Source organism: Haliaeetus leucocephalus, unplaced genomic scaffold, assembly GCF_000737465.1.
Source record: "Haliaeetus leucocephalus isolate CR32 unplaced genomic scaffold, Haliaeetus_leucocephalus-4.0 Scaffold428, whole genome shotgun sequence".
NCBI lineage: Eukaryota > Metazoa > Chordata > Aves > Accipitriformes > Accipitridae > Haliaeetus > Haliaeetus leucocephalus.
Window position 1 is genome coordinate 6,325,961 of NW_010972864.1, and position 144,179 is coordinate 6,470,139.

At 41.4% G+C, this 144,179-nt stretch overlaps 1 protein-coding gene and 1 non-coding gene across 4 annotated transcripts; one reads left to right on the forward strand and one right to left on the reverse strand.

Moving 5' to 3' along the window:
• Positions 1 to 3,406: 3,406 nt before the first annotated feature.
• On the forward strand, positions 3,407 to 102,542 carry DTNA (dystrobrevin, alpha). 3 transcript variants are annotated; one of them, XM_010574372.1, is made up of 25 exons: positions 3,574 to 3,658; positions 8,754 to 8,834; positions 32,942 to 33,155; positions 41,007 to 41,092; positions 42,637 to 42,791; positions 47,229 to 47,334; positions 49,848 to 50,014; positions 52,484 to 52,608; positions 55,765 to 55,773; positions 57,925 to 58,005; positions 59,742 to 59,765; positions 59,887 to 59,976; positions 65,583 to 65,660; positions 66,295 to 66,387; positions 73,895 to 73,982; positions 76,327 to 76,424; positions 77,791 to 77,904; positions 81,198 to 81,294; positions 82,780 to 82,797; positions 86,854 to 87,013; positions 89,803 to 89,892; positions 90,448 to 90,616; positions 91,351 to 91,483; positions 94,749 to 94,795; positions 101,530 to 102,542. In XM_010574372.1, the coding sequence occupies exons 1-24, from the start codon at positions 3,574 to 3,576 to the stop codon at positions 94,764 to 94,766; spliced, it is 2,379 nt and encodes a 792-aa protein (XP_010572674.1). In that variant the 3' UTR covers positions 94,767 to 94,795; positions 101,530 to 102,542. The 3 variants fall into 3 exon arrangements, with proteins under 3 accessions (XP_010572675.1, XP_010572674.1, XP_010572676.1); XM_010574374.1 differs by lacking the exons at positions 55,765 to 55,773; positions 59,742 to 59,765; positions 65,583 to 65,660; positions 66,295 to 66,387; positions 82,780 to 82,797 and adding an exon at positions 53,423 to 53,428 and having other exon boundaries at positions 3,592 to 3,658; XM_010574373.1 differs by lacking the exons at positions 55,765 to 55,773; positions 59,742 to 59,765; positions 65,583 to 65,660; ... (1 more) ...; positions 82,780 to 82,797; positions 94,749 to 94,795 and adding an exon at positions 3,407 to 3,504 and having other exon boundaries at positions 3,591 to 3,658.
• A 40,525-nt stretch (positions 102,543 to 143,067) lies between these two features.
• Positions 143,068 to 143,141, reverse strand: TRNAN-GUU. Its single transcript has one exon. It is a non-coding gene; the product is annotated as a tRNA-Asn (tRNA).
• Positions 143,142 to 144,179: the final 1,038 nt, after the last annotated feature.

Genomic DNA, 144,179 nt, shown 5'->3' on the forward strand with positions numbered 1-144,179 from the left:
CCTGAAACACTGATAGAAATGTAACATTCATGGTATCTTTCTCAGAGGCTGGAAACCTTATGCTTGGAATGATTTCTGCTCTGGAATGTCTGTAATATATTGAAGCCTTAATACTTTGCTAATTAGTACCTTACTAATTAGCCCGTGACAAGAATTTTAATTAGATGCACAGGAGGTGTTCTCCCTACCTGCAGTGGAGGAGCTATTTCCTGGGGAGAAAAGTGAAGGGAAAAAGATAGTGGAAGGAATCGATAGAAGACAAATATAATCTAATCCCTACTATGGGAAGAGTGTACATTAATTAATATTTTTCAAAATTATGTCTCTGATCATTTATTCTGGTTTGTAAAGTACATTAAAGTTCACTTTGTGATTTGCTCTTTTCCCCTGTAGAACAAATTGTACTTTTTTCCTGTGACTTGACAAGTGTTATAAGTAAAGTGAGAAATATTGGAACATGACTGTAGTCAATTATGCTCACGGCCAGCCCCAGGGACTGAGCTGAGCGCATCGCAGGCTCAAAGCGTGAGTCTCTGTAATCTGAGTTAAAGAGCTGAGCTGTGTACCTGTGAGCTGGATCAAGGTGAACAAGACTGAAAAGGGAGATGCCCAACACCCATGACCAATGGCATTAGTTGAGCCTGGGCTGTAGCACATTCTGGAGTTAAAAATGCATGCAAAAAGCTTCAAAGACACAGTTAAGTGAATTCCTATCAATGGCAACTCAAAAATAACAATATTGATGAGCATCATCTATAATTTTTTCTTCTGTCAGGAGAAGATGCAAAGGAGGGGTAGAAGATACCTATCTGAAAATACTGCCACTGCTGATGTTCTCATTAGCTTAATGGCATATATCCCATTGCAGAGGATTTTAGGATTGTCATTTGGGATGAAAGCTATTTTAAAATCTGCAACATATCTAGTGCAGTGAGAGTCTTAAAAATACAAATACAAAATTTCTTCTCTCTCCAAGGAAGCTTGAGTTGTGTGTGTATAAATATAAAGTTATTTGTTAGGCCTGGTAATCCCCATAAGCCCCAGCAGTGGAAAGGGTGATTCAGTTTCACTAGGTAATGGGACATTCTGAAAAATGATGATTAGGTCCGGGGAACATTTTATATAAGGAGATGTAAACATCAATAAAAGTAAGGGGAGGATGAATTGCACAAAAGGGAAAATCAGTTAATGATTTTTACCCCATTGAAAGGACACTTTAGGAATGGGCTCTCTGAAGGAAGTGGAGAACTTGCTGTACAATTTGCATTATTTGAAAAATACCTTTTTTTACTTAATTTCAACTGGGAAAATTCTTCTGCGTGGTGAATAAGGTCACAGGTGAGCCACGTTCCAGTGGGTGCTCTGTAGATATTTGAAAGCGATAGCTAAGGAATATTTTTATCCAAGAGGCAGTATGAGGGAAGGAAGAATAAAGTTGCACCCCTTTTGTTTTCAACAAAGTTTGCAGTAATCAACATGAGACCAGTGATTATTTCACGAATGTTAGAGAACATTGGTGGAATGAAAACAGCAAATTAATAAATGGAAAAAAATCTGTAAGATTTAAGTGTAAATTTTATCAAAACTGAAAGAAGATGATGTAATCCTTGTGCCAAAATCAAAATAACCCAATCTCAGTCAATTAATATGAACAGTATATAGTCTAAAAACCAGTGGCACATTGTTTGTAGAGTAATTCTGAATATAGGAGAAGTCAGAGAAAATTATGATGGCCTGTGACTCACTCTACAAATAATAAAAGTTAATCTGAAATTGTATTTGCTCTGAAGTATTCACTCAACCGCCCTGCCTGCTGAAAGATGCTGTCTTTTCCAAGGGCTTTATTAACCCACCTGTCCTATGAGATCTGGTCATTTATGGCAAATTTGTCTCCTACTGTAAGTTCAATTAGAAACAGAAAGGAGTGGGGAACTCAAGCTGGGGTTAGTGGGATTACATCATTTTTCATCTTTTACGGGCAGAGATTTAAAGCTGATCCATGTACAAAAGATATTACTACTTGCTGTCTAATTATGATGCAGGTTGGGTCTGGCGTATCTTGAGGTATATCTCGTTTTGCAGGTAGGTGTGAGTCTTCCCTGACCCCTCTAAGCTAGCAAGACGCCAGCTACCTCCAGATCAGAGGCTGTGTGGCCACTTCTGTAAAGCAGTATACTGAAAGCTATTATCTCTGCAGAAAGGCAGGATATATTAGTTCAGACTTAATGCTATGCTGCACACATCTGTATCACTCCCGGCCAAATTAGAGCATAAGGGTGAACTTGAATATCCCTGCAAACAGGCTGCAGCCATACCCTTTGCCCACTTCTTAGTGGGACTGCTGCTCACGTCACAAAATGTCCACCATAGATAGCACTTTAGCAGAGCCTTTATCAGTACTCTGAGAATTTAACAGACCATTTGGAAAAAGCAGTTATAATGTACCACCACTTCATTTGAACAGCACATTTTGGAAGGAAAAAAAAACCCACACAACAAAACACTTCTTATGTGATTGCCCTGCTTTTTCCAAGAAATAAAAGGAAACTGGTTTTCCCTCCTGAGTCCTTTGGTGATGGTAGACTTCAGCATCCAGTACTTTTATCCTTCCTGTTATATACATATGTGGGTTTGCTATGGGATACAGTGGAATATTTTGGCTTGCAGGCCTCTACAGAGCATCTCCTTTATATCCCAGGTGGCCCAATGTTATTTTACACAGTCTAGTTGAGACAAGGATGTAGATTAAAATGCAGGTCAGAAGCCCTAACCAGGCTTGGCAGGGAGGAAACGATATTGGTTTGCTAGAGTAATTACCCATAGGAAGTGGTGATGCTGACACTGGTTTCATTTTTTGAGTGCTGCTAAAGATGTTTATCTTTACTCTGAAGGCTTTAGTCTTTTATGGTTTGGATTCTGGCTGTGAAGTAAGCTGCCTCTTTTCTCTGTGCTCTATCCAGCAGTAGCGCTCTTCAAAATATTCTGAAGATTTTATATCTGAAAACTGAAGGAAAATATATTCTTGCTTCTGAGCCTTTTACTGGAATTCATTTAATCAGAGACGTACTGTCTTGAATTTGAATGAATGTTTGGAGTGTATTTGCTTGAGTAAATAGAGAGTATTATGTTGTGGAGTAGAGATTTAGTTGTTGTGTTATTTTTTTGTCTCCTCCACCCAGAATTGGCTAGAAAGGCATTTTCTATGCTATAAAGTAATATTCAAATCTTTTATGATTTCTTCTCTCTTACATAATTTAAACTGAAGATTCCTTATTTAAGAAAACCTAAAATGAATTTCAGAGCTTGTGTTATGTAAGTCAGTTAGTTACATCAAGCAGAAAAACTGAACATTGCCTTTGGGAGAGAGAGGAGAGAAAAACAAATGCTTGAAAGCAGAGTCTAGGGAATGGAGGACAATTTGGGGACCAGCTTCTCCTCAAACTGTGCCACAGAGAGGCTAGCAAAAGGCATTGGGTACACACGGAGCACCAGTCAACCTCAAAGGTTCTCCGGGATCAATTATGGATGCTTATGTACATATGTTCAGTCTGGGATAATGCTCAATATTTTCACATGATTTTGTCTTCCAGAATGATTGAAGATTGTGGGAAAAGAGGAAATACCATGGCAGAAAGAAGGCAGCTGTTTGCAGAAATGCGTAAGTACTTCCAAGAAATGTTTCGCTGTGATAGACCAAGCCAGTTGTAATGCAGTGTCAGTAAAATCTATGCAAGCATTCAACCTCAGGTAACTTATATCTCCATTTCACAAATGGCTTAATGTCATGAGACCAAAACTACAGGAAAATGGGCTGATTTGACCAAATTACAGGAGAGAAGGATTTTCTACATCAGATTTTGTGATTGTATTATTTTAATCAGTAGCTTCTTGAGACAAAAATACTGCAATACACAGGTAGCAATGAAGAGGGATAAAGGTCCCCAAAAGACTACATCTTTTAGTGGAGCTATCTGTAGTGGGTTGACCCCAGCCAGCTGCTAAACACCCACACAACCACTTGCTTAATCCCCAACCAGCCCCCAGTGGGATCGAGAGAATATAGGGAGAGCAAAAGCAAGAAAACTCATGGCTTGAGATGCAGTTAAGAGCTTGAAAGAGAGAAAAAAAAAAGACAACAAAAAACCACAAGTGTTGCAAAGGTGGTCCCTCACCACCTCCCAAAAGAGACTGATGCCCAGCCAGTCTCCAAGCAATGTCCACCTTGGAAGACAAAATTCCCCACCCCCTTCTTTCCCTACCCCAGTTTTATTGCTGAGCATGACATTTTAAGGTATGGAGTATCCTTTTGGCCAGGTGGGGTCATCTGTCCTGGCTGTGTCTCCTCTCAACCTCTTGCCCACCCCCAGCCGACTCTGGGAGGGGACAAAGTAGGAAACAAAAAGGCCTGGATGCTGTGCAAGCGCTGTTCAGCAATAGCTGAACATTGGTGTGTTATCAACACTTTTTTAGCCACAAATCTAAAACACAGCACCATGCAGGCTGCTATAAAGAAAGTTAACTCCATCCCAGCCAGACACAGTACAGGGACTCATATACTACATACCCCGCTTCAGCACATTTTTTATAGTTTCTAGTGAAGCTTTGTGCTCCCTGCAGAATAGTGTGTCAGGGATGTACTATACTAACAATGTTCCTGCAGTTCCCTCAACAGTCGTCTATTTCTTTTACGAACAATCCACCATTTCTCAAGGAAATTCTATTACAGATGAAGTTGGAGACTGTCACCCTGTTACTAGATTTACCTAAGTTCTGTCTGTAATTACTAAGCTTCCTATTATTTGTCCCCTGCAACATACTGAAAAATGACAGAGCATCTCCCCCGTCTTCTGGGGGAGACTAAGATGGGCATTACTGGGACTTGAGCAGCTATGCGCACTGAAGGGCTCGGTCTGTGCTGGTGAATTAAACGTGCTCGGGACTGTTCTCTGGGGGTGAGCCGAGGGGTGACCGAATGCCCTACATCTATGCTCCTGAGCTCTCCAGATTAAGGACTTCTCATTCACATGGCCTGCTGAGATCGGTCTTGGCCCATTCCACTGTGTCCACTAGCTCCATTGTGCCCTGTAATTATTTCAGTATCACACAAGGCTTGCTGTTGCAACTCGGATGGATATTTCTCTTGTCCCTTGTGTACAGCATCTTGGACCAGTGGAGGGAGGGGTTGTTCTTTGGCCAGAAGAAAAAAAAAAAAAACAAAAAAAAAAACCAAGAAAAAAGGATGATGCACTTGGATGATGCATTTTTCCATTATCAGAACATACTATATTCTAAATTAGAATTATAGAGAGGACTTGAGCTTGTATCAGCTAAAGTCAATAGCACAACTTCCATTAACTTCAGTTAGTTTGAAATATTCCTAAAATGGAAGATAATTGCTTAAGACTTTGCCGTGAGGGTTTATGGTTTGTTCCCACAGTTTTGAAGGCTGTTTTGCTATTAGGTTGTTTTGGAGGAGTTAAGGAGGTGTTGGGAAAGTTTACAATCAGCTGTTAAAGGTGGAGGAGAGACTATTTTCCCATACTGTACACAAATTGTTATTGTTTATTACTTTTTCTTTCTCATTTTAGTATTTTGATGTATTTACTTGAGTCTGGTTTATCTCATGTGTGCTTCCCTTTTCTATTTGCCTCCTCCCTTCCTCCTCCTATTACGCATGCACACAGAGAACTGGGTTCCAACTAGGTAAAAAGAGGGGGAAATACTAAGTCTTTGTGAAAAACTAAATATGCTTTAGGCGAAGAAATGTCCATACTCATACAACACTGAATTTTGCATTTTGAGAGTCCTTTGGATTCCTGTGTGGATTCCTTCCCTGAAACAGAAGCTCATCCTGGCATTGCGTTCAGGTGCCCTCAGCTGTGTGCAGGCCCACGTGATCCACGTTTAACAAAACCCATGTGCTCGACACACCCTACATACTGTTGGCCATGCAGAGCTTCTTGACATTATAACAGATATAAGCTTATGATAAAAAGTTAAACTCCACAACCCGCCGATGTTAGAGGAAGAAAATTCATAATACAGAGGACTTTTTGACAGTGGTTTAGGTTCTTGCAGTCATATCTGCATGTCTGTGATTAAAACCCCACAATACTTTTAGAGAGTGGGTCGTGTTCCAGACTACACAAGACAGAAAAAAAAAAAATGCAACTTTTCCTGCCTTTTAAAGTAGGAAATTTGATCTGAACAAGGAATAGATGGATTTGACTCTTACTCTAGATTTGGGCCACTATGTGATATTCACTGTATTTAAAGAAGTTTAGTTTGACTTTTTTGTTTCCTTTCCTTCAGAAGAGGCCTCTTTCTAGTTCCAGATTACAAACCTTTGTGAATTAGTATCATAATCAATATCGTATTGTGTAGAATCCTGTGGTTAAAACTTAAATTGTGTCTTATATCTCAAAATGCACCATTGGATGTCAAATCACTAGGCTACCGTTAGTCTTCCCTGACATGCTCAGGTATATCCAGACTGATGAAAGAAGTTCAAAATGTACATCACTATTTTGCTGCCAGCACGTATTATCCAGCAAGAAATCAGCAGCCAAAGCTTGCAACGTATCACTTCTTTGTTATTTTTGCAAACTGCAAACAGTGTTACATGAGATGAGCATATTCAAAGGAAACAGTGAAACACTGCCAGTGGGCAAAAGGAAGGAGCAGCCACTGGCAGTCCTGTAGGCAAGTTACAAATTCACAGTCTCTTTTGCCATGCTCAGTCCTGCACATCTTTCCACTTGTTTTTCAGGACTGTCCATGTAAGTGAAGTCACTTTTCTACAGAAGTTATTTGAAAAATAGATGTCTGACTGCGGCAAAATGTGAATCATGGTAAAATTTAATTGTCTGTTCCAGGGATTTAACAGCAAAAACACCTACTCCCAAAATAATATTAAAATAATACCATCCACTGTGTGTGTAAATAGTAAAGAAAAAAAGCAACATTATTGCTTGCAAACTCGTTTATTTAGGATTAATACTGCAACCTAGGAAGCTCAATGAACCAGAGTCTCATTTTGCTTTGAATCTTTACATCTTGTTAAAAGGGTGAAGTTTTATAAAGGAGCACTGGAAGCTTTTGTTAGTAGCTTTCACTAAAGTTAAGAGGGAAAAAGTTAAATTCATTTTACTCATTGGTCCTGTTAAAAAAGGAAAGACTTAGGTGTTACAAGCATTATCCTCCCCTTTACCAGTTAAGAAGTTTTCCAAAAGCTGTCAGTGAGATACTAATGGAGAAGAGAAAAACCTGTGTAATTTAACAATAAAGCATATGATGAAAAAAAATAAAAAAAGCTTTCCAGACCTGAAGGTAAGTAGTTAAAGGTAGGTTCTCCCAGAAGCAGATGGTGTTAAGACAGCCAACGGGCAAAAGGGAGTAGCTGGGAGCCCTGGGAAGATTGCGTGGGAGAATTCGGTCAGGAAAAGAGCAGAGTCTGTGGAGAGGGGAGAGTATCATTCTTGTTTTCATCTCACAGGTCAGGGCACATTTGAAAAATTTGGGTCCAAAGGATGGCAGATTGTTTAAGAAAGTGTGGGTGAACGATGCCAACATGGCCACATGTACAACAGGGCAACTGAGCGGCCAATCTAATAATGTCAAGAGGAATCTTAGAGAAAGCGTTCAGGAAGCATGTGTAAAAGCAGAATAGGGCCATATTCCACTCCACTTCTCTTGCAGCCTGACTGTACCTTGTTTGGATGTGTTTCATGCGGACAGTTCCTTGAGAAACTCTGGTTTTTGTAACTTGGTACCTTGCTCAACTGAATAGAACAGGTTTTACTCCTGTTACAGGGCCAACCACAGTGAAAAAGCAAATACGCAAAAATGTAACTGAATGTGTTTCCATTGAACGTGTGGTAAAATTAGTAAGCAGTCTTGTATTTCATAGGCCGTATTGTAGCTGTGAGGCAACACTTCTTTAAGACGTACCAGCCACAAAGGAGAAAGATTTAAATCACAATCTCCTCATCTACTTTTGGGGGGTTTGGGAAGTGTTACGAGTGGTACAAAGCAGCAGGAGGCCTAAAGACACTGTGCCAGGTTCTGCCCCCATCCTGGTCCTGCTCTGCTGCACTTGTATGTGAAGTAGCTACCAGTCAGTTTATACTCATCTCCTGGACAGCTGCTTTGGAAATGTTGCCAGATCTTTAAGTTGGAACAGCCAGGGCCAAGCTATGTGTGAAACAGAGAGCTGACCCTCTGAGGTCTCCATTGCAGAGAACATACCTCTGCAAAATAGAGAAAGGCCTCACACCCTTTGCATTATTTTTGCCCCCCTTCTGCAGATTGCTATCAGTCTTTTTGTCATGGCATCGATATTTTTTCTTACTTGGTTTACTGGCAATACCTTGTTCTGAGCAGACATGTCAGCCAAAGATATTTGTTATGAGCTTTATTGTTAAATATTAAAATTAGATGGAGGTTTTCCCTGCTGTTGGAGCCTGGCCAGCGTGTCTTTTAGCCTGCAGCTTGACCAGATTGTTCTTCAAAGTGACAGAGGCAGTGGGCTGACTGTTCCTTGCCTTTCTTTATAAAAGTCTTTTAATACTGTAGCTCCTGCCATTCCCCTTCTTTCTCCTCACCCCTCTCTACTCTCCCTGCAAAGGGGAGAGCCTTGAAAATTATTAAACAGAGTCAGCTCATGTGTCCTTTTTGTTCTCAGGCTTTCCTGCTAGCAAAGATATGCACAGGTCATATTCCATACAAATGACGCTGTTACTCTCTTCCACTAGGGGCTCAGGATCTGGATCGCATTCGTTTGTCCACCTACAGAACAGCATGCAAGCTTAGATTTGTTCAGAAGAAATGCAACTGTAAGTATGTCAGCGCTTCCTTCATACACCATTGTTATTAGCTTTCCATTGCACTCCCCAGTCTGTCCTTCACACGAGTCACAAACTGGGACTGTTTGATCTGGTATTGCAAAGGACACTAATTAGAGTGCCTGGGCAGATTTTAAATATTAACCTGTTTATATAAGGAATTTGTCTCAAACATGCCAGCAATTCAGGCATAGAAGGGTGGGTCATGATGCAGGCCACAACTTTAATTAATAAGCATGTTAACTACATTCTCCAGTTTTCTTGTAAGATAACATTTGCAGGCTCCAGCAAGATCCTGCAAATCAAATGCTTTTATAGCAGCTCCATGAGAAGTGGTGGTTCCAGCCCTTGTCTATTTGGGGTGCGGCAAAGTAAGTGCAATGTCAGTCAGCCCCCTTATTTCCAGAAGGCCAGCTAGAGACATCTCTTCTAAGAGGGTGAACCTGCTTGTAATCCTCTGCATGTCTGTCTTTCTTCGTCTAGGCTTCATTCTTGAGAAGTTTCCCACTTGATTAGTGACTTTTTAAACGTTTCTTCTGAGATTCAGTCTTTCTTCCTTTACAGCTGCAGTTTCTATTACTACAGTCACGTGCTGTGAACTTTAAAGGGGAAATACATATAAAATCATTTCTTCTCCATCCAAAAAAGTATGCCAATACTTAAAATGGCAGCTTTTGGTTTATGCGTTTTACCGGACCTTTCCACACCGAATCAAAAAAAAAAAAAATCCTAACCAGGGTAACTCTTGTCAGCAGTAGCAGGAGGGAGAGGCCTAATGCAGAGAAAACAAGTTTTTTCAGTCTTCATATCTAAACTAGAATGACAGCCTGGCTACGCTTGTGCTACACACAGCGGTAAGTATGTTAAGAAATGCTCACTGCAAGTAAAGATTAACCGCCCTGGAGAGAGTTCCTAGTTTGGGGGTTACGTCTACCTGTTACGGAAATGTTTAGCTTATGCTGTCCAAACATACTGGAGAGGCCAAATTGTGGTGGAAAAGACTTTGGAGAGTATTTACTGGGTTATTAGCTATGGAGCTGGTCGTTCAATCACTTCCGTAGCACATTTCTCATGTGTTTAATGTGTGTTTAGCTGAAGTATGAATTAAAGGATTAGTATCACATTATAAGCAGGCTGCCAGACACAAAACCCAGGAGGGGTTTAGTACTTGCCCAGCGGCTGGCTTCTCCCATTCAGGAGGAAATGCATTGAAAGACACTATGATGTTGCATTCAATTGTTTATTTTATTTTTTTAAATTTTATGTTTAAAAGGATGAATTTTTCACTTCATTTTTATGATAACAGAATACAATAGTCTGAGGTGACAAAAGTATCCAATTAAGTTGACAGTGATAGGAAAGTCGTAACACTAATTGCTTTGATAACTGTATACAAAGCAAATGAAAGCAACTAAGGGTGCAATAGCCTTATTGTTGGGAGTGGCTGGCTGGCTAAAAATACTGGTTGTTAATCTTAACTTTGTTCCTCTTACTTATCAACTGTGATCTGCTTTTTTGGAACTATTGCTTGTCTTCACAGAGAACCAATACACATGCCCTTCAGTTTGCCAGCTTGTGCCAAGTTGCTCATGGACAGTGCTTGCCTTCTGGTTGCTGTTGATAATGTAGGAGAAGTGATTTGATGGTCTTATATCAAGACTTATGCTGTATCAACCTCTTCTGAAGAGAAAAATAAAAGGAAGAACTTAAAATGTCGTCCTAAGAATAAGGTTCTGTGCAACTTAAGAAATAATGTCTGTTGCTCTGGAATGGGCTGGATTGCGTGCGTCTTTTCACCATCAAGTACAGTTTTCTTCTAGTTGTTTCTAGTAGACTGCTGCTCTCCCAGATGGCTTTCTCTTATTAGTGGGAAAAGAAGTCATTCATTCACCTGATGTGATTTCAAGCAATGGCTGTCCAAGACAGAGCTTCTAAACATAGAGCCACTGAACTGAGCACTGCCCTGAAATGGTTAATATCAGACCTCCAGCTCATGTCAGCTACTCTTTTGGGTTTTTTACCCTACAGAAATTGCCATTATGCACCACCCAATAGTAAGCTCAGGAGAAAAAAAAAAGGGGGACATAGAAAAAAACCATTTCTGCTGCATCTGAGCTGTTTCATTTAGGGGAGAATATAAAAAGAAAAAGCTCAAAGGCAGTTCTGCTCCACTCCCAGTGCATAGCACCTCCTGTCACTCAAGCCATCTTTGTCTTCTTTCAGCTGTGCTCTCCTGCCCTGCCCTGGCACACTGGCCCAGACTTACTAGGAAAAAATTGCTTGGAAAGAGTGTATTTAAGGGATTCCTTTAAAGAGCTAATTTAATAAATTGCAGGGAGCTGCTCTTGGCTACAAGCTGAAGGTGTATGAGGATGGAAGCAGAGAGCTGCTTTGAGTGCCAGAAGTGGCTGTTCCAAGGAAAGCAGAGCAGAGGTTTTATTAACACCATCTTTTTTACCCGAAGGTGCCCATTAGCATAGACAGTCACAGGGTATCATTTAAGAGGCAGCTATGCTTATCACAAACAATACACTGTTTGTTTCTGCTGTCTTTAATGCAGACACAGCCACAGGTTCATCTCCTGCCCTCCTTTGTGAATTCTCTCAGTACAAAAGGGTGTTTTGCTGAAACCTTCAGCAGCAGGCTGGGTTTTACTGGTGAAGGAGGCAGTGTGCAACGAGAGCCATTCTCTCTTGCATTTCTCCTGAAACTAGTTAAACTATCTGGCCAAAGATTATAGAGGAGGTGAGAGTTTACCACCATTTACCAGAATACTGCTCACTACATGTGTTGCACTTTGAGTACTAACACTGTTGATCAAATTAATTGCTCCATGGAATTATTTCATTTTCAGAAGAGGAAGACTGCTTTAAAAATATTTAGCCAACAGTCTTCGAAATTGCAAATATATGTCTTTCTGAGAATTCTATAAAACTTTTGGAAAACTACTATGCATGCGAAAAGTATTTCTTTTATAAAAATCTCTCTGAGCATTTAAACCAACAGGCAGTTTAAATAAAATCAGCAAAGTGAGAAAAATCGGTATCAGTCATTGCAACTATTTGTCAAACAGGATAGAACTGAATTCAGTCCAGCCTTATTCTTCAGAAAAGCAAGAAATTCTTCTTAAGAACTCAGAAAATGATAAGTAGATAAATTTGAAAAAGCTCTGATGTTATCTTTCAAAGAAAAATTCCTGCAAACTTAAGCATTCCCCTTTGCCTATGTTAACGCTACAAATAACTAACAGTAACATTTTCAAATTATTGTTGGCACACCTCTGAATCTGCTAAGTGCCCAAATGTGGGATGCAATATGTGACAAAAACCCCAAAAGTAAGAGACCCGCAAAATCCTACATGCAGAAATCCTAAAAGTTGGGAAGCTTTGTTAGTGCACCATAAATATAAACTCATTTTATCCTTCGCTATTTCTGCTGACAATTTCTAAAATTGGTATTAATTAAAAGAGGAACTGTAGGTATTGCAGGGACTTTTGAGGATGTGGTGGGTACAGAAAGAGATGATTGCAGGCTACTTGCTTATTACTTTGCAGAACTCCAGTAGCAATAGACCTGTTGCAATAGCAATAGTCTTCTCTTAGTTATAAATACTAACACAAGGTGTAGATACGTCTTCCGTAAAAAAAGAAAAAAATAGAAGAAATACTAAAGCAGTCTTGAGAAGATCTTGAGATTTGGGCATGAATAATTCTAAATGAATGCCAAGAGTCTTGGACAGACGGACCCCAGAGAAAATGCTGCTGGTGGTTACGTCATCTTCAGATCTCAGAATGTAAAGCAGGAGTGTGTGAGCTGACTGTTGCTGCTCTGCTGGATCATAGTGTTGGATATAGTCTCGGAAATAGCAGCACCCTAACCATTTGAGGTTAAATTTCATTATTTGGGATAATAAAAGCAGATAGGAAGCAGGTGCAGAAACCTGATCAGACATGCTACATGTTTATTCCGGTCTGTACAAAATGCACAAAATGCGAATAGCTGACTTCATCATCAACTAAATTTTCTAAATGTGCTTTAAAGCTAAGTAGTGCATGCTGCAAGAATCAAGGAGGGAGATGGAAAAACTACAGGTGAGCACCATGAGGTCTGCAACAGTCACAGAACTTGAAAACCCTGCGAACCACTGTTGCTCTAACGAAGTCAAACATCAGGGTATTGTCCTTCACTTCACCTCCAGTGCATCGGAGCAGGTTTTGGAGCACACGATATACATTCTCACCATAGAGACTCCTGCTCAGCTCCCCTTACTGCCAGGAAAATGCCATCTTAACAAGGTTGATAACAGCTCTTTATCCATAGCATTCAGACACAGAAGCATAATAGGCTTTTCTGAAAAAAGGCATGAAGGACCAATGACAGCAGTCGCATGTATCTTTCAACATTCACCAGTATTCAGGAACCACCGAAAAGCACAATATATAGTTATCCCCAGTGATCATTGTGCAGTTGGTTTATTTTAATATTTGGTTTTCAGTGAATTTATTAAACCCCAATTGTTTATACAAAAAAACATGATGAAATATCATGTTCATGTGCAAATTCCCTCTGGGCTATGGTGGCAGCAGGAGTAGAACATAGCAACATATCATAATCAAAACCATCATACAATTAAACATCACTCACTAATACAGACCTGTACAGCTGGAAAACTACTGCTGTCCTTGATGAACTCTCCTGACTGTGTTGTAACATTATTCTATGACTCTGGCTGCAAAAAGCAGATTTTGCTGATTTCCCTAGATCGGAATAAATCATTGGCAGTTGAAAGCTTGAATCTAAAGCCGTGCTGGTGATTGATAGTTATATGAGGCTTAATTAATGCAGACAAAAAGGGAGCTTGTTTCTCTGGCAGTTTAATCCTAACACCTTAGGGTTTCCGTGTCTTTGTTTCTCCCTTCAATATTCTTCTGTGTGAGTAATTTTTTTTTTCATTGTTTTGTTGTATCCAAGTTGTAGTACAGCTGTTTCCACATAGGCGGTGCAGCTGCCATGATTGTGATGGAGACCTTGTGACTGTCCGAGACAGTCTCCTCCACCTCCACCCTGCTCTTCCTCCTGCCTCCTCTGAGCTTAAGTAGTCACAGCTAAGGCATGTAGGCATGTCAGCTTAATTTCCATACATGCACTTGGGTGCCTCTCTGATCTGATCTGCCTTTTTACATTTGTTTTAAGTTAGAATAATTTCTCACCCTCCTGAAATATAATAATTTCCCACTGAAAATGAATGGCAGTTACTGTAAACACACTATTTTTAGATGCTTTTCTTAAAGCTTTTTTCCGTCTGTACTCTTATACCTCTTGTAACGCTACAGGAAGCTGCTGAAACTGGTTTTGTCCTAGAAACTGACAATTTGGGTATCAAATGATACCAGCCTGTGTGAGCTAATGGCCCCTGTCAGGATGGCAAGCACTTTTTAAAAATTATTTGATTAAACCTAAATAAAATTACTAGAGTTTGGGTGGGGTTTTTTCTATACTGGGCTGACACTTAAAATATTTTATCCCATCCCATTCAACATGCCATCTACCACAAGATGAAAAGTCACAGTATCTGGTACTTGTAGTAAAAGGAAAGGATATGAAAGTCTTGATTCCACACTGGAAATGGTGCTGTGACTTCTGTGTTACCCAGTGGCTGAGGAAGTCACCAGGACATCCAGGTTCAACTTTCTCTTCTGCATGACAAAATATGCGCTGATCTTGCATATCCAAAGAAGTTCTCTAAACACAAAGCTAGAGGATATTCACAAGTGTGCCAGTCTGTTCTGTTGATATTTAACCACCAAATCTTTCATGTTTATGTGTTAATTGATTTAGGAACTGACAACTGCTCCTCTTTACTTAAACAAGACCTCTTACCACCATAGTATAAAGCCATTCTTTGACTCAGCGAGTATTTATTTTCTTTAAAATGAAACGGAGTGCACCAGGAATGCTCGATGGTGGTATCCTTGGTGTGCAAGCATCCCGTGAAGATCCCTGCCATGGCAGGAGGCATTCATTCTCAATATCCTGCCTTTTACTTCTCAAGAACTGTATAGCCCATGCAATTTTGTGATTGCCCCTCATTCTTTTTTTCTCAGGATCACCATCAGAAACAGAGCCACCAAATTACCATGATTACAGAATTGTTTAGATTAAATATCTTAATCCTTCATCACCATAGGTATCCATGGTTAGTGCTCTGTTCTCATTGTTGGTTTTTATCATGTTTTTCATTCCATCTTGGAAGCAATAAAGCGCAAGATAGGTTCAGGCTGGGCCACAGAGCAATCAAACTGAATGACAAGCAATGTTGCCTACTTGAGAAGTGCAAAAGGTCTGCTTGGCTGCAATTTGAAACAATCTGCCTCTTGAATTTGTGATCATGGCAGTCTCATATTCTTCTAAACCCTCAGTGATCAGTCTTCTATGAGATTAGCTTAAAAATCCTATAATCTGGAAAAAAACCCCACCATTTTGAGTTCTTATTTTTATTCTTCTCTGTTGACCATCTTGGATACTCTATGATCTGCTTATTATTATTACATAAAAATGGAGGCTGGAAATATTAGTTGTGTTTTTTGTTTTCTATTTTTACGGAAGCTGAGTCTTATAGTTCAGTTATATAGTGAATGATATTATTCACACGGCTCCAAGCGATATAGCTTTAAAAAAAGAAAAAGCACTCTATATTACAAGAGTCATGATACTATTGTGTAAGTTACTAATTCTGGTATCCTGCGGTATTTGAATAATGGAAAGAAAGATGAGTTAATGATTTTAAAAACTTTTTTGTTCCTTTGTCTTTACCAGCGACTTAGAGACTAAATGCTCCTGGAGCTGCTAGTACAGTTCCATATGGGTTTCCAGGCAACTATGGGGAAAGGATGCATATATTATACATTCTGCATTATGCATCAATTATTTAATCAAAAGTTCAAAAGGGCTTGATTTAGCATATTCCCTGCAGACAAATCCTTCATAAGGATTTTACTCTGTTAAGTGTTCACTCACAGCACAATATCCTGAAAATGGGTTCAGATTTTCTTTTCTTTTTCTTTTAACTGTAAAGTTTATTAATATGCTTGACAGATCATAATAGCTGTTAGAGAGCTGACATATAACCGTATATTTGGCATATTCATTGAGGGACTACTATTCAGCCTTTTCTTCAATGTTAGCACGAAGTGTACTGTTACTACATAAAGGGGTTGTGGTATCTCAGATGTCCCTGAGTATTTGCTCTTAAAGGCTACCACTGCAAGTCTGTCTCATACACGGTCAATACAAGAACTATCAGTGGATATTTGGAATTCATTTTAATGTCAAAAAGAGTGCACCAAACAAGGATATGTATCTTAAACTCTCACATTTCCATTTGCATAGAGATTGATTTTTCAAACATACCCATGATTCCAGGCGGCTCCTGTTAAAAAATGAGTTGCAGAGGATTGTCAGATAATATTATTTTGTCCTTTACAGAGGAAAATGACTGAATTGGCTTCCTTTGAGTCAGAAGTCGACAGACACGTAGACTAGGCCACGTCCCAAGTATACCTACAGGCTGCCCCCTGCTACACAGGTTGCTCAGCCCTGCCTCGATGCAGACAGCTTTTGTAATTGGATCATAGCTGAAAATCTCTTCTTACTGACTTCCTGAACTCTGTGAAAACTGCTGTTCACTGTGCTATTTCTGATGGCTTTCCTGATGCAGGTGGAAGGTTGGACAGTCTGTTCAGTTCCCCACTGATGTCTCTGAACATCTGCTTCGGGTAACAGGCATCAGTCACCTTTGTCTGGCAGGCTTTGGATTAGTTACCCAAAACCAGAAAGTTTCTGTGTCTTATTTCACATTGGTCCTCCTAATGAACAGTTCAAACAAAAGAAAAAAATTATTATTAGCTTAGTACTCTACTAGACAGTCTAAAAATCACAAAATATACGCAGATACACAATCTTTCAGAAACAAACATACCTTGGCGATCACAGGATCACTGTATCTTCTGAGGGATGCTGCTTCTTCACATGAGAGTTTTTTCTTCTTTCACCCTCTTGTTTTTCCCCTTAAACTGTAACTGTGTTTTTAAGTCTCCTTCATCATTTCTCTGTCCCTTCTTCAGCTTCATGTCATTATCTGTGGCATTTGCTTGATCTCTGACTTCTCTGCAACCCTTATTCTCTTGGCTGTTCTCTCCTTTCCTGTTATCCTCTTGGCTTCAAGCACTTTCTTCAGGCAAACCTTCTCTTACTTTTGAGGCTTTGTTCCCCTTCCCTGGGCTGTACTGGTCTGTCCTGTTTGGGAATTTGGCTGGGCCTGTCCTGATGTCAAGTGAGCACCTCCATAATGTGCTAAAGTGCATTAAGCAGTGTGACTTAGTGCCTGTCGTGTGTTGGTCATTCTCATATTTTTTTGCCATATGACAACATATGTATGTGAAAAAGGGGAAAAAAAAGTAAGAAGTCATCCTTGGAGTAGATCTCAGTGAGTTTGGTGATCACGGTCCTTTGTTCCTAGGGAGCTTCAGTCCATCGTCTTGAACCAGCTCTGCCTCTCTATTCTGGACTTAAAGCAGTAAGTCTTGAGGAGTCATACATGAGCTCAGTGCATACATGTTTTCTGTAGAGAGTAAAGGACAGTTTTTATGTCCTTGCAGAAAATTGTTTTCCTGAGAAGATAAGCTGCAGCATTTTGCCCTATCTGTGTGTTGTAGCATTACATTCTCCACTGCATCTGCTGAGTTGGGATTTTTGCTGACTTTTTTTTGCCCTGTCCTGGTTTTCACATTGTCACTCAGCTCTGGAGAATGAGTAGGCACTACACAGCTTTCCTCCACCTTAACCACACAGTCTGCACCATCTTCCTGCCTAAACAGTGATCTCCGTCACAGCCTTACATAGACAGTCTGATCTGTCTCTAGCCCTTCCTTGTTCCCTTTCAGCCTCCGTCTCCAGTAACTTTTACAAATAAACCTGCTGTGGAGCCAGCAGGGACACTGGCTGTCTGTGGTGAATGTTCTCAGCAATTATGGGCTTCTTCAGGTTGAAGACAGCAGATAGTCCACAGAAGGAAAATCAAGAGTGTGGGACCTGACATCATTTTTACTATAATTCTCTCCTTCTGTAATTCCCAAGGAGTCTTTTTTTCCATGTTCATTTGTTTTCAGAGTAACATCAAAAGTTAGTTTGTGCACCTCTAACAATATAAATCAACTTCATAACACCCAGAATATTCAAAGAGAAACTTTTGCTTAACCATTATGATATTTTTACTCACCAGCTGCAGCTAGTATTATTTTCTGTAAGTCTTAGTGGAAGATTTCATACAGCATATATCTGGTGTGCTAGGACAAATTGTGAGAACAGAAGATGTTGGCCATAAAAATAATTTCCTGCTTTTGTAAGTGTGAAGAGACTGCACAATATAATGTCCTCAGTGTGCGTTCTTATTAATACAGTTCTGGGACTCTACACAATGAACATTCAGCTTCCTGGCATTAATGTTTGTGATATACAATGGCTTTACAGAGGCAGTTTTTCTTGTGCTGAATTAAGGCATTCCTAGGCTGAATCCAGACTGAATTATACCTGTGATATTGTTGTTGGCCGCAATGTCTATGGCCCTTTACTGAGCAAAGTGTGGGCTAATTCCACAAGTTCTGTGTGTGCTCAGCCTTTTCTTCGGTCCATGTGGATGGATAGATAGATGTCTCCTTTCCTGACAGAAAGTAAATTGAAAGTAACTCTGTTGAACTCACTGACATTACTATGGCACAAAGGAAGGAATGAATCAGTCTCTCGATGTATATTGTTTGAGGAGGTTGAACTCAATTTCTGATAAATGAAGCTGACACTAGTATCATACTGCATCTCTTGTAAAGGTGCTGATCTTCCCCAGGTCTAATTTTCCACATTTCATTCATTTATATTTTGCCTTGAAACTCTTATTTTGTCTTGGATTTGTAGGATATCTTTAAAGACTGCATGTGTAAAATAAAGTATGACAGATAAGTGGCCATGTACATCGAGACTCTTACTCCATCTAGGGGCCCTGACAACATCATTAAAGAACTTCTGTCACACAGAGGAGGAAGGATAGATGTGTGGGACTTCAGCCAAGTCCCATTTATCTGTCATTTTACATTCTGCAGTCTTATTTCCTTTCTCATTGTTGCTGATTGTCGAGCTATGTTTGTATCAACTGGAGCTTTTCTTCTTTTCTTGACCTGTGTCCTGGTTTCAGCTGGGATGTAGTTAACTGTCTTCCTAGTAGCTGGTACAGTGCTATGTTTTGAGTTCAGTATGTGAAGAATGTTGATAACACTGATGTTTTCAGTTGCTGCTCAGTAGTGTTTAGACTAGAGTCAAGGATTTTTCAGCTTCTCATGCCCAGCCAGGGCACCTGACCCAAACTGGCCCACGGTGTATTCCATACCATGTGACGTCCCATCTAGTTTAGGAACTGGGGAGTGGGGGCGGGGAATCGCTGCTCGGGGACTGGCGGGGTGTCGGTCGGCAGGTGGTGAGCAATTGCCCTGCGCATCATTTGTACATTTCAATCCTTTTATTACTACTGTTGTCATTTTATTAGTGTTATCATTATCATTATTAGTTTCTTCTTTTCTGTTCTATTAAATCATTCTTATCTCAACCCAGGAGTTTTACTTCTTTTCCTGATTTTCTCCCCCCTCCCACTGGATGGGGGGGGAGTGAGTGAGCGGCTGCGTGGTGCTTAGTTGCTGGCTGGGGTTAAACCACGACAACCTGTTTTTCATACTTGTTTCCTTAAGAGATGTGAAGTTTTAGTGTGTGTTATTGCAAATTGCTGCAATGGGAGCCACTGCAGTTGCCTCCTGGTATGGGCATCGTGGTTACTGAGCAAATGAGCTGGGGAACTGGAGCACTGAGTGGTTCTTGCAGAAGACATTGCTTTGAATATGAATAATGGCAGGAGGGCAAATATGGAACGATTGTGTGAACACAAAGCCAGAGTTTAGTCAGATATTCTCTACAGTTTCTCTGGATGAGATATTGTCTACTCAGATGAACATGATACCCCCCAAAAAAGGCTCTCCCAGATACCAGGATCCATCTCTCCCTATCTCAAAGTTGATTATAGCTCAAATCCCAACAGATTTTGGGGCAAATAAATCCTGTTGTTTTCAAATGTAATAGGTTGTTTAAATACCTATGAAAGCTTGAACCTATGGCAGTAATTAGCACCTCCATTACCAATCTCAACAAAAAGTTAAATAATATTAGAGTCTGAACTGTCCTTATGACTTCAGGCATAAGATGCTTTTTCACCAGTCCTGCGTGTCACATGAGTGCTGTACTTCATAGCAATGCTCTTGCTTTTAACAGCTGAGGTTGATACTGGGATTTTGTCCCAGAAACCCTCTGGATTGACCCACACTTTTCAGAAGAGAGAAGTATATGCCATCACTCTTTAGTATGTTTCTTCTGTTTGGGGGGTGAAAAATGCAGTTCTGGTATCAGGCAGTTTACCCAAGCATTAAGTTCAGCTTCAGTATTTCTCTAATTATTTTTAATAGATGAAAACATTATGGGCCAAATTCAGTCCACTTTACAGAAGAAATTATTTAAATTAATAGAAGAAGGATTAGCTTAAGGATATGCATATCTGTAAAATATCACATCTTTTATATTCAAGGAAATGCACAATTCATGTTTCATCAGTATTCTGTACCTTGTGTTGCTGTTTACAGTCTTGCCAACCCTAAATGATTAAAAAAAAATAAATTAAAGAACACAAAATAACCATGGATCAAACTCTGAAAAACAGGAGATGGGCCAAGCAGGGTTTTTGTCTTCAAGCAGTTCTAAATGTATAATAGGTTCTCATTCTTTTTCACTGACCTTTGTGATATGACTGAACCTTAAAGGTTGACAATGTAATCGCAACTTGTTTTCTATAGCCATGAGGGAAGAAATTGTTATAAAGAAGTGTTAAATCGTGTATTCTCTTGTCATCACAAGCTATTTTTTAAAGAAAACAGCAGTTAATATGAGATTGGGATTAATACCCTGTATCCTCAGAGCTGGTAAGATATACTGCTTCAAAATTAATGAAAAATATAAATAACCCAATTTGTTAACATTTACATTCACTTTACACTTGCTTTTTGCTGGTAACAGTGCCAAAGCAAGCTGTAGTCCTCTTGTGGCATGGGGAGTTTTTTAGGCGGGATAGAGGGAGCTGGCAGCGGTTGTATCAAAGGAAAAAAAATGAAGTTATTTAAGAGAGAAAGATGTAGTATTAGTCAGACTTGGCATCTGAAGAAACATACTTCTGGAGGAGATTTTATCACTGTAATGAGGACATTCAACATGAAGACATTCTGCCCTTTCCACCTCACAGGTTTGGCACAGTTTGCCATGTGATCACCTGTATAGGACATCCACACTGCCAAATCTCCAAGCACATGTCTTGATTCAACTAAGTACATAGACAAGGGCATTTTCTGGAGGCAGCGGTGGGGATGCACACAGCCTTTGATTTGTGTTAGCTCACTTGTCCTTGTGCCAGGAGAGAGTTAAAATGTTACATAGCAAATGTGTGCTGCATTTACTAAAATATACCCAGTAGTGCCATCCTGTGGTCAGGACTACAGCTACCAGAAGGCTGGTGCACCGTGTCCTGCTTGTTTTCTAAAAGCTGGTTTGTCTTGCGTTGTTACACACAATCCGAGTCGTGCCAGGCTCTAAAATGACGGTTTTCTTCTCATATGTACAGTCATTTCTGAACTTCTAGTTCCCGGGAGGGCTGGGATATGGCTTTTTCTTCTTTCTGGAAACATTTGTTGAAAGTCTCCATAATTCAGTTTCTGTCACCAGATCTATAACAGAGAAAACTCTGAAAATCAACTCCAGATACAGTATCACCCAGCCCTGGAGATGTTTTTCGCCACCTTTTGGGAGCACAGAACTTCTTCCTAATATATGGTTTGCTGTAATATAGTGCAGAAGAGTTACATTTCATTAAAAATTTGAAATGCTGTAATTTTACTAATTGAAATATGAACTCAGATGTGAGGCAAATTGACCTTACTTTAAGACAGATGAGAAAGCTGTTGTGTATCATACATATTTAGTAACCAAGTTTTGTTACCTCGTATCCCCGTGAATTCTTTGGCTAATTTAAAGCTGACACTTGCAAAACCCATTTGAAGGAACTATTTCAGTCAGACTGAGGCCTGATCACACAATGCCTCAAATAAAGCCTTTCTCATTAAAATAGTATTATGCTGGGATAACAAGAATAATAGAGGTGCATAATCTAGGATTACCATTGTCTGTTGTGGGGGAGGGATTTATAATGTTTCTGGCTATGGAATACATGTAGCAACAGGTCTGTTATTTACACATTGGTCTTTAATTCATAAATTTGATTAAGTCTTAAAACAAGAAAATTATGTATAATCAATGGATTTAAGCTATGTGGCTTACTAGCAACAGTGCAGACTTTTGATTGAGTGGTCTTTCCTGGTTGTCATCAAAATATTAAGAAGCTTAGAGTTAGATTTTTTAAATTATTTTATAATGTCATACTTCATTTTCAGCATTTTGAATAAATGTTTCAAAGCATGTTTAAAAAAAAGGAAACACTTTCCCAGCATCTGGATGACGAGTAGCTGACAACAGTTTCCTAGCCCAGCACTCAGGGTGCCTCGCCCACTGTTCCCTTTTGCAGAATCGACTGTCATTAGTGTTGCTGCTTGGGGAGACTGATGGCCTCTTCTGCCACCCACAGAGAGCCCTTCAGGCTTCAGTTAAATATAGGTGAGACAAAATAGGCAGGAACTGACAGCAGGGGGAGAAGGAACTTTTATTGTAAATTAATGTAAGAGAAGAATTTTACTGGAGATCTTTACATACTCTTACACCTTGGTGGATTTGTCAGGTACCATACTAAATGTAAAAAGACCACATTTCAATGTATTGTTAGCCTAATGGTTATTCCTCATTAGTGGCACTTGGCCAAGTTGACAGACACTTCCAACAGGCCATGTTTGTTTAATATGCTGTAGTGATCAGGATCTCAGAAAGTTTTAGAATAGCTCATTTTTCCTTCTGGGCAGAACAGTAGGTGAGGATACAGCAATGCAAGCCCAGGTATGTGGACAGGAGAACCTTTAAAACTTTTCCCCAGAATTTTCCGTGCCTTGCTTGTAGACATCATGTCCTGCAGATTTCCAGACACCCAGCAGCCAGGTTTGGCAGCCACTCAGAAATGTCTCCTGTGCATGCAGTGTGCAGCTTGCTGGCATGTGCACTGAGAAGCCAGCTCCTGGTGGTTGGGACATCACTTGTCCCATGTGGTATCACATGGACCGGTGATCTGCATGAATTCGGTGAGTCCAAACGCAGCTGACTTACTCCACATGCACAGTAGTTCAGAAGAAAGAAGTTTCTGTTGGCTGCTCTGGATGCTTAGTTCCTTATCCAGGCACTCCTCCTCACTCTGGGTGTCCACCATTGGGGTGGGCAGGTAGAAGTGGGTAGCCTTAGTCCAGCTTCCCGCTGAGCCAGTGCGTACCACACACCTGCGCACTATCACAGCAAAGGCAAAGAGGTGAGGAGGAGGAGGAATGCCTGCAGCTGACAGGGGACTAAATGAAACCATGACCTCCCTCTGAGATCCCTTGGCATTCCAGGGAAAGCTTGAGGGACTGTCTGAGTACGCAGAGTGCCATGAAGGCCCTCTGTACACCTCACACAAAACATCTTGAGGATGTGGAGGCCTCTTTCCCAAGCATTCAAGGAACCTCAAGGCAGGCTCTGTGGTTTTTTGTTTATTGTGTGTGTCAGAAAAAGGACTTGGAGCACAGCACACTTGAACAACAACTTTAGAGAAAAATCAGTAAGGCAACACTGATTCCTCTCCAGTAAGAGTTATTATGTGTTTTTGCAGTATAAGTTCATGATTAGACAAGGACATCACAGAACCACAGAATCGCTGAGGCTGGCAAGGACCTCTGGAGAGAGCAGGGTCAGCTAGAGCAGATTGCTTAGGGCTGTGTCCAGTTCAGGTTTGAATATCTTCAAGGATGGAGACTCCACAGCCTCTCTGGGCAACCTGTCACAGTGTTTGACAAACCCTCACAGGGAAAATCTATTTCTTATGTTTAAATGCTTTCTTGTATTTTGATTTGTGTCCATTTCCTTCTGTCCTTTCACTATCCTTTCCCTGAGAACAGTCTGGCTCACATCTTCTTTACTCCCTTGCATCAGATGTTTATACACATTTATAAAGTCCCCCTGAACCTTCCCCCATGTAGGCTGAATAGTCCTAGCTCTCTCAGCCTCTCCCCATATGGCAGTTGCTCCAGTCCCTTCATCATCTTCATGGCTGCTTGCTGGACTTTGGACCCAGCACTCCAGCTGTGTCACCAGTGCTGAGTAGAGGAGAAGGATCACCTCCCTTGACCTGCTGGCAACACGCTGCCCAATGCAGCCAAGGAGGCTGTTGGCTGCCTTTGCTGAAAAGGCGTATTGCTGGTCAGCAGCCAGCCTGTACTGGTACATGGGGTTATTCCTTTTCACGTTCAGGACTTTATATTTCCGTTTGTTGCACTTCATGAAGCTCGTCTTTGCATATTTCTCCAGCCTGTTGAGGTGCCTCTGAGTGGTAGCCCAGCCCTCTGGTGTATCAGTCACTCTTCCCAGTTTTGTATCAGCTGCAAACTTGCTGAGAGTACACTCTGTCCCATCATCCAGGTCATTAATGAAGGTGTTAAACAGTTTTGGCCCCAGTATCAAGCCTGGGGGTATACCACTAGTGACTGACCTCCAGCTAGATATGGTGCCACTGATCACAAGATTTTCAGCTAATCTGTTCAACCAGTTTTCAGTCCACCTCACTGTCCACTTATGCAGCCCACACCAACTAGTTTGCCATTGAGGATATCATGGGACACAGTGTTGAAAGCCTTGCTCAAGTCAGAATAAAGAACATCCACTACTCTCCCTTGTTCCTTGAGCCAGTCATTTCATTGTGGAAAGCAAAGAGTTTGGTCAAGCATGTTTTTTCAGTCATAAATCTGTGCTGACTGTTTCCAATCCCCTTCTTGTACTTACCTTGCTTGGAAATGGCTTCCAGGAGGATTTGCTCTATCCCCTTTCCAGGGACTGAGGTGAGGTTTTAGTTCACTGGATCCTTCTTCTTGCTCTTCTTGGAAATAGGAGTGACAGTGGCTTTCTCACAGCCCTCAGGAACCTTCCTTAGTTGCCACAACCTTTCAAAGACAATCGGGTGGCCTCGCACTGACATCAGCCAGCTGCCTCAGCGCTTGTGGATACATTCCCCATCAGGTCCTATGGACTTGATCATGTCAGTCTGTTTAAACATCCCCTGACTGGATCCTCCTCCACCGAGGTTGTGTTCCTTGCTCCAGACTGTCCCACTTGTTGCAGGGGCCTTCGTCTTGAAGATGAAGCTTACCAGTAAGCCTTGCCAAATTCAATTCCAGGCAGACAGTCTTTGAGAAGACTTTGATTTTTGCAAAGAAGTAAATGTTGTCAGTGGTTACTCTTGGTTATCAATATATCATCCTCTTACAACTTTTCATACTGTTGTATGGGTCTAATACACACATTTCTAAAAATTAAAGCATTTGGGGATCAGAATAACATGGCAGTAAATATTGTGAATATTTCATTAATTTCTTCTTTAAACTTGCAGGATTTACTCACCAATCACTGTATCTACAAAACCTAGAAATCAAATGAAATAGCAAGAAGATGCAGTGAAATACATTTTGACATTAACAAGTTCAGATATGTGCTGACAAGCTAGAAGTCCACCAGTCTTGCTTTCGGAAAACAGTGGTGACCAGCCCAAAACCTGCAGAGCATTTGGAAGTGGCCAAACGGACACAAAGCTTGATGGATCAGCTGCTTAGCGGGTGCCCAGCTATGCTAGAAATCACTGTATGAGCTGCGTCTGGCAAGGGAGGTAGACAAGGAGCCTAAGAGACATGGGAGCAGGAATAGGAACGTACAGGACATTTCCAGCTACGGACTGAGCGCAGGTTCAGATATTTGGGCAACGAGTAGCCTGGGTGTGCCAGGCCGTGTAGGGTGACAGCTGTCACCAGACGTACCCAGCCAAAGAGTTGAGTACCTCATTTTAGCCCTGAGCAGAGGCAACACCCTGGTACATTTTCTTTTTCATGTAATTTGGCAGCCACAGAGCGTGAAAGACTGCAAGCCATTGTAGCTGGCACGTTGATCTGCGTAGTGGTGGGATGTGCAGATAAAGCTTTTGGTGATCATGCTACAGCCGACTGATTTGAGGGGCAGCTTGGCCACAGACAGGTGTAGTTTAGAGGGAGAACGTGCCTCCCTCAGTCCTCCGTTACCCACCTGGCAGCAGGAGAGAGGGAGCCAAACAGAAAGCGTGAGTAACTTCCCAGGGCTTCATAGCAGTGGCAATGACAAATGGCTCCAATACCCTGATTTGTGATGGGTTCATAGATTCTAATCAAAAAAAGAAGAATTGTCTAACATATTTTATAATATTTTTAGGATTGTTAGACAAGGAAGCATAAATCTGTCCCTTTTAATGAAATCCACCTGAAATACCTGACATACATTCAAGTGCCATTGATTTCAAATGACAGTACTAGTATGTTTAAACTCAAGCATGTCTGTAAGAGCTTTGCTGGACTAAAAGCTTAATGAAATGTATACTAAAATTTTGGAAATAATTTAAATTAATACTTCTTTAAATTTTTTTGTGTATTCACCAACAAAGGAAAATCTATCAAGGAGGAATTCTGTATCAGTTGGGCATGTTTAACCTAGATTTAGTTAGACCTACTGTATGTTAAGTAAATTTGAATTGATTATTAAAGCCCTAATTTAGTCGATTCCCTTGTTTGATTAAATGTAATCTCTTCTTCCTCGTCCATTTAGTAATAAATGGAAAGATAACATTGTAGAGTTCATGGTTCAGGTGGAATACAAAAAACACAGTAGAACAGATGAGGAGTTTTGCATAAGTAGATCCATTTAATGGTAAGAAAGCTTAAGCACACAGGCTATTTTTAATATTTTTTTTTTTACTACCTAGAAGATAAACTTCCACTACAGGTTTTTTTTTTATGTTTGCTTAGGGCAACATCATTTCTTGACAACTGATGTTTGAAGTAATCTGCCTCCTTTGAGATTAGTGATATATCCAAGATTATCTATATCTCACATCCTTTCCATAATTCTAAATCAGCTGCGTGATGGAAAGAAGACTTCATTTTTTACTGCATAAATAAATTTTAATTTCTTTGCTTTGAGTTGAAAAAAAAAATTAGTATAGTCCATCTCTTCTCTCACAGTTTGACTGTTAAGATACTGTTACCTACCAAACATAAAATTACTAGTTGCAAGTAAATTAAAGTTACTAGTTACAATAAATTAAAAATAAATTGGTTTCCTGCTAATGAAGAGACTACAAAATGCTTGAAGAGAAGAGGGAGGGTCAAGATCAATAAAATTGACATAAGCATTTATAGTAAAAACAAAATTTTGTCCTAAATTCTCCTTTCTCCAAATGTATCCAGAATACACCTCTTCCACAAATTAACCTGTTGGCCGAGTTGTAGGTGATGGAATTCTGCACTGTAACTACTAATTACTCTTTTTCATCATCAAAGTAGTAAAAGGCAATAGGAAAAGAGGTTCTGAACACAGGTAGAGACAGAGGGGCAGGATGTAAGACTTCAAGGGTGTCTGAAAAGATTTTAGTTTGAGGAAAATGTAAAACTCCTTTCAAACTGAACTAGCCATCTTTCATTCCCCCTTATATCCTGCAGAGAGGGACTGATCGATTCAGTTACAATGCGCTGGCAGCAGGCAGTCTCCAAATGTTGTTTTAACAGCTGAAGGAGTCCACTGAAGGAAATAACATTTGTTATTTGGAGTGTATTTTCGTGCATTAATCTTAATTCTCTGCCATTCAGCCAGGGTCTCCTCCAAGTATGCATTTTTTGGTAACAATTGCTATGGAGTGAATGGCAGCCATCTGTAATGCTGTTCATCTGCGTTGTCCCACTTCTGTCCAGATACTGAACTTTATTTGCATTTGCTAATCATTATCTGTCACAGAATATGCTCAAATATGAAACACTCTATGACAGTGTTTAAATATTACTTAATCTCATGAAAGTTAGATTAGCAGACAGTGTGTGCCATAGAAGGTCTAATAATGCAGATGTTTAGCTTAGCTGTGACTTTAGAAATCACTTAACAGAAAATCTAAAGGGAAATGTATAGTTTAGCAATTGCTTGTAGAAATAATTTACATTTTTTTCAGACATCAGGCAAATGAGGGAGATCTTCTACACCTGGATAGCTGTGCTGTTTACAGAGTGCGAGGCCTGTCTAACGGGTCCGTGAAGATTGCCTGGGCTGCATGATTTTGGATTTCCTTATACCACCCAGGTGCTACATACAAGCAGCTTTTACTCCTACTGCCCTAGTGATCACCTGCTGACACTGAAGAAACAACTGACAGATTTCTATAGTTTTACAAATCCATTTCAGAAAGGGCATCTTTCTCATGCTGAGGGATAATTGCCTTTTCAGAGGGAAATGTGAGTAAGGCAACAAAATTAGCAACAGCAATGAAAAGTTAAAACCAAACTTGTGGAGTTTTACTTTGTTGAGGGAATGTAAGGCAGGTTTTAGGAGAGCGAAAGCTCTCCTGCATCTGTAAGCTAGTTTGTTACACTGCAAACTCTTCTTGTTAGCATCATAGTAGTATGTAGAAGTCAGATTCAGGTTTTTTTGGACTACATGTTGTGCAAACAAAGTAAGGAGATACTCCTTCTTCAGTGAGATTAAAACATTCTCAGGTATAGATAAATAAATAAATAGGCATAGCAGGTATTATAGAAAATGGGTAGCAGAGAGGATGAAAATTAAAATGAGAGGAATGTAAGGTTATGCAAAGTTTGCAAGGTTGACATTCTGTTACTACATTGAAAAGATTACAGATAACATATTAGCTGTAGGCATAAATTTCTAATAGTACAAATGAATAGCGTGAAGCTTGCAGAGGCCTGTGTTTTACTCTGCCTTTTCCAGTGTTGATAGTTTGATTTGGCAGCATGATATAATACATAAGAGTCTGCTTACTAGGTGAGTAAACATAAAAAACCCCAGGATTTGAAGTGATCAGTGGGGCACTATACCCAGATGTAATCTGCGCGCGGTTGAGCGATGCAGTCTAAGAGGCTGTGACTATGACAGGATCTGGTAGTAGCTGATACAGATTAAAGTATTTATTATTCATATTTTATATAAAACCTGAATTATTCTATGCCATGTAGTAGTCAGAACAGAAAAGACATCTTTTCTTAATGTTTAAGGAGCAAGGTGTGGGATTCATCTCAGTTAAATTTACCAGCTCTGAGGTTACATGTCTCATGTAAACTTGTCGCTTTAGGCTTTGTCTGTAGTCAATGAAGAAATATGGGCACCTTCAAAGCACTGTTCATCCCACCTGGCTCCAAACAGCTGCTTTAAGGTGCCTTTTGCTTTCCCTGACATTAGAGGGAGCCTTGATCACCAGCTGACAGTAGACATCTGATTTTTGACATTTAAATTTAGGTGCATGAATTCTTGTCCATGACAAGTGGCTTGAGTAAAGGCCAGAGACTTCAGTCTTTTGTACAGCAGTCTAACAAACTCTCCTTGTGATTTTGAGCTAGATACTTCAGCAGATATTTTCAAAATTAGTAGATGTTGTTAAACGTCTGGCTCTTGTCCATCTTCTGTTTCCTCCTCCACTTTCCAGACTCTGTAGAGAGATTTGAAATTCATGAATAAAATGCAAAATAAAATAGTGCGGTAGAATTGTTGTTTATTCAGCTTCAAGTGGAACAAAAGTGTTTCTGAAAAAAAAAAAGCCCAAGTAAAATTATTTATAGTACAAATGCACAGCAGTTCCTTGAGACTAATATTTAATGGTGGGTGGGGGGCTGCGTAATTTCCAACAAGTGATTTTCTCAGTCTTGTGCCCTACCTTTCTGGCATACCAGTGAATATCAGGATAGCTTATGAGGCTTTCAGGTTAGAGTTAACACAGAAACCAATATTTTTTCTCTCAGATGTGTTAGTGTACTGATACTATTAGTCCCACGTCTGCTAGCCTCTGGATATTTCCCTTCCCAGGACCATCATCAAAACTAACTCTTTATGACTATGTTATGAAAAATACAATATCGGTGGGAAAAAAAAAAACCAACATGAAAATCTGACAGCCACATAGTATCAGTACTGGATCATGTGAAGAAAAAAGACACCAACCCCCATTGCAGCCTCATTCATTGGGCCAGCTGTTTTCCTCCATGCTCTCTCATTCAAGAGTTTTCCACTACTAGGCTGTGGCAATTAAAGTTAAATTGCTGCATGGAATTAATTTCTCACTGTTAGGGAGTCCGGATGTCTGGTTCATCCTCTGGGGATGTCCTTTTGTCAATGCTGGGGAAACCATCGTAGTTCCCTGCAACTGCGGAAGTAAACTAGATACACTCATGGTCAAATTGCTGTGTTTTTTCCTCCGCTCTGATCAGGTGCAGGACTGCTTGAGAGGTACCCCCGAGTAGCTCTGATGACATGATTTGTTACCCTTTATATTCCCCTTTTCCACCACCACGCTCATGCACTCCCAGATAAACAGCCTGTCCCTGTTTATTCTTTACCCACTAGCTCCAGTGTTGCTGATTTGACATCCTTATTCATATTTATGGTAGGGTTGCCCTAGTAATTTCTGCCTTGGTCAGCAGTGCTGTTAAGCTAGTACACCTGTTTGTGCTGTTTCTTGGGTTGCTATCTTGTTAGTGTAGCCGCAAGTCAAGGTTAGCCATCCGCATATGCATTACTCCCTTTTTGCTGTTTGCTACGCCTGGCAATTTCTCACATTGTTACAGTTCAGGTTCGACAGTGTGCACACGTACCCTCGCACCCAGAAGCCAGCCTGGTGCAACTGCTGGTGGAAACACCTTCTCCGTCATTTACTTGGTCTGAATTACCAGAGACAGCCCTCAGGGCCAGGAACAGCTAGACCCTGAGAGAAACATCACACTTAGCCGTCTGCTTTCTGCCTGCCCTTCCCCTCTTAATAAGGCCACAAAATACTTGCACGTGTTGCTGCATCTTCTGGCATCTTGCTCTGTATTTCTTTCTTGGCTGCCTTACCGTGGTGACCCAGAGTGGGAAATGCTCATCAATCCTTCCGTCCTGGAGCAGACGGTGCCCTGCTTTCTGGTGACTTCTTCCACTCTCTGCCCTGCCTGGCCTCTGAGCCATGTGGAGAAGCTGCCCAGAAAGGGTCAGGCCATCTTCCTGGAGACCATTCGTCTCCCCTTTACCCAGATTACCTCTGTAGCAACTTGACAGTGAAAACTGGTTGAATAGGAATGGGAATGGCTGCATTAAAAGGATCAGAGACCTATGCCAGATTTTTTATGGGCAAGCTTCCCCCAGCTAGAAGACAAAAAGGAAGAGTTCAGAGAGGTTGTATGCTCCACCCACCTGGCTTAATTCAGAACGACACTCTGAAGACAACCTGCCAGCATACAAGGTCACCTGTAGATGTTTCCTTTTAATACAACAGTCAAATACATATTTAGGTGTCAGGATGGAACTGCGTCTTTCAGTTTTTGCCAATTATTTGCTAGGGAACAGCAAGAAGAAGTGGAAAAGTGCCTTATCTAGTGCCTGAAATAGTTGCTGCTGCTGTTCCCGCTCACCTGTATGGTGTATCTTCCTCCTTGGGCTTTCACATGTGGTAGCAGGGCGCTGGAGATTATTTTTTTCCTGAGGTAGAAGAAAAGAAACCCAATCTTAGGGAAAAAATCTAGACTAAGTAAAATGACAGCGTATGTAGTTTCATTTATATATCTATTATCAGCTTACATTTCCCTGCCATCCGACCATCATGTCACATTGCAGTCTGAGACAACACCTGCAAACCAAGCAAGTAAAAATAAAATTTTGAGGATTAGAATTAAATTTCTCTATCCACAAAAAAATGCATCACCTTCCACATACAGATGGCTCTTGATATGTCATAAGACATATTGTCATGCTAAGTAATAAGAACTATACATTTGTTTCCCTGGTAAAAAAAGAGAATTTGCACCCTGAACCTCATGATTTGTTCCTTATTGACAGTTTAGTAGGATAGTAGGTAATACTTAAGATAAAAAAAAAGGGATGATTCTTTGAGTTCAGGTTTGAACTAAATCCAAATTTTGAATGAGTGTAGGGTATTTTTATTTTTGGCATGGTCCACCGCTTTTGGAAATGCCAATCCGCAGCAAGCTGATCATACTGCCACAGTAACAGGGGCAAACAAGATTTCTGTTTGGGTACAGTATGAAAGGTGAGCAGTGACTGTCCTTTAAGCTGTCCTTGTAGGTAAAAACAACCCCCGTGAAATTCAGCTTCGACAGGGACTTTATCAAAGAGAAAGATTTAACAAATCATTTGGCAAATATATTTAGAAGATACGAAATACGACTTTGGGATCGCTTTATTAAGTGTTCTTTGTTTAAATGTAGCTTGTCTACCCTGACTCAATTACAATTCTGTAAAATATTTTGCTTTCCATACAAAATGCTGAAAAGGATTTTCAAAATGTCAGTACGTGTGAAGCACTTAATATTCGTAGGATCTTCTGAAAAGCCCATCTGCTATGCAAATTAATATCTAAGAGTAGTTTCTGAATGGGGATTCATAGAGGCATGGTTCAGAAAAACAATTACCATATGTTTACCTTCCAGTGATTTCCGTATAGATTTTTATTTGAATACTTTATGCAATGAGGAATGATTTCCCAAGCTGAAGCTGTACACGTTACAACTAATAATATCGATATATTGTTTGCTTATTAATGTTCCTCCAACAAGTTCAATTCTCAGTGGTGGAAAATAGATTCATTTGTTTAATTATTCATGAAGCGTGTCCTATGTGATTGTGTTATCCCCCACCCTGTGGGATGAGGTGACTTTTTTTCTCAGTTGCTTTCAGGAGCACGTGTCCCCACTGACTCTTTCTGTCCTGTCCCCTAGTGCACCTTGTGGACATCTGGAATGTGATAGAAGCCTTGCGGGAAAACGCACTGAACAACCTGGATCCCAACATCGAACTGAATGTGGCTCGCCTGGAGGCTGTGATTTCAACTATCTTCTACCAGCTCAACAAACGGATGCCAACAACCCACCAGATCAACGTGGAGCAATCCATCAGCTTACTGCTCAACTTCTTGCTAGCAGCCTTTGATCCGTAAGTTTGCCTTTCTTAGCTGTGTGCGCTTCCCTCCTCTCCTGACTGGTGAAAGGATTTTACTTGCTCCAGAAATATCTTTGGAAAACAATTGAACAAGCTAAATTGTGACCCAAATAATGAGCATGTGAATAGTGCTAACTAGGGAGAGAACCTAAATTAAGGACCTCTGCTTTCCTTTCTGTCGAGCCAAATTCAGCACAACTGTGTTTTCATCCAGTTACTCAGACTTGTTCCAGTTTATATCAAAGAAGAATTATCTACAGAAACAAATTTACATCCACTTCTAATTTGCCTTGTTATTTATTGACACACCAGTGGCTGACACCACTGCAATGCCTCTGCAGCAGTGCCATGGGTTAATAGCTCATTATTTTGAAAGAGCTCATTTTCCTGCAAGTTCTTGCAGCTGTAAGCAATTTTTTTTTCTGGCTCATGCCAGTGCAGCATGATTTTGAGACCATGACAGAAATAGGATAAAGACCTGGAGGTGATGAAATTCCTGTTATTACTGCATGGGACCCATATTACAAAAAGGACAAGTTTGAGACAGAGTGAGCCACTTACCTTAACGAGTATACTGCGTGTACGTGTTACAGTTTCTGAATATATAAGTCATCAACCTGTACTGCAATATTTGCAATCTTCATAACCGACTTTTTGGAGAACAGTGGTTAAGTCTGACAGATGCAGATGACCTATTGCCTCTTTATGGCTTATATTTTGAAAATTCACCAGCTGAAAACACTGGCCATGACACATTAAAATAAGGATGCTGCCGCTCTCCCCCTCCCTCTTTCCCATCCTCTCGCTTGAGGGCCCCGGTGCCGGTGCTGGGTGTCATCGAGCACCTTGCAGAGCCAGACCAGCCGGTGGCTCAGTCGCCATGGCAACGGGGAGAAAAAGTAGATGTTCCACTGGACGAGGCTGCACTCAGCTTCCCCTCCGGCCCCTCCGAGGGGAAGAAAAAGAAGCCAATCTGTTGTGAAACCATAGCCTTCAGGAATAGTTTTCTCCCCTCGAGGGCAATAAAAGAAGGAACAGGCATTTTAATTTATACCGTTGTGGCTGTGACAAGAACACTAAAGGACGATGAAAATGGCCAAACACATGCGTTGCTGCATGCCACAAGCAAACTGCTTCCTGGCTGGTAAACACAGGGAAAGACCCAGGACCGTGTAAGCAAGATATGCAATAACGTGCTTGTTTTGTAGCTCACTGTAAAGGGGTAAAGATCTCAGCTAGATGTCAAGGCAGCAAAGTGGAGGAGAGGAATTAACTCCCCTGTAGGGAAACAGAATGTCCTTAAAGGGGTACGGTTTTGCTTTCCCTGAAAACATCCCATGTGCTGTGGGTCCTGACCTGTTTCTGGGCTCCCACCAGGCCGTCCCAGGGGTGAGGAGGCTGTGAGCCTCGCTCCATCCGCCACTCAGCAAGTCAGTCTGTCGTGCTGCCTCCGAGCAGGGGGTGCACGGGATGCGCTTCCCCGAAGGACGGAGACACCCAGGAGGAGGCTCCCAGCTCTGGGGTCTGAGATGGGAACTGGCTGCCTATCAACCCATTTTAAATGCACCAAACGTCTGGGATGAGGTTCAGGTGCAATCTGAGATATCTAAGTTCAGGCTTGATGGAGATGTGTGTCAACTAGATCTCTCTCTACTGTAATGGGAGTTTGGACACCTATCACAGATAGAGACATCCAAGTGAAGCATCTCTTTCTCAAAATGCACCCTGCCCTTTAGTATGTAGGTAGTTCAGATTATTGAAGTTTTGGGTCGGGTGTTGGTTTAGCAACCACTGGTGGTCCAGATTTCCCTGTTTCTGGGAAACAGAGGGAGGGAGGCGGCTCTACATGTTACAGGGACGGTGTGAGAGTTCCTGGGGTCTAACCAGAGCTGATGTCTCTGCTTCCCCTGTTGCTCCCTTCCCTCCTGTCCCCTGCAGTGCAGCAGAAAGGTCCTTCTCTGCTGAAGGCTACAAGTTGGTAGAAGGAGGAGCAAGGTCTTTTCTTGTGGTCCCATGCTCAGAGAGAAGCAATGCATTGCATATAGGGGGAACAGGCGTGGAACTGTGAGACAGGATGAAGTCTTCTTCTCACCCTCCCCCAATTTATAGAAACTGGACAGTTAAACTAAATTGACTGCAGTCTTCTCTGACAGAAAAAAGGGGGTTTACTAGGTGCGTGAATCATACTGACATCACGACAGTCACCCCTAAAATAATCCTGTTATCTTTGATCAGGGTTCACTCCTCTATTTCTTAGCTTTGTGTTTTAGGAAACAGTTGGCTTGCAGAAATGCTATCCAAGTTTCTAGGTGGCTACTGAGGAATTATATTTCATATTTATTAATGAATGTTAATATGATCACATTTGATTCTATGAATGCAGACAACAACAAAAAAAACCAAAACCCTAAAAAGCCCAGAACAGCTTTTTGAGACCAAAACAGTAGTCCAAGACCAAATGGCTCTTCCGTATAAATGAGAAGGCTGTTTTAAGTGATCATGGATGTTTTTGGTGTTTGCAGCTATGCAGAGCGATGTCTGCTCCTGCTGTACTGGGAACAGGTCCAGAAAAGCTTGTGCGATTTCTCATGTCCCGTTTGAAATGCAAAGAATGAGAGTGGAGAAATGGAGTCCACAGCTTAACATATATGAAAGGACCACAAGGGACAAGTTAATGTGTGATTTAAAATCTAATAAGCCTACCACTGTCTCATTTATTTCTTTCTAGTTAATATATACTGCCCCACGTGTACTGTGCTGGCTTAAGATCGTCCTCCCAGCTTTAAACAGAGCCGCTTCCTTCATTTATAGCCCACTGAAAACCTGGCAGGTTTCTCTGCCCTCTAGCAGGGAGTATTTCCCTAGGCCTGCAATACAGATGTCTTCTCAGGAGCTAGAACCTGGCTAGCAAAACTTAAGAGGAACCACAGTGCACTGCTGTGGCATGTGGGCCAGCTTGCCCACTGCCTGTGCTGAACTTTCATCCCATTTTTGCTGTGATTTTTTTCATGGCCTTGGGGATTCATTAGGCCTACAGATAATTGTATGTCCCTGCTTCTTAATCCTGAAGGGAGGAAAAAGTGGAGAAAAATTATAGTGTATAAGATTTCACGTGACGCTGAGTGTGATGCTCCTTCATGCTAAGCCAAAACTAAACTGCAACCTTATAAAACTGCAAATCAACAAAATCAAAACTCACAAACAGAAATGCTGGTCCAATTAATTTGCCATTAGTCTGTGAAAGTCAGCATCTTGTGGTAGAAGACCCCAACAGACCAAAATCAGTGAGCAGAATGAGGTGGTCAGACTTTAAAAAATATGGACAAAAACATGCCTGATTTGTGTTTTGAACTGCATGTTAAAATTGGGCAATAGCTTTTGCTTCAAGGTCTGAGGTGATTAACTGGCTTTATGAAATAATAGCATACTTCCTTCACTGGCATGCAAGTGCTATATAAAAAGATGACAAGTTCAAACCCCTCTGAAAAATTCATCCCAGTCTGGCATCAAAGCCTAGGCAGCTAGGTGGAATGTTAGCCTCATTCAATCGAGCTGTTCCCAAAAAGACTCTTTTTAAACAGACTGTAAAATATTCTGTGCTAATCATCTTCAGCACTGACTCAGTATTGCAATACAGCTACTCCTGCTGCAAAGTTTAAGTGACAAGAAAATAGCTGATTTTTCTCTGTCCCTTGACATACCTGTCCTGTGAGTGGAGCTGTGAACACTGGGCTATGAAACAGACCCAATCTGGCAGGATGGGCTTGACTTCTACGAAGAAAAGAGCACATATTCATGCCCTTGTTTAATAAAATGCAATTTGAATCATACTGAGTTTGATACATAAAGATGTTCAGTCTCTGTTTTGGAAGTATCACTTCTTGCTCATCCATCTATTCAGAGCTGTAAAGTGTTTAATTCCCGCTCTTCTCCACCTTTGCTAATCACTGAAAACCATAGAGGCCAGCTAGCTTTTATGAAGGAAGTCCAGCAAAAGAATGCATTTCAGAGATTTGGCCATTATGCATTTTGCTCTCCTAAATGAAAGAATTTTGCTTGATTCCAATAAAATTTCCTCTCTGAAACCTGTTTGAGAAAATGGGAATTTGTAATTACAGCCTCTGACATTTCAGAATTGGCTGCCCTGTGGGCAGTAGGAGGCCCACAAGTAACTGAAGAAATTTCATTACTTTTGGAAAAGATAAAGCATTGGGGGAGCACCACTTCATACCTAGGTAATGAGAAAAATTGTATTTTCTCGACGTCCATTTCATGGGACACATTTGCTATTTCTAAAGATGTGATGTTATTTCTTTATAGCTTTCCCCACCGTATGGCTGTCTCAGTAAGAGTATTGCTAGAGATCCTGACATATGTCAGTGTCATCCATTTGGTACTGCTCTCCTTGCTGACCTGAAAGGCAGATTCAGGCCCTGGAGCTGGACTTAGCCTTGCCTGGTCTGTGGATTTTATCAGGCAGTTCGTGGGGCTTCCTTGCTCTGCGGAGATGCTGTCTGTCTCTGCAGCCACGCATTTGAAGAGGAAACCTTCCGCTCTGCTCTGGTGTCTAAAAGCATGTGTTATTTTTCACCCTTTTTTCTCCAAGCAGCAGAAGATAACCTTAAGCCCTGGCCATCATTCTCTTCCCTAAGTACTCCATCCTGTGTTGTTGCTAAGTGCATATCAGCTTCAAGGTTTGCTGTTGCCACCATTTATGCATCTAGTGCTTTTCTATAGGGATCTGAAGAGTAACCTCAATAAGAGAGGTGCTATACAAAATCAAAATATTTTCTGTCCTCTCCTATTTCCACTAGTAAAATTTATATCTCTTTGCATTAACCAGCCTAAAGCTTCTTTCAGGGAGCACTGACTTCAACAGAGATCTTCAGGCTGCTGTGAGCTACTGCTTCAGCATTTGCTTTTACGCAGCAAACACTGTGAGGCCCTAGTGCTGCCAGTCAAGGGCATCTGTAGTGCTTAGACATAGCTTAGGGCGCTTCTGGATCCAAATGATATTGGCAAGTCTTAGGCCCCATTATCCTGTCGGTTCATCAGTTATATATATTAATATATGCATGTGTGTATAAGTATGCACACACACACACACATATATATTTGGAAGGCGAATTGAATTTACACTGGCTCTAGTGATGCTTTTATGAATACAAATGACCGATAGAAAATACAGTGTCAAAACTAATCAACTCAAATGGAGAGATTGAAGAGATAAGTGAAATCTTTTCTTTTTCTGTTCCTCTGTTCCATAACCATTTGAGTATGGGAAAAGCTGATGGCTCTGGGGTGGAAAGCTGAAGGCGAGTTGATATGTGTCTGCCATTCAAGAATATAATCCTATTAGTAAATGTAACTAAACCTACTGGGAAAAATAATCTAAATCTGAAGCACTTCCACATAGGCTTTATTTTTCCCTCTGATTCTTCCACTGCTTCTTAATAATGCCATTGCTTCCACTTAGCATTTATTTTTCTTAACAACGCTTTTAAACGCAGGTGAAAACCTCCTGATGAAACAGTGCAGAAAAACTCCCAAAGGTCTAAAGGGTAGCACGCACCAGAAGAATACAAAATGACCAGATCCTCAGCCATAGCAGTGCTAGGTGGTGGTTTACACAAATTAGAATCCAGTCAACGAAGGACTGAAATACAGAAGACTGGAAATTCCTATACTGTGATTTTAATCTTATGAAACCATTCAAAGAGGACACAATGTAATGAAAAAAAAAAAAGTACACAAAAGCTAGCATTAAAGAACATAGTAAAGATTAATTTCTTAACTATTGAAGTAGTGAACTTATTTATTTTTGTCTGTATCTCCAGTTGATTTTCTGCCAAAAAGTATAATTTTAAATGAGTGTAAAGAGTATTTAGAATCACTGTTTAGAATCATGTGTTATACTGATGTAGAACTAAATCCAATTCATCGAACTTTAAAGATTATTAGCTAGCCAAACTTAGGGAACTGACTCATTTTCTAAAGTCTAAGTGACTTAATAAACATAGCAGTGAGGCGTGTAGCGTGCTTTAGTGTACTGATACGAGTATACCATTCATGTCTACTATATATGTATACGTTATTGTATTAGTCTGGTTTGGGGTTAGCAAAGAGAGAGACACAGTCACAGGCTCTGTGTCTTTCCAGAATCAGTTTATCTTTTAGTTCCGATCAGACACAATCTTCTTCATTAGAATTATGAGTGACGATCAACAGAGTAATTTCAGAAATATTGATGAAGAGCTAAATTTCTATATATTGCTATTGCCAGTGCAGTTCGACTATCTTATGTAAGACATAATTATATATATTTTAACAGGAAATCTCTTAAAACCTAATGTTCCCTGATAAAGAGTGAAGGTCACAGAAACTCCACTTCCAAAAAATGATACGAAACTTTGTTATCTGGTCCCATCGTTAGCCCTATCAGTAGAATTTAGAAGGAGACATGGGCGCCATTTTGTTAAGGTCACAAATATTGGCTGACTGTCTCTTTTTTAAAGCATGATGACAATGTGTTCTCACTGATGTCATTAAACAGGCATATGGGAAGTGATTAAGTAATGCTGAGGAGTTTGGATGACAGATAAAAGTTGCTCCAGTGCAACTGTGGACTCACTGCCTTATAGTAAGACTCTGAGAATTCCAAGAAAAAACAAATTTTACTGTTTGGATGCCAAAAAAATGAACATTCAAAAGCAGATGAACTTATGAGAGCATGTTCACCTTCATCTTCGGAAAGGGACTGGACGTTACAGCATTTTTGTTCTGCCATTCCTGTCAACACTGGACTTAGTTTTGCCTAAACTGGGGGAATAGGTCTTATAGGAGCTAAGAGTGCCTTGCAGTGTGTGAAGTCATGTATTACTCATGCAGCTCAAATATACAAGGTTTCTATAATGGCAGGTAATCACTGGGGACCACCACGACTAGAGGGAGAATGAGGATAGCAAGAGGAGCAATAAAGTTAAGCCATTGCATGCTTCAGGGCGGTTGAAGGAAGAGTTGGCAATGTGTTAAAGGTGAACACAGCATCCTGAGAGTGCAGTATATGATCTGATCCTTCCAGGGAGAAAAAAGAGTCTTTTATTTTTACCTGAAAGTGACTGGGTTTACAGAAAACACTGTCTTCTTGCCCCAAGGCATACTCCTATATGCATTTGGGGTTTAACAGCATTATGCATTTTAAGTTGAAAATAGAGAGCCAGGCATAGCCTCAACTTGAACAAACCAGGGACAAGACTCTTCTACATATCACAACAAATGTCCTTTGCTCATTCTGGATGCAGGTATATTCCCCACTTTTCAGCAAAGTCCCTCTTAATGGTTCATGGGGGTCAGGTGTATAATTTAAAAGGCAATTGTCAGGACTTGTTAACAGATACAATAGGCAGCTTGTGGAATCATGCAAGCCCTTTCTGCTTTTTCACTTATGTTCCCAGAGTTGATTTTTGCACTTATTTGCAATCTTTTAGGGATGGAAGATACACAGTGCACTTAGGGTAGGGAGACCATGAGTGTGGTAGGTGCCTTCCAGTGCTACTGTAGCATAAATAGCAGTCATAATCATCACCTTAGTGTATAATGAGATAAACAGTTTAACACTGAGCTTCATATACATAATAAATCTGTTCTGAGATCTTTACAGAACAGTGTACTGATGTGTGTTCCCACAAAACAAACTTCAATTTTAAAGATCTTATTTCTTTGTATGTCAATCCACATAGAGTGTGCATTATAGTATGTCATGTCAATGATATACATTTTAAGTGGAAAGAGGTCCATATTATAAAATGTACATATAAAATATGTCTACTTTCTACTTTTGAACAGGGAAGGACATGGTAAAATTTCTGTTTTTGCTGTCAAAATGGCCTTGGCAACTCTTTGTGGAGGAAAGATCATGGACAAATTAAGATGTAAGTCTTTTGGGTGACATTTTTTACCTGTTAATCATTGTTGTACTTGGAGAGATAACAGTACAGGTAGGAAAAGAGGGAATTAGGATAAGTTACAGTTTCATGGCTGGGTTTGGGCTTTGCACTATATATATCTCTCCAAGTAAATCCTGCTAAATGTTTGGCTGAACTTCGCACCGGACTTTATATTTTTGAAGCCAAATTGTATATATTGAGGTTCTGATTGGTGGATTTTTTTTTTTTCTTTGGGATGACTGAATTCAAAGTACAGGTAAGTGCCTCAACTGTTCAACAACATGAAGCATCATTTAGCAATTTCTTCAGACTTTTTTTTAATAACATCTCTCTCATTTTACACTTAGAAGTACAATATATTTATGCACTATTTATATTTCTTCCATAGGGCACATACTAATTCCATCTGTTTTGGAGAACAGATTCTCATTTCACAGGATTTATTCCCAGTTCCCCAATAGCCAAGGCATAGTTTACTTGCAGCTGCAATGAAAGACTTCCTGGTTAGTGCTATGATGTCCACAGCTCAGATCCAGAACACCATTTTCCAGACTTTTTGACCAAAGGATTAATGTCAACCTTCAGTTTCCTCTGAGCCTTTTACCACAGCCAGAGAAAATTGAGTTTACAAATTGTTGTTGATTAGAGAGGTAGAAATCCTAGGTGCTAATTTAGTCTTCCAGATTTGATGCCATTTTTTAATATATTATTTCTATGTAGAAACTCAAATACAGACTGAACTTAGATTATAAATTGAACACTGTTTGTTCCCGAGGCTGCTTTAAGAATAGGAGCAGGGTCCATCCAGCCGAAGGCTGGAGTACGATGCTGATTTTCCGGGTCAGTAGTCCCAGGGTCCTGTTGTCAAAATTTCCCTTCCAGGTTCCTGGAAATGAAGCAGCTGGCATGACAGCCTGAAAAATTATAAATGTTCCTTAGTCTATGATCCCATGCTAAGCTTAGGATAATTTTAAACAAGGGGAAAAGTAAAGACTGAGAAATATGAATCTCTGCAGTAATAAAACTGCTATATTTTTATACATCAACAAAAAAGAAAAAAAATGGAGAAGAGTGAAAAGTAATGCATTTGAAAGACCTTCAGTGCTTTGTATGTCCAAAACAATAGTAACTGACTTAACGAACTCATTGTCAAGATTTAGATTTGACTTGGTAAGCTGGCAGTAGGCAAAAAGCTGATGTTGCGTATCTTGTCAAATTAGATCCTTCTTATCTGATTAAATTACTGCCTCATGCCATGCATCAGACTTTGCTTTATCAAAATGACCACACACAATAAAAAAAGAGCAGGAATATTTTAATATCAAAATCAGCTACTTTTTAATACATAAATCATTCACTGTGTTCTCTGTTGAGAGGGGTTATAATTAAAGATGCAGTAATAGTGGAGGTTTCCATAAGCAGAACATGTATTTAGCACTTCTGGTTCAAATCAGATGATACTGAATTCAGAGCAAATCCGCAGCTCTCACTGAAGTTGCTGTGTCCTTTTCTTGTCTTTTCCCCCTCAGATATTTTCTCAATGATTTCCGATTCCAGTGGAGTGATGGTTTATGGCAGATATGACATGTTTCTGCGGGAGGTTCTCAAGCTGCCCACGGCTGTCTTCGAAGGGCCTTCATTTGGTTATACTGAGCAGTCAGCAAAATCCTGTTTCTCGCAGCAGGTAAATGAAGAGTGAGCATCCTAGACACAGGATCTCAATCATGCCTCTGAGCAGGACAAGACTTTCTTCCTTTCTTACACATAAGTGCATATTCGCCGAGGAAACGCATGGCTGGGTGGAGGGGAGGTCCACTTTGCTAATTTCTGGCATGTAGGTTAGGTGCCTTCAATAGGAAGCTAGTCTCTATAGGTTCCCCATATAACCACGGAGGAGGGAGGGGCTTAGTGAAAAAGTGATTCAGAGCAGGATCTTACCTTTCATGTTCCTAAATCAGGGAGCCTGAGGAGACTAACTTCCTAATTTAAGCACCTAAGTTAGATACTTACATTTAGGTGATACAAATACCCCAAGACATGCAATCCTCCATTCCAGTTAGTTGTTGTTGCTATAAGCATATATGAGACTTTAACATCTCCATACGAAGCTCAACTCCCACTGAAAAATCAAACTACATGTTTTCCAAGGGGTGGTGTACATACATGAGAAGTTTATGAGTGAGAAGAAAATTGCCTTAAACCTTTATTGAAAATGGGAGTCAGTAGGTATTAGAAAATCCGTATTCTCTTACAGATGTCATCATTGAGATGATAGGGTCAGGAAAGCAATGAATTTATCCTGAAGAAAATATGAGATTTTTCCACAGCTCACCAGACTGTAGGTGCCCTGAGTACAGTACGTTGGCTGCAGCTAATACCTAGCACTTCAAAAGATCCCATAATTGGGGCTGGTTGTCCACTTCTCCAATGGAGAAAGAGAGGATTCCTCTGGCTCTTGCCACACATCACACTGTATAATTCCATAAATATAAAGTAAGAGAAGATGCTGAAACTGGGAAAATGTTAGAAATAAAGTGGTATTTTCCTTCTCTTTATCCTTCCATTCACTAACTGAATACTGTTGAACAAATAAGTTGAATGGAGCAGGAATAGTGTCATTTTCATGCAAAATAGAGTCTCATGTTTTGTTTTCCTTCAGTTTCATCACTAATCAATAGGCATTCCAGTCAACTGAAAAGCATTGCTGAAATTCATTTATTGAATCATCTCGCAAATAATCTTAAATGGTTATGTTTGCATATGTGAAACTAGTCTTGTTTCACAGAGGAAGACTTAAGACAGCACTTCATCTTATGTTGAAGAATTTACATAGTGAAGTGACTTTTGGTAGTTCTGTGTTAAAATAATAAAAGAGTGCTCTTGCATAGCAACAGAGCATTCAAGCTGTGCATGTTGGACATGCTATTATTAAAGATGAAAAAAGCAATTTCTTTTCTTGAAAAAATGTCATTCAGGCCTCATTTTCTATCAAAGCAGCCATCAGAAATGGCACTTCCATTGACATTGCATCCGAATGAGTGGACCAGATATAGTAAGGTACCTTAAGAAACAAAGTCTCCAAACAGGCATTAGATGGTTTAGTTCACAATCTCCACTTAAAGCTAACGAGAGTTAGGTCTCTGACTGATGTAGGTACACAGCAGATTTACAAAGCTGCTGTTTTACATCTGTAGGCAGCCAAGTACTCTTGTAAACCTAGTCTAATATTTCACTTAAATTCACTTTATGTAATTCTCATTACATCCTCACTAGGGATGAACCAGAGTTTTGAAATGAGACTCAAAACAACATATCCCTATGACACGACGATAAATGATATTTACAGTCTTAGTCACACCATAGGTCATTGTTTCACTCTCTCATATTGCTCTTAGCATTATCAAAAGCTGATACCGTGGGATAAGTTTGGCACTCTGTTGTTCTCAGTATGGATCACTTTTGCTTACCAGAAGCCTTTCAGCCCCCTGATAAATAGATACCTCAATTTCAGGGAAAGAAGAAATTCTGGGAATGGTCTTCTGCTTACGGTGTCAAATCCATTTCAGTTTGCATTTGAAAGGATTTTTCCTGTTGCAGAAATGTTTTATTATTCCCCATTGTACTTGTTTACTTGATCAAACCGTGTATTCTCCTCCATCTGTGAACCACTGCTAGATTGAATGGCTATTGAAAATAGAAACAAGTGTTTCCTCATCAGCAAATTTATGGAACAGAAGTGCCAGAGCAAGTGACTTAATGTTTCAGAATACAAATCTCTGGCTCAAAAAGGAGTTTTATCGGCACCACCTTCCCCCTTAAGTAGAATTAATGTGATGTTATAGTGTATTTGTATTAAAAAGTGTTGTTATTATTATAAAACACACTTTTTATTTCTCTTTTTTTATCGCAAACTAAAAAGATAGACACTAACTTCATTTTCTTAGCACTTGGCTAAGTGTTATTCCACAAACCTAGACTCCATCTGCATGTAGTGTATATTTAGAAAACAGCTTTCAGTTTCAACTTTCCCAGCAGCTGAAAAAAACCTGCAGGAGAAAAATATGCCTTTTAAAATGTATGGAAATTGCTTTGTTGGTGTCCTTTTAAGGGACATTGCTCTCTCTAATCCATAAAATCAGTGACCACCAGAGGAGTTCGGCCATAAAGCTGTCAGTGAAGTTAAGTTGCTTTATTTGGTGCAAATAGGTTTTTAAATTATAGCTGCATTCAAAGCCCGCTGCATTGTGGAAGAGCTGTTGTCTCCCCATCGACTTGCTTGTTTAGACCGGTTGCATGTTTGCTGCCAACTTATCTGCCTTCAGGAGCAGAGGGAAGTCTTAAGGCTACTCAGCTCTGCAGTATGGGGCACTGGAGGACCCTTCTTCTCCTAGACTTTGCTCTGCCTTTTCTTCCTCTGTTCTCAGTTCTGCTGCAGACAGCACAGACATTTGCTGGCAGCATTGGTCAGCAAAGCCATGCCAAATATCCCCAGCAGATCTCCAAAAGAAAGATCCTTTTCTGTGAGCTGATATAAGCATAGGATGCTTATTTGGGAAGTGGTTATCCACTCTCCATGGGTGGGAAGGTCATTCATACAACAAGCAGGTGGTAGCTGTTTGATTGGACTTTCATACTGCAGGTATTGTGGGAAAAGATAGTATTTCAGGGAGATTTAGAGCTCATATTCTGGCTATTTCTGTTCATTAAAAATCAAGACCATTTTCACAACTAGCCTGAAGTATTTTCTCTTCTAGGAACAAATATCTTTATATATTTCCCAACATCTTTCAATATTTCAGCCCTGAGACTGTTACAGAGTGAGGTGATTTCCATCGATCACTCAGTGTAAAACAGAAATAATGATTTTCTTTACATCTGGTGGCAATTGTATATAAATGCAGCACAGACACTCCATCTGGAAATCTCAGCTCTTAAAAGCATTCCATAACACACGGAGATGATACATGTCACTGCATAGCTGCTGTTTTGCTTCCTCATGGGGTAACCACAGTTCTTTAGCAAGTTAAAGCAGTAGCTTATGCTATCAGATATGAAAATTTAGCAATCCCTTTGGATATGGGGATGCTACTTAAATATGTATGCCTATAAGTTATATCTGCACACATTCTCAACAGGGCTCAATATTTTTGCATCTTAATTTTATTTTAAAGGAAGGCTCAGTTGCTGATTTCTTAAGGATTCTCTCTCCTTGACCACCCAGTAGTTGTGCACTTTAGTACACACCATGCGTAGCCAGTATACAATGTAGGAAAGAGCAAGTATTTATGGTGGAGATATCTCAGGTTGAAATATCGCCTATACGTCTGAAAAAACAAATAAACTAAGATTTGTGATGACTTTTTCCTGACACCTAAGAAACTTAAGGCCCTAGATTACGTTTTTAAAATCAACAGGGATATTTTAGAGTTTAAATCTCTTTGAAAGATAAAGGGGCATAGATCTTTAAGTGCTTACAGCTGTGGGGAGTTTAGGAACAGTTGCAGTCCCTGAGTGTATGCAAACACAACATCCCACAGTCAGAGCTCACCCATAACTAGTTGCCATCACTCAACAGACAAGCATAGTTTCTTAAATTACAGTAACACAATTACCTGTGATGGTCTGTCCTTACCTATATTTGTCTTGAAATTATACTCCCTTGTCATTATTTTCTTTCATTTTCTTTGTTGAGTACCATCAGTCATTCTCTGCAGTGACTTTTCATGTGAAAATTGGTAATACATAGTGGTACCCTACATGCACTTGTACTCATTATGGGGTACTCAGAACGCATGAAAACATGAAGAGTTGAATGCCAACCATATTCACAGAGCATCTTCAGGCAATGACTTTAGAAGAGAGTCTTGAAGTGAGTGGGAGCTAGGTGTCTCCAACCCAGCCTTGTGAAAAGGACTGCTAGTCATCAGTAGTACACATTGTAACTACTAAAAATAGTCCAGAAAAGCTTTGCTAGTATCACTTGTTCTTTTCAGTAAACCAGGGCTACAAGCAAACAGTGTCTGAAACTTGTTCCCACGTGTTTCTGTAAGGACAAGATAAAATCATTTTGATATGTCTAATTACTGATTCTTTGTGCATGTTTGTTTGCTTGTTTGAGCAGAAGAAAGTCACATTAAACACTTTCTTGGATACTCTCATGTCTGATCCCCCACCACAGTGTCTAGTGTGGTTACCACTTCTGCATCGACTGGCAAATGTTGAAAATGGTAAGTAAGAGCTGCTGCCAAAAAAACAGTTACAAGAGTAAACTTCTGTGTGATGATTTTCTCACTCTCTAGATGGTTTTGTAGGAGATACTGTACTGGGTTCATTGACTCCACGTGCTATTTTTACAGTTACTGGTAAAATATTTAGAAAATTCTGTTGGTCATTCAGCCAGGAACATGGCTTAATTTTTGCTATGCTCAGGAAATTATCCTGATCATGTCCGCTCCTCCTGTGCTCTGGATAAGCAAAGAGCGATAGGACTTGATCCATTCACACACTTACATTTGGTAAACTATCAAGACCACAACTTTTATTAGCTATGACATATGGCAGTAGAGAAGGAACAGCTTGGCAGTTTCTGTTCATGCAATATTCTTGGCAGGGCATGTCCAGTGCAGTGCATAATACCAGCCAAAAGGTCCTCTTACGAAGGATCTCCTCCGAAGCCTACACTGCCAGACAATATACTCTGAAAAGGAAGCTCCAGATTCATCCTTACCCTTTGCTTGTGTGAAAGATGAGGATTTAACTGTGAGATGCCTCTTTCTCCTCAAGGGTTGTCTTTCCCCAGAATGAGTAGATCACAGATTTTAAGACAGAAAGGGACCATGAAGATCAACTCATTAGATGCACAGTGCATGTCGCATTTCCCTGGACGGTAACATGAAGGCTTCCTCAGCCTCCCAACTTCTTGAGCACCTGGGGAAAAGTTCACAGACTCACAGATGTAGTCCTCCAGCCAAACTCTTCGTATGTTGTTTCTGTAGAAGGTGCTGCCACACTGAAAGTGCAGGGGCAGAACTACAAGGCTTGTGCTTCTCATCTCACTGTGTGCACCACCAAATTGCAGACCACAAACTCTGTGCAGTTCCTCATGTAGTTCTGGAGGTGTTCCCCAGCTCCAATGCAGCTGACTTCTGTTGTTCAGAAGGACCAGCACTGACAATATTAAATAGAAAAAAAACCCATGAGACAAGAATTGCCTTTTTACTGTCTTATTTATCTTGGTGTACTTGTTCCTACTGTGGCGTTTCTTGCTCATGATCATCAGGAGGCAATGATCCTGACAGTCATTATTCCAACACTTTAAATCTAGAAAAAGGAAGATTTAAAAATGGAGGAAATTTATACAAAAATTTAAAATGTTAATTTAGCAAGATAAATAGATTTTTTTGTAAACAATTTTCCAGTACTTTGCCTCAGAGTTTGGTGTGTAAGGGGCTTGTTGAATATTCCTGTGTTGTTGCTACCTTGAAAGTTTATCTCTAGCATAATGGAAGCTTTGGGATGCTGCAGGGAAAAAGAAGTGGCAGGAACAGGAGGAAGAAAACATCATATATACTCATCCTGTTAGGCAATAAAAGTATTTATACCATTTTTCTGACAAGAAGGTGGGGCTGGTGGAAGGGGAGGTGTGCAGCCATTTTTTGCTGATGAGAGAAGGAGGGGGAGGAGGAGGTTGTACATGTTCTTGTACTAAATAAATCTCTCTTCCACTGAAAAGCACCGAGGTAGGTAAGGTGATGTTCCCAAGTCCTTCCTGGCTACAGAGCCACCCCACCTTCCTCAAACTCTTGTCATCCATCCCTGTCCCTCACCAGCTTCACACTGTTTCCAAGCCTAGAGAACTAACCCTTCCTGCTGCGAAATTCTGGCAAGGAATTCAAGCCCTGACACACTCAGCACTGATCTGAATCCTCCCAGACTGAACCTTATGACAGAAGAGCAGAAGGTGCCTGGGAACAAGGAGATGTTCAGTACCCTGTGGTAAATTGGGTACATGCTGTAGTGAGGAGAGAGAGGAACAGAAATAGCACTATTGCCAGGAAGGGGCTTCAAAATGTCTTGATCGGTGCCTTAGTGTGCTCAGTGATTTGCATCCTCATTACTGTCTGCTTCTGAGTGGAACAGAGAACAGGACCACATGGGTCCCTTCAATAGCCGGCTTTCCAAATCTGGGCATCCAAAGCTAAGTGATCAACTCCATATATAGGTACCTAAATGACACCAGTTGCACAGATGAGACAGCAGTAATTAAGAGACAATGACATGCCTAAGTACACTTTTGTGCTTCCAGTAATCAGACAGCTGAGTTTGACTTTTCCTCCAAGGCACGTCGCTTTAGCTCCTCACAGCACAGCAAAACATTCAGCTTCCCCGAGTAACGCAGCTGAAGGGTGCAGTGGATTTTCCCACATATGAATTTCCTCTATCATGTATTCTGTTAGACAGTGAACACATTTTTCGCTGCTGTGAGCAGGAGGTGCAGGCATCAGCTCAGAAGTGATGAAGGGTTTGGTGCCCAGCACAGGGAGCGTTGCCTGTGGCTCAGCACAGGTTGGTGGGCGGCTGCTCGAGTTTTCATGGGTCAAAGCTGTAGGCAGCATCCAACGCTGCAGATCACTAGAAACAAAGAAGGGGCTCGCCCTTCAGCTCAGGGCTTTGTCTATAAACTTTTGCAGGGGTATTCTCTGCTTTGGTTTATGGCTCGGTGTTTCTCTCTCCTGCACAGTCTTCCACCCCGTTGAGTGTTCCTACTGCCACAGCGAGAGCATGATGGGGTTTCGCTACCGCTGCCAGCAGTGTCACAATTACCAGCTCTGTCAGGACTGCTTCTGGAGGGGCCATGCCAGCGGTTCCCACAGCAACCAGCACCAAATGAAAGAGTACACGTCATGGGTAAGGGAAGGCTCGCGCCTCGCTGCAGTCTGCGTTGCCCTCCAGCCGGCGGAGAGACCCCTGGCCGCAGCTCCAGGCAGCCGTCCGGCACAGGGAGGCTGGGAGCCGGGCAGCCAGTTTGGATCGGTGACCCTGTCAGGGAGGCTCCGGCCTTGGGAGCCCTCGGGAGAACGTGGAGGTGGGAATGGTCTTTTCTGGGTGAGGATCTGGGGCGCCTGTGACGGTGCGTGCCGCAGGGAGGGCAGCGCAGGAGGGGCTGGCAGCAGGGCACCAGGCTCATGGCAGCTTCTCCCATTCCCACAGGACTCACGGTAAAATCATCATTAGCTTGCTCTGTTTGGCTACGTGTAAATGAAATGATGAATACTTAACGCTCATTCATCAATGTTTTCAGTTGAGTGGCTGCAGCATATGCGTAGCATTTGGGATGGTCCTGGCACTGTAGATTTGAGCGTGGTCACAGGCTTAGATCCACAGTAGTGTTTACTGTAGAGAAAAGCACACGTCAGTCTTTTTGTTGTTAAACAAAATAATTCAATGCTTTTTCTCAGCTGAAAGAGAAGTATCAACAGCTACGTTAACCTTCTCTGAAGGGCATCAGACCTGGGGGCTAACGTCTCCATGGACTGGAGCAAAGCTCCAACAAGCCCTTGGTCATGGAGCATCCCAATCCTTCAGGGCTCAAATCCAGCGACCAGCAGAAAAATCCTAACTAATCTCAAATATTACAAAAGTATATTGTTACCAAAAAAAAGAAAATTATGCATGTAGCAACAACTCATGTTTTTATAGTACTTTGAGTGTATTTTGGGCAAAGTTCTGAAGCTTAACACTTTTTAAATGAATGTTTTGCTGTTGATGGAGCCAGCAAGGGTTAAATTTGATGTGGTTTGCTCTGTATGCCAGTCACACAGGCCCTGCGCTGCATCCCAGCAGATCTGGGTCTGTAATTGTTTTTGTGGATCCTAATTGCTGCTTGTTGCATAGACACAAATGGCTTGAGTTCAGTCTCTGAATAGGAGAGTGCCCACTACGTAGCTGTGACTCCATGCCTAACAGCAATTTGTGCTATAAAATAATTTTTTGCTGTAGCCAGGGAGCTGTAATTATAGGTACGAAGTAATTTGAAAACTTAAGATTTCTGCTCAGCAGAAGACAAAAACGTGATTACATGCCTAGTGGTTTCAGATGTTTCCTTGTCAGAAACAAATGTTTTGCTTCAAGTTTGAAATTGCCTTTCTGTAGAGTTCATTAGCATTTGTTCAAACCTGGTTAGCATTCTCCATAATGCATCCATATCGAGCTCCACATGCGGATTAAAGGTGTTCATGGGTGCAGTGGAACTCAACTGTTCTCAATTCAGAGTGAAATCACATTTATAATGAAAGAGAAAAAGCCTGAACTTTACATATTTAGGTTGGATTTCTGTAACAGAAATATTTCATTATTGTCTTGATTACAGTCGTAAGTCGATGCAGGATATGTGTGCACAAATACAACACCACTTCCATTAGGTTCCAAAAATATTTTAAAATTTCAGCCTGTAGAGCTGTTTTGTGGGGAGGAGACAGTGTAAGGATCACTACCCCTGTTTTACTGGCAGAGAGACTGAATCACAGAGAGGTGGGTTGGATGCCCTGAGAATCTCTCACGCACCCTAAAAGACACCCTAGATCTCCGAGCCCTTCCTTAGAAAAGTGTTCAACTGCAAAGAGCATCCAAACAAAACTAGAAAGCAGAAAATACTGGGGTTTTTTAGACTCACTGATGGGACTTCAGGGTGAAAAGCATGCTTCTGGTGCAGACCCTCCCCATCTTTTGGTGACAGTGACAGTGCGTCAGCCTCTTCTGGCATGCTGTCACCATGGTGGGGCAGGTCTCACCATGCACATCTCAACCCCGTTCCCCGGTGTGGCAGGGACTGCGGTGGCCACGGGAGGTGGAAAAGGAGCTTTATAACAGTAGCAAAATAGTACAAGGTGCTGGAGCTGAGAAGGGAAATACTAGCAAGGGGAAAGAATATGGTGGCCTTGTGCCTGGCCCACAACTAGGAAGGAAGCGGTGTCCTGTACAGTGTATCTGTGTGGACAGGCATACACAGATGTGTTCTGCTTGCACTCCCAAGATGGTGAGGTACAAGCCGGCTCCAGTCCAGGCAACACTAACTTTGTGCTGTCCTTCATTCAATACTACCCGAGTGCGGCATTGCAAAGAAGCCATGGCAACTGCATCTGTCCATATAGATATACCCCCGAGCCTACTCTTAAAGGCCCCTGAAGGTAAGAGTAATCTTTCCTCCAAACTGAGCAGTCTTTGCCTTACCAGACTCTCGGAGTGGGAGGGGGGCAAGGGAGATGTCAGTCATAGGTATGTAAGCTATAGAGCTGCCTGTTGTTTTGTGCTTCCTATAGCAGAAAGAGTATGCACCTTACTTGTCCAGATTACCTCTACCTTCCTTGTTCCTCCCAGAAATCACCTGCTAAGAAGCTAACTAATGCACTTAGCAAGTCTTTAAGCTGTGCTTCCAGCCGTGAACCTTTGCACCCAATGTTCCCTGACCAGCCTGAAAAACCTCTAAACCTGGCTCATATTGTGTAAGTATCTGTGTGCTGTAGAGAAAGTAAGCTTTGTCGTAGGCGTTGCTTACACTGAGTGTAGATACTATGGCTCTGAACAAAACGAGAGGCAGCTGTGGCGTATCAAGTTCAATGCATCACAAGTGCAAATTTGCTGGTAGGGTTATTTGGTATAAAAATGTTCTGGTGTGAGTTCACTTGAAAAGTCAGTGGGATATGTACATGTAACCAAATACTGGGATGTGATGTTGGTATGTCCCCATTCTCCTCAAGAGCTACCTGTGCGATCCATTAGAGTTTCAGCACTTTGGGATGTATTAATGTTGAGAACATTAGTTTTGTCATCTAGAGACTCAACTCCAGTGTCTCACGGGTATGTCTTGACACAAGGCACCAGAGAAAAATGAAGTCTGACCAATTTTGTTGAAATCAGCGTCAGAGTTCTCACTGGCTTTAGTGGAGCTGTGGCTTCACCCAGCCCTGAAGAGTTACATGAGTCTGCATGAGAAGTGTGTCTTTAATTGCCAAGTCAATTGAAAAGAGTCTATTCTCTTTACATTTTTGTATTTTTATATATAAAAATTATTATTTGGTGTAGAAGTTTGTGTCACTACTTTTTTTCTACAGGAGTCAAGAAACTCAAAGCAGGGAGAAAATGTATTTGTGCAGGGTGGGGAAATTATCACTTTGGATTTTTTTTTTTCTAAAGTGTCTCCACCATGCATAGTGGCAGTTGCTCAGATTTCTTCATTTATCAGTTTGTTTTACCTTTGCTTCCTGGGTCCTTAAAAAAAAAAAGTTAAATTTTCCATAGAATTCAGGAAAAATCAAGACATTGGTTGGAAGAAAGTTACAAAGAAATTAACATGGAAAAATTATTCAAAAAATACTGTCTTTAAAGTATTTCTCTTATTCTGATATATTTCTTAGGAAAATATCTTAACCATTTTCCCAGGGGCCCTGACTGAAGCATTTCAGGCAGCAGCCATCGAAATTGTATTTGCATGCTGCATATCTGTATTACCGGCTGCTGGAACTATTCTGGTCTGTAATTATTATACAGACTTATTTTTGTCAGTATTGAATGTTTGTGTGTAGCATCTTTAAGGGCGAGTGCATGCTGGCCAATGTGGGCCGTGTGACACCTGGAAAGTGTGTCTGACCTACCTGACATTTTAAGGGTAAATCATGCTGATGGTCCTCCTCATGTGGTTACAGCAGAACTTTTTCAAGGTGTAAGAGTGCTCTGCTTTTGAGACACAAGGTATCTCTGACAGATACCTGTGCTAAATCCCTGTTACGCTTGACTATCAGTTAAAACCCCTGCACCTCTTTATGGAGGTATGACAGGAGGATGTTGTTCTTTGGAAGAAATCATCCAGAATTGGATCTGCTGAGCTACCCCACTGCCGTGCCTGGTATAAAAGCCTGGCTCTGCTGGCAAGTCAGTGATAATTTCACAGGGCAGATTTTGGCCATTCTTAAGAGAAATGGAAAGAGGCAAGGAGCATGAAACTGAAAGAGAAGCCTCTGTTCCCTGTTGGCTGGAGGCCCTTGAAGGCCTGGGGCTATGTCAGGAGATAACGGTAGTGAAAACTGGGCTAGTGCGAATGGATTAAATGCATTTAGGCAAGGCAAGGGGAAGGTACCTTAATTGAGTAGGATCTGTTCCAAATCTTTGCTGTGAACTTAACACCTTCCCTTCTTCCTAACTATATAGACGTAATTTAGAGTGATTGGATGTGAGAACAAACCACCATCTATTTTGTTTTATGATAGAGTTTCTCTTTATTCATAGATTGAAGGCAATATAACTTGGCAATGTAATATTAGCTATAATGATACATGAGTGAAAAACCTGTAAGTTGTGGAGGTAGCATGATCTATAGCATAGTTCACATAAATTAACTGAAGGGAGAGATATGCTACAGTACCTCATTGAGAATATCTTCTCGCTGATGTGATTTTTATTTTTAAACATAATGGAAGTTGAGAGAAACAGCTCTGGGCAGGAATCCAGGCAAAAAGGGTTTTATATGTGCATTAAAAGGAAGAATTTTGGCAACAAAACAGTATCTTTTTCTTAGCTTCTAGCTTAAATGAGGACAAGTACTCTCTGCCTTACTATACAGCCTTTCCTTTTCATCAATCTTGCACCTTTGAGTGGTACCAGACAGAAAGACTGCATGGTTTTTTTTGTTTTACTGGTGCCACGCAAAATTTTCAATTAAGCAAGAAACACATCTAAGGCTCATCTAGAGAAGCAGTTATCAAGGTGTCATTAACCTGATGGAGGAACTCCCCCCACCGACGGAGGGGTCATTTTTCCTTTCTATACATAAGATTGGCAACAAAAAACAAACACCAGACTGCAGAGATGACAAATGGTGTGGACAGTGCATCATGGAGGTATTTTTCAAATGCATTCTGCACTGGTCTGACTTCGTTTCCATCTGAGCCTGTGGGAGCATTGGTTTTTAGATCAGTGTGAAGAGGTTAGACCAGCATGGAGCACTTTTTGGAAAATTCCTCTTATTTAATTTGGTTTATTACTGTGGGTATGTGTTATGCCATAACGTGCATTTATTACATAGCATATTTCAATAGTATTAAGTGGTTTTTGCTTCCTTGGGGAAAGTTGATTGAGTATCATCAGCTCACTTTTATCAGAAAGCTTAATCACGCACTTCCAGAAGTTTAGAAATAACCTCAGAAAGATATACATTTATAGTCAATAGCTGAGTTTTCCTTTGCTTTACCATAATGTCTGCTGTTCTTGTCTTACCACATCACACAATTGTATATGTATGTTTGAACATCCATTTGATATTCAAGCTGAACCAAAGGAATGTGACAATGGGCTTCAGCCTTTAAGAAACTCGCCTTGGAAAAGCTTGGATTAGTTTAATATAGTTTCCTTCATAGGAGAATTGACAAACTAATGCTAGTCACAAAACTTAAGCAAAGCCTTGGAGTTTATAGACATTTGTACACAATAGTAACTCTGCATATGTAAACAGATCAATGACCTTTTATGCATAGAGGCTGTCATGCTTTTTGCAGAATCAGGGTCGTAAGAAATGGAGTATGTCCAATGCACTGCTTAAACCACATACCTATTAAACTGACAATTTAATTAATGATCTCTTTTCCATTTCATTTTGGCTGCAAAAGAGATACTTGGTGAGTATTTTTCTTCTTTAGTACACTTATTGGAGGAAGAAGTTTGGAAAAAAATGCAATAATCTCATTATTACCATTCCTTAACTTTATATCAGAGTCCAGAGCCAAATAAATAATTGTCTTTGAATACAGAGACAGTGAAAGGAAAGAGCTCTTTTGGGGCTTAGAAGCTTTCTCTTCCACCCCTATTTTGAGATAAAGCTTAGGCAAGACATTAACCTGAAGTGTGTATGTGGTGAACTGCTGAAGTAAGTGGCTGCCACATACCCTCTTCCTACTGCATCAGCAGACGTAGACTGGGTGCAAGACAAAGCAGAGCCCAAACTCTGCCAAGGGAGTACTCCTCCTGCCTCCTCCTCTAGGACAGTGTTGAGAACCAGCCTCTCCTCTCTTCTCCTCCGCTGTTTAGGATTCCACACCCCAGGGTTGGACCCATCTTTCAGAAACCCCAGCCTGGGCCCAATTAGTTTCGGAATGCGTCTGCTGCCCAGTGAGTGCACTGAGAAAAGGAAAAATGCAGTAGTCACATGTAGTTGGTGTGAACTATTTCTCCTATGTCAGTTACCAGTTTACAATTCCCAGGCAACAAAATACCAGTTGCTTACCCATTAAATAAAATTAGTTTCTAAGTATTCTCTTGAAGTTTATTTTCAAATCTCTGTATTTCAAGACTCATAGCACAATCACCTTTCCAGTGGATTGGCTCTGATCATGGCCTCATCCAGGCTCTTCCTAGCTTTGATGGAGTCCATGAAAAATAATATTAAGCACTTCTCCATAAGTACACATAGCACAAAGTGCTGCTTCTCAAATTCATGACTGACCAGAACTGGAGTTTTTCCCACGGGTCTGAAGATGCAGGGTGAGGCTAAAACTGTATTTTCATATAAATAAATAACATGCCAAATCCTACTCCTCTCTACTCCCAGTTTTAAACTACTTAAAATTGATGTGGTATTGTCAGGCTGAGAAATCCATTTGGACTTGTCAAAGACCACACATTTATGCTTGTCTTCTAACAGTTACAAAATAAGGAAGAAAACATATAGTAATAGTTCATTTCTGTGCAGAACTGGCTTTCTTAATTTATTGTAAATGGTTTGGATGATCAGTTGTCTTGCACAATTGGAGACCAGTGAATATTTTGCAGATGGCTACTATATTTTGATTTGCACATCTGCAGAATTCAGAAAGCAAGACAGATCTTTCACAGAGCTTAAAAGGGATATTAACCAACTTGAAATCTAGGCAATTTGAAGTGTGAATTATATGGCTTCAGGTTCTGCTCATATCTGATTGAAAACCCTGTGATTTTAATAACATTTTTTAGTTTTTCCAGAGTGTCTATGTCTTGTGCCCAATACTGCATAAGAAGTCCATTAAGAAGGGGAAATTTCTCCTTAATGGATACAGAAGAAAAAATTATACATAAAATATTTTTTAAGAGTAGACAATAAAAGAAAGCAGAGGAAATATTCCTTTTCATTTCATTTTTAGTAAGAGCAGGAAATAAAGAATGTAATAATAAAGCCATCATTATCAATGGGTCCTCTTAAACTAGATACTTATTTTAAATTTTGATTTGGGGGGTTGATGCACCAGTTGAAAAGCTTTGCAGTTAAACCAGTTTAGTACTACATGTGGTTTATGGCCTGCTGAGGGGTATGAGTACACTGTGGTCACTACGTGGATATGGTAGCATGGAGCGTAGGGCCAGGGATAACCTCATGAAAAGATGTGTAATTTATTGGCAATTACCCCCTGCAGACCTCCATGCTGCCACAGCAAACCTGCTACCAGTGCTCAGCCTAGCTGGTTGAAAGCAGTGACTGCACTGTGGACTGCAGGCTCTGGAAAGAAAAAATGGCATAGCAGTGGTTTTGCCAAAGGAGGAAAAAGAATCAAGCAAGTTGCTTACCTCAGCCCACACAAAAGCATTATTTCTTTCCAGGCCTAAGTAACAGTGTGTTTTTATCAACTTCTGGTTAAAAACACAGCGTCTTTAATTTGGAACTGTTGCTACTTAAAGCAAAAGGTGCTAGTAGGCATGTTACTTTGACAAGAAGCTCGTTTAATTCTCTGTAAATACTGTTGCTGATGAGTTTTCTTTTGTGCAAAATTAACGCAACTGGGTATTTTGCCGCCTTCTAGGCCCCCCCGACCAGTAACCAGCATGAACGACACACTCTTCTCCCACTCTGTTCCCTCAGGAAGTCCTTTTGCAAACAGAAGGTGAGTTCTTATCCTAATCTAATATGTGAGAGTGGTGGAGGTTTCAATTTTCAATTCCCCCCAGAAAAAAACAAACCCAAAATAAAATTAACACATGTGAGCAGAGAAATGTCTTGGTTATTTTGGACTGATACTGAGATATCTGGATGGAGAGCTGGAGTTAGGGCACCCCAAGCACCTCACAACAGAGCACAGAACTTTGGTTCTCATTTGAACCATTACGTCCCACTAAATGTGCTCACATGCAGCCTAGGCATCCTCCCATAGGGGCTGAAAATGGGGTGTTGGTGAGAAGCCATTTCATAGCAGCGCTGTGGGAACAGGAACTGGGACATGCCGTTGCTTACTGGGAATGCCTGCATCATGCTGCAAGATATGATACGAACAAAGAGAAAATGTTTTCATACTTGCAAGATATAGCAAGACATCCTTACTCCTGTTAAACCACTCAGACTTTCATTAAAGGCTACAAGAGAGAAGGAGTAGTCTTGGAATATGGTGACCCTTCAGCAAACAAATCAGAGAAGAGGTGTCAGAAACATTAATCCCAAAGAAAGGTGCTTGCAGCTGACTATATACAGTTTGGCTCAGTATTTTGGCTCATACAGGCAAAATATGCGTGTAGCATTTGCTAGCTGTCTCACCCAATCTATGTAAGCCTACCAATGCACATAGATGAGAAGGTGGCAGAAAAATAACTTCCTGCTGTACTGGGGAAGATGAGCAATATGTCTTCCCTGAGTGCATTTTATTGCTTGGTTCCTGCTGTATGTGTCAGTGCTTCAGCGTTCCCAAATAACCAAACGCAATCTTGGGGTATGCATGGCTACGCATTTTAACACCAAAACCAAACCCCCAGTGTACCACACTGCAATCTCACAATAAAGATAGTTTCCTGCTACTTTGATTTATGAACTTGGTTACCAGGAGCTATGAACTGTAAACTCTCAGTGTTACCTTAGTGCAAGTAGCTGCTGTGATAGAGATGCTTTTTGCAAGCCAGTCCCAAAGCAGCCCCCGAGACCAGATCAGCTGCCTATGCAGACAGTGAGACTGCAACTGCAAATTCATTTCTGTTGTTGGAAAATATGGGATTTTATGTGCAAGGCAGGATAATCTATTTGTGGCCTCTCCAGGACAGGTCATTAAGAGCAATGCTCTTTAAGAGTGTAGCTGTTGCTTCTGTTTATCCCCAGGCAGTCCCTGTGCTCATTCAACAGCAGTATGCCTTGCCATTTAGGCCAGGGACCTGCAGTAATAATCACAGCACTATCTATTGTGCTGCTTGTTTTTCTTTACATATGAAAAATTCCTGATTATTTTACTTTTGTGTTCTTTAGTAATGCAACTGACTGTCTTTAACTATCAGGATTAAATGTATGTGATTCCTGAGCCATTAGAATTCCTTTTCTCCTAGAGGAAAAACTCCCTGATGGAGAATCCCCTGAAGGCAGGAGACAATAAACCCATCCCAACCATAGGTACCCAGACTTCCTTATAAGTGGATAGTACAACATCCTTATACAGCAAAAAGTTTCCATGATGCAGCAGTCAGTTCTGGCTTTTTTTACAGTTAACAGTACCCTGATATGTAAACCAATTACATTGCTTGTATATTAAAAGTTTTGTAAATTTTGTTCCATTGATGTAGCAGGATTTTAAGTGATTGACAGCTTATTCTCATTATTTTTATTTTTATCTCTTATAAATTTAATTTGCATTTTTTTATTAGAAAGAAGAAACACCCTACAGACTGTTAAGTCAGTATCCTTGCTAAATGTTTGCAAATTGCATTTATTGTAATCAACCAACTCTGAACACACTGCTCTCTGTGTATACTTTTTGGGCTATTAACAAGGTTTCATTGTTTGAATCATTCAGGTTACTTGGGGGTATACATGCAGCCAGTCCTGTGGCTGATGAGCATTCTCTTATAAAGCTGTATGTAAATCAGCTTCACAACAATTCACGGTCAGTATGAGAGCACTAACCCACTAATCACCATAGTTCTGTAGCTCATGCACTAAATCATTAGAGATTCTGCTAAACTACTAAAGATATTCTTTAAGGAAGGCTCTGGTGGGCTAGAGGGTTTCTGCGGCTCCAATTAGTCTTTTGAGTAGACTTCCTGCTGGCTGTGGGCTTTGCCAACTTCTCTTGCTTCTGCACAGCACAAATTCACCCTTTCACGTAGAATTAATATTAACGTATCCAGTGGAAGTTGGAAACGTTGTTTTTGAAAACCAAAAAACCTGCACCTTTATGGTTTTATCATCAGTGTATGACTTGCCTGTTGTGTTCTTGACCAAGGAACGAAAGAGGCTTTCACAAGAGCCTGGAAATGACTCCAGGTCTCACAGCCAGCCTCCTCTTCCTCTTCTGCAGCTCTCGCTGCTGGTGGTTACTGTTCTGCAGTAACAATTGCTGCTTGCCAATAACCTTCCCCAGACCCCTTTGCTTTGCTTTTCAAAATGGCCACAGAAAAGGCAGATCTAAATCCTACAAAAGCTAATGAAGGCTTCCCATTTATGTAGCAAGCACTGGATTTGGACCGATGCCTCTGGCTGCTGCACCCTTTTCCAGCATTCCCTCTCATCTTAGTGACCTAAAGGAAGAGCCTATTTCATTCTGCATAAAAGAAATATGCAACTGGATAAAAATATTTGCCTCTTTTTTTTTTTTTTTTTTTTTACTGTGGAGTGTAATGACCTTTCTTGTTTTCTATTTTGATTAATCCATGAGCATTAGCTATAATTCAGTAAGAAAGTACTGAGACCAAGGTACATTTCTGCTAAATGCCAAGTTCTTCAATCACTATTAGACTAATAACAGTATCTTCATTCATTCTTTTAGGTTTTACTGTTATTATTGCCCTGGGAAAATCAGGCCTCATTAGTGGAAGCTCATCCTCTCATACATCAGAGAAACAGACTATGACAGCTCTGTTTGCAATTGTGCTGATTTTATATTAAATGCTCCGTGATTCATATTATAATAAAAATTGTACAAACTCAGGGTAAAATTTCTAGCTGAACGTAATCAATGCTAAAAGCTCTGCTGGCTGTTTTTTTATTGCAGATAACTTATAGTTACTTTAATTTGTGTCGCAATCTAGTCCAGAGGTTTCAGACTGTTTTAAAGAAAGTTTTTATATAATTAGAATGCTTATGCAAGGGAGAATTGGCACAGACTGTCATTTGTAGCATTCCCATGGTATTTTTTTCAGTTAGTTGTGTCGACATAAGAACATTACCATTTGCAACCAGTTTCTCCCTGTAGCAGGAAATGCTGACTTCAGCACACTGAGTCGTTCTGCTGCTGGAAATGGATACAGTCTCATAAGTTCAGCACAATATCATCTTCATTTCTGGATTCAGGGGTGAAAAGGGGAAATTAACTGGGAAGAAGAATGTTATTAGAGGAAAGATCTTCGATAACTAGTAAATACAATGACAAATTATGGGGAACAGCTGAAAGGAGATTGAACATTATATGTTCTTTGCAGTTTAATTGCATCTGAAACACTGGTTATGGATGGGTACACAATTACTCCAAAGCTCAAAGGAGGTCAGATTCAGGCTCTCCCTGAGATGCTGCTTAGTTTCTTCAAGCCACTTCAGAATCAAAATCCCTTAAAATTTCCCTGCTTGCTTTGCTTAGTTTGAGCCACCATGTCCATAAGAGAGCTTTCATGAGGAGGTTGGCATAAAAATTACAAGCACCTTTTGTCTAAATATGTACAGCATGTTATCAACAATATGCTCTGTACAGCTCAAGAACAACTTTAAAGCACTTACATTAGAAAAGAAGAAACGAAAAAATCTGTGATCTTCTCCCAAATACCAAATCATAGTCATTTGCTGTGTTGACAGCTAATATGTGATTAAAACCACAAGTCCTGTAACTTTTTTACTGTAGCTAATATTCTGGCTTTAATCTCTTTTTTTTGTGTGTGTGTGATCTCAGATTACCTAGAGGGCAGCAGAAAGAGGGAATATTGCTACAGAGTAGGTAATGCCCTTGCAAACCCAATGAATTGGCTATATTATGTCAAAACAGGTAAATTGAGCATTATAGAAACTTCTGTCCAGTCAAAAGGAACAATTCTATACCCTGAATTAATGTTTTCTGCCTTATTTGGATTCTTATGTTCCCCAGCTTCAGTCTGTTAGTGCTGCCTTAAATTACATAGCTACCATAGTAATGATACAATATCCTTCTCTTTCTTAATAAATGTCTTCTTTAAGCTATCAAATTATAGGGCTAAGGTGGGATAAGATGAAACAATGTTTTTTCTTGCATTTTTCTCGTGTCCCGTCCCCCCCCCCCCCCCCCAGCTAATACATTTAGTTCTTCTAAAGGAGTAATAAACTGGAATAAATGGGGTGATGCAGCACAGTCTGCTGATCTTGAAATTACTTGGCAATTCTGTGGTAGATGGAAAGAATGCACTATGGTATCAATGCCCATAGCCAAGGAGGAATTGAGTCTTAATGCTGAGTCAGAGTAGCTAGTGCCTTTTTTGAACTCCACACAAAAGCTAAAAAGAATTGGATATTCTACCTGGGCATAGCACCAGATTAGGCCAAATTTCTGGACAACAGCTAACTTTGGAGCAAAACATACTGTTGCTGCTGTTGTCCATGTTTCTATCTTTAAGGAGCATGGTAGACTTGAACTGTATGTTGCCTTCGTCTGTTGTTTTCAGAACAAGATGAGAATCTTCCTTATTTCATCAGCAATATTCTACCTGTTAAAGGAAATGTTTATATATCTGATTGTTTAGTAGCCAGGTAGACACTAAAGAGGGTATAACATTTACACCAATATTATTAGGTCTACATCTTTGTAGACGTCTGCTCAGAGTTGGAGGTTTTGTCTCTTAATTTGGATGGGGAAGCATTCCTTGGTGTCTTACTAAGTGTTCCATTTTAACAGGAATATATCTTTAAAATATATGTTCCAGTTGCTAGGACCCAGAGAAACTCACTGTGGCCAAAACCATCTCTGACATATTAGCTGTATTTGGTGAATATGTGGAGGATGTAGGAAGATGCGGAAGAACAAGAAGGACAAATGTCAGCTCTTCCCAATGAAGGAAGGTTGAAGGCAGAAAAAGGGACAAAGATCAAAGCGATTATACAAGAGACAGCCTAACCTTGGTATCCAAAGATACTGAAATTATGAAAGAATTAGTAAGCACCTGGAGGATAATAAACCAATGAGAAATAACCAGCATGGATTTGTCAAGAGCAAATTATGTCAAACCAAACTAATTTACTTCATTGACAGGATAACTGGTCCAGTGGGTAAAAAAGAAGTAGCAGAGATGATACAGGTTAACCTTAAAAGGACTTTTGACATAGTCCCAGATGACACGGAAGTACCCAGAGGAGGTATGGACTAGGCAAAATTAGTATAAGAGCAACACTGAAAATCAGTAATTATGTTTTCAAAAGTTTGCTGTCATTCTAAGAGGAGGACTAACCACCTGGGATTCTTGAAGGCTATCCGAAGTCAGACACTATGCACTATTTCTTGTAATGACCTATTGGGAGCAACAGAGTGAGTGTATGCAATTTGTAGATGGTACAAAGGTTGAAATAGTTATGGGAAGGAGTGCTTGGAGAGCAATTTCTAAATTAAAAATGAGCTCAGTTGCAATGGTAGTAATTGATGTCCAAATGATCTGAAATCAGTTAGAGGAAACTCAGTAATTATAAGTGAAAAGTGCTGTAGCAAGGAAGCAAATAATCAAATAAAAGATGGAGCATAATTGGATGGACAGAAATATTGTAACAGCAGACCTAGCAGTTGCAGCGAGCCACAAACTAATTGAAGTCAGCAATACCATTATTAGATTGCATCTAACCCTGGGGCATCATGTGGAAAGCCATTAAAACTCATTCCCTAGAGGAGGAGACATCTGCCTGGAGGTTTGCACCCAGTGTAGGGCAACAACATGGGGACAAATGTGCTACTCAGCATGACAGAGTCCAGAGGAGACACCCAGACATCAGAAAAGCTTAGAAAATGTGACTCATAAGAAGAGGTTGGAAGATACAAGTTTGCTGAATCAACTGAGAAGGAAACAGACATTGATAGACATGATATCAATTGCTCAATGAGTAACGTTTGCTTGCCTGTCCCTCCACCCCAACTATGTTGCTTCTGGAGCATAGGTGAGGAGAGCTTATGGTTGGTAGAGGAGGCATCACACTGCACTGTTATAAAGCAGAGCACAAAATCTGCCCTGGGGTCTTTGGTCTCCTGTTGCAGCAACATATTTATCTTTACTTTAAGAACCAAAAGCTGCATTTTTGGCTGAAGTGGCACACCCTGTACCCCCTGAATGCATTTTCCTTCTGTAATTGGGAAGAAAACATGGTTGGAAAACATATCCTTCTAGATATCATGGAGCATGTTTATCTACGTGGATATCACTTCAGTGGAAGTGCAGCACACATAAGTAGCATGCTGATGGGCATAGAAATGTGAAGCAAGCATTTTTTCTTGCTGTGCAGTACAGCATTTCATTCAGCTATCTTCCAGATTTATTATAAATCAATAGGACGAAGGTTCTTAGGACACCCTTTGTTTGGTACCATCCTTTTGAGAACCCCACTGCCAACCTTGACCTCCTGGAAGGAGTGGAATGGCACACACCTCATATTACTGAATTCCTTCTTTGTCCTAATATTAAAGGTTTTGATCTTTAGTCCATCAGAGCCACATCTGCTCAGATTTGTCATGAATCACTTTTGTGCAACATCATCTGCCTATACACACATGCACCTGGATGGACAGGTGCATACATGCTCACACACCCATCTTTTGATCAGACATTTACACTATCAGTAGCTAAACCAAAAAATAAAGGTGAATAATTTTTAAAAAGAAGAAAGTAAAATATATTTTTGTTTGCTTTGTTGTTTTTTAAACCAAAAATGCTGCAGCGTGAAAGAAAAACTAACATGTCATTCTCTTCTGTTGTTAGCCAGTGTTAGCTTAATAACATGGAGATTTTAGCATTGGGAAAGATGCAGTTACTGCAATCTATTAAAAACTGTAATTAGGAAAAAAAAGTGGGTTTGATGAACTGTGTATTTTTTTGAAACAACAGGAGAACAGTACTTCTGAAAATTAAACTGGTGTATCCCATCACTGGATCTAAATAAGCATATTTCCATAGATTATTGAAACAATCTTATGGCAAATGTGGAGAAAAGCAATTTAGCTATTACGGTGAAGCTTTCCCAGCTTGAAAGCTGTGTTTAAGATGATGTTTATCTTGGACTCCACCTGGAAACTACACAAGCCTTCAGCTCTCCATTTGTCAGAGAAGCACATTCTGTTCGTCTTTTCTGTAGTGAAGGCTTTATAGTTTGCTTTTGGAGAACAGAGGGAAAACTCTAATTCATGACTTCACATTCCTGAAGTTTTCTAAAAATTCTTTAAAGCTTCTACTGTTATTTTTATTCAGTCCAGGGCGCTTGAATGAGTTTGAACTCTGTTCTGTAATTAATTTCAGACATCACTGTTGACCCTCTTCTTAGTTTTCCTGTCTTATTAACTAGCTCTCCTTCCAAGAGTACTGAAGTAGAGCAGAGCAAACTGCTGGCTAGGGCTGCTCCAGCTTTTTTGAAAGGCAAAGGGTAAGTTAAAGAGAGATTATGTTCATAGCTTCACTAACACAGCTAAACCAAAACCTTTTCCTCTATTCCTCCCACTTTTAATGTATTCTATAAACATCTTACCTGAGAAAATCGTGATAACCAATTAACCCAGTGAGCTAAGTAGGGCATGTTTAAATATTTTTACGTACATCTGGATGTGTGAGGTCTTGATCAGACACTTCCAAGCAAATCCAACTTGTGATTTTAGTGTGTTAATCATGTCTGTAACATATGTATATTTAATGTATATATGTAATACATAGTATATTAAAGCAAATAGTGCCAACCTCACAATCTGCTGTATTTTCAAATTAAATGGTACTGTACAGCTCCAGTCCCTGGCCCGATCTGGCATCTCACTGATTTCTGAGGCTGGCACTGTAATCGAGTGGGATTCTACCCTCCTAAGCCATTAAATACTTAACATATAAATTACAATCATAACAAAATAATTTCTGCGCTTGTGGTTTTTTTGTTTTGTTTTGCTTTCCTAAGAACGCTGAAGTTTTGGTTCCTAAATTCCCATTTCACAATCTCACTTGCTCCTGCTTTCTCTGTTTATTTCCCTCTGTCTGTCCGGACTGCACCCTCTCTCCCCCCGACCCCGTTCCAGGTTACAGTACAGCCTCGATGTTGCAGACAGGCTGGCCGATGAACATGTACTCATCGGGTTGTATGTCAACATGCTGCAGAGCAACCCCGCACGGTTAGTGCAGGTTTGGCACCTTTGGGGAACCCAGGAAAGGGACGTTGGTCGGCCAAATGCTCTCACTGTTTCCTCCTGGCTACGAGCTGAAGCAGCTCTTTATGAGCACTAACCTAAAGGGAATGCATATGAATATGGGGTATGTCCTCCCAAAGTTGGTGGATTGTGGCAATTGCTGTTATTCTTTCTAGTGATGTTAAGTAGCAAGGCATTGGGAATAATTGCTTAGTTAAGAATGGCTACACGAATTGATTTGGGATAGCGTGCTCTAGTCAGTGCAGGACCTAGTGGTGGTACAGAAATCTGCATACAATGATGACTAACAAGTCCACATTTTCAAGGTAGTAATTTCTGAGGTGATACATAATTTGTAGCTTCACCTTACCTTGAAAGTAAGAGATGGTAATAGTGCGTGAATAATGATAACAGTAATAATAGGAATTTGTTATTAACCTAGTGAAGGAAGGAGTTCATTTCAATTTTTACCCGTCAGGCATTGTTTTTAAATCTGCCTTATTTCTGCATTGTTTGAATCTTGTATATAAATTTGCCCTTATCTCATTCAGAGATATGACAGGTTTCTAAATGGCTGTCTCGATCATAGTTCATTGTTTCTGCTGGAGTGAATATGGAGCTTTGTCTACTAAACCCACCTGCTTTCCTAGCACTTACGGATGGTGGCATTGCAGCAGACCACCCCGGGAAGGGGAAACACTGGCTTCCTCTCCAAGTGCAACAGAACTCTAGACTTTGCAGCCCTGTACCAGCAAGGTGGTGAGCAGTGTAGTATATGGCCCTAGAAAGTGTCACTCTGAACAGAAAACTGTACAGTGTTTCTAACAAAACTATGCTCACAAGGTTTCTTTTGCTCATAACAAACCCTTTGGTTTCCTCTACTGCTATTGCAGAATATTTCCCAGTTTAGGAGAACTCTCCATTTACTCTTATATGTAGAAGGCAACAAGCAACTTCATTTGGGAGGGTCAATGCAATGGTTTTTTGCAGTTTTACAAAATTCCCTTCTGTGTGTAGCTCCAGCTGAAAATAGGGGTAATTTGCCGTGCCCAGTGGAAAAAAAAGTCTGTCTTTGTTGTTCTGGATTGGCTTCTCCGCTCTGTAGCCCACCAGAATGTGCCAGTGGGAAAAAAAAAGGCAAACTCGTTTTTAGTAAGAAAAATGAAAACCATTTCTTCAAACCAAAAATATTTTGAAGGGGAATTTCATTCCTAGAGAAGCAGTTCCAGAAAGGAGACTTATTGAGTAATATTTACACCGTGGCTGTGAGAACAAGCTTTTGGAGCATGTGTGTGGACCAGTCATTGCCCATCCATGATCGAGGACAGGAGTACGCTACCACTCAGTCTGGTTTGACAGGGAGAAGGAAACGTGGCCCTGCCTACCACAAGTGACTCACTTGATATGGTTGTTCAAGAGGCAAGCAAAGAATGGACGTGGTTTAGAGTAATTTTTGGTGCTAGGCTGGTTTGCCAGGCATGGCATTTTGGATGCCATGTCTGCAATTGATTTAGCTTCAGTGAGGACCACCAGTTAGCTCCCCTTGTGAGTGCCTAGCTTCATCTTTACCATCTTCATCCTCTAAATTTTATCCGATATATTCCAACTCCTTCCTTCAAGGTTTGGGCCAACCTCACCAAGTCATCATGCATTTGTTTCTAAATACACACGTACAAATTATGTGCCATAACATCCTTCAAATTTAATGTTTTTGAGGGATGAATGGAGAGTGACTCCATTTTGGCCTTAATTGTTTAAATAACCAATGCAAAGCATAGTACATAACATTTGATTACTGACATTAAATCACTGCAGTCACAACATCCTCAGTGAGAAACAATCTCAGTTCTTTATGTAAGATACCAATTAGATTTTAACAGAGGCATAACCGAAATGGACAGCGGTCTTAGTCATGCATCAAACCGTGCTCCATTGCCACTTTCTGCTTTGTTGCAAAAGAGACTGCTAGTAGAGAAAGGGAAAAGTTAGATTTTGGCAAAGACAAGAACAAACAAGGTGTTGCCATCCTGAAGCTCCTGTGTGAAGCCACTTTGCAGGAGAGGTAGATGAGGCTTCTGCAGGAGGCTCAGCTGCTGCATCTCATGCAGCCTGGGCTGGCATCTTCAGGCAAAGCTGAACTCCTCCTGCCCATGCCCTGAAGTGGCTGGATACGGTTTGCTCAAAACCCACGCAGCTATGTTAGGATGGTGCTGAGTTCAAGTTATTTCAGGCTGCAGCTTAAAGAGATTTGGTAACCTGAGTAAAGCATGTAGTTAACCATAATCAGGTAGCTTCTGATTTAGGGGAGGCTGCAGCTAGCCAGCTCAGCTGTTTTATCTGCCTGCAAAATACCACGTGTACATATGCATATGTGCCATCACAAATTTTCAAGTGCTACTGGCAGCCAAAGGTGAAAGAGGAATGATTGTAGCTGGACCTTCATCTCCAAGAAAAACCAACAGAAATACCTCATGAGCATAATACATAAAATTACGTTAAGAGCTATATAGAAGCATTTCAAAACAAAACAAGGTTGGTTTTTTTAGATACTGAGTCGGGCTAATTTATAGCAGTTAATGATCAGTCCGGTATAGCCCAGTGTCCCTTTTTTTCTGTTTTAAGTGTAGCTAGTATTTATATTTGGGGGGTTTTTTAATTCATTCAATTAATTTTCACTGCTTATCTTTATTTTTCATCTGCAGTTATTTGATACCGCAACTAGAAGTACAAGTTTTCCTTTCCATCCCTCACAGGCTAATAAGCTGCTTGAGGGGTTTTTAGAAGCCAGCCCTCTAGGGCAAATTAAGATACAAGAGAAAGACTTAATTCATTATTTATAGTAACTGTATGGGGAGAAAAAGTATCCCTGGGCCACATGTTTTGATTAGTTTAATGGTACAGTGTGTTTTAGGATGTAAAAACAATACTCGGTACTTAATTTAGTTCATCTTTAGTGTCTGATTCTAAAAAATAGCTTTTAACTGCAAATAGTTTTCCTTTTTGTTCATATACATTAGAGATTTTACCTAGTTTTGAATGTTAAGTCCACATATTTCAGTCTTTTTCTTTTCAGGTACAGAAGAAAATATGATAAAATATATTATAAGTAGGAGGTTATTTTTGTTCCATAGAAAGTTATTTTCTGATTTATGTTATACTGTGTAGTACTGTGATGAGTCATATGTCCGTACTGTAAAAGTGCCATGCTATTCTATGGTGTTTTTAAAATTGTTTATTAAGGAGGTGTGCACAACAACTAACTCTGGCTAGGAAGGCTGGTCTAATCTTCCCTTGAAGGAGGAAAAACATTCAGAGACCCACTGATTACAGAGGAAATGTATAGACATTTGGCTCCCTTGAATGGAGTTAGTTTGTATGATTATACCCACATACCTGAGTGTTACTAACATTTTGATGGTAAAATCTCGGTGATTGTAAAGCAAATGGCAAATTAACAATAGCAGAGGGCTCAGATGATGTGTCTCAGTTTAAAGTACCTTTAAACCAGGAGAATTTTGAAATGCCACAGATAAACAATCCTCAGGATATATTTGGTTTGTTGCTCTTAGGACATTGTTCTTATAGCCCTGATGCTTAGAAACCTACCCTTTAATTTGTTGGTATTTTACTATAGTAAATTATTTATTAAGTGAAGGTTTGTAGAATAAGAGCATGTCATGAAGACCACGCTGATATCTCTATGGCAAAAATTTCACAAGACTGACATTTCTGAGACTTTTCTAACCAGCGGTTACATAATTTTAAGACCGTCAGGGGACATCCATATCCCCTATTGCAGGGTGCCTACTGCAGAACAGGCTGGTGTGACACATCTAAAGCCTGAGAAATAGCAAAGATCCTCCAACATCACTCCTTTGTTCACAAGCTATCATCCTTTGCCTGCAGTTTTGAGATGCCTTTTTTATGGATCTCCCTTAGACCACAGAATATTACACAGATCAACTAAAGCCTGAAAAAGAAGTCCTATTGTACAGGTGATAATGTTGGATATTCACTCTACGTCCGAATGGTGATAATTCTGCCAGACCAATTAGTGCTAATAATTATAAAGTCTTTAAAGAAATGGTCACTAATGGAGCAGCAGTGTTAAGTGTTGGTTAACTTTTTTAAAAGAAAAGGATCAGCAGCAAGATATTTGTATGCAAAATGTTCAGTTTCTTTCAAAAGGATGCCGGAGTCATTCTCTTGAGGGTCCCAAATTCTGCACACATATTCATAATATTTTAAAGCTTGTATTTCACTGTATCATAGTCTGTGAAGTTGCTGAAGTAAAACAGAAGTAAATTATGGCAAATCAGAACTCTTGAGGCATAAAAATCTTGGCAGTCAAGGCTGATGCTGCTGTGTGTACCTCTGTGCTTAATGATCACATAGAATAGGTACATTCCAGAACTAAATATATCTCAGACATTGAAATTTAATTTACAAAGCTTTGCGGCCAGTGATTTGTGGCATTCATAGACCAAATTTGACATGCTGTTACATCTGTTTTATGACATCCATCTACACATAAATATATATCAAAGACATTAAATAGCAAGTAAGAATCAAAAAGCTGCGGTGGCTTGGTTCGTTCAGTAAAGTCATTGTCTCAGGGGTTAACTCGCATCTCAGCACTATGTTGCAGATTGTGTTATGCCAACAAGTGGAACCATAATCCATTATTTTTCCAGGATGGATAATATGGTTGCACATTGCTCTAAAAAGGAGAATTGATGCTGAATGCTTGCATGGCCATCTGTTAGGATGTGATGTTTTAATCCTTATGGAAAAATTAAAAATTAATTATACTGTCATGAAAGTAACCCTTATTACCTGGTTTGCATAATTTTATGTGTCTGCAAGAGTTGCTTGCCCCTTTTGTTCTCTGGATGACATATCAGGACAGTAAGCATGAGTGTGTAAGAAGCAGAACTGTATAAATTTAGAAAAATACCTTTAGCTTGGGTCTTTTCAGAAAGTAAATCAGTTATCCCACAAAAATAGCATAGAATTAAGCTATATACGTAACAAAATAAATTAAACATAACCAAACCCAAAAAGTCAGTGTTCATCTACCACCAGAAGTCTTCTGTGCAGTCTGCAGCACAAGCTTAGCTTGCACAGAACCCCTCTGGGTCTGACTTTTCATAGCTTTACTGTTTTTCTGAACTTCATGTTTGTGGTCTCACAGGTTATTGTCAGAATGAGAAAAAGATGATGTTTGCCTCTTTTCCCTTACCTCAGCAAGCCGTAACAAATCCACATGACTTCCAGCTTTAGTTTAATGATCAATGAATATCAACCACTATTCATCTTTTGAACATAGCTTCTAAATCCCAGTGGACTTAATCAAGCCAATGAAAAGATGCACACTGTAGTTCCCTGAGGTACCTGGGGATATGAACTCACTGAGAAATATTGGAGAAATATTTCCTTTTCCTTTTAAAGATGCCAGTCCTTCAAAAGCAGAACTTTTTGCACAAGTGCCATTTTCATTTGGAAGGCTTTTAAAGTTCAAGACACAATTTCTGGCAAAAGTCAGAATCAGATGCCCATGCCCAAAATAACCCTTGTTTTGCACACTCTTTTGAAACATGAAGCTCATTCACCAGCAACCGGTTGCATGCCCTAAAGAGTCCATGGGTAGGGAGGTGTGTGCCTGTCTCCCTTCAGCCAAAACATCAGACAATTGCCAAGGGCTAAGAAAATAAGTCAGACTTACCGCTGTCTGGGATAGTCTGCAGGCTGTCTTGTATTCCACACAGCAAAGCATTCTTCTCACCTCTTCTTAGGGGCTTGATTTTTTTTCCTTTGTATATACTAAAAAAGTAATACAATATAGGATTCTAAATACCAGGATTATCCAGGGTCAACAAAGTCATCTTCAGATTTCATTTTTTGTCAGTTTATTAGTTTTGATGGTTCTCTACAAACTTCTAAATGTTTTGTTCTCACTATATTACCTTTTTCCTGCTCATCTGACTAAATAAGAGCCTCCATTTAAAATAGGAAGAGCTGGCAAGGGATTAACCTGAGAGAAATATTTGCCTTTGATATTTGGGGGGGGGGAGTAATAAGATGCAATATTTTGAAGGAATTCAGCATACTTGCTGTTTAGTTCTTACACTTTCTGAGTAATTTTTATGGAGATTCTGTGCACGTGACCAAAGCTCTTCATAGTTGTGCTAGTAGACTCCTGCATCCTGGCAGCAGGAGTTGGCTCCTGTCGTGGTTTAACCCCAGCCAGCAACTAAGCACCACGCAGACACTCGCTTGCTTCCCCCCGCCAACCCAGTGGGATGGGGAGAGAATCAGGGAGAAAAAAGTAAAACTCATGGGTTGAGATAAGAACAATTTCATAGGACAGAAATGAAGAAAATAGTAATGATAATAATAACAATAAAAGAATTGGAATATACAGAACAAGTGATGCGCAATGCAATTGCTCACCACTCGCGGACCAATGCCCAGTTAGTTCCCAAGCAGCGATCCACCCCACTGCGGCCAACTCCCCCCCCCAGTTTATATACTAGACGTGACGTCCCATGGTATGGAATACTCCTTTGGCCACTTTGGGTCAGCTGTCCTGGCTGTGCTCCTCCAGCCTTTTTGCTGGCTGGGGATGAGAAGCTGAAAAATCCTTGACTTTTAGTCTAAACACTACTTAGCAACAACTGAAAACATCAGTGTGTTATCAACATTCTTCTCATACTAAATCCAAAACATAACACTATACCAGCTACTAGAAAGAAAATTAACTCTATCCCAGCCAAAACCAGGACAGCCCCAAGGTAAAGTGAGTCTAAGTCTGGCATCAGTGGTGATATACAAGTAATAAGTTGCAATATTTTAAAGGAATTCAGCATATTTGCTGTTTAGTTCTTGCACTTTCTGATCACCATTATGTGATTCTCTGAAATCTTACTCCCAAATATCAAGAAGCCAAGAGTAAAAGAGAAAGTCTGATTATAAACTCCTGGATCAGTGGTTCCAAACTGTGGTCCGTGATAAGTGCCCTGCAAAACTTTCCTAAATATTGTTTTCTGTTGCAAATCTGACAAAGCTTCTAAAGTTTTTCTCAACAAACACTGAGGTTCCTGCTCATCCACTGTCCAAAAAGTAATCACTCTTTTAGGTGATATGACAAAGCTGAGAAGAAAAACAAGTGCTGACTGGTGGTCCTAACCACGTCCCACCTCTCTTTGAACACAGCAGTCTACAAGTTGCATCTTGCACATCGCAGGGGTTCCAGACTGCTGCTGTTTCCCCCTAAGGGAAGGTGCTGCCTGGCCCCTAGAGCTGATCCTTCCAGGGAAATTATGCTCCCACTTCTCCCCTTTGCTCAATTAACATCTGCTGTTGTTAATTTGGCAACATTTTGCTTCTAAATTCTGTAATGAGGGTATGTGAGTGGACAGCGTGACAGAGCAATGGTCATTTTTACCATGTATTAACATGTCTTCCCTCCTTCCTCTCCAACCCTAAGCAGCGTGCTCGACAGCGCAAGTCGCCTGGATGAAGAACACAAGCTGATCGCCAGGTATGCAGCAAGGCTGGCAGCAGAAACTTCTTCATCAGTAAGTGTTTTAATTAAAAAAAGGTACTTTCCTTCTGTCGTGTTCCAGGGGCTTGGCAAGATCGGGGAAATTACATCTGACAGTCTTAATGATTAATGGATTATTTTTCCCTATCCTTGTCATCAGACATTGTTATGCTTCAGTAATAACACTTTTATGCAGTCCATTTAAAACGAAGAGTCCACATACTAATGCATACAATCTATATACTAATGCAATGGTATTTAAACAATTACAGCAAAGGGAATCTGACATCTTGAACTCGGGAAAGACTAGAAAATCTTGTCTGGACTAGCTTTGGTTAAAGGTTAATGATTTACTGCAGTGGGAAAATGGGGTGGTGAATCCATTTTACTCTTTAGTTCAAATATCAAGGCCACTAGGGCCCTAAGTGCTGAGGATTTTAAAGAATGATCTTCAGCAGGGTGACTGTAATGACCCCCTGCATTAGCCCTGGCTCCCATTTTCATTTCAGAGCAATGATTATTCTGCTCTATGTATCCCAAGATAGAAGGTGATGACAGGCTAAAACCTCACTAACTATATTCAGGAATAAGAGAGAATGAAGCAGGAATCTAATCGAAGCATATAAAATCCTAAGTGGCACAAATAAGGTCAGCCTAGTTACTTTTTTCCATCTCAGCACATTTGATAGAACAAGGGACCATAAATGATGGTTTAGTGAAAATCATCTGTCATGGAACATTTCACACTACCCGCAGCTGCGGGGGAAGAAAAGGGTGCAGGGGTGCTGGGGTGCTCCTGGTCTGCCTGCCCAGCCCAAACCAATCCTTTCCAGAGGCGTGACGCACAGTGTTTCAAATTTAAGGCAACCTGTAGGTGATGGTCCTGTTTCTGAAGGATGGTAATTCTTTATGGGAACAAGATTTCCGGTTAATAATGTCACTGGGTAGAAACTGGTAGAAATCAGTTGCATATAACATGTGCCCCTGATATGGGGGAAAGCTTAGGAAACAATATTGAAGTAGCTTTTAAATAGAGCTGGTTTGAAGGAAAATGCTGAATTTCTCATTGCCATCTGTCTGTGCTCTTTGAACAAAAGAGACGGAAGGAAAAGAAAAGGTTTCTGTATACAGAGATCTCTCCGAGCACAGGAGTGGTACCACATTAGGAGCACAGTGGAAATTTTTAAAACTTTGCTGACGGTCATTCTGTTTTTTAAGGAATGAAATATATTAATAACACTGGGCATTCAGGATAAAGATCTTGATTCCCCCTGTATCAGTCATGACATCCACCAGTGTGCATCAGTTCTTCTTTATGCACTGCTCTGCTTCACTGTGGTTGGAGTGTTAATGGGAAAATGTATCCACAGCAGAAAAAATGGTTACAGGCGTAAGGTACTGTCCTTTCCTCACAGACAGTGCTAACAAAGGTTTGCACTGAGATTATCTTCATCCTTTTTGAGGGTCCACCTCCTGGAGGAGGAGGTGCCTGGCATCACATAAAATTGGGCTCCAGACTTACACTTCACAGGGCTTTTACAGTGAGAAACACTCAGATCACAGCAGTAACTCAGCAGAGTATTTTTTAATGTCTGATTCTTTCAGGTTGGAGTTAGAAATAAATGGATATCTTTGATAGCTGTGAAACTTTAAATGTCTTGCTCTGCATTGTCATTGATACAAAACTGAAATACAGGAGTGTGAACAGTATTTGGTTATTGCTGGTGAACATGAAAAAAGCATAGTCCAATGAAGCTGTAGTGAGCACTGCCTAGTTTGGTAAGAAATAGTGTAATTCCCACTTCATTCTATTGGGAAAAAAAGGTTCTGCTGTACCTGAAGGACTGGGGAAAGAGTTTTTCTTAAGTACCATCAGAGTTTATAGGAAAACTTGGCCAAATGGGCCACGCAGCCACACTGAAAACTGAGTACAGCTTTCAAACTGAAAGTAAAACCCTACTTTCAAGAGAACAAAGCATCACTGCACTGGAAACACATCCCCTTCTTTTTGGAGAGAGACACTGGTTTTTGCTTCAGTGTATTCCTCTTGTCTGTAGTATCAAAATTAAGAGCCATATTACAGCAACTGCCTGCAGCAGTGCCGTTGCCTTTTACAATCGGTTCAGAGGAAGCTCCTTGAAGAAGCAATGAATGACAGGATGGTAAACACTGAGTCTTATTTACTTTAGCACTTACCCTGCTTTTACTAGCAATGGCGCCATACTGGTGTGAGCACAATATGGATGCTCTTTTTTTAGTGTAGGCAAGCTTGCTACTGCATTTTCTGTAAGCAGATTTCACAGAACAGATATGTGTTGAACTCATGGGTGCATGCTGGCTATTCCTCCTTCAATGCAGCCTTCTCTTTTTCACAACAGCAGCAGGGTCAGCAGAGAGGGGCATCAGATATCTCCTTCACCATTGATGCAAACAAGCAACAAAGGCAGCTGATTGCAGAGCTTGAAAATAAAAACCGGTAAGCATCCACAAAGTACCTGGTTTTGTTCAGTCCCATATATTGTGTATGTTTGTTTGTTTCCTGACATTTTTTACCACCTACTTCTGTGCAATGTGCTTATACATGCACTTACACCTCCCCCTAGGAAAAGCACAGGGCACAAAAAGGTCCACAGAATACAGCAAAGGCTTTGAAATCCATAGCTACCCTGTGTTTTAATGAGTGTACTGTTCAATGACGTGATGCAATCATCGATACTTTACTGTTTCCAGCTGCTGTTTGTTAAGAGTTAAAAAAAAAAAAAAAAGCCTGTCCTGTTTCAAACCCAGATTAACTTTGAGTTGGATCCTCTGGAGCACTATAACATGAAACAATAAAAGGATCAGTCACGCTGGTAATGTTATGCTCCCCTGCTTTTATTTGTGAAAAAGATGATTAAAGCTCTCCAGAACACAGTCTGCCTGGGAAAGGTTTGCAGAAAGGTTAGCAGCAAGTTAGGCTGCTGATCAAATGAGACACTAGGTACGGATGTGACCGAGACTGAGAGAGAGTGTCCAGGAGAAAAAGGCTAGCCGACCCCAAAAAGGAGTGGTGCCCGTTTGTTAGCAGCAGAGGATCTGGCCCTGGGTATCAGACTGCCTGGTGCCATGAAATATGGCAGCAGAGCTCTGCTTTTACTGCTGGACTGTAAAATAGAGGCCAGCCCAGACCAGATGGTTTCCTATTCCAAACTCTGCACTGCCTTCTGTCACTGTGTGATGAGCCACCAGCTCCTGTCTTGATTTGTCTTTCATAGTTCGAGGCTGCCTCCTGACCGTCTGCTATCCAGCACGTTGTGAAGAAGAGACAAAATGCACGAAGGTGTCAACCTTCTGCTGCAAAGCTTTGTATTAGCCTTTTGACAGCGCTCCAGGGCTGGCAAGTCCTATTAAAGTGCTTCTCCATGAATTGTTGACCGCTCTCACATCTCTTCTTACACTAAAAGTATTTTTTGAAGTGCTCAATATTTTCTCTGATACTCAAGAAAGGCCAGATAGGTTATTTTAATTTTTGTTAAGCTCACGTGGTGCTTGAAATGTTCATGGGGAAGAATTAAAAGGGAGCAATTTAATTAAGCATAGAGCTATTTCATGTCTACCTCTGATTTTTGGGGGTCTTGAAGAAATATTTCCCTTTATGGTAAAATCCTAAAAGTTTATTCAAAAAATATCCAGAGGCCTCTCCGATTGCTGAGGGCTTCTTTTGTTGCTTGGAGCCCAGTCATTATATCTACGTTGATGAAGAGCTACGTACAATCATACTTTTTCTCCTCTTGAGACGTCCAGTGAGCTGGTTTTGTGTAAAATTACTGACTTGGACTCTTCTGCTTATTCTCCTCCCCAAGAGAAATCCTACAGGAGATCCAGAGGCTGCGACTTGAACATGAGCAGGCGTCTCAGCCCACACCGGAGAAGGCACAACAAAATCCCACTCTCCTTGCAGAGCTCCGGCTCCTGAGGTAAGTCCACAGCAGTAAAACCTCTGGCCATGACTGGGGCGAGCCAGTCGTTCTCAGTAAGAGAAGAAATAAGAGATAAGCCCGGCTTATGGCTTTGGGGGCTTTTTAAAGTAAATAACACAATGTGTATTTTTTGTCCATTTTTGGTGCAGGCTGTGGTCCTAGAAGTAATTAAGCTTATGCTTTAAACAGCATGCATGAGGAATCTCACATATTACTCATCTACATTAAATTAAGCATGTGCATTACTGTTTGCAGAGTTAGGCCCTTAGGTCATTTGGAATAGGTCCCCACAGCACTGTCCAAATGCCATTAATTATATGGGGGAAAATATCGTTCTGTCAGAACAACTGCTTCTACAAAGACTTCTTTTTTATGCTAAAGTAAATAAAGAACTACATGAAAATACAGCCAGAATTAGACATTCATTTTTGGAAATTTCCCCCATGTGTTGGACTCTAAGGAGAGGTCAGTTCTTTTCATGGTGCAAGACCAGGCTGCAGAATGATCCTCCTTGTCACGTGGGAAGTGAGGAGTAATGTCATCTGCAGCAGCTGAAGATTTGGAGGATCGTTTCTCCAATTATCCCACCAAGCTAAAAACATTGATATGGATGTGTCTGAATGTTAATTAGGATGCTCTACATGGATTTACTAATTGGTGTGTGTATCATATTGAAGAAGTACAATAGTCATTGGCCCAGATCTGCAGGCTCCCTGCAAGTCCTGACATGCATGTTGTGAGAGCCAGACAGAATCCGGTAAGAAGTATTCAAAACACTTCATGTGAATAGAGAATAGGGTGCAAACACTTTCTTTCTAGTGAAATAATGCTAGATTAAATTTTATCCCCCTGCATAGAGCAGTTCTCTCATGAGAAGGCTAAGGAACACTTAGCACTCCTCACACAAGTAATATTTTAGTGGTCTGATTCATAACCAAGGGAAGTTACTGTAAGAAACTGTGCTAAATTTTTTCTTTACAAATACTGTATAGGTTTACTATGGAGTTTTTCACACTAAAATATTTTTCTGTTTCACAAATCATTTCCTTTCCAATCTGAAGACAAATTAGCTTCTTCATTTCTACAAGTGATTTTAGTATGTAATTACTTCTAGATATCTACAGGCAAGTGACATTCTGTGAGACATATAAAACTGACTGTGAAGAAAGTGAGTACACCACATAAAATATACCAATAATGTAGCTCCTGTGCATCAAGCTTAAAGTCTATTTTGAGCAGGTTTAGGAGATTAGCTTTCTATGACGTAGTTGACAAATAGAATTCATTATCCTTAAAAAAAAAAATCAAATGACTGTGCAGTGTTAGCAGACTGACTACTTAATTTTTCCCTCTTTTCAATTTTGCTACACATATTAAAAGCATAATATCCTTATTTGAATTTCCTGACATGGGATGTCCCTAGGCAGTGATGCTGAGTTCCTCAGTTATGATATCTTTTCTGATTTAACATGCAGCGTCAGAGTCAGAAAATAACTTTTAATCTGTGGGTCTGTGCTGCTTTGCATACCTTCTAAAATGTTGAGCATTTGAGAGGCAAAAGATTGGCTTTTGATTTTCTGTGGAATTTCAACACCGCCTCAAATTCCTAGACACTTAAGATGTCATGAGGCTGTTCTTATCATGTGTAAAACAGAAGGACTCAGAACAGCAGCACTGATTTATGTCTGTTACCCCGCAGATTTTGGGGGCTTGAAGCAGCTAGGAGAGTAGGGCAGTTTAGTTCATATAATACTAAGAAATGCTGGAATCTGTAAATTATGTTCTGGGTACCTGTCCCAGCATCTTTCACTAGCTGCTGTAGTGTTGCACATTTGCCGAAATGAGATTCTGAACACAGCATTCCTTCATATTACCAGGGCGGTCTTGCAGACAGGTTGGAAAGCCCATTGCTTCCGAGAACTTGCTCTGGAGTACAGCAGGAGAAAAAAGTCAGAGAAGCAGCCTGTACATTGCACGCTGCTTAGATCCTCTGTCCCCGTAGAATGAATCTAAAACTCAGCAGAGGTCTGTGCTAGGACCTGCCACTTCAAATTACATGGATAGGGTATCTTATTTTTAATTAGCAGTTTCTTAAACTTAGTTGCCTTTGTACAGTTCATAGCATTTCCAACCATTACATGCCTGGAAAAGAAAAGCCAACACAGGCAATTTGTAGCAGAAAATAGATTAATCCTCCAGAAGAGTAAATACAACCTGGCAGTTTTACTATATGATCCTATTATATAGGTGAGAGAGAGCACACATGAGCAATCCTGTAGAAATCAGTGTTGCTTATATCAGTAACTTCTCACTTACAGAGGAGGCTCAACCTCATATTTCCCAAAATATAGGAAATGTACTTAGTCTTGTAGGCTGTGGTGCTTTTCCATCTAGGATTAAATTGTCATATTTTGTAGGTAGTACAAGGCTAATGACATAGTGGTTTTATGTTATTAGCAACCTAGTAGTGTATAAAATGCACCTAATATGTATGTTTTTCAACAGTAATGTTGTTAATTATGTCATGGCTTCCAGGAGGCAGCAATTTTATTTTGTATTTATGTGGGAACCTCTCACACAATTTAGTGATTGAACATGTGCAAGTGCTGAACCCCCGTCCTGTGCAGTGGAGCTGTGCAGAATCAAAGCTGCTCCCATTTATGGGGGCACAAACTGGCTGTCACTCGAAATGGCTCAGTATTCACACTGTCACAGGAGCAGCACTGGACTCCGAGTCCAAAGAGGTGTTTTCAAGCAGTTATATCTCCACTATGTGACAGTCTTACTCCTGCTTTCAGAAAAAAAAAACAGAAACAAAAGCAGATCACTGTGGTTTTCTGGCTGAATTTCTGAACTCTCTTAGCTTCTCTGATATCTCGCTTTGTTCAGTGCCCCTGCTGTAATTTCATGTCCTTCAGGGCATGGCTTTAATTTCTCATGACAGCTAGTGAGGTTATTGACTAGAGAGATCCAAAGACAAAAATTGCCAGGCATTCCCACAAGGGAATGTAGCACCAATTTGTTTGAACCTCATTGGTACTTTGGAGAAAGGTCTGTGTCAGTGTCTTTTTCCTAATCACTATATTCAGTCCCATGAATATTCTCAGTATGAGGGAACTCCCTAGCTTTCATGTAGCCCCATTTCTAAGCACTATGCTGAATTCATACAGTGTGTTGGCTTTCCTGCGATCTATAGGCATATACCTCATAGTCAGGCTGGGGAAACGATGCAGTTAAAAGCTGCTGACGCTGTGAGGGGTAAGCTCTGATCAGATCTGCTTGTTTCTCAGACAGCGGAAGGATGAGCTGGAACAGAGGATGTCTGCTCTCCAGGAAAGCCGGAGGGAGCTTATGGTTCAGTTAGAAGGCCTCATGAAACTGCTGAAGGTAAGGAGCTCCACCTCATACTACCAAGGAGAACAGGCAGAGTGAGGCAAGAGAGGAGAGGGAGGAGATATGATGACAGAACTCTGCAGAACTTGACTATTTTCACCCATAAAATTTGGCTTTGTTTCCTTCCTTTTCTGTATTTTGCCTTGGTCTTTCAATTCAGGGGTTTCAAATGATGCTCAGATGATGTTCCTGTAGTAAAACTGCATCACCGTTGTCACCTACTGCTAAGTGGATGGAACATCAGAGACAGGCTCTGAACTATTGAATAATTAATACAATCCTTTAAATAATACTGCAGCATGATGCAATACAGTCCTGTTTTGCTCTTTTGTAGAAGGATTTGGCTGCATCTCTAGATTTCAGGCTAGCAATCTCTGGATCGACCATTCGACATGTCCAAACACAAAACATTTTGTGGTCTGGTTTCAGGTGTTTTTAGAGTTTTCTCTGTTGAGGACATCACATAAAAAAACATAAGAAAAGAAACAAACTGACACGTAAACCAAGTTAACTAGTAACTGTGAGAAAAACAACTCAGCGCTGTACACTATTACCTACTCCAGCTGACAGTACAGAATTGCTTTTGCTAGTTCCTTTAACTTTGCCCATTCAGTTGCTTGTTCTGTAAGACATGCCATTTGACAACCACATCTAACTCTCTGATCTTAGAGATGCTTCCCCAACAGCACTTGGTCATTTTCATAAATAAAGAAACAAGCCCTTGTTAAACAAACGAAACATGCCTCAACAAAGGATCTCAGTTAAAAATGAAGATATCAAAAAGCATGTGCATTTTTAAGACAGGCTAGGGTAAGATGGAAAATGTGTCTTTATTTGCAGAGTCCAGCCCTATTTTACCTGATGTGCCTCAGGACAGATGATGTCAGAAATTCACATTGGAAGAAAGTGCTCTGAATGGCATGAAAGTCTGTTTTGTTGTTGGCCATGCCAGATAAAATGAGTGCAGGAAAATTCAGTGCAACTTGGGTCAACTATGGCTCTGATAACAGCAGAAAGAATTTCACTGAAATCCATTTAGCAACGTGTGTTTGCATCAAAGGATGAGTTTGACCCCTTATGTCATTTGCACCTCCTCAAGCACAGGCTCCTGCAGCCACAATGCAGGAATTGGTGGCACCCGAGCAGCAGAGCCCACCAAGTAGCCAGCAGATTATTGGGAGCTGGAAGTAGACAGTATACTTTTCACTCTACCTATGAAATGCTGCAGTGCTACAACTAGCAGTCAGGGCTGCCTGCTGTCATTGCACTGCCTGGACAAAGAGAATCTGGGGTAGGAAACGGTAGTAGCTTTCTGCACACTTTACACTGTTCTGGTGTTTCAAAGTGTGCAGAGGTGGGACCATGACCTGGTCACATACCTCGACTGTACCTTTAACCCTGTACTCCAAATTTGGCCTTGGTATCTGTTCTTCACTTACATCCTGGCTAATCTCATGTGCTGATCCTTTTTTTCTTTAGGAAGAAGAATTGAAACAGGTAGTAAGTTACCTCCTTACTGGAGGCCTCACTAACTCCTAAATGTGATTGTTTTCCTGTGATTTATTTTACTTCCTTTGCTTGAAATGTGTGTGTGTTCTTTTGACCAAAATTAACACTTTGCAATTTTTTCACACATTATTTTCAAGTATCCTGGAGCAATTTTCACAATTAAACATCTTAGCCCTCCAGAAAGTGAGTCATGGCTACAAGAAGTCTTGATCTTTTTCTCACTCTTCTAAATAAGAACATGTAAGATATGGAAACCACTAACCGAAAGTAGTGAAACCAACCTAGAATATGAATTAAAGAACACTTCTACTATAGATAACATTTTGAAAAGGTAATGAGAATTTGGAACTTTAAGAAAAACATAACTGAGTTTAAATTAGACCAGGGCAATGAGTTTGAGGCCCCACTTTATCCAGAAAAAGTCAGGGCATTGTGTGCACATCTTTTAACATCGGTCCTGATGTTAACAGTCCTGTGAGTCTTCAGGAACATAATGTAGTTTCTAAATGGCTTCTGCAACCTGGACCAAAAAGGGCAAGTATTTATATTACTAATGGTAAATTTTAGAAGATTTAATTGTTTTGGAGCTTTTTATTATCAAAATGGATCTTGGAAAGATATTAGGCTAAAAAAAGCACTTTTCAGACAGCAGTCTGATTTATGAGTCTGATAAAAATGTTTCATTTTAACAAAACACATTTCCTCTTGCGTTCATCAGCAGAACTACAGTCACAAGGCTGATGTGTTCTGTCTATGGTAGAGCATGCAGACTTTGTAGGTAATGCTCACCTTCATATAACTAATATTTTGGCTAATTTTTGTAGAGCATCAATCTGTTGCACACAAAAAAATAAATCTGAACAAACATCACCTGCATGTAAGAGCTGGTTTTTTCGATTCTGCAGTATTGAAAGATCTTCCATTCACAAAAGAGAAGTTTCCCACGTGACAAGAGTTTCCCTATCATATAAAATGTTCACTGGACAGTACAAGTGAAAGCACATTTTCAGGCTGTTATGAGATATTATTTTTTTCTTCCAAGAGTAATAGCCTCGCTGAATACCAGGTGATGATGCTAAAGAATTACTCTCACAATTTTCCATTAAATGATCCCCATTACGCTATGCCATTTCATGATCTGTTGAGAGAAACAGGATTAAATTAATTTCTGGAGGAATTCAGTTGGAATGAGCAGCCTGGCAATTCATCTAATGCTTACGAACTTTCTATTTCTCTCCTGCCCTTCCTTGAGAAAGGATAATGAGTTCTTCACATCCGTGTCGTTTGATGAGGCTGTGTGACAGGCTTTCCCCATATGTCATCCCAATTCAGTTCCGGCAGAGGGAGCAATGGGCTAAAGCTCCTGTAAAGCCAGTTTTTATTTCAGGCATTTTATCCTAAGCGTGCATTACAGTTGATAGTGGGAAATCTTTTCCTGTCTAGCAAGGGTTAACTTAAAATCCATAGCAGGTTGACTAGGAATGGTGAATTAAATAAAATACATGGAAGTTTTCCTAAAAGGCATGAGAACATTGATAGATGCAACCAAGTACAACATAAAAGCTGAAGCCATTCACATATCCCTGGTAGCTCCCCTTTCAGCATGCCTTAGCCCTCAGCTGGTGGGGCTGCCGAGGTTTGGGAGCAATTCGGTGCTCAATTTCTCCGTTGAGATTACCAGGAAGTCACTACTGATTATTATCACAGGTTTCAGGCCATTAGCTCTAGCCTGTGAAAAACACATTTCACCTGATAACCACTAAGCAGGAATTCAATCCCATCCTGATAGCATTCCATTCCCACAAACTTGGGCTGAGGTGGATCTAGATGAGTAAAATATAATTGAAGTGTTCACTTCTCTGAAATTAGGCATTCCCTAATAACCTCCTGTTTCAACTTGCTGTTCATCAGTTCTGTCTGATACTGCCCAAATAGTATAAAAAGAGAGAAGTTCTTTACTGGAGAGGGGACTCCAAATGCTTCATTTCCCTGTGCTTCCCAAACAGTTTGTTCCAACAAAAAAGCTACAGATAAGAGAGCACTGTTTATCATAAACACAAGATCTCAGTCATAGCTGCAAAGCAGACACAAGGGTAAGCACCGGCGTACAACAGCTTTTACATTGCTCTTGTGGGAAAATTCCAGTGAAGAAGTACTGGCAGGCATCTGTTATTTTTAGTAAATAAAATGCCTATTCTGAAGTTCATTCCTTTAATGTGACCTGACTATAGGAAGCAAATTTTGTCCATTTTTTTCTCATCTTCTCTGAAAGTTCCCACTGTTGTTGGTGTCCCCTAGAACCAAGACCAAAGGCAAAGGGGAGCTGAGGAAAAAGGGCAAGCAAAAGAGGGAGCTGGGAACCAGAAATTCTTTTGCACATTTGTTTCACAGAGGATGAAACATGCCCTGTCAGGACATCAGAGGAGATAGCTGTAGATCCCAGATCCCCTCCCTGATGGGGACCTCCAAGGACCTTGGAACATCTCCAGGTTGCTCAGTGCCCTGCCTCTGGAGGACTAGAGATCTGCATTTCTGCTGGAGTGGGTACAGATGATTCCAGAAACAGGAGAGCATCTGGCCTTTATGTATTCTACTTCCCTTTCATCCATCATTTAAATGTTTTAAAACCAACCATTAAAGAAATTTTAAGTGTTAAATCCTCCATTCTCCCATCAGTAATGTGCTTATTCCTCATAAACCTAATTTGCCCTTGATGTCTTTCTGGTGATAATGTCTCTTAGAAAGGGGTGATAGGAGAAAAGAACAAATAGCTTAGTATTCTGATGCATTATTTATGGTCCAGGGCAGGAATTCATAAAAATCTCAAGGGCAATGCTGCACTCCTCCTGCAATGGGCTGCTATTGTCTTTTTTAGAACATATCTGCCAAACCATATCAGGGCTGCAGTGGCAGCCACTACCAGAGTCAAAATAAATGCCATAGGAAGAGTTAAGAAGTTCTCCTGAATTCTCAAAATAGAGCCAGGGTGAGGGAAACACCAGCCCTCAGCTTACTTTTCACTGTAAACAACCAGGGGCATGTGTTGCACTCAAGCCAACTCTATCCTTGGCATCTACCAAACACAGGTTTTCAGTCAAAAGCCGTGTGCAGTTTGGTGTGGGCGCAGCATTTGTTTTTCCTTATGTGGATACACGTTCCCAGGGGTTTTGAAACAGTGGATGAAAAGGGCACTGTGTCTCTTGGTATCACTCACCCAGCTGCGTTTGTAAAAATGACTATTTTGTCAAGTCTGCCTGAATTTCAGCTAAGTAATACTAACTGTAAGGTGCTAACAGCATGACATTTTATATGACTGGTGTTAAAACATTTTCACTTCCAGCAGCTAAACCCATAGCAGGAATTTATATTGCCCTATCCCCACAGTGTTTTGGGAGTGCCTGAGTATATCCTGTAGAGCGAACAATTTAATAGTATGATTTAATAACAGCTTAAAATAGTTCTCTGGCTCCGAATAAAAAGCAGAAAGCTATATTATTTATTGCAAGTGTCAGACTTTATGTGACTGAGAGGTTACACATACCGTGAACTTCTCCTGCAGGGAGGCAGAGGGCATGGCTGTGATCGGCTCTCAAGGCAGTGCTCTGATGAAAGGGGCTGTTTCAGTCCCTTGACCAGGCTGAAAGCCACGTCGGTGCCAGCATCTTTCCCTTTCTCACAGCCTGAAGGGGTTATGTTTTATCAAACATGCATGCCAACTAGGGGAGTGAGAGAGGGAAGAGGGCAGAGAGAAGGTCTATACTTCAGTGCATATGAACTTGGAATTTTTTTTAATTTAGCTGCCTGACATTTTCCCATGCTTAAAGGAAGTCAGATCTTGACTCATATTTTCCTACTTAGTATTTTTCTACACAGAAGCCTTGCTGTCTGCTAACAGCTGACTTCAGTATATTTCTTTTAGCAAAATTAACATTACCCAACTGATTTACAAACAGCGTGATGCCTTTAAGCTGAGGGATGGGTGACGAGGACAGCGGGCGAGGGCTCTTGCAAAGACCTGTTTAACCCCTTGTGATTGTTTTGCAGACCCAAGGGGCAGGCTCCCCACGTTCCTCACCCAGTCACACTATCAGTCGGCCGATTCCAATGCCCATCAGGTCTGCCTCTGCCTGCTCCACCCCAACCCACGCACCTCAGGACTCTCTGACTGGGGTGGGAGGAGATGTGCAGGAAGCCTTTGCACAAAGTAAGTCTCATTAATAGCTTGTCTCAGGTACTCAGAGACTGTTTGAAGAATCATTATTTCTTGTGGCTAATAACTAAATGAACGTGAGCTTCTGAGTTACATGCAATGAAACAAAACAAAACAAAACCATCTGCAACAACTGTGTTTTGCCATTGAAAATCAACTTTGTCAGCCATCAGACTTTGCTGTCAAAGCAAGCAGGTAAGCAGAAACTGGACGATGATGACAAATAATGGATTTTGTGGTAAGAGGGAATTTTAATGCAAGATGGTCAGACCATTATCAGTGCTCTGTTAACCAGAAGAAGAAAAATTGCCATTGAGTTCAGCAACGCGTTGTCATTGTGTTTGGTTTTAAATAAAGGCTTTGCTAGGAATAGATGATACAATCATAGAATTAGTTCAGGTAGAAAGGACTCTTGTAAGTCACCATGTCCTCCTGCTCCAAGAAAGAGGGCTTCAAAGTGAGATCAGACTGTTGAGGACCTTAACCATTTGAGTTCCCAGTTGAGTTCTGGATGGCTCCTGGTATGCATTTTCCACAGCCTCTGTTTCCAGTGTTTGACCATGCTTACTGTGTAAATTTTTTGTCCTTGTATCTGACTGGAACATCCCTTGATGCAACTTGTGACTGTTGTCCCTTGTCCTTTTGCTTTGGGCCTCTGAGAAGGGTCCAGCTAGACTAGACAGGAATCAAGCTAGATGAATGCGTTTCCAGAAAACTGCCATAGGCTGCACCATGTTTCTCACTCCTCTTTCCACATCTTTGTCAAGTAACAATAAATTTTAAACCAATTACATTATTATGTTGACTACTAAAGAAAATAGTCTATGTGATCTAAATGAAGAAATATTCCTTCTTTTTCTAATCTGCTCTGTCCTAAAATATTTACATCACTGCAATTCTTTTATTTGAATAAATTTTTTCCCCATTTCCCTAGTACAAAACAAACGTAAGTGGAGCTCTGGAGTTCCTCTGCTACAGTGGAAGCGTGTTTGTTCCCAGGAGCCCAGTTCAGCCCTCTCATGCACCCTTCCCCTTGGTTTTCATGGGAGCTGTGTCTGTGTGTATATCTTAGGACAAGGTTGAATCTGTAATGCAATCAAGAACTTTCTGCTAAAGTGCTTGTCAATTCATGTATTGAACATAGGCATAATTCCCAGTCCCAACATAACAGGGTGCTGGATGTCTCATTTTCTGTGGCAAAAGAAACAGGCAAGAAATATTTTTCTTCTTTCTGCTGTGAAAAAAATTGAGACAAGCAAAAATATGGACCACTAACCCCTATGCTGTTATAGGACAGTTTCTTCCAGAGCTAAGAGTAAGAGAAATAATGTAGTGGCCACAATAAAATATCCATAAATAATACTAAGGCTGCCTCAGGCAAATGCTTCTTAAGTATATAAGTGTGTTCTGTTCAAGATAAAAAACAATATAAAAAGGTTAGCGATCACATTTTAAAACTGCTGCATTTGATAAATATCTAGCTTTATGTCATTATTTACCATATTCTTTAGATGGGAAGGTCAAACCCAAAGAACTTGAAGCCAGCCATTCTGTCACATCTTGACATATGACTTGGTGGGGGCGGGACTGAGATTTTACGGCTCCGTTCTGTGCTGCACCAACAGAGATCTGCCAATATATACATAATGCAGACAAGCCACGGTTAAAGCATCGTTTATCTTGGGGGCGAGGGGGGTCTCTTTCCTGGTGTTTGCAATAGTTCAGAGATAGATACAAAATTGAGAAGACTTTAGAGAGGGAGTGACTGTCTGAGTGTTTGTGTGTGTGTAAGAGAGAGATTAACTACTTTAATTTACATTCCAGTAACCATTTGCTAATTGATATATTTAAAAAACCTCTTTAAGATTTGGGGAACTTTTAAAAATGTATTGTTTTACATTCAGCCAGTTTTAAAGAATCTACAGCAGTCAAATCCTGCCAATTCCTGTGAATAATCCATTCTGGGAGATTAGAGGTTCCGTGGGATATATTGATCATTCAGCTACAATAGGAGCTATGTTTGGGATTTGGGGGAGTTAAGCACGCGTTACCCACAGCCTGCTCCTAGGGAAGGAGTATTTCATGCAGCTCACAAGGATCTTTCATGATTGATGGTTAAGGGAATATTGCCAGGTTCAGCAGGGAAGCACTTCTAGATCCATTATTAGAAAGAGTTTAAAAGCAGCTTGGGGCTGTTTAGAGAGGCAATAGTGCTTCCTTTATTAAAAAAAGAGAGAGAGAGACAGAGAAAGTAAATTATGGAATATACAAGAAAGTCCTTGAGCTACAGGAGAGGCTGAGAGGGACCAGAGAAGAAAAATCCATATCAGTCTTGATGAGGTCAAGTATGTTTCTTCAACATTTGCCATAATTACGTGGCAAATACCTGGCAATAATGGTGTCATTAAACAGAGCTGTGGGAACTTAGACAAAACACTTCATTTCTTCCCTCCTCCCCCACAGACATTGTAAATGAGTTCACGCTGGATTTAATCTTCCAGGCCTGGTCTGCTGGTGTCACCACACAAATGCAAGCTTGATGGCAATGAATAATCTCCGCATATCTGGCATTGTGATTAAATGAAGCATGAGGGTAGGCTTCTGCTCTTGCATACAGCATAAGTAAATGAGGCTATTGTGCAGAGAACTGTTCTGCACGTGTCCCTCGTAAGGACTTTGGTACCCTGAATTATCACAATGGCAGCTTTCAGCACGGTTAAAACTGCTTTCAACATATTTTGTGAAGAATATTAACACTGTGTTTTGTCTTTCTCTTGCTTCAGGTGCAAGACGAAACTTAAGAAACGATTTGCTGGTGGCAGCAGATTCAATCACCAACACGATGTCGTCTTTGGTAAAAGAACTAAATTCTGGTGAGCGAGGCTAACGAGGGTGGATAGTCACCTCATTAATATTTCACACATATTTGAAAAAATGGGAGGTAGGAAAATATAAGCCAACAAAAAAGCAGTGTAATGTAGCTTCAAAGCTTTTTATGCTGTTAGAAAAAAGTCCCTAAATAACAGCTTTAGGAATACAGCAGTTCTGAAAGCCATGGGTGTAGAGGTGCAGCTGGATACAGTGAAGACTTTGAGAAGTTTGTATGTGATTCCATGTGGAGTGGGATTTCGCTCTTCAGAAATTTCATTCAGTATAGAACATATAGGACCTGTTATAAAATGCAGTCTGTGGTATTCTCATTAAAATATCCTACCTAATAAGCGAGATAAGCAAAAGCTTCACTATTCTGTCCCACCACAAGAAGAAAACTATTAGCTCTGCAGATATACATAGAATAATACACTGTTATTTGCTGTAAGGAGGTGGCATTCTAAATTGGAAAGTCAGAGAAAGGCTTAGAAAAATAGGCAAGCATACTTTCTCTTGTGAAAGTTAAATGGAACCATGTGTCGCCTTTTGTTTCACAGAAGTGGGCAGCGAGACAGAAAGCAATGTGGATTCTGAATTTGGACGGACTCATTTTGATGACCTTGTGCCATCCCCAACGTCTGAGAAGGCTTTCCTGGCGCAGATCCATGCGCGGAAGCCAGGGTACATCCACAGCGCTGCTGCCACCGGCTCCATCCGCAGTGACATGTGGGTACCTGCTCCATTCGCCACCTTCTTCTCATTCTTCTTCTGTTGAAAACCATATGCAGCATGTAATATTTTCTCTCCCTCTCAACTATTTGATTGCCAAAAAAATGCCTAAATCCAGGTGAGGACAGCTTCATGGTTAGATAGTAGTGAGCTCTGTAAACAGTAAAGGCCAGAGCTTAGGATGCCCTCAGGAGTGAGCTGTCCCGCATCCAGTCTGGTACACTCGGGCAGTGTGGAGACAGTGGGACAGCTGTGCTCCCTAGTATGCCCTGCAGTCCTATTTCCTGCTTATCCAGGCTGAGGGGCCTGTTGGAGCCCACTGGAAAAAGAGAAGCTTTTAACTGGAAAAGACAGAATGCTTTTTATTGACCAACTCGATCAACAAACTGATTTATTTTTAGAACCTGAATTTTCCTATCAAAGACAATAGGCATCTTTCCAGTTACTTTTAGTTCAACCTCTTTGTATCAAGTTATTGAGAAATTTTGTTACTCATTTCCCTAGGGCTGTATCCCCAAAATGCTTTCAGCAGAATATGGCCTTTGGTCTACCAGACCACTGGAGAGGGGAAATAGCAGAAGTGTTTTCCACTGCCAGGAAAATGCTAACCAATGGCGCATGTGGTTAGACTAAAAGTATCCCGCTCTCCTCATAGCTTACAATAAAGGGAAGTTTTATTGACTCTGAATGTCATTCATCTCAGGAGGCTATTTATTAATAATTGTCTTTAGGGTTACAGAAGATGGAGACCCCTATGTCAGAGCAGATGATGAAAATTATGAGAATGACTCTGTCCGCCAGCTGGAGAACGAACTGAAGATGGAGGAGTACCTGAAGCAGAAGCTGCAGGATGAGGCATACCAGGTGGGAGAAGGACACTGTCTGCCCATGTGTCTCCATAAGTGAGAAAGAGTAATGCACCTTAGCTGCCCAGTGCCCTTCTTAACCTGTCCTGGGCCCTGAGGCATGATCTCTTCTCAGTTACTAGAGCAGCCACATTCCAAAAACTGCTGTTGTTCTCTTCCACAGACACGCACGCATCTAGCCTTTGTGCATATCCAGGAAGACCACGCTGCCTGAGGCACACAAGAGTAATCCTTAAGCTTACCAGGGCATCAGGTGGGACAGAATTGCCTCTGAGCTTGTTCTCTGCCAGTGCCTACCAAGTCACTTAGACCTCATTCCCCCCTACCACAGAGGCTGCTTGGTGGTGTCAAGCTGAGTTCTTGCTATATTCAGGTTATTTTTTTTCTCCAGTAGCAAAAAACATCCATAATGGTTTCTCCAGTGTGAACTGAAGCTCAAGTGCAGTCTGTATGTTATTGTCATTGTCAGCATCTGGAAGGAGAGGAAAGGGTATGAAATGAACTGTATCCCAGAGGACCAGGTATTCAACAAGCATCTAGTATAGAGAAGCCTGGGGATTTGGCATTAAACACTCCCTGAGGAAGTTTTCAAAGGTCATTTGTTTAAGAGTCTGAGTAAAGCAAATTTGCCAGGGGGAGCTGGAATTCTGTAGGTATCCTGTCCTTTCTGCATAATGGTCTCCACTTCTACCTGGTGTAATGGACTATCACCAGTTTTTAAATTATTCTGACTTGGATCATCCTAATATAAAATTCATTACTTGGTAGTAATGTTGGTAGTAATGTCAGTAGGAGGGCACACCCAGTTCAGTTATTTGGGAGCAGAGCTGAAGCAAGCAAAAATAACTATATTCCCACATGATGATCAATTAAAATTTGGAACTCAGCACTACAGAGTATAACAGAGACCAAAAGTATAAATGGGCAAAACAAAGGATTAAGCAGGTACTGAGATATCAGGTGTATGGAAATGAGGTTCAAAAGCACCTTCTGGGCAGGAATTCTTTTAAACTGCTGATTGCTGGGAGCTAACAAAATCTAGCCTTTTTTTCTGGTAGTTTTTCTCTAGTGTCCACTGCCAGGCACTTTGGAGACAAGAATCTGGGACTGACAGGCTTGTGATCTAATGAAGAATGGTGGCTCCTTTGGTCTTCTTTTCTGTAAATCTACTAGGATAAGTTAGTCTTGTAAAAGTTCATTGACTCATATCAAAATTGTAGGTAGTTTTGAGGTTGATGTGAGCATCTTTCTGTTGTTGTTGTTTACCTAGGTCTGCTACATGCCCATGGTAGCCTGCCAAAAGTAATTTTGTTGCAAAGGTCTTTAAGGACATGACAACAGCAGCAAAATTGTTATAGACTATCTACTAAGGAAACAGTGGGTGACATGGGGTTTTTTTGTCACAATTTTTTAGCCAAGATAGGAAATGGCAAAAATGACAGCCTTTTAACTTCTGAACAGGTTGAGCAGCTACTGCTGATGCAATGGAAAGTAATTGTCAGTTATAAGGAAGGAGTACCTCAGTGATGACAGCTGTCAAGCATCAAATAATAAATGTTATTATTGCTGGTAAAAATTCCATTTTCTCTAGAAAGAACGATAGACCGATTTGACTCTACTTTGGTTACAGTATGGAAGTGCAATATATGGCAACAGTGTTACACGAGTTTCACAGGTTACAATGGAATTTTGTACACGCACAAAATTAAGTATGCATGTGCACTGCAAAATAAGGGCATTCATTGTGCAGTAGAAGTTACACATGTCACTCAATAGAACTGGGTGTTACTCTTGCTTCAGTCAAAATAGAGCTTTTCTACTGTCTTCCAGCAACATTCCCGGAAGAAGGGGAAGAAATCTTCTCCCTATCAATGTCAGAATAAAACTCCTTTTGAATTTAGGTCAGCCAAAACTACATCCAGGTGAACTTTTTTCCCCATTGTTTTACATGATTTATTTCCACTGAGGGGAAAAAAAAGCAGAAAAAGAGAAAGGCTTTTTTCTTTCAAAAATGTGTTCACTGAGGGAACAGAAAGTCCTCATTCTAGACAAGTTCTGTTTAATAGCATTTTTTCCAAAAGGAATTATTTCATGATGTACTTCACTGTCTTTGAGATTGTCAGCTCCTATCAGCCAATGATTTGACAGTAGTGACTTGTAAGTAGAAACTATTTTTAGTTGATAACCACAGACCCAAGGCATGCAACGCTTGAGAAGTCCTTCCCAATATGGTTGATGCCCTTTCAATTAGGGAACAGGTTCAAAGGAAGCAAGAAAAAGTATTAAGTTAGTAGAGACCAGTAGGATAATTAGGAGTTGTTTGAATAGTGTCATGTGTTGATCCTGAGACATGTACTTGTTCTCTGCACTTGGCAGTTAATTTGTGGTATTTTTCTATTCTATTCCTTTTTCTACCAGTATCACTGAGTAGTCTCTAAAGACACAACTTTCTGCTTGCAAAAACAAAGGAAAATTGGAAAATTTCTGTTTAGGGTATCCTTTTGAACAGTGGCCAGGTCAACTATTCTCATTTTGCATCAAACCATTGGAATTTATTACAGGCTATTTTACTATTTGTACTTACGTGTACACTGCATTCATCTGGATAGCCAAAAAAAGGTGGTGGCTGTAGCTATCATAATGCAATTGTCAGCTGAAAAAATCTGTGAGGGGGAACTCCTACTAAGATTACAGAATGGTAACCTCAGTAACAATATGGTAACCATTTTTATGTTGTTAAATGTCTCACTTTGTGTAAAAGCAGCACATTTAGAAAAACATGTAGATGTAGTGTAGCATGGAAGATGTTTGGTCAAAACCCACTCTTGTTATTTCGTGTCACCTTGTCTCCAAGCAAGATTTTCAAGCTAAACTCTAAATTAGTATTAAAGTACAGGCAAAAAACTCAAGACGCATGAGGAAATCTGGGACAGGGAAACTCAAAGGAGGCTTCTTTCTTTCTCTTTTTTTTTTGAAGCATGTTGTAAATAACAAGTATCTGTACCAGAAAAAAACACGTTTAGTGCACAAGTGTAAATGCTAACAGTGCTTACCCTCCCACATCTGCTACCAGTTGTGTTCTTGTCACAGTCTTGTGCTGAATGTGTTGTGCAAGAAACTTTTCATTGGGTTTATCTTCTGGGTCCATAATTGCTCCCTTTATTTCTAGGCTTGTGCATGGCTTTCTTCAAAATAATACACTGCTTGGCTGCTCACTGGCTTAATATGTCATCTTCTTGTTTTCTGTCCTTTGTTACCTACAGGTCAGTTTGCAAAGTTGAGTGCAATATCCTTCTCTCTCTCCTCTCAAGTAAGTATCATTATAATTTAGAAGAATGTTTGGAATTAATCCTCGTAATGTGTATTTCAGTTGCAACGCACCTTGCGCTGCCTGAGTGTATGTGACGATGGTGTTTCTTTCTTCTTTCAACCTGTGTTAGGATGCCTAGAAATCTCTCTAAATAATTTCTAATTTTTTGAAATGTGGTTCTAGTCTTGCGGATTCATGTTAAGCCACCACCCTTTATCTTCTTCTTTTGTTGACCATAAGAGTAAGAACATGGGCTTTTCATCCCTGGGGATGACAGATATATTAGCCAGTACGGAGAAACCTTATCCAGAAGATGAGGAATCAGATTACATTTCAGGAGACCTGAGTTTAATTCCTTACAATGCTTTAGTCTTCCTAGGATAACTGAAATAAATAATTTCTGGTGAGACTGGAACATCACAAACGTTAAAGAAAGCAATCCACCAGCCACTTAATCATAGAAGTGTCCTCCAATGTTTTCTGGAAGTTTAAAATGCCCCAATCCAAAGTGCAAAGTACTCAGCTACTAGCTAGAGTCTGGCAATTTAGAGATAAGGCAAGAAGGTCTACAAATTCCCTGCTGGCCTATATTCAGGTCATGTTCCTTACACATGCCAACCTCACAGTTGCAGCACTGAGTTTAATGCCAAGTTCAGCAATTCTCTTTTTCTTCAGGAACACAAACAATGGCTATTTTTATGAAGTAGCCTGTTATTCTGAACATTTGCCCAGGAAATAGGAGACCACGCATTTCCTTCTTGCTTCATCTGAATCTGCGGACTCTGCATTTCTGACTTGCTAGGAGAGTACAGTGCCCTGCTGCAAAAATGGCAGTGAGACAATGCTGTCCATCCTACTGCGACACTGAACCATGGGATAACAGGGCCAGAAAGGGAGGAGAAATCAAAATAGGGGTCTGACTCTCATCTGAAAACCGAGTCTCTTCCTCAAAGCCGGAACTGAAGGCAACCAAAGGTCTACTATCAAATGGACACTTCACGTTGGGAGCAGGGTCATGTTCAGATAAGCAAAAACAGTGAATAGCCTGTGCCAACTTTAGCAGGAATTAGTGTTGCTAGATTTTGCATGCCATGTTTTATGCTAGACCTTATTTATATGGCAATTTTGATGGCAAAATTTGACCCTGATTCAAGGAGTTTGCAACTTCTGATGACAGTAGAATTTGGATGTCAAAGTGTGGACCTTGTGAAAGCAGTTGCCAGTCTTCAGTGTTAAAAGCTGTTAAGTATTTCTGAAGCATCTGTCTCAGTGTCTCTGGCAGCTAAAGCAGAATAAATGGATGTGAAAAGCAAATAAATGGTGATACCCAGAGTACTATAAACACCAAATAACTGCTCATAAAAATTCTCCTTACATTGCCCCTCAGGTTACATTCACTTTCTCAGTAGCCTTGTTAAAAGCTTGAGACATGTAGATTTTCCTAAACATTGACAGCCAGAAAAATAAGTTTTCTTCTTCTATTTTGTTGCAGTTGTCAGTTATAGATCAGGTCACATGAAAAGGAAAATAGATCTTTCAACAACAATGTATGTGTTTATGTATATAGTGGAAATGGTATATATAACTGAATTTAATTACAATTATGAATAACTATGACTTTAAAGGGTAGTAGCATTCAGACAAACTATTTGCAATATTAAGTGGGAAAAAATCCTTTTCATTAGAATTATAAAGCTCAGTCAATCCCATTTAAGGTTTCCTTTTTTGTTAGGAAGCAGTGTTAACATAGTGATGTGGGGAAACGCTTACTGCTGTACAGCCTAGCTTTCTTGAAAATATGTATCCTGTCTCAAATTAGCAGAGATCTGAGACTTAGCTACTATCTTATCTCCTGGATACTTCTGAAACCTTTTGAAACCCCATCAAAAAGAAATTTTTTAAAGCGTTGTGCTCTGGTTAATTCCATAGTGAAACTCTTTTTAGCTCCCCAGGGAGCCCTTCAGGCAGTATCAAAGACTGAAACATTCCCACCAGCTGTAAAATCCTGGCCCTATAGAAATTAGCAACAAAAACTGGTGAACTTGACACTTCACCTATAACCACAAGAACAAACTGTGTACATTGTGATAAATACGTCTACACATGATAAGCGTGCCTTAGTCTTCTCAAGATTGACTCTCTTGTGAATGTGGAAGACTATCATATCTGGTCTGTTTTATTTGGTACCAATATTTCATAGCCTTGGAAAATTAAATCCAAAATAGTTCATACCAGTCTCAATGTCTAAAGTGCTTTTGCTGTTTATGTCGGGTTCTTGCTTGGAGCTTAGCAATTGCATCAAGGCTTTTACTTCTAAGATAATATTAATCAATGATGATACAAATACAGTCAGTTGCCTGTATGGCCATATGAGGTAGAAAGCCAACAGACTTTCTTATCTTGCAACAGTATTACATTTGTGTTTATTTGAAAAACAGATGGGAAAAATGAGATCAGTTTATTGTAGCTTCATATGAGTGATATTGCTGCTGATCGGCAGCCACAGAGTTATGTTCATTTCTTCATTCATCAGTCATGGACAAGTGGTGTTGATGTTATTTGATTAAGGCTTTTTGCATTCTATTTGCATTTGCATTTTTAAAAGATCTATATACAGTTCTCTAGAATTGATTTTGAAATAACATCTACTATAACAAATTCCCAAGAGAGCAAGTGGTTCCAGTAATATATAAAATATAATTTAATCATGTTTTCAGCTTACTTTTTACATTAAATGTACTTTAATACCACTTGTTTAATTTTTAATAGAGTAACAGAATGAATTTGAGCTTGTTTTCAGCAGGCTCTAGGCAGATCTTGAAATCAGGTGAACATGCAACTTTGACATTATTTTGCCTTTATCCCCTGATAGCAGTTGGGCTTTTGCCCAGGATAGCCAATGGGAGCAGAAAGCCTCCACCTCTGTAAGTGGTTAAAAAGTTGTCATTTTCAATGACGAGCTGTCGACTTGTGCAGTGGACATGTTCCCACGATACCTACAATTTCCTAGATTTTCTAAAGCAATGCTTTCTTTGTGCTGGCGTAGCAACATTTTAGTTGGCCATGCCTAATTCATGTATATGCATTATTATAACAGAAAAGGAAGTGTGAAAAGCTTATAAAAATCAGACCTAAAGCATCCACTGAGAGGGAGTACGGGGAAGAGTCTTTATTAGAGGTTTCGTTCTCAATTTTTTACTGTGATCACATTTTCTGTATCTTGACAAAAACATGTAATAATTTCAATTAAAGACTCAGTTCCATTCCCGCTCCAAAGCCTTTCACTCACTCAAAACCTTATCACATAAATTATTGTGGGTCTGGGGCTTTGAGTGGCTATGGGTGACATTTTCCATTGCAAAAGTGACTGAGTGGTTTGTATTGAAACAGGTGGTAATTTTTCAAACACAAAAACCCCAAATTACCTCAACTTCTTGATATGAATGCATTGTTAAGAAAAATATTATTTATTCAACTTGACTGTTTTTCCAGGACAGAAGTCTTACTGAGTAACACTTTCATGTTTCTCTCACCTTTTCCCTTTTTCTCCAAACTCTGTTTTCATGTTTACCAGCAGAGATTAGGAATATTACCAAATGTCAGGTGATAAAACCCATGGGCCAAGGGAGATGGTGCAGTCAGTCCAGTCTGCCCCGTGTGCCGCTGTCAGGACTGTTCGTTAAGCCGAAGGGCACAGGTGATTTGTTTAAGTGCTGTGAAGACAAAAGTGCCCTGCATCTGTTTTTTTCTGGGAAAGAAATAAGATTTTAGAGCTAGTGTGCACTTCGCTGGCCATTGACTTTTTTAGCCCTTTGCGACATGGACCTGGCCATTTACCGTTTGGGAAAGATGAGACACAGGGCCCGTAGCCCAGGGTCCAAGTCAGGTTACTAGTCCACCGTTAATGGATGTGTAGGTTTCAGATTTGCTGTGCCCACTGCCTGAGGTCACATTTCCCAGCTGTGCCCTGGCCTCTCTTCGGCTGGAGAGCCCCAAACGCTGCTAGTCAGAGCTGACTGGCTGCATTTAAAGCTCATGCACTGCGGTTCATTCCTCACACAGGCTTCATGCCAGGAGCTCGGGAAATCACAGAGGAGTAGGTGCAGTGGTTGGCTGGACCCTCGGGGGGATCGTTCGGTCTAGTCTCCTACCTGAGACAGGTCTAGCTCCAACACAAGACCGTGTCAGCCATGGCTTTCTCTAGCAAAGACTTTAAAACCCCCACAGATGGAAATTTCACCATCTCTTTGGGCATCCCCCTGCCCAGCGCAGTGCCACCCTCCTCATGGTTTTTATTTTTTCCTAATGTCCAACCTGAACCTCCCAACATGTTATTTGTCCTTTTTGTGTGCTTCAGCACTACCAAGAGGATTTTGGCTTTGTTATCCTTGTAACTACCCCTCAAATAGCTGCTAACTGATCCTCCCTTGCCACCTCTGCCCCAGCCTCAGCAAGTCCAGTTTCTTCAGCCTCTTCCTCCTAAGTCAGCTATGCAGGGGTGAAGAAGCAAGATACAGGCACTAGATGAACTGCTCACATCCCTAAGTCATACCCTGCTAGCACAACCAAATGATTCAGCGTCTCTTTTCATTTTTTTCTGAACAAATACATAAAAACCAGCATTATGTGGACCATTCCATTTGAAAATAACAGCAGGCTGATAGCACAGTAATTTTCAAAAATGTCTGCTACATTCACTCAGCTATATTTTGGTTTTCCTCTTTATTTTTCTCCCTAAGTCCTCCTCCTCTTAGCATGTAGGCGTAAAAAAGCTGTAGAAGAACTGTGACTGAGTTAACTGGGAAGAAGCAGCTTTAGTTTTGCGAATTTATTTCTAAAATTACACAAGTGATAGGAATGGTTTTTGAAAATTGCTGAATGATAAGTAACAGAAAAGAACCTGTGGATTAAGTTACAGAAAAGATCAAGAAACAGTTTTATAACATGCCAAATCATACGAGTCTTAACTAGGAATTAATTCTGGCATTTCCAAAACACTGCAATGAATTTAGAGCTCTGAGGTTCATTAGTACTCACTATTTCTTGTATGAAAAACTCTCTGTCCCAATGCTAGCTGTGGAACAGACAGAAGCCTTGAGAGAAGTTAGAATAACCCTCTCCACACTCCACCAAAGAGCAGTAATTTATCCAGAAGATTCGAAGCAAACCCATATACTTAGCAGTACTATCAATGCATCTTAATGCATCCAGTGTTTCACAAGCCACTCTTTATTTTGCTCTTGTGGTTTATAATGATACCATCAAGAAATATGAGATGTACCTGTATTTACATAACCCTGAAATTGATTCAATAAAAATCAGTCCTGGGCAGCTGAGAACTGACCTCTTCCATGCCTTTCATTTGCATTTTTTGGCTGACTTGTGAAGAGCAAGATTTTCTTTTACTAAGATTTCCAAATTAATTTGCAGACTTAAGCAGTACAGATGCATGTCTGATTTTTAAAAAATACTCGTTTAAAATGTACCACAGAAATTTTTTATAAACCTCTCACTTGACTTGCAGTGCATTCTTTCCATTCATCAACAAAATATTAGTGCTATGTCTTTTGTAACTGCCTGACACAAGGAGATACTAAATTAAGATCATCATACCATTTGGGATGCTTAGGTATTAAGGAATCAGATGGAAGCATTTGTGCTTGAATAATTAATACAATCAAATGATGTCAGGAAGGAGAATCAGCAAGCTTAACTACCTGATCTTTCTTCATTCATCAGCTTTAATTTAACTCTTTTTTGCTGAAGTAATTTGCATTTCATCTCTCATCTTGTAGACCAGCTTTATGCCTGAAATGAGTAGAAAAGATTTTGTGTCAGTAGGGTTTGGTCTTTTATGCTGTTATTTATCAGACCTCAGGCAATGCGAATTGGTTTTCTGTCTGAGGTAGTTCAAGAGAAAAAGGATGAGCTCCTTAACTCTGAAAGGTCAAGTGTGTAAACAGTGCCTTTACGATAAATATGCCAAAAGCAGAAGTTTGCAATATTACCTGACCCGTAGATCCTGACGTAGTTACGAGGAAGAGCAGCAGTCGTCTGTCAAGCATTTCCCATTACCAGCTAAAACTTTGATGCCTCCAATATAGAAATTTAAGATACTTATTGATGCTTCAGGATGTGGAGGAGCACCAAGGAGAAATCGGTGCACCAGCAGATTGGGCTATTTATGAGCTATAGCACCCAGAATCATCCTTTTAAGTAACTGTGTTTCTTTTTAGACATAGGGAAATACACCTGAGCATGTAAATTAAGGGTAAGACATTTACACGTGGCAGGGAGCTCCTGATGGTGAAGGTGGCTGAATGCTGTTGCACAAAGGGAATAATCCATAGTTTCGTTACCAATAATCTATTTATAGAGAAACCTGGAAGGGTAGAATGGAAGGGAAAGTGGGAACATCCACAAATCTGTGTCAGTGTAGACCCAGTTACCCCAGGGTGCCACAGCAGAGCAGGCAGCAGTCTTCTCACCCGTGGCAAGAAGAGTTTCCGACTTCCCAAGTGCCCTGTAAGTTTCTGTTCACAGCTGAAATACCTATGGTAGAATGGCTTTTTCGGTTTTCTGACTTTTTCAGGGATAACCACAGGAATTGGCCAGCTTCTCCTTTTTTCTCTTGATAAAGCAGCAGGCAGAGGCTTTACTTGCTCTGCCTGTGTGGGTGCAGCATCTTAAACCAGCACTCCTTTTAAAAGCCTTCCCTAAACATTTCTCAACAGGCAAGCTGCAGTCAGACAGACAACGAAAGCTATGTAAGAACTGATGATGAGGAGAGCTGCTTTCGGACAGACGATGAAGAAAACTCGGCTGCAAACTTCACAGAAGAGTGGAACCAAGAGGTGCAGCGTCTCTTGACAAAAAAATCACATAACTAAGTTCTGAGGACTGTAGCACAGTACTTTTGTTCTAAGAGTTGTAGTTTGTAGATGTGTGTTTTTGACAACAAGACTTTTGTTTAAAGCTAACTTATATTAGCTACATCTTCTGTAACATGGCTCATTACCGGTGAAGAAAACAGACTGATGTACATACTGCTGTTACAAAGGATGGCGGTATTAATAACTCACATAAACCCTTTGCACATGATATTGAACCTGTTCAGTTTACAATGACAATACTGTTTATAGATAGAAATTTGATTTCTGAATACTTTGAGATTTTAGTAGATTGGTTTACTATACACTGTACATTTTTTCCACAGAAGAAATAAAAAGCTACAATTATGCATTTAACACTGAATGATTATACTCCTGAGTGTATATATCTAGTAGCCCAAAAAGCAAAGTACCAGACTATATTTGCAATTTGTTTGCAAGTCTTTAAATTAAGACTTATACAAAATGTACTAAAATAATAATAGTAATATAATTAATAATATTAATAAAAAACCTCTCTAATTTAGGGCTAATGTGTAACTTAGGAATGTTTCTTTCAAAATAATCTAACAAATCAGCCATAGAAGTTAGTGTAAATATTTTTTTTCCAAATAGATATCATATACAAAAGGTGACATTCAAATGATATAGAATCTAGTTTTTAAATCAGCACAGATCTTCTTAAAACTGTGAACTATGTTTTGAAATACTCGTTGCTAAAGCTGTTTATAAACCACAGGTGCCATAAGATCCCTGAACTGACTGATGTTACGTATAATCCTCCATGGTATTGTTTCATTGATGTTTTAGCTTTAGTAAGCATGTGTTCAACAAACCGGCTCTTTCCATCTCTCTGCCCCTCCTCCTTCCCTCCCCCCCCCAATTATGTTATTTTCGAGGCCTTCAGCTTTAAATGTACAGGCTTAAAGTGCGCTTGCAACTGTTTTCTTTTTATTTCCGAATGTGTATTGCCTTAGCCAGCCACCAGATGTTCTGCATGCACTCTTGGAAATATGTAGTGAGACTCTTTCGGAGCTGGATGGAGAAATAGCTATCAGTGAAAAGCACAAGAAAAGCGATGGATTTTTTCGAAAGGACAGGCATACAGTTACAGAATTGGAGTTTTGTCCGGTTTAGTATGTTTCAAGTATAAAGGCATTTCAGGAGAAAGGGGGCTTACCTGGCCATTTGGGGTTAGGCAGTCAGATTGCTAACTAAAAAGTGTTGGCTCTGCTGTGACTAAAAACCTGCAGATACTCCTGAGCAGGGATTGACACAAGCTAGCTGTAATGCCCTCCCCACAACATACTACTGCTTGGAAATAAAGATGACACCGGTATGGCACATAGGCACTGCCGTGCAGAGAAATGGGAGCCAGGCGAGGAACAGCTAGGCCAGAAGCCGGGCAGTAGCACAGTGCAGCGTTACGTGCTGGCCGCGCAGCCCTCCTGAGAAGCGCAGTGTGTGAGCTCGGGATGACCTCTGCGCTAATGTAATTTTACTGCCCTAATACAATATTACAGCTTCCAGTATCTGGCTGACCTGAAGTGACACTAACAGCCCTGAAAACAGTGGTGTTTCATACAGATATTTCACACCAGCACAGTTTGCCTACAGCAAGTGATGAGATACTCATCTAAAGCAGGTTAATGTGGTTTGTCTGTCCTCGCTTTCATGGTGACGTGGATGTACGCTGCCATATTTATGTGAGATTGCTATGTAGCTCGACCCAGTAAGTCCACTTGTTTGCAGGCATTCTCTAGGCTCGTGGCTGTTTCCCTGGGCACTGTGCGTTTGGGAATGAGTATCTGTTTGAAAGAGCTGCTGCCATTTTTCACTTTCATATTGTATTATTGCGTATGCAGATCTCTTGTCCGCATCTTCTTGCGTATCTGGGCTTGGTCTCGGACATCCAAATGCATACTAAGGCATCCAGATATCTTCATGTAAGCTTTTCATTTTTGCAGTCGCTGGTCTTTGCTCCTGGGATATGTGCCGTCCTGGCAAGGCTGGCACCATATCCTCCGATGCCCCCTCCTCCAACCTCCTCTCAGGAATGGGTGAGCCTCCACTAGTGCCTAGCACTCCACGTTTAAAGCTACTCCAGTGAAGCTGTAGATGTTGCTGTCAGCTCAGGATTCCAGGCAAGCATTTCCTGAACAGAGATAAAACAAGCTAGAACACAGCTACATGCAATGGCTGACTAATTCAACCCATGTCATGTTTAACTGTACCCAGAGTAATAGATCCCTCCCATCATCTTAATGTCTGCGTGCTCATTATCACTATGCTTAAAATAGATGCAATAGAATAAATCCATTGCAAGGGCTTCCGGACTAGGAGTAAGGAAAAAAGTTGACGGATCAAGCGCCTTTCTCTCAGGCTGGTGTCAACAAGGTGGTCCCCAGCAGAGCTATGGGTCCCTTACGCCCTGGAGTTCTGAGATGAAGCGTCTCTTACTTGGCTCTCCAAATATCTATTTTAAGCATTTTCCAACTGTTAAGCTGGCTGCGTTTTCGCCCAGCTGGTCTTTGTCTGCTTGCTGAATATTATTTTGGTCGTGGTTTGTGGTCATTGAAACAAACAGAGTTACAGAAGAGGTCCCTGGTGTGGGCCTTTTCTTAACTACCAATGGCCCACCACAGCAGTCGAAACTCCGGGTGGTTTTACTGTCACTGGAGGGAAACCAGTGGTTTGGAATCAGGAGACAGGGATGTGAAGATGTATAGGGTCCTTGAATGTCCAAAGCGAAGGTGGAGAATGGGTTGTCTGTAAGTAGTAATGTTAACTAAACTGCATAAAAAGGTGTGTGGCCTTTGTTGTGATATAATATGTATTTTCTTATATGCATGAGCCAAATTGTTGCATCATAATTTATCATAAGTGTGTCCGCCTTTACTTTCAGTCATCTTCTCCCATCCTTATTGGTTCTTGGCAATTACTGTAGATAGACCTTGTAAATATTGCAACCTCGGGTTGCTGTAATCACGTTGGTTCAATTCAGCAGACGGAGCTGTGAACAACAAGCACTCCACTGTGTCCTGAAGGCAAAAGGGCATTTTTACTTTTGAACCAAAAAAAAAAAGTATGAAGAGTTACATCTTGAGGCTACTAACTGTAAGACATTTTTAAAACTACTGTACTTGACACCACTTGAGACAGATACAGAGACACTAAAGATGTCACGATATTCATTGGTATTGTAACAGAACTGCTATTGTATGGGTTTTTTGTATTGCTGTTAAGTATTGTTTTGTGTGTGTGTGTGTGTTGGAACCTAATGGGGACATGTTATATTTTGAAGTGATTAAACTATTTAATTGTGTGTCTATATTTTGGAATGGAATTATTTCTTCATTAAAAAGATTTTTAAAAGTAATTTATGGACCATCACGTTTGTGGCTTATTTTGGTTTTGGAAGCCCTGTTCCATGGTGCTCAAGCAGCGGGTTTTTTTCAGTAGGGAACGAAAAGGTGTCCCCATGGCACAGCAAGCAGTCTTTGCTTCACCCACACCATCTCCTCCACCTCGTGCAAGAGAACTCCTTCCACCACTTCCCCCAGGACTTTGAGCATGGTACCGAGCAGCGCCTGCTTTCAGTGCTCCAGGCAGTTTCTTCTTTCTTCCTTTCTTGATTCTCTATATCGTTAGCAGTTTCACAACCTGAAAATGCAGTTTCCCTGTCTGTAAAACATCTTCCCCTGCTTCCACTTAACATCAACGAAAATGACCATAAGCAGAGACATCAAGGGCCTGATGAGGTGCCTGGTACAGACCTATAAGGGGACCCTGGTCCTCAGCAACCTAAACTATCTGCAGTAGTGTAATTTTTCTTACCCACTGTGTTTCTCTCTCTCTCTGTCCTTAGAAGGACCAAAACCTTGGAAGAGGTACATTTTAATGGCATTACCATACTCAGTCACATGTTATCTTTAATTGCAGAAAGACATGAAGTCTTTGTTTTTCCAATTACGCTTTTAAGATGTCTTTCCATATCAGGTGTTGGTAATTACAACTAGTTGCTAACCTAAAAGAGCTCAAAGCAAGAGCTGTTACTTAAAGCAACAAGTTTGTGTCGTGATGAAGTATCTCCAAGCATGGCAAAGGCAGTCGGGAGGTGTCATGGTTTAACCCCAGCCGATAACTAAGCCCCACACAGCCACTCACTCACCTCCCTCACAGTGGGATGGGGGAGAGAATCAGAAGGCAAAAAGTGAGAAAACTCGTGGGCTGAGATAAAGACAGTTTAGTAAGTAAAGCAAAAGCCATGCATGCAAGCACAGCAAAACGAGGAATTCGTTCACCACTTCCCATGGGCAGGCAGGTGTTCAGCCATCTCCAGGAAAGCAGGGCTCCATCACGCCTAATGGTGACTTGGGAAGACAAACGCCATCACTCTGAATGTCCCCCCTTCCTTCTTATTCCCCCAGCTTTATACGCTGAGCGTGACGTCCTGTGGTCTGGAATACCCCTTGGGTCAGTTGGGGTCAGCTGTCCCAGCTGTGTCCCCTCCCAACCCCTTGTGCCCCCCCCAGCCTCCTCGCTGGTGGGGTGGGGTGAGAAGCAGAAAAGGCCTTGACGCTGTGTCAGCACTGCTCAGCAGTAAATAAAGCATCCCTGTGTTATCAACACTGTTTTCAGCACAAATCCAAAACATTGCCCCATACTAGCTACTGTGAAGAAAATTAACTCTATCCCAGCCAAAACCAGCACAGGAGGTGATGCCCAGCTGTGCTTTTTGTGCCCATGGTGCTGGCGGTCCTCCACAGGGCAGCTTGGTGAGGGTGTGCTGCTGACCCGCGCTGGCAGCCCCCTCCAGCAGATGCACTGCAGCCACCATCGCAGAGCGTGTCCCTGGCAGCTCAGCGCAGCCGAAACAACCCCGGCTGTACACATGACGTTGCTAACTGGCAGATTAATTACACCAGGTTGGGGTCTATTAGAAGGAAAGTGGTAGCAGCACACCAAAAATACCCTCTATCTACTTACCACATATCCCAGTATCTCAGGAAGCAGATAAAACCCAGTCTGCTGCCTCCTCCTTCAACATTGACTGCTGTGGTAACCTATAAATCACCAGGGTTTTTTTCCCCTAATTCCCCTGTCTACGTGGTGACGTTCTTCAATAAAGACAATCATTTTACACTGTAAATTATTTGCCAGATCTGCTGAACTTTGCATCCACAATCCCAGTCCAAATTCATATCCATGGGATTGTAATATATGATGACATGTCATCAGCTCATGAGGATAACTCTGTTTTATCCATGCATAATCCCAAATTGCTGTATTTCTTCCTAAACCACAATCAGCCTCTGGCCTTTGGGGAAAAAGGAGCCAGTGAAAACTAATTTATAGGCAAAGGCTGTTTTCCTCTTTGCCTCTTGGTTACTCTAGCTACTTTCTGCTCCCCACAAGGAAAACAGACTTGTATGGGAAGAAATACATTAATTTGCAAAAGGAAATAAAATTAAAACACTAAAATAAAAATAATAAGATTTTTTAAATTAAATAAAATAATAAAATAAAATAAATAAAAATAAGTGGTCTTTAGATCGGGGAAGTTGGCACCTTGGCTGCATCAGCGCTGAACTAGGTGACTGAAAGCATCTGGAACTTTCTAAAAGCACCCGGGAGTTTCATTCAGCAGCACATGGATCTGTGGCCACTCTTCCAAAGTTTGCTTGGGAGGCCTGTTGCTCAGCAGTTGCCTATTGCCTTGTGTATTCCCCGTATTCACAAACAGCCCTTAATTTTGGGTGAAACCTTTTAAGAGAATACCACAGGAATACAAAGCTGAGCCTATCACAGAAATAGGTTAAGTGGGGTGGGAGAAGAAATCTCCTCTATTGTTCCACAACGAAAAAATGCATTGAAGAATTTCATATGCTTCAGGATCATCCTGTCTAATACCCCAGATAATCCGCAGATTAAGGATTCCCCTTCGCTTTCTCTTGAGTGATTGCCACCGGTTGAGTTGTCTGTGGATTAGGACAGCTATCCCGCACTGCCAGCACAGCACCAACATGCCTTTGGCTGCAAAACACAAAGCAGCAGAATTAGGCTGCGCCTCTCTCTGGCTTCCCATTCCCCTGAGAGGGGTACCAACCAATGATGAACAGGTCCCAGACTGGAATAAGCCTTTCTGAGGGCCCACAAGTCTGGAGCTTTCTAGAAAAAAGCTGTTTGGGGGACGTCCATAGGGGAGCAGGGGAATTGTGCAGCTACATCATGCAAACTCTGAAATAAGATGGTTAATGCAGCTTTGAGATATAAAGACTAAAAAGATAGGAAGTGTGAAAGAGTAGTTGCTTTTCCATGTCTTGGAAGTAAATGGAGGAAGCCACAGCACATTTTGTCATTGGTATGCGACGTTGCAGAATGTAGTTTGCTATTTAATACAACATAATTTACCACTAGCAAATTAATTTCCTCGTGAATTATGTTTTTTACATAACACTCAGCAGTGGCCAGATGGCAGATGTGTTAGGCCTGCTGCTTGTTATGCTAATTGTCAGCCGTAAAGGCCTCCCGGTTAACATTTCTTCTACTCTGCTTGTTACAGCCCAGTGTTGTGTGTAGGACGTGCATGCTTTGAGTGGTTTTCTTATTACTGCCGGATACAGTTTTGGCCCCTCTTGGTACATTCCTGTCTAAAAAAATATGGGTCAAAGTGGTTTCCAGTCTGGGGATGCGAGCACGGGTACCTACATTTCTCAGTCTTTGGTCTTTGCATCCCCCAGATCTCTGAAAGCCTCACCCCAGCCTGGGGTGCAAAGCCTCCCTGATCCTCCTCCCTCCACCATGTGCACCTCAGTATGATTGCAAGACAGGAGGCTGCTCCTCGCCTGCGTGAACCTTTGTCCTTATATTTTTGCTGGCGTTCCAGTCTCACACCAGGGTGAAACAGGATTTGCCTGAAACCTCCCCAAAAGCTGTTGGGCACCGTGTCAGAGAGGGAGGGCTACTGCTCACCTGGAAAGTACATTTCTCACCCTTGGTGAGCACCTCTCTGCACCCTTCTGTCCCACTTCCCACAGGAGCTGCCGTGGGGCCCAGACTGGAGTTTCCCCTGGCTGGAATCCCTCACTCAGATCAAAAAGTTTCTTTTGGACACCCAAAACTCTTCCCTGGTTTCCACAAAAGTGTTTGTACCCCCCTGTCCCACAGACTTAGCACTCCTCCTGCACCCCTCACTATTGCCTAGTCCAATAACACTCCATTTTTTTTCATTTTTGCTTTGTTGGTTTTTAAGGCCACTGACAGTAGCCTTAAATTGCCAGCGATCTTATGCATGTAACACTGCTACTATCAATAGGAACCAGGTGCTCAGCAAGCCTTGAAGATCTACACTTTTGTCTCTGCACTTCTTTTACGTCTGCCTTCATGTGAAAAAGCAAGAGCTTGCAGGCTCTGTAAGAAGCAGCTTTCATTACCATGTATATTACGTAGGTGCAACTAAACTCAGAAACCCCCCAACAGACCCCAGCTCTGAAAAGCCACCCTATTGTCCTCTCTACAAAGTAGCAAAGTAGTATTTTAGTATTTTTGAATGGCACTGCATGCTCTCCAGAGCTGGTTTTACATTTGCTACCTATAACTGCGCGCTCGCTCTCAGTTTGTTTGCCCAGAGCCCCTCGCAGTCCCGAGTCCCCTGGCAGACCGAAGGGCTTGAGCCCTGTTTGTTTCGGCTGAAAGGCTGATATTGGAGCTGTTGCAGATGGTAATTAGTACTTGAGGGAGCGCTGCTTCCAGGAAATCCTCTCATCACTCTCTCTGAGTCACACACTTATTGGAGGACACTTCACCAGAAACACATTTTCTGCTATGTTTTGGATTTAAGCTTTCACAAATTAATTGAGTTCATGTATAAATGCAAGAAGGAGGAATGCAGAACACTCTCCTAAGGTCGTGACTTGTGAGAAATGTATGCAGAAAGACATCTGTTCGCCAATTAAAAACTGGGTTTATAGAGGTTACACAAAGTCTGCACACCTCTAGCTTTGGCTGTTTGTCTGGCAGAGTGATAATCAACAGAAAAACTAACTGGCTTTGGCTGCAAGTTGGGGCTGCCGAGGCTGATGCTGCTCAGCTAACGCTGCCGAGTGGCAGGTGGTTTTCCCGCCGCGAGGACGCAGCGGGCTTGCTTCTGCCATGGATGGGCCATTAGGTACAGATGAGGTACAGCGGGCAGAAATTCACCCTAATAGCTCTCTCAAGTTGATAGCAGGACTGCATCTGGTCAACCCTTTAATAAAATGTGATGAAGAACCATGGATGTTTTCCCTGGCAGCTGAAACCTTTTCTAAGATGGGAGTAATGTTCATGTCTTCATGATGAAGACATCTAACAGATGAGACAGAAAAGCTAGTGGCCTTGTCCAGAAAGCATGAGCCAGCCTAATTCCCGGGTGAGGTTTCACACCAAGCTACGTGATAATTCAAAGAGCAAGAACCCTCGTATCAGGTCCTTCCCCTATCCTCTGCCATAAACTGTCTGTACAGTAATAATATTTATTGTCTCACCTCTGAATATAGAACTTGGCCAACACAAGTGAACACATTTAAAAAAAAAACTGGGAAAGGCAAAGCTTGAGTTTTGTTGAGTATCTGCTTCATGCCCTGTTGCCTAGGTATCTACATTTAAAATTCAGGGCCTTGTTTCTAGGAGTTATGAGCCAGAGAAATAAACAAGCTCTTTTAAGGATGCAGAAGAGAAGAGGACTCAAATTTGGTTTGCTATATTTACTTTGTTCTGCTGATTTGGACATTCATTGTCTAACGATGGCCTAGAAATGTTGATACCCTGCAGAAGCATTTCCCTTACTCGCTGCAGCCAACTTTATATGCTTAGCTCTGTATAATCCCTGGCACGGACAGACATATGCACACATACACCGATGAGTTTGTTCTTGTTATGTTAAATAAGAAGCGACATTCCAGACTCTACGGGGTGAGTCAGATGCGGTAAGAGGTTATTCTAGCCAGTTTGCATGGATCAGGTCCTCATTTTCACTGTACAAGAGGATGAACAGCCCCCCACCAGGTAAAGCTGAGAGCTGTCTACACATGGCTTCATGCCAGCCCCCCAAGGCAATGCTGGCCGTACACTGCCAGAGGCGGTACCCATCCATGCCTCAAGAATTGCCTTTCCTTGGCTCACAGCTCAGACACCAGCTTTGCTTTTGTGAGATCCCATTGGTGCAAGGGCTCTGATTTTACTGCACAGCAGCCACCAGACCCTCTGGCCTTGGTTTTGTATCTTCAGAGCGTGCAGATGCTGTGGTGCAGGTCAGGACCCCACCACACCAAACACGGGCAGGTGTCTCTCCTCCTCCAGAGGTGGGATGCTCCAGACTAAGAGGAAAAAACATGCAAGAAAGTAAAAAAAGATGAGGTGACAGGGATGTTCACCTGGTAAAATGAAATATCAGTAGACATAACTGGTGGGCCTCAGGCCAATTTACGTCTAAGATGTGAATAGACAGTAGCTATTTGGAAAGTCAGCAAGATGTGCTTGCCCATTAGCCTCATCTTATTGAAGCAGCACTAGTGCAGCTCCCCTGATCAGGAAAGAAATTTTCTTGAATGGCACAGTAGTAATGAAAATGTTTATTCTTTATGGCCTATGAATGCATTTCATTATCATTTAGCGATACCAGAGCTGTAACTCCAGGAAAACCTATTTTCAATATACTGTATATCTACAGAGGTATTCAAGCTTGCTCCAGAATTTCTGGGCTGAATTCTGGCAAGTTTAGCCTAACCCAGCACTTCCCTTCATCTAATTACCCACAGAGGCATGTGGACATGTCTTTAGCTGCATAAACCTAATTATGCTTCTGCAGCCCAAAAACTGACAACTAAATTACTGTTCCAGAATACTTGCAGAACAAAGCTTAACCAGAAGTGTTGCAGCTTGATTTGTTGGACCAGCAGTCTGAAAAGACAGATTGTTATGTAAATTTAATTTGGAAATTATTAGCAAGAGCAATGCCATAGAACAAAATCCTTTTATTTTTTAAAGGGAACCCACTTTATTATAACCACATTCTGTTTCTGGTTACATTACATAAATAAATTGCAAGTATATGAAGTATTTTTGGTAGACAGGTTTTTGAAGATGAAGTCTTTCTCATACAATGCAGTCCTAAAAGAGGTCTTAAGTATTCTTAAAAATCCAGCATTGATTGAAAGTGTGATTTCTTTCCCCTGCAAAGCTGCAAAATTGTTGTTCTGGAAGCACTTGTTTTCAGCAGAAAGTTGGCAGTGTTCACAAATGAAGTCACACTGTGAAAATTAAACATACCCACCCCAGCCAGTCCTAGTCCATACCTTGCTCCCTCCAGTGCCTTTCCTTCTGTATTTGCTGCCTGAAGTCAAAGTCAGGCGAGGTCTGAAATCTCATAAAACCTACAATCAATGAAGATCTGTTGCTGAATAGGGGTGATACAAAATAATCATGCAAGAAGTAATCTCCTACATAGCTGAGACTTCATTTGTATGCCTATCTTTCACAGTTTCAAGAACTGATATACCTTCAAACTATAGAAGGATAGATAAGTGTCTTGGAAACCAGGGCAAGGACCTGTTGGAGATGTAAGCCTTCTTTGCATTAGTTGTTTTATCTGTCAATAGGGGTTAAAGTTTCTATCTTAGTTGAAATTAACAATATTTATACTCTACTGACATTATTTATACTTGTTTACATGTGACATATTAAGGCTTGGAAAAATAATACAAGTCCAGTCCTTGTAGAAGAATATTGGCCTGATCCATTATCCACTGATCTAAAAGACAAAGCTCTTATTTTTGGAAGCATGGGATCAGGGCCAATATGATAGTCTGTTGGGTCATAGGAGATGGAGAAATTTTCAGCTTTTCATTACATTTCTAAAGAATCTAAAAAGTAACATCAACAGACATGAAACAGGAAAAAAAATAGTTGATATTTTAAAAGTACAAACCTGCAGCCATGGACGTTAGAGAGAGCAAATGCAAAACCCATTCAAATAGCTACAGAAAATGCAGAAAGATGGGAACGTGTATGTATTTCTTTAGGGTAGTCATCGGCACATCTGTCTTCTAAAAAAGTCTGCTGCATTTCCACTAACAGCTGTATCCTGGCTTTTTTCTTGTATTAAAGCAGAAATTAAGTAGCAAAGCTGTAAAACTAGAAGAGTTCAAGAAAAATAAATATGCATTGAAGTAAACTCAAAAGGCTGGGGGTTATTTATTGCAGGTAAGGACTTCCCCATAGAAAATAATTATAGGAATGGAAAAGTTGTGTCACATTTTTCGTGACAAACAAAAAAACCAACAAGCACAGATTTTTGGCATGACATTAGGCTTGAGATTTTGAACAGCCCTTTTCACTGCGTGTAGAGATAATAATCCTGGTGCGATGTGAGCCAAGCCACTGGCATGCAGCACGATTTTCAGCCATCCTTTCCCTCCACTCTGCAGCCCCAGCTACTGTACGGCTTGGTGTGAACCCTTGGTCCTGTGATTTGCTCTGTGTCGCTTCGGGTCTTCGGTGGAAACAGGGGAACTAATGAGCAATGGTGAATGAGATCATGAAAGAATAAAAATCACTTTGGAATGGTTTTGAAAAATTTCCCTGAGATTTTGTGGGCAGTGAAATAAGACATCAAGGATATTTAAAACATTGTCCTTAAGCATAAAGTCATACTTAAAACCCCACTGTTGGATTACATTTTCAATTTATGGCCGAAAACTATCACTCTTGCTGCCGTTGCCGCATTTCCTCTCCTCCTTCATTCTCCTAACCTAATGAGGTTTTTTCTTTTCCAAGGTCTCTAAGCGCAGGCCCATCCCTGCTCCATGGTGTCCTACTCCAGGCCCCAGTCAATCCACGCAACCTGCATTTTGGCCTGGCTCGTCTCACCGGTGGGATGTGGTAGAATCGGAGCTGCCTCCTCACGCCCCAGAGAGAGGAACCCCGGTCCTGTGTGGCCGATCCCATTTCTTCCCAGTAACCAGAAGGCTTGATGTGCTCATGTCCATGTGCTGCCTTCGGCTTGAGGCTAAGTATCTGCCTGAAGCTCACCCGGATGAGCTCTCCAGGAGGACATTCTCCACCCTGGCTCTAGGAAACCTGGTCCTGAGTCACAACTTTCCTCCCCACAGGAGGATCTACTGCCTTCTCCATCCCGCAGTTTAACTTAACGTTGGAGTTCAGCAAGACTCACAAGACATGGGCTGTGACCCCTGAAAGAGAAAAGATGAATTGTTTTTTCCCATGCCTTTTGCTGTTTCTATGGTTCAGCCTTGGCTACCATGGCTTTGAAGTTTTTCTTCCTCAAGAGTGTCTTTGTTTTCTGCATATTCTTGTCCAGCCTCGAAAATTTGGGTATCTGGAAAGCTGGAGAAATTACAACTTCAGAGGAGCCTCAAGACTAAACAATGAAGGAGAGGAGCTTCCAGGCAGCCTGTAAATTCTTGGGGCTCAGAATGTAAAGTTGTCCAAGCTCACAGTCCCTTCCAGCACAAAACTGGTGAAAAAGAGCATAGGTGCAAATCTGAAAAAGCCCTTTGTTCTTTTGTTTATTTTCTCAAACACCTGCTTTAATGCAGTGATAAATTAATGTTTTATGGTGCCTCTGTGTAAGTTTATAGACCACAGCATTTATTATCACCTGTGACAGCTGAGGTTCCCAGATGATCAGCACCTGCAAAAGCAGAGAACAGATCTGGCTTCACCACTGTTCTGAGGTCACAGGGGAAAAAATTTGGAGTCAGTTTTTTCTTTTTCAAAAAATTCCATTTGAGCTTTTAAAATGCAGCAGAAGGAATGATTACAAAGAGCCACACCACCACTTTAAAATATTTGTCATGGATGGTCACCATTAAAATCCATTTGAATGACACATATACTAACTCTGTCCAATTTTGTACACAGTTTTAGTATGAAAAAATCATGGATTTTTAAAAAATTATTTATTTTAATTAATTATTGTATAGATTAAAAATGGATTCAGATGAAAAACAGTTGTAAGAGAAGATTTCCTTTTCAGAGAGACATTGGCATAGTTAAAAGGGAAAAAACACACACAATGTTGAAGGAAGTAGCATTAACTCATTCTAAAGTGAGAGCTTTACAATTATGTTATCTATTACATTTTTTTAATAAACTGCATTTGAATACATGCAATCAGTCCAAAACTCCACAGACATTAGACTCAGGCAGGGAAGGGGGAGAGGGTGCATGTGCACATGCGCACATGGCTGGGGGAACAACGGGGGGACACTTGTGCCTTCTGCGTTCCAGATTTATTTCAGCTTTAAAGAGAACACTCTAATTAACTAAAATGAGTTGCCGTCAAATGTGTTCTTTTCTGCCGGTTTCTATTTATAATTACCACAGGACAAAAATGAAGCTGAAACACAAATTGCAGTATAGAACAGTCAGAATACATTAGTTCTAGCAGCTCTGGCTGCTCCACCGAAGAACCCGTGTGAGAAGGCAGGGCAGGTGCCTTCTCCCTCTGCACTTACATCCATCCTTCTCTTGGCTTTCGATTGCTTGGAAAGCAGGGTGTGGAGCTGTACATATGCTGTGCACCACAACCTGGAGCAATGTTGTTGCAAAGATTTTCTAATTCCTGCGGGACTGTCAAAGTCAAGCAAATGACAAACTGTTCAGTGTTGTTCTATGAATACATTGCTGCTGGAGAGGGGGATTTCAGGAGACTGGGCAGTGCTGGAGGATCTTAACAGACATGAGGTAACATGCTGACAGCATTATTCCAGTCTGTTAATAGCTGTATTAGCCCTGGTGAAGCTGTTGCAGTACACTTCCTAAACCTGCTTATTTTGTTTGGGCATCCATCAGGCCTTTCAAAGTTGCTTTATCCACTGTTTTGGAATAACATACCAATTGGTGAGTAAGCGAGTAAAATTTTAAATTATGCATAAGTAAATGGTTTCATTTCTGTCACGGCTCCTCTACGCAGGAGGTAATGTGCTGCCGTCACGCTTTGCAAAGCTCAGCCAAAGATCACAGTGCAACTCCCCGGCCAGCTATGCCATCCTCTGACTTACTCGGCAAAATTGCTTTCATACATCTGCTCTGGTCACATTTCTCCTCGCTTAGCTCATAAAGAAACCCTAATAAATCTCCCCTGAATCCAAATTCACAGTTTCCAGAAATCAGTTCAGTCAGCAATGTCTGTACTCTTCTCTGCTGAGGAGAACATGCCCAAATTATCTATGTGCCTCCTGCCTCTGCCTGTACAGTCAGAAGCCAGGATACTTCATAGCCCCAACAGCTAAATCCCATTGCACTCTTCACTTAGTCCTTTGCCACAGACATTTCTCATCCCTTCCCCTGTGCAACATCCTTGCGCGATGTTTCCTAGCAGAAATAGCTGTAAAACGTGTTGATGAATTAAGGACTGTGGCCCCAATACTTCCAGAAGGCAATAAAGAAGATTTTTAATAACAACAATTAATAACAACAAGCAAAACTTGATTAATGAGATGGGAAGGCAATATTATGGAAATTTCTTGTTCATTAGTTCCAGGAACCATAGATCATACTGCTCTCACTGAGGCTTAGCCAAAGAATGAGACAAAGATGGTGACATCTCTACTACAAATAATTGATTTCTTTAGTAGTTAGATCATGCTTTGTACCAATGATGGAAAATAATAAAATTGCTTAGTAATAGGTGTAAATGCATGGGGTATCCAGTGATACCAAAATTAGTAAGTGTTTTCACCATACCATGAAACCAGACTTGTGCCCTACTTTGCATGGTCTTTTCCTGGTCATGTCATGATAAGTCTTTCATAATACTCAAAATAGAGTAAGTTCATCCTTACTCTTTATCACAAAGATTAAGAGATTTTTCATTCATCCGTGGGGTCGAATGTTGCTGCCTTAATATACCCGTAGCCAGGCATGCACCAGCCCTGCTGTGAGACCCCTCCCTTTGCCCGGACAGATGTGGGGCTCTCGGTGGATAAGGCGAGCAGAAAAGACTTCAGGTCTCACATTAAATTGAATTTAGCCAAACAGCCCCAAAGCCTGATGTTTCTGTCTTCTCTACAGTCTCTTGAGACATGCTCCCAGTGTATTCTTAGCAAGGGTAATGTGGTTGCCCTGCACCTACTAATAATTTGTCACCACCTCAGATCCTGTTTCCCCAGAATAAGGAGTAACAGGTGAAGCCATTGCAGCAAAGGGCAGCCGCTTGCTTTTGACTATTTTAAGGGTTAGGCATTTTCTCAGCCAGCCTACAATTTTAACTATTCAAAGCAGCAATTTCTGTATTTCCTGCAGAATTACAGTAGAAATGCTTTAGCCACTTGTATGCTTTGAACAGTGATTTTTGTCGGATGGGAGTACCATGCCACACCATGCTGTATCAGCTGCTGCTACAACTATTTTAAGGCTTCATTCCCGCAAGTGCTCATGAGGGAGGCTGGTTGCCACCTGCACCCCATCATTATAGGTCCTAGGAGATGCCCTCGGCCCATATCCCAGGCTCAGTGTGTACTCCAGCTTTGCTCTCTTGACGCAGCTCCATTTATTTCGCCCTTTGCACTCAGTTGTCTCTCCGCTGTGGTGACTTGAAGGCAGAAGGGTCAGGTTTATATAACCAAAAGTAATTAATTAGATCAATCTCTTGAGGCCTATTTGTAAGGGAAAAACACCTCCTGGTATTAATTTGCTTCAGTAATGTAAATGATGTATTTCTGGCTCGTCTTCTCAGACACTGTTTCCACTATTTTCACACTTCTAAAAAGGGAGCCTACAGTGCAGCAAATGGTCCGGGTTTAGCCTATGAGCTCCTGCTACATCATTAACCTCGGGGCTACAGCTCAGATTTAAATTCCTATCCTTTCCTATCTGCACTAAATATCACTTTAATTTTTATATAAAAGTCCACTAATGCCAGGCAAAAGTCCACATCGTGGAGCCATTCAGGCTAATCTATCATAAAAATCCTGCCGTAACCACGTGTCTTTTTAGATCCTCCTTCTCTGTGGATCTTCTTTCTATAGCTGTTTGCGCTGCAGCGGGATAATCAGAGCAGCAACCACAGCCCTGTTGCACGTCCTCCTTCAAGACACTTCTTCTGCCTTCAAAGCTATTGCATAGCTCCTGGCTCTGCCCCGTGCCAGCGTCCCAGAGAGCACAGGAGCTCCACTGTGCCCCCAGCAGTGGGAAGGACATCCGAGATGGGGGGGGGCACCAGTGGGGAGCTTTGCGGAGGCTCTGGGTGAAGGCATTTTTGGAGGGATCACCCAGACACTCAGCCGCTGCCCCGTGCGCCCTGCTGCAGCCAGCACCAGCCCGGGCACCTCTCGGAGGAAGAACCGGCGGACGCAGCTCCTTGCAACAGCACCTTATCGTGGCTCCACCACCTACCAGGCGAACTGAGTTTAAGGCCACAGGTATTTCACCTTGTGCAAACTTATTTCAGGGCAAGACTCTTGTAGTAAAACCGAACTGGCAAGGAGAGAGAAAGGGAAGGTATGATTCCTGTAGAATACAGCCAGTGTTTCAACATCTGCCTGTTTCTGACATGAAGCAAAAGGGTGCCTTTTGCATTCTGGGCATTCCCCTTCTTCTGCTTTCTGTCTTTTGGTCAGAAAATACACTTAGCTTTGAACAGCCAGTTTTCAAACTAAACATGGTATAGAATAGGGCAAGAGCCAAGAGGTACTTTTTCTAGCTACTGATTTGCACCTAGCACATGCTTTAGGTTGTTTTTAATAACATTAGTACCTAAATGTAAAGACTAATGTAGTTTTAACTATAGGGAATAATTTCACTTAAAGGGAACACTTGGATTCTGGGAAAATGTTGGCTTTTTGCTGCTTGTTAGCTGCTCTGATCTATCACAGTTCCATGTCTGCTGAGAGTATTGAATGGTAAACCATTGCCTGTGATCTGCTGTTCATCAAGTCCAAAGTCCTACAGAAGGTATGATGTGCAATACTACATGGGAATTCTGCCATGCAGAGCTTTGGTGTCTGCCAATTACCAACGCACCAAAAAAATTCAAATGTAGTTTTATATCTAGAAGACAATTGTCAAAAAGCTACACTGCCACATACACCCTGGTCTCTGGCTGACTGAGCCCCACAAAAAGTCTGTCTCCTGCATCAGTGAGAACAGAAGAGGTCAATATCGATACCTCAAGCAACTGTCAATTTATGGTAGGTGACATCCATCAGATAAAATGATTAAGAGATCAGCTTTCCAAACCATGACCCCAATTGGCCAACAAAGATGCAGAGTGCAAGCACTAGTATGACTGCATCTGTCAGGACGCATTAGCTCTGAGAAATCATTACCCACCCTAGGGAGGAAAATTAGCAAAGAAAACCATCCTCCCCCAGCATTAGTCTGAACTGTGTGTAAATGGGACTTTAAACAAGCAGGAGAGGGAACAGAGCAGACCTTTTTCTTACTGCTGGGCAACCATTAACTTTCCACATCTATTCCTGTAGAAAAAAAAAAGAGAGATCTGGGAGAATAAAGTTGGGGAATAGTGATTTTTTTAAGAGAGCTCCTTCTGGCCTCCCTAGCCTGCCTTTTGTGAGAAGTGGGTTTGGCAAGACCTGGGAGTTACTTCTTCCTTTTGGTTTTGAGGTCAGGTTCCCTGAGCGCTAACAGCTTTACGTTCAAATGATACAACAAAACACTATTCATTCATAAACTAAGGGTTTTCCCTTTTTTGGGGTGGTTTTTGTTGTTCTTGTTGTTGTTTTCATTACTAGCTTATTTTCCTAGTAAAAGCACTTCTCCCACCAGAGGCTGCCCCTGGGAAAGCTAGCATGTCTTTAAATGAAGGTTAGTCTTTAGGAATTTTTATATCTGAGCTAATCCTTTGCACTTGTTACTGCACAGTGTGCTCTACAGAGGTGGACCAGGAGCATTAGCTCTGTTTCACAGGTAAAGAAGCAGGGGTGCAAAACTTTCACTAATTCTAGACATCCAGTTCAAGGAAATTGTGGCCCTGATTTTCAGAGAAGATATTATCTCACTGAACCTCAATTTCTCATTTTTACCCATTTCAGCTTAAATTACTTTTTGCTCACATTACTGTACCGGGTTTTAATATACAGTCCTAACCGTTGCATATGATGCACAGAATGAAGTCGCCTGTGGCAGGGAGGATGGCTTCATTGTGCATTTCTAGGTCTGGTAACATTCTGAGCTCGTAGGAGGTGTAAAGTTTTTGGTAAAAAAGATGGAATTTTTGGCACATGAAGTTGACAGACAAATATATATCTTCTTTTGAAAGATCTTGTTAATGTCATTCTCTTTTCTTGTATTTTTTTAAAAACAGTGTGCTGGTTTTGGAATGCTTCTTTTTTTTCAACTACATTAGAATATAAGCAGTAAGGAAAAGTCTATCCAGGTCATACAGTACAAAGGAGCATTCCTTCTACTTGGTGACAGACAGCCACTGGTGTTGGAGATGATAGGTAAGGAGTGAAAAGTCTTTGAAGCTAAAACTTTACTTTTCTACCCTAGTTGTGTACCAGACTGAAGGCAGAAGAAACATGTACCTGTGAAAGCAAAGCACTCAAGAAAAACCTTGAAAAAATATCCTGGGAAAAATCTTAGCTCTGCTAAATGAGTTTTGCTATCGGCTTGTACAAGATGAGGCGTTTGCCGGCTTGCCCCAAGCTTCACTACTGGTCCTGCTGCTGTTTACAGGGTACCTGGGGACCTAACTGGTCAGGAGCAATGGCCCAGGACATAGAGGGCTGCATAAGTATTTATCTCTGCCTTGTCAAACGTCTGCAAGTACATCTAGGATCAAACACTCAACACAAACATTAGCATAGGTAGTCTTCTGCTTACTCGCCCTTCTGCTACTAACTTAGACAAGATGCTCAAAGATATTTACACTTTTTAACAGTTTTCAGAATCTCAGCCATACTGATGGACTCTACAGCCCTGGCAGGACCACTCCTGACCCACAGTCATATGCCCAGAGGATTGGAAAGATGTATTAAGCAAGTTAAAAGCATTTGAACAGTCGGGGTATTCACAGACAAGGGCTATTGCTACATTTGCTGCAGGTTTCCTGGGTGGCTACAGGTATGTCACAAAATCTCCATGTGCATCAACCGCCCATCGCTGGGATGGAGCATTTCACTTTGTTTTCTCTTTTCACAATGTAATTCAAGTATAATTAATGCAATGTAGTATCTAAAGGGTCTCTGTTATCTTTCTTTTCCTCCTTTCCTCTTTCAATCTTGTTCCTTGTGCTTTTGTCAACTGCCCTACACTTTAGTCTTCATGTTATGGTGCTCAAACTAGGTTTTAAAAACAAACTCAGAACCTACATGGTCTTTGCACATTACCACTGTGACCTCTGTTTGCACACTTTTAGGAGTGGTTCTGGGTTCTGCAACATAAACATAGCTACACAGGTCCAGCAGGGATTATCAGAGAAGACACTGAGATCAAAAACAGTGGGTAATACAGAAGATCCCCACATGCATACTTGCAAGGTAGACAGGTTCATCTAAGACTGAATGAAATTGGGGTTAAGTCACAATGTGAATTTGGGGGATTTTGATGAGAAAGCCCAGTTGCCCTCCACACCCTGTTGGTGACAAAGGAGAGCATATCACTCTACTTCGAATACAGCCATGTGCTAGGGTCTAACCTAGAGCATCTTTCCTTCAGAAACTGGGGATGGTTCTGCTGCTTTTATTTTTAGTTCATGCGAAATTCCCAGACACCAATAGTTCTGTAAGTGGAAGAGAATCAATAGCAGTGCTTTGAATAAAAGCAAATCAGAAAATAGGCCTGGCATCGCTTTCTTTGGCCTCGGAGCACTCTTCTAGTCATTCTTCCGAGAATGAGTAATGCTGGGCGTGGAAGATCCCATTTGTCAATGAGGCTGCATTGACTGTGAAAAATCAGAAGTGTAGGTTAACCTGAGGCATACAGCAAACTGAATAAACACAGCAGTGGCAGCAGATATTGTGAGAACGTAAAGTGAAATTTCAAAGCAAGAGAGAAAAGTTCAAATTGAGGTGACTCAGTTGCTGAGTGTTTACCTTGGCCCAGCAAGCAAGTCTGTAAATAATACAGTATATTAATACACTGGCATACTTTCAGCCATTGCTGTTTCAGAAAAAAAGCAATTACGACCTGCCAGACATCCATGTGTTTCCAAAGGCAAGATGCTGTGAGGTAATCTCAGCGCCGGTGTCTCTCTAGGCCTGGTTCATGGATGACTGAAGACAGAGGAGGGTCCTCCACCGGCTTCCACAAATGTTAGCTCAAGACCTATGGGCACATGAAACAGAAAACAACAAGCATCTGTCACCTCAAAAGCAGGAAGTGAACAGAAGTGTCAACCAGATTTCATTAGCTGTGTACAGGCAGGTGCTGCATTAACGCAAGTCTGTGCTTTGGATTAAAAAATACACCCTTGGATGCTCCTGCAGCATCCTGGGACTGAAAGTGCGCACAATTTTACACCTGGTCTTCAGTGGATTTCTTCCATTGCAGCATTTTTAGCTCTTTACTCTCTCCCACCAAATTGCATCTCAAGAGGAACTGCCATCTCACAGCCCAAAAATGTAAATCACGGGGTGTCTAGTCTTCTAGCTGCAGAGTGTCTGCGAGATCACGCACGGGGCCATCCTAGCACAGGCACAGCTACGAGCAAGTTGTTGGCAGCCTTTCCTGTTCTTTAGAGAGAGAGGGGGACAAACACAACATGAAAATGAGGAGGCTAAGGCTGCCTTTTAGTCCTTTGGCTGCTAGCTGATTTTCGTTGGACGGGAACATGAAAACAAAGGGAAGGATCAGCCCAAGGCTGAGCTCTTTGGACCAAATTCACCCTGACATGAAGCGGGAGCAGCTCCCTTCTGGAGTTGTACCTGCCTACTCGTTGTGTGGAGCCTTCCCGTCCTGGAGGATTTGTTCACGTGTTTTGCCGTGTGCTGCTTTTCTGCTCTTCTGGCATCACTTCTGGGATCAGGGAACATGAAATCTTCTGATCTGCAGGACAAAGAAGCAAAATGAGCAAATGTATGCCTGCAAGTCACAGAAAGGGGTGAAAACGGTTTCGCCCTCCCCATTGCTGCATCTCCTCTGGCCAGCGTCTCTCACGCTCGGCAGCCTCCGGCGCAGAGGCTGGTGGGGCTGTGCGGCGGGCAGGGCCGCCGAGGAGCACCCACGGTGACAAGGGTGCATGGCCCCACGCTGCAGCGGTGCGGCCGTGCTGCCGAGTCGACCGTGGCCGTGGCACAGAAAACCCCCGGCTGCTTCTCGACGGCCTTCGCGTCTGATTTACGACTCTGCGGGGCACAGTTGCGGCTCAGGGACAACACAAAAATAGGCTGCGCAGACAGACTGGTTTTCTGCAGCAGCGGTAGCAGGTCTGTGGAGACGGGGCTTCCTACAGTTTATCATGCTGATTTCAATTAGAAGTCTGTCAGAAAAATACAGTCATAGAAACCAATCGTAGCAAAACTCTGTAAGCATATGTAGGTGCTGATATAGGGGGCAGCGTGGAAAATGGAAATCCCTGGAGATGGCTTAGCAGACCCAAAGGGAACAACAAATATTTTCCTTGTGAAATAATGAATACCTTGAGCTATTTGCAACGAAAATTTTATTCTAAACCTTTAACCCCTTCTCTCTCCATGATTTCTCTGCAACTACTCAATTGTTTATGACTTCACTTCTTAAAGTAGTCCATGAATGTTTTATATGAACACGTTTCAGTCTATGCATGCTCTTGAATAGTATATGGCTTTAGCCTTGAGTGTTTGCTTATCCTGATTTGCTCCATGTTCTCTCATTGCTCATCTAAACAACAGAAGTTATTTTTCTTCCTTACTATACAAGTGAGCCTGCACAGATGGAAAGAGCATTTGTTATTACTTTGCTGAGAACATAGAAATGACCACGTAAGAGATCCATGTTTCAGATAAGAGGCAATGCATTTATTTCCCCAACATATTTTTATGCTGTTATAAACGTGTTGCCCAAGGAAATGAAAGCACTCCCTGTATTAAATTAATTCTTACAGAATTCTGGTGATTACTATCCACATTTTACAACTACAAAACACGGAAGAAAGAGGACATCAGTGATGTGCCTTGGCTTACACAGACAGAAGTTGAAGGAAAAACAAAGAACTGAAGATGTATTTTGCTGCAACAAGGTCTTCTTTAGCAGTGAAGCCACTCTTCATTTTTCCAAAATGCCATTTTCTGAAGCACAGTCATAAATTGGGGGTTTAAATTTTTGCTTTTCTATTCCTATAGTTCAGTCTCTGTAGTGAGATTTAGAGGTAGGTGAAGCAACGAACTCTTTGTTTGGTGAATCCATCCAGTGCTTACCCCATCTGCTTTTCTGGAGGAAAAAAATTATGCCTGTCTGTCTAACTGTCTGCTTGTGCTGGTATACGCTCTTAATTTTCACTTTCTTCAGAAGTAATTTCTTTGCTCATATTTCGCTAATCAAATATGTTCTATAGATCAATTTTCATTACATTGCATTTCTGCCTCACTGGTTATGAGGAATGAGCCATGAACTGTAGACCATATCTCATCCTGGCCAGGGGAGATAATCAAAGAGATGGTTAAATCTGCTTCCTATACAGTCTGATAATTTTGAGCAATAATGTCTTTTTTTTTTTCTGTCTCCCTTCTGACCCCTGTGAATATGACTTATTAATCGGAGCTTCAAATGAAAGAGGAGGGGAAAAATAAAACTACATACAGTAGCATACTGGGGCTCAAATTAACAACTTCATTCAGTGATTCTCTCTTGGCTTCAGAACTGCAGTAAAACAAATCACATTCTTAATCTTTTAATTAGAATTTTTTCATTTGAGTCATGTGAAGTGACACTTAATATATAAACAAATGTGACACTTAGCAGAGGGAGGTCCTATAAAAAACTGCCAAGGAGTTTCAGTTGATTCTTGGTATTTTTTAAGAAAAATATGTGTAGAGAAAGAACTACTGTTTTATAATGCTGCCAGAATCTTATCTGAAAATCAGAGGTTGCACCAAAACAATGGTGCAGTCTATTGTACTTCAAGATTATCAGAAAACAGCTGTGAATATGTTTATTATCTATGCTCTGTTTTGGACTCTTTTGGCATATCAAAGTTCTGATTTACTATGCAATATAGCCCAGGTATTCATGAATTCCAGATCACTCAAAAATCATTATATTGATTGGATATCTGTAAGATTTAAGTTCTTTTTACAGAACTCTGGGAACTGAACATAGAGGATTCAAGGTTTAAAATGTCCCCCCTTTTTTCTCTTACTGGAAATTAATATAAGATCACAAGAACAGATACATTGGATCAGATTCAAGGTCCAGCTAGCTGAGGATCCTGTCTCTGGCAGTAACAAATATTCCCTACTTTGGGAAGAATATAAAAATAGGCAGTAATGTAGTGACATTCTCTTAATATAGTTACCAGCCTTCTGTGACTGCAGCTCAGGGAATGCCTGCACCAGAGATGGCATCTTGGTGTTCAACAGCCCCTGAGGATTTTTTCTTCCATTAATGTATTCAATCAATTTTAACCATTTTAGATCTGTAACATCCTGTGGCAATGAGATCCACAACTTAGATACCTGTTGTGCAAAGAACACATTTGTTTTTGCATTTCTTCTCAATCTGCCACCTAGAACCTGTAAGTTTTCTCCCAAATTCCTTTGTTCTGGGAAAGAGCAAATGATTACTCCCAAATGACTTTTTCAGGTCCACTCAGGACTTAATAGGAGTCTCTGTCATACCCCCTCATTCGCCCTTTCTCCTGGCTGTAGAGTGTCTGTTTGTCACTCCTTGAAGAGAAAGCGGTGCCACAACTTTGGTCTGGCTGGTTGCCTTTCTATGTAGCTCTTCCTCTGCTATTATATTCTTTTAGAAGCAAGTGGGGGAGAGAAGCCAGATCCAGATGCACCTTGGATTTATATATATTATGGCATAATGAAAAATAGCATAATGTGAAACACAATAAAATAGCAAGAGTTAGCAACACTCATAGTGAAAGCAGCACTGCTGACCCATTAGCAATAGAGGACAACACACAAAACCTAGTTTAGATGGTACTGTACCAGCATTATAATCACATTTGCAACTTCACTTCCATGAATTAAAAAAGATGCACTTATTGAATCATTACATCTGTTTTAGAAATTTCAAGTCTTATGGAAATTATGAAAGTATTATAAACTCCACGCTGACATGTCAATCTTAGGTCAACCTGTACTCCTCGCCCAGCTTTTCAGGCTTAATTTTTGCTTTCAACTCCTCAAATTTTGGTAATATTTTCAAGCTTCTAAAAGAAATATTTCTGGTTTTACCTTGGTGTAGATAATTTCAATTAAAATGTAAGAACTAGGAAAAATGGAAAAATACAGATTCTTTTTTCTGTTTTTAATAACTTTTCAGCATATCTCTACAGTTGAAGTTCTTCCATGCCAAAAGCTAAAATTTATCGTGGAATAGCTCCAGTTACCGAAAAGGGCTTTGAATGTTTTGGTAGAACTGATTGGGTGACGATTTAAGTCAACCTAGAGACCTATCACTGCACAGGAGTGTTCATTCTGTACAGGTGGTGGCAAAGTCAGGGCTAATTTAGCACCACAGAGAGGAATGCCTTGAAGCTACACAGAAGAGAGCCTTGCAGAAATCTTTGATTAGGTGTCCACAGGTCAAATGCACGCAGGAGTTATCCAGAGCTGCTACGTGCTTTGTAACTCATGACCGATGTGGGACACACGCTCCATGAGTTATGCTTCACATATCCAGGAGTAGCGATCAGTCCTCAGCTCACTATGCCAGAGGTGCTCCGCATGGAAAGCAAACCCCAAACCCCTGAAATTGCACGCAAGGTTTCCTTCTTCTTCCTCATCACCTCATGATGGCATAGGTGCCAACTTCCCTTCAGCTGGTTTCCAGTTCTCCTAGGCATTGGTGGGACAGGTGGGAGAACAGTGTTGCACGCACCAAAGGAGAGAGACCCAGAGCTCGGTGTTGTGGAGCGTGATGTGCTGCAAGCTCACATTGCTCCCATATGTCCCCATTGGACCACAGAAGCAGCAAGCCGGGGCACTGGCAGGGCTCGCAAGTGACCGTCCTTGGGACATGGGGCCATCTGAGCTGCAGAGGGGAGGACCCCAGCCCTGCAGTGAAATACCAGCCCACTTTTGTCTTCGGGGTCTTGCTGCTGTGTCAGCAACACCTAATCACAAGGTGCACAGAGCAGCCTGATGATGACGGACATATACGTGAGCTATACTTCTCTCTTGCTTGTTGTTTATTTGAAAGACGCAGAGAGCTGGAGGGCAAAGGGAGCATGACTGCATGTGTGCAAAGGACAGATAGTCTGCTCCAGCCCAAACGCAGCGACTCAGGCCATGACAAATCTTATCTTCCTTACAATATTTACTCTGCAACTCATGAAGCTGAAAGAAGCTTACTTCTGTGGACAGCTAATTTTTAAAACATAACAGTGTTGGATGGGGAGGAGTATTTGGGAGGGTTTTATTTTGTCTTTTTGATATTTACTTCCTCCAAAGCACATGGAGCAGTAAAAAGCTATAGCTATCATTATTGTGTATTTTTCCACGGACTCTTATTAGTATCAGGGCATCTGCAGTGCAAAGAATTGTGAGTACTGTTTGTTTAACTAAACCATTACAAGCAACCGCTTTCTGGACAATCTGTAACAAAAATATCTGTGTAGTTCTCTTCTTTCTTCCTCCTCACTGCTACTCCTGGCTTTGCTCCCAGACAACTACCCTCTTCAATGCAGAAAATGTCCTTTATTACAAGGCAAAAGCAACACATCCCAACAATTAAAAAATTTTTGCTATGGTAATTTTTATTTGTTCCTGCCTAGTTTGAATCTATGATGTATATTCTGTGTCTACTACAGCAACGCTTGCTCTTAAACTTCCAGCCCAACAAGCAATACCATGAAAGAGTTATATTTCTTTGCCTGCAAATAAATAATTAAAACCACAATGATGGTTCTAAGAGACAAGACTAATCTGACTTTCCTTATTATCATCATCAGAAATTGGAGGCTGTTTGAGAATACAGGCCAATGCATTTATGTGTGCCAAATATTAACAAAATTCTGGAGCTATTTAGGTGTCTCCTTTGATTTCAGGATGTTAGACAACTAATTATTTTTGAAGTAAGCTTAAGCAACACTTTGGGAATTAAGTTCTTAGCTTGGGGAGCTTAGTTCTTGTTGAAACTCTGCAGGTGTGGGGCACGATGATTCTCCTCAGCTCATTTGAGAAGCAGTGCTCATCTTTTGCTGTCAATAGAAGTTGGGAACTCCAGCCCCAGGCAGTAAAAGATGTGTTGACATGAAGGTTTTAGTTCACATCAGAAGTGTTTTTTTACAGGGACTCACCTGATTGTCCCCACTGGGCTTTGTTTCACACTGTGCAGCAGGTGCAGACTCCACAAAATGGATTCATTTTGGAAGAAACCAAACCAGATGATGCAATGCATTTACAAATACAAATGCATTTAATGAACGCCAGGTGCTAAAGCCCTTCAGCCCCCAGGACCAGCCCGGGGCCCTCAGGTTCACCAGCACCTCCCTCTGCACCCCCCAAAGCCACTGCCTGCTCCTGTAAGCAGAGGCAAACCCATGCCAAGGCTAGTGCCCTTTGCTAAACTGCTGCCAAACTATTCAGCTCATTGCAAAATACAGTCCATGACAATTTAAACATGTTGTTGCCAGAGTTACTGAAGTGCTGTGCTACCCACAGCACTTACTCGTAGTGGAGTGCACATGGTGTGCAGAAGAGAAAGGAGACAACAGGGCAGGGCAAGGATGCAGGATATGTTTTCTTATCATCACTCATGGGGAAGCTACTCTTTTAGCATCAAGGGGCACTGCAAGGCCAGAACCGCTGCAATCTGCCCTTTGTAACTCTCCAGGCTTGTGCTTTTCTGCATTTGTGACAGCATTTCAAAATAAGTCCTTTACATCCCATATAAACCAAACTGCATTTACCATCTCATACTACTCCATCTTTATTCAGAAATCTTTACTACCTGTTTAAAAATTATCACTTCCTCACTGAAATCACTTTAACTGCACTGGCATGTGTGTTGTCAGTACTTCTACACAAGTTTACATGCTATATAAACAGCATGCCTGGGTCTTCAGTCAAACTCTGAAGCTGTAACTCTGATCAGCAGTCATGATACAGACCTCTATTTCACTTCTTTCTGGTGCTATTAGGATGGTATGAATATTTATATTTTTATGTAAATGACAACCAGGGAGCTTTTTAAGTTCAACAACGACTGTATTTGCTCAGGAGTCTGGTATTTCTTCCTTATTTTCTATGAGTGTTCCTCACGTGACATTTAACTTAAAAATTTACTGTCTTTGTGGGAGAGAAAGTGGCTTGTGGAGGTAGGCACTGCTTATGCAAATTGTTCAGTCCTCTGGGAAAAGGTTTAGTCACTTGTCATTAGTTTCCTTATTACACACTGTAATGGATGAACAGTTACTGGTTTGAATATACAATTTCAAAAGTAATATTTAATAAAAACTCACCTTTTATACAGCAAAATCATTTGTGAACCACTCATAGAAAATCTACAGCCTGACAGCAAAAATGTGTTAATTTCTGTTCTCTTACTGTTAGTCACTACTATGAGACAAAGCCAAATGTGCATACACGCGTAGTGCGCAGAATTAATTTCATCGAGAACAAAGAAACACATGGTGGCAGAGTGAACAATGTTAGGGGTTTTCAATGCTCTGCTGACTGGGATATTCAGTCCCCTGGACTCTTCCACCATTGTTAGTTTTATTCCTACAGATTCAATAAGACCTGATCCAGCGCTGTACACACAGTTCATTTACTTGTATGGCTTGTTTCTATGGTAATACTAAAACAGGAGATTTCTGATTACTCATGCTTCCTTATTTAGAAAAAAAACAATGTCAGATGCTATAAACTGAATCATTTTAACCCATGAAACTAGGTAAGTGACTTACTTTGCATCAGGGTGTGACAATGCATCCTGCTGCTGCGATTACCCAAAGTGACCTCGGCTTTACAGGACGGAAAAACATGGGGTTTTTTTCAGATGAGATGGTTCCTCACTTTACCCCTCATTTCATTGCTCCCATTCCTGTCAGTCACAGGAAGAACGGCCTGGCTCTCTTCAGCGTCTGTTACAGTGGGATGTGTACAATGTTTTCAAAGAATTACCCTCCAAGTTGCAAAGGAAAACCACTGTAAAGGGAAAGTGTGTTCAACACAGGTTTCAGTTCAGCTTCCTAATTATTCCCTCAGGGAGCAGAATTTCTTCCAGTTGTAATCAGGATAAGTCTGGCCCTTCAAAGCAGTAGATTTCCTGAATTTTACATGGTTTGGGGGCCACCTGTAGAGGGTGAGGAGACTTTGTATAATGGCACATTGCCATTAGCAACCGTTTTGTCAGACCTTTGCTGCTTTCCCTGAGGCTATTCAGGAACGGCACTTCCCACGGTGCCGCAGGGGTACGGGGACAAGCTTCACACTCGGTTACGTACTATCTGTCTCCTCTGCTAGGTGCCACAGACAGTGTCTGCTCAGCCACCTGCTTCTGTCCCACAGACATCACTACGATCCCACCTCCGAGGAGGTGAAATTTCCAAGGAAAGGAGATCTTCAGCCTCACTGCTCCTCACTTTCTCAGTGTATTTCCCCTGATTATCACCTGGCAGGTCCCAGCAGCTGCGGATTGTCCCCAGCCTCAGTGGGGCTACAGTCTCCTTTCACTAAAAAAGGAGACCTACCTCCCTTTTACACTATAACCGCCTTCTAAACAACCGTCTGTTGCCAACCCATTTGGACTGCTGGCTAATATTTCTCTGCTGTTGATGACAAAGATTAAATTAATCTTGAGGGGTTTGCGTCTTTCCCAACTTGTGCAAAGACAACCCAATCCAGAAATCCCCTTGGCATCGCGAAAGCAGCCACCGGCCTCGCAAAGCGCTTTCACACTTCAGAGACCCTGAAAGATTTAACATCACAATTTCAGCAGAAAAGCAACTTAATTAGCCAGGCCTTCACTGATGAAAACTTCTTCCATCTAATGAAAGAGAATATTCCCAAATCCTGAAAATTGAAGGTCAAAGGTGAATCAGAAGAGATTGCTTGAGATGGACTTGGGCATCCCTTTGGAAATTAGGGATTTGGCATACATTCAAGAAAGCATCCTAGTCAGGAAAGCATTTAGATGTGGGCCTGTTATGAGGAGCATGCTCACGAGCTTTCCTGAAAACGACCTCGGTTAACTGGTACCTTTGTATAACCCCTGGTAAAGAACTTGAGAGTAGCATCTATTTTTTCAAATGTTGCCAATTCCCTTTAAATGAATACATTTCTCACCACTGTCTGAATATTTCAGAGTTAGAAAAACTCTCTCCCTGGAGAGAACCATTTTAAAAGGCCATACTTGGGTCTAACCTCATGATAGTACCCCTTAAATTAAATGCACTCTTAAAATTCATTCATTCATTCCAGTGATAGTGTATATCAGGGCCACAGCGAGGTTAGAGAAGAAGTATTGCTCTCCCGGGATGCTGGTAGAGTGGGCAAATATGTAAATACAGCTAAGAACCTAATTTTTAGTGCTGGGACTGGGCTGAGGCAATTACCACTTAACGCTGTCCTTCCCTGAGGCAAGCAAGTTAGGTAAAATGAGTGAGGGGAGGACTGTGCCAAAAAATCTTTCTTTGGTCCTACTAGAAATAATGTATTAGAACAGCAACAGAAGCAAATTATCATATCCTATATGAGTGCAGAACTGCTCTATTCAAGCCTGCCTTTGAGCAACAGAACATAGAAGGTGATGCCCTTGAGTAAGACTTTCCAGACTTACCCCTTGATGATTTATATACTTCATTATAAAATATTAAGAATGACAGTTGATATATCACTTCTGTTCCACACACACCATGTAAAATAGGCTGCGTGTATCCAACCGAACAATTTAATAACCCACTAATGAATTTGGGGTTTGTTTTCTCAAGGCTTCCGCAGGGAAAAAACCTTCCATAAAAATACTGTACAATGTACCCATCAGATTGCCATGTCGACACAACACAACCTACATCTTTCTCAAGCCTCCTTCCCTCCCCATGCTCTGCTCTGCTCACTGCAGCTACTGTAAGAGAGAGGTAGCAGAGGCACTGTGTACAAAAATGAGACCCCATGGTCTTCAGTGTGCTGTGCCCTGTGGGATGCAGCAGCGTCTAAGGCTGCACGCTCGCAGAATGATGGTGGTGTATGTCAAGCTGGAGTTGGTAATTTACCTTATTACTGGGTTTCAGATTAACTTTTGTGGGTGCCGGGCATAGTCACCTCCTGTTGGCTGCATAGTGCCTCCTGGGTAGGAAGGGGTCTGAGGCCAGAGCTCCAGGCACATTTGGGGCACTTGGGTTAAAAGTAAAAAATAAGTAAACATACCAACAAATCAAGTAGAGAAATGAGTAATAGCAAGAGATGACAGTTTTCTGAGGATTTCCTCAGATGTTTCTGGATATCAAATTGTAAGGTTTGACCAAATGCAGTATTTTGTGGGAAGCTTCTGGTTTGGGAGGACAGTTGGTCAGGGAAGGAAAAAAAAAAGACTGAAAAGCTTTATTTCAGATAAGATGGAAATCTTGCGCAAGGGAAAAAAAAAACCACTTTCTTCCAACAGGTTCTACAAAACAACAATTTAACCCGTCTGATTGTGACATTTAGGAAGTGCTATTACTTATTCTGAGATAAATTTCGTTTTTATGTGTTCTGTAAACAAAGGTTGCTGCTATATATTATAATAGGGTCTGCTAATTTGAACTCTTTCCATTTATTTAAATGGGAAATATATCGCACATTTTTGGCTACTGTAAAAAGAAGTCACTATTCAGGAATCCCTTCCTGTAGTTAATGAAGTAGTAAATGAAGAAACACAGACGCGTATGCAAGCAGGAATGCTAAGTTTTATATTCAGATAGATGTATTTACACGGATGCTTTCCTGTATGTCATTTTGCTAGAAGACTCAGACACGCACTTTGTTTTCACCATGTGTTTGTGCAATGGCTAAGATCCAAATGCTGACAGAAGAGCATCTAAACCAGTTCTGCATTAGAGAGATTGATGTCCCTTTTGTTCCTCCTTTAACCGCACTCACTGATGATGATGCAGATAATTAATTACAGCTATGAAGACTGAAAGTGAAGGGGCCATATTCCCTCCTCAGCCATGACTCTGCACTGGATTAACATCAGGGAGGTTGCAGGGTCAAAGGAGTTCAGGAAAAAGCCTTTGGTAATAAATTATACTGAGATTATGTCCTGTAACCTAACTGCAACATTTCCATCAGGGATTAAAGATCAAGTGTAAAGAGCTCTTAAAAAACTAAAAGTCATTGTTTCTCCCTGCAAGGAAAGTGTGGCTGAAGATGGATGCATTTCCCTACAGCTCGCAGGGCAGATTATTCAGCAGCCTTTTCTGTACCAGGGCAGCCCTGACCGGGTCATAGCTGCATCTGTAGGTGCTTCTCTCACTGTGTTTGAAGGAGAGCTAGGACCCAAGTGCGTTGCTTTGCCCTTTCCTTTGTTAACTTGGAGTCATCTTCTGAGTTTTTGCTTGCTGAACAGTAACCTGTATGTGAGCTGCAGAGTGAGTTTTGTTAAGAAATAACCAGCAAGCATCCAGTTTTAGAGATGAGACAAAAGTTCATTTTTAAAACAGCTTTGGTAGGTAAAGCCAGTCTGCTACCTCCAACACCATTGGTGGAACAGGGCAAATGAATTACACAAAACCAAAGTGGCCACAAACATATCGTGAGCATGATCCAGGCACCCCATGATGCTAGGGGAACGTGCATGAGCCCAACTGCTCTCCGCCAGGGGAAATAAAATCCACTGCAGAGACACTATAGCAAAAAATGGCTGTTTCTGCAGCAATGGTCCTTACGCTGGTGCTGGTGTTGGTGTAGAACGGAAACACGGGAAGTGTCCGAGGGAAGGAAACACGTCAGGATGTCTATAGAGAAGACAGCCTCCCTCTTACTGTAGATGATCGATAAATCCCCAGCCCAGCCCTTCCATGGACCTCAGCATGAGTCTCTAGTTTTAAAAGTCCTCATTTCTGGGCGTTCGGTACCTGAAGGTTCTGGCAGATGATATTCATCAGATTGGGCTGTTTCAGCTTAGGAAATCACAGGTGTGGAAGGCACAAGGTGAGCCATGCTGCCCACCGTGACTGGTGGTCACAGACGTGGAAGCACCTGGCCATGACTGAGACCAAATACACCTCTCACCTATGATGCTGGGAGGCTGAAGCAGGAGAGAGAGACCCGCCAGCAGCGACCTGCAGCTAAATCTCCAGAGCACAGGTCTCCTGAGTCAGCAGGTCTCCTCATGGGCATTTAGACTGGACATGCTTGAAAATGAGGGGATGTTTTTTAGCTTGACTCCGTCTCCCTGCCCTGTAGCCTCCCTTCTGCACAATGAAGATAACAATTCCTGCGTCACTCAGGCACACGCTGATGACAAAATCATCCACCAAGACCACAAACACTGCTGTGCGGACTTCCAGAGAAGACCATACAAAAATAGCATATCTCTTGATCTCAGTTAAACGCAGCCTGCAGATGCAGTAAAATCCTCAAATTGTTCTCTGGGCACAAAAATAGGTTTCTTGTCACTATGACACAAAGCAACAGGATTAGGATGAAATTCAGGAGTTTTCAGACACTACCAAAAAAGCCAGGAAATACCTTTGGCTTTGAGTGGCAAGTTTTTGAAGGGTTGGCCACTCTGCGTTACCTGAGAACGCTTATATTTGGGATTTTTCCTCCCTCGAGAGGTGTCTGTGACCTGTGGAAAGCAGCAGGGCTCATGAGTGTACTCGACCTCCACGCCCAGTTTCACGGTTTCACAGTTTCAGCCCCATCTCATCGGCGGTGCGGAGCAGTGCCAGCGGCGTGGCACTGTCATCTCTCTTCTACCATGAAACATCCAGCCGCCATGGGCCCTACCCTGCACCCTTCAGAGCAGATGGCCCCAACCCACTCGGGGGTGGTGAACCCCTCTGCACCTCAGCTTCAGCCCTAACCTGCTCCCAAGGCAGGGGGTGGTCTCTTCCTAGCAATAGGAAGCGTTGGAGACCCTGTGGGTATACCCCATTGCCACTTCCAGGCCGCCCTTTCCGTCAGTTAATTGGGAGAGCAGTGCTGCTGTACTGGGTCTGTATGGGGTCTGTGCATCCCTAGGGACATGGGATCTCATAATCCACGCAGCAGGAGACGTCCCTTAAACATTGCAGAAGAAGCTGGGCCTCGGCCCTGCTCCTCCACACAGAGCTTCTCAGAAGGGAACGGCACTATTTCCTCTAACATGCATCGTGCTTTCCCGTCTCTAAAATAAGGGGGTTACAGCAAATTCAAGTTATTTATTTCATAGCTTTGGGGCTTCCCCCCCCTTTTTAATTTTGTCTTTATTTAAACACACCCTAACATAACACCCGGGGGAAATATCGGGTTGCATTAAAAGGGAGGGAAGGCTCTGCACCGTTTCTCTTTTTCTCCCAGCCCTAGCTGACAGTTACCATTACAAAAATAGGAAAAAACATCCTACACAGAGATCACCTCCCCCCAGCATTTATGGCTGCATGACACAGAGCTTAAAACACTAGACTCCACGTGGGCAGGACTTGACTCACAGTCCATCTGTGGAGCAAAGAACTAAAGATAGGGCCCTGACAGCTTCCTCGGCTAGCTCAGTTTTCGAGAGCAGGTGGGACGATTTTGATGCCGGGGGCGATTTCTGAGAGCTTGTGGAAATCAGCATCTCCTTCTGCAGAGTGGGCTCTCGCTCTGTGTCCCTCAGGCGGCTCCAGCAGGGCTGCGGAGCCGAGGCGCGGGGATTCGGGGAGGGAGCCGGCCGAGGGGGGCGATGCCGGAGCCCCTTCCCAGCCCCAGCGCCGTCCGACCGCCCTCGGGCGCCCGGGGACCGGCGGCTCGGGGGAAGCCCCGCGGGGGCTGCGCGCCCGCTGGGGACCGGGCCGCCTGCGTTCCCTCAGGGTACGCCTGGGCCCGGGGCGGGGAAGGCGGGCGCGGAGCTTAACTTTACGCCAAAGGCGAAGGGAGAAGAAAGAAGGAGAAAAGGAAAAGGAAGGAGAAAGAGAAAAAGAAAAAGGAGAGAGAAAAAGAAGGTGAGAAAGAAAAATAAGGAGAAAAAGAAAGAGAAAGAGGAGGAGAAAAGAAAAAAGAAAAGAAAAGAAAAGAAAAGAAAAGAAAAGAAAAGAAAAGAAAAGAAAAGAAAAGAAAAGAAAAGAAAAGAAAAGAAAAGAAAGAAAAATATTAAAAATAAAATAGAAAAATTTTTTAAAATAACAATAACAAAAAAAATAACAATGCGTCAGGCGCTGGTTGGTGCACCGGCTGCCCCGTGCGTGTAAAACCCGCCGGGCGGGATGCTCTCAGCGGGGCGGGGAAGGACACCCTCTCGGGGGCGGGGGGGCCGGTGCCGGTGCCGGTACCGGTGCCCGGAGCGGTTCACGTGGCGCCTCCCGCGTGGGGCGGAGCGGAGCGGGGCGGGCGGACAAAGCCGGGCTGTCAGCGGGGCGGGCGGGAGAAAGGAAAAGCGTCGGCGGCGGCGGGGGTCCCAGCAGGTGAGGAGAGCACCGCGGGGGGCGCGAGGGGGGGAGAATTGTGCCACGCTGGCACCGGGAGCGACCGGGAGGTGGGGCGGAGGACCGGTCGTGCCACGCGTGGGTGGCCCTGCGGGGCGTGGGCGGCTTTGTGCGCCGCGGGCGAACGGATCGGCCCGCGGGGGGGGGACGGGACCCCTGTCGCCCCCCCCGCGGGCCGATCCGTTCACCCGTGGGCAGCTCGGGGGGGGGTCGCAGCCGTGGGTCCGAAAGGACTTTGGGAAGGGAGCAAAGCAGTTAGTAGTCAGTCACTCTTCGTAAAAAAAAAAAAGGGGAAGGGAAATTTAAGCGCTGTGACGGTGCTAAAACAGTCTCCCGACTCCAGCCGAGTCTGCTATCCTGTGGCAATTAAGCCAGAAAAATCTCAGGAGCGTTACGATGAGTAGCATCGCTAGAGAGTGATTAGTTTTTAGGGGGCTTCAGGGCTGAGAAGCATGTTTATGTGTTTGTTTTGTCAACGTGAATAGTTGAGAAACCAAAGAGTTGTTGGCTGGCTCTTCAATGCATTGTGTCAAGAGCAAGAAGACGCTTACAACCGAATTAATTTCAAATCCTTCGATATATAACTGGTTTGCACCTCGCTGCTGAGTTGTGAGCATCCAAAACAGCTTGTGGTAACAGAGGTTTGTAAGGAGCTTTCCTTCGGCATGCTGTGTGGTAGGGAAGCTCCGTGGTGAATAAATCCCATTCCAGAGAATGCACCTAAAAGCCTGATGATTCAGCATGCTGCATTCACTGACCAAGAGTGGCAGCTCCTGCGAGGAAGGATGCAGCACTACGGGCAGATATTAATGTTACCTGAAGCTGCAAGCTTCCTATGCAGCAGTGGCACATGTGAGGTTGTAGGAGGGGAAAAAAAAAAAAAAAAATCACCGCCAGTTTTTCTTTTTAAACAGCTGCTTCTGATAATTCAAACAAACAACCCTCTGGTGCTTTCTACAGAGAGTGACTTACAGTCCTTTTTGTACTTTCCTTGCTTCCCAAAGGGCTATTTGCTTTTTATCTGTGGCCCCAAACTGTGTAGCAAATGAATTGAGGCTAGTAATATAAGCTCATAATTTAACATAGCAGGAAATGTGAAGTGGTAAAGAAGGTGAAAACTTTTTACAAGAAATACTGTAGCAATTTTGCTATGTTTTAAGAGAAGATAAACACTGAGATAGAGATAACATTTTAGAAGTGGAAGAGCCGAACAATATTTCAAACAAAGCATCGTACAGCTTAAAGGTTATTTTGTAAGATGCACTTCCTCTTTCAAAAGATACTGTCTTTTGAAGTCAAATGAACTGTGTGAAAACTTCTACAGGAACACTATCGCAGGGTAAATCTTTTAGTCAGGGTTCTGATGGCTCCAATGAAGAGCTAAGTATTTAGAAGTACCATCTCAAGGGCATGTTGAGATATTTATTATCCAACAGCTGTATGAGCAATTGTACGCACTGTCACATCAGGCTGCCCAGGTCAGGGGCCGAATGCTCTCCAAATCCTTGGTGTATACACGCTTGCTCCATCTCCTTTGGCTGACATACAGGCACTTCACCCAAAGAGAGAGAGAAGATACAAAGAGCACAAAATGTCTTTGTCTCACACAGGGGTTGTCGGCAACCACTGCTGAGATTCAATGGCTGCTTGTTAGGAAAGTCCTTGCAGTGAAAATCACCCCCAAAGTGGAGGACAGGAGGGTTATGACCCCTTAACTCACCCACTGCCATATCCTGTGGGTGCGGTGTTTGAGCTACAGGAAGCTGTCTTCCTAAAACACTCAAGATTTATGGTATTGCTGCTGCCATAGTGAAGTTTCATACTATGCCTAGCAGAGAAAGCTGACTAAGGTGCTACATAATCTATTTAAATACAACCAAGGGCTTCAGAAATGACTAGCAGTTGGTAAATTTGACTTTTCCTGAGGGCAAGTGTGGTTTCCTTCAGTGTGCCTCAAATTCAGCCTACAGAATCCATGAGCTACTTCAGCTTCATGAGGAGAAAAGGATCATCTTAGTAAGAGAGGGAAGGAGTCAGGGACAGCAGCATACAGGGCAGTTAACATCTTGGGGACTTGGTGTCTATGAGGTACTTACGCCTTCTGGAGATGTTTCAGAGACAGGAAAATATGGATATTTTTCTATGACCTCCCTTTGTGGGGTGTGCCATGGCAAGTCGGTGTAACTTGGCCAATTGCCCTATCAGACTGTATCGGAACGCCTGGTGCTGAATATGGTTTGGTCATTTGGGGTGTCTTCTGCTTATTTAAAACTTTTGGCAGTTGGCCACTTACCAGGGACCTGTTTTCCAGGTTAAGTCTTCCTGTAGCGTGCTGCTTCCTCTGAGCAGCAACAGGGACTCTTGTGCCATTGCTTTTGCTCCTCAGGCAGGAGAGGTTCCTGTCCACAAAGGCAGTGGGGACAGCTTGCTCAGGAGGACACAGAGTCTGTCTAAAGTGTGTTGGAAATAACCTAGGCATTGACAATGCTGACTGGTAGTCTGGGGCTGGAATAGTTATTTCAGCCCTATGATTTTGTTTGTCATGGCCTGATTTAGTTTTAGTCTGATATTCTAAATCTAAGGCCCCTCTCTGACAATAGAACTCTCAAATCAAGTTTCTTCTAGCTCTTCAAGTCCAAGCATTCTCAACCGTTTATCATTGTCTCTTCTGGCTAATTAACATTTTTCTATGCTATTTTTGACCATTCCTCCAAATGCCAGTGAAATATTTGGAGGAGTTAAAAAACAAATGACACCCCCTCCACCCACCCCAGCATACACACTCCCAAATGTATAATCACAAGAATTCATCCACAGTTAATCTTTGAAAAAAAAATTGAGGACCTTCAAAATTACTAAAACTTGCTAAAACATGTCATTCAAATTTACCTTAAAATAGCTTTTTATCCTGGCCCGTCTTCTTTTAAGCCTTGCAACATTGAAACCTTAATACAGTCAAATTTTTAAAAAAAATAGCTTAATTCCAGAAGAGGGAGAAACATTAGACTAACACAATTAGGTGACTGGAATGCATTTTCCCCTCGGGCACCTCTGGAGAGTGATACAGTACCCTGTTAAACAGTGTAAGCTGTTGTCTCAGGCAGAGCTGGGCTGGGCCGGCGTTTGCAGGAGACGCGGGAGGGAGAACTGCAGCGGGTGCAGAAAGCGCAATGTCGATAGCATTGCTCTGAGTCACTGGGGGCCCAAGGACCAACCGTCGCATGATGGCACACGTGGTGGTGTTGGGCGAGGTTTAAGTGAGATTCCGAGCCTTTCAGCACCCTTATATACATTATTTATTTATTTGTATGCCTGTATATGTGTGTGTGTGTGTATGTATACAAAAGTCAGTGTTTTGGCTTAGCTCCTTTGAGGTTAGCTACAACTGCTAATGTGAAATTCTTGCAGCTTCAGTGGGGCTTGATTTCTCACTGATGAAAAAGTGAGGTGATTTGGAGAAATCCATGTACGGCTTTTGCACCCTTTTTTTCATGGGGTGGCTGTGGATCCTCCCGGCTGACAGTCTGTACACTGCCCATCTCTAGAAGCAGTGACCTTAGAGACTGAATTCTGACAGAGCAATGGGTGCTCTAAGGGCAGCAAGAGAAACTACAGGGTTTAATCTGTCAGCAGGAAAGGTGGGTGGGGAAAGAGCCTCAAACGAGGTGTGTTTTTTCAAGGGGTTTGAAAAGACACTTCATGGACTGTAAGGAAGAAGCAGTGACTCATCTTCTGCATTTGGGAAAGTCAGGTGAGGAAAAAGGGGACAGGCAGCAGGAGTCAAGAGAGGGGAGAAGGGAACGCAAAATCTGAACTGCAGGGAAAGGATCCCAAAACCAAAAATGCTCTAGGAAAGCTGTCAGGGCAAGCACTTATATTATTATTTTCTAACTGGATCTCAGAACAGTTTCACGTTGCAGTTGTCCCTGATGGGCTGGAGAGTAGCCGCAGCGCACAGTCGCAGGGCAGGCAGGATTAAGGTGCAAGCCTCTTCTGGGAGCGCTGCCCAGCATCAGCAGCCAGCAGCGGGGCTGCCCTGTGCTATTTTTATTATGGCCATGTCCAAAAAGTGTTTTAAAAAGGCTGAAGGAAAGCAACCCTCCTGTCTAACAGAGTCCCTATAGCAAAAGCAGGACTTCAGGTGGGGAAGTATGCTCAAATCTGATCAGCAACTGCTGCCCTAAGGTGGGGACAATTCTTCACAGTGGTCTGGTAAAGATGCCTGAAGGTGGTGAAGAGGAGAAGGAGGGGTGGTAGAAGATGAAAACATGGCAAAGTTTGTGGGGAGAGCCTTGATGATCCTGGTCGAACACCTCCTCCGTCCCAGAAACTCCTGCGTCTTGTACTGAAGAGTTTTGCAATCATCCAGCTTCACTCCACTGAACTTTGCGTGACCCCAGATTTCAAATTTGTCCTATTTAAAGTTTAGGAACAGTTCTAATGCTTTACAGGAGCCTAATCTTTAACCTGGTCTCTTCTGAGAATGGCTTACCATGTTACTTTCCCACCTTCTAGGAAGAAGCCAGTAGTATTTCTTCAGTACAACATTTGCTCAAGTTTACTCTTTTTTCCTTAAGGGATAAAATTAGTAGGGTCCTAACACTGGATAATCTGCCATACACATAAATGGCAAGCTTTCAGGTTGATCTAATTACCCATGCCAAACCACATAACAATAAGAAGTTGCCAGAAAATACAAATCCTGCATAGATTTGACAGGTGAGAAGGGAAGAAGGATGTAATGTGCAGGTCTATCTGCTATAAGCTTCAGAGACCTAAATTGTTTTAATCTAGTAAATCTTGATAGAATTGTTAAAGTCAGTAGGGAAAAATCTGTCTCTCATTTCACCGCATGGTTTGGTTGTGCAACATCTAATGTGAAATGGCTGAATATCTTCTCAGGCTACTCCTTCCAGAGGAATTTTATTAAAATAAGCTTTGATCCGGTAACCATTTTATGTCTCAATTAATACTGGGTTGAATATGTAGTAGTAACAATCTCTTCAGACAGTTTGAATCACAGTGCAAGCGAAGCATGTCAGGTTTTATCAAAGGAAAACAATATGTTTTGCTTGGCTTTACAATATTCAGACTAAGTAGAAACGCTGTGAGTAAACTCAGTCTTGAAGCTTCATTGCAATATGGCACTTTAACCTTGGATCTCATGACTCATCTCTGCTGGGAACACAGCATCCCTTGACGAGCTAAGGATTCTGAATCCAAGAATATTTGCAAGCCAAAGGCAAAGATCTAGGCTAAGAAGCAAAACTGAAGCAATAGATGACTACCTTTCTTGATTTTCATCAGAGCCTTGAGTTCTTCATGTCTGATATTAGTTCAGAAGACCTTGTCTTGCAGGAGTACCTGCAAATGCAAATATTGTTTGGCAACATTTAGATCTTGTCGATTTAATGACCAAATAAATACATTTCCAAGCACCTGCAAATATTGTCTGTTTTGCTTTGTAAAATTGGAAATAGCTCATTGACAGATGGCATGAGCACATCATTAGTATTAATAGACCTATACACACAAAAGGAGAACAGGTGACTTCTGTTTGTAATTAAGCTAATCACAGAGGCAGCAGGGAGCTGCTGTCTTATCAGGATTGCTGCTTAAACTCCAACTACCAGACTGCACCAACAGAGCAAATACTTGCCTTGGCACCTGATGCTCCATTCAGCATTGTGTGCTTTGGGGGTTCCCTGGAGTGGTTAGTGGCCAGGGCAGGATGTCCCACTCATGCAGCTCTGTTCCACTTCAACAGGTTAGTCTGCAAGTCTGCTGTAAAGCTAAATAATTTAGTTATTAGCAAACAATCAGGTATTTAAAAACCCTGACATAAATAATCTGTGCAACATATACAGACTAAGCCTTAAGCTATTTTTTTTTTTTCTGCTAACTTTCACATCTTTTTCTTGCAGCTCAAGTTCTCAGCCATTAGTAATTGCATTGACTTTTTATGGTCAGTTCTATTCTACTTCTTTCAACTCCGTTAACCCTTTAACTCCCTCATTAGCCTTGGTGTCAATCATAATAATGAGAAATATTTACCAAAAAAGCAGGAAATTTAGAGGTACAAGAGAGTAGACATTGGCAATTGGTTGTGAACATCTTTACACCTCGTTAGCAAGCCACAGGAAATTTGCTAGGAATATACATTTCTGTAGGGGAAGCTCAGGTTGCAAGGTGCAGCTGAAAACAGTCTGGGGAATGTCAGGGAAAACTGGGTTTGCTGACGTTTTGAACAGGAGCTCTAGGTTGGCTGTCTCATGGAAGACTTTTGAAGTGCAGATTAAATAATTCCAGATGATGGCAAAAACTCCATTAAGAAAACAAAAGGCCTGGACTTTCAGCCACTTCAGGGTTGTTGTTTTTGTGCCTGGAAAGAATCCCGCACCCATTCACTACTGCAGCAACTGCTCCTCTGGAGCGCCCCTTCCTTTCTCCTACAATCCCTCTTACAAGATTTTTCACATTTTTTTCTCCTTTGCTGCATCCTGACTTCACCTCAAAATTGGCAATAATTCTACCCCCTTTTTTTTTTTCTGCCTTTGCCTCAGGGGCTGGATAGCGTTCTCTTTTTATGGAGCCATAGAACAGTTGAGGTTAGAAAGGACCTCAAGGGTCACCTCGTTCCAATCCCCCCACCCCAGGCAGGCAAAGGGGCGACACGTCCCTGGGTGGGCTCGAACCACCAACCTTTCGGTTAACAGCCGAACGCGCTAACCGATTGCGCCACAGAGACTGCCTGGGAGGCTCGCTGTGTCCCTCCCTCGCGAGGCGGGGTCCTGCGTGTGCCCGGCCGCGATGCTGTAGGGCCGACTCAAAGCCCTCCTTCACCAGGCAGGGTCTCCGCCGCTGTTTGACGACTAACTCTTGCTTTCCAGACCGCTCTTGGGTTCAGTGGGAAAGGCAAGGCAGCGGGAAAGGGGTACGGCAGAGGTTTTCAGGTTAACCTTCTGCCAGCCGTGCAGCGGGGCCAGAAAATGCTGTGCCTTACCCAGGGGAGCGAGAAGCAGTCTCTGCGGTCAGGGGTTGAACACGCTGCTTTATCAAACCAAGAGCTTTTGATCCCGGCGGCTGTGAAGAGGGAGGTGACTGTGGAGCAAAACAGGACTAAAACTCAGCCTAAGTTTTCCCCTGAACCTGAAGTGTCAGCAGGCAGGTTAATTCTGTGCTTTAAACATCGATGCCTTGCTAAGCATGAGCAGATTAAGAGGAGCTCTTGCCACCGCCCTTGCTCAGGAAAGCAAATTATTTTTTAAGGCTTGCCTTTGCAGGGTAGCAGCTGGCAAAAGCAAGATGACATCGATAGAGGTGGGTATGACTGAAGTGTGTCCTCAGTGAGGACTAACCTACCAGCCCCTTGCTCGCAGCCGTGTACTCACCTCTCCTAGTTTTGGCTCCTAAAATGTGATCTGGTCAGCTAAGCTTTAGCAATTTCCTCTGATTGTAATGGCAAAAAGCGTGATTGCTCTTACAGCTGCATAATGCTGTGTTTGCCGTTAGGACGGTAATAAAGTAGTTCTGGCAGGCAGTGCAGGTGTGCCCTCATAGTTGCAAGAGGGGTTGCTGATATTCAGAAAATAAGACTTTTTTTTTTTTTTTTTTCCCCCCATGTGCAGGGTTTATTAGGAGCGAATTCCAGGCACTGAGCATTTTCTCTCCTGATTTTATTTGCTAGCTGCTACAGATAAGACTATACTCAGTTTCACCTTTTCATGTTTTAGTATCGGGGTGTAGTTACTACCAGCTAAACCAGCAGAGCCTTTAAAAGTTAAAG

Coding starts and splice junctions, on each gene's coding strand:
- DTNA (XM_010574372.1), top strand. CDS start 3,574: ATGATTTTGTCTTCCAGAATGATTGAAGATTGTGGGAAAAGAGGAAAT. Junction 42,792..47,228: donor AATCCTGTTTCTCGCAGCAG/GTAAATGAAGAG, acceptor TTGTTTGAGCAG/AAGAAAGTCACATTAAACAC. Junction 76,425..77,790: donor GAGCTTGAAAATAAAAACCG/GTAAGCATCCAC, acceptor CTCCTCCCCAAG/AGAAATCCTACAGGAGATCC.